This window comes from Mytilus edulis, chromosome 1, assembly GCF_963676685.1.
Source record: "Mytilus edulis chromosome 1, xbMytEdul2.2, whole genome shotgun sequence".
Classification (NCBI taxonomy): Eukaryota; Metazoa; Mollusca; class Bivalvia; order Mytilida; family Mytilidae; genus Mytilus; species Mytilus edulis.
Window position 1 is genome coordinate 38,335,600 of NC_092344.1, and position 123,176 is coordinate 38,458,775.

The 123,176-nt window shown below is 32.7% G+C and overlaps 5 protein-coding genes across 6 annotated transcripts; 2 read left to right on the forward strand and 3 right to left on the reverse strand.

The window, feature by feature from the left end:
* Positions 1-8,410: 8,410 nt before the first annotated feature.
* LOC139513896 (uncharacterized) lies at positions 8,411-9,325 on the reverse strand. The gene has a single exon (XM_071302854.1). It carries the CDS (start codon positions 9,323-9,325, stop codon positions 8,411-8,413), a length of 915 nt encoding a protein of 304 aa, XP_071158955.1.
* A 43,504-nt stretch (positions 9,326-52,829) lies between these two features.
* LOC139482266 (protein tyrosine phosphatase domain-containing protein 1-like) lies at positions 52,830-89,785 on the reverse strand. Its single transcript, XM_071266034.1, has 14 exons — positions 89,682-89,785; positions 76,762-76,894; positions 74,535-74,700; positions 73,482-73,562; positions 72,212-72,327; positions 71,882-71,903; positions 71,364-71,470; positions 69,382-69,469; positions 67,735-67,824; positions 67,068-67,167; positions 64,810-65,280; positions 62,578-62,679; positions 61,881-61,961; positions 52,830-53,990 (listed from the first exon to the last, which is right to left on the reverse strand). The coding sequence occupies exons 2-14, from the start codon at positions 76,838-76,840 to the stop codon at positions 53,667-53,669; spliced, it is 1,827 nt and encodes a 608-aa protein (XP_071122135.1). The 5' UTR covers positions 76,841-76,894; positions 89,682-89,785; the 3' UTR covers positions 52,830-53,666.
* A 203-nt stretch (positions 89,786-89,988) lies between these two features.
* Positions 89,989-106,371, forward strand: LOC139482264 (chitobiase-like). 2 transcript variants are annotated; one of them, XR_011654815.1, is made up of 9 exons: positions 89,989-90,089; positions 94,946-95,674; positions 96,487-96,917; positions 97,322-98,059; positions 98,777-99,014; positions 101,008-101,260; positions 101,653-101,793; positions 103,959-105,017; positions 105,179-106,371. XR_011654815.1 is itself a non-coding variant. In XM_071266013.1 (8 exons), the coding sequence occupies exons 2-8, from the start codon at positions 94,969-94,971 to the stop codon at positions 104,035-104,037; spliced, it is 2,586 nt and encodes an 861-aa protein (XP_071122114.1). In that variant the 5' UTR covers positions 89,989-90,089; positions 94,946-94,968; the 3' UTR covers positions 104,038-105,905. The 2 variants fall into 2 exon arrangements, 1 of the variants encoding a protein (XP_071122114.1); XM_071266013.1 differs by having other exon boundaries at positions 103,959-105,905.
* A 4,870-nt stretch (positions 106,372-111,241) lies between these two features.
* LOC139514149 (uncharacterized) lies at positions 111,242-112,939 on the reverse strand. Its single transcript, XM_071302967.1, has one exon. It carries the CDS (start codon positions 112,937-112,939, stop codon positions 111,242-111,244), a length of 1,698 nt encoding a protein of 565 aa, XP_071159068.1.
* A 4,799-nt stretch (positions 112,940-117,738) lies between these two features.
* On the forward strand, positions 117,739-122,890 carry LOC139482267 (probable endochitinase). Its single transcript, XM_071266051.1, has 3 exons — positions 117,739-117,897; positions 120,942-120,962; positions 121,920-122,890. The coding sequence occupies exons 1-3, from the start codon at positions 117,837-117,839 to the stop codon at positions 122,846-122,848; spliced, it is 1,011 nt and encodes a 336-aa protein (XP_071122152.1). The 5' UTR covers positions 117,739-117,836; the 3' UTR covers positions 122,849-122,890.
* Positions 122,891-123,176: the final 286 nt, after the last annotated feature.

Here is a 123,176-nt window from a genome sequence, read left to right on the forward strand (position 1 = left end):
CGTATTGTTATTCTTTTACTTTTCTACATTGGCTAGAGGTATAGGGGGAGGGTTGAGATCTCATAAACATGTTTAACCCCGCCGCAATTTTGCGCCTGTCCCAAGTCAGGAGCCTCTGGCCTTTGTTAGTCTTGTATGATTTTAAATTTTAGTTTCTTGTGTATAATTCGGAGTTTAGTATGACGTCCATTATCACTGTACTATTATGCATATTTTAGGGGCCAACTGAAGGACACCTACGGGTGCGGGAATTCTCGCTACATTGAAGACCCATTGGTTGCCTTCGGCTGTTGTTTGCTCTATGGTCGTATGGTTGTCGCTTTGACATATTCACCATTTCCTTTCTCAATTTTATTTGAATGGAGTGGATTGCCCTTAAAACTTTATAACAAATGACTAAAGTTGATTAACATTGGTCTAAATACGCAGCCACGACCACATTATTCTGTTAAATATCTCATCTTGGACCTAAACATTCTTACTTCCAAGTACCGCACCATTTTATTTCATATCACAAGTTATAAATATTGCAACCTACCTTGCATTCGGATTTGTAATACCCGATCGATAACTCTTCTTTTAATACTTGGCGTACAGGAATATCTGAAAGTTAAAATTTCTTGTATACGATATTTAATATTCAGTCTCAAATGCATGTTAACATATACAGGTAAATCGGCTATATAAAACTTTTGAGATTTAGATTTTACATGTAGGCCTACACATGATACGTTCTTCTCTTTAAACTTTTTTTAAAATCGAATAATGTTTTAGTTTGTAAGTCCAGAGCCGGATTCAGAGGGAGCACAGGGGACCCGGTCTCCACTTTTCTTTCTGAAAAATAATTATATATGGAATCACTCGAGCATGACAGGAGCCAGGATTCCCTTTTAGGCAGTCAGTGGGCCCGCACTAATGGGGAAAAAATTATAAGAAATTAAACGTATTTAACATAGAAAGTAAGAGTCATGTTGTTTGGTTATACTTCATGTGAAATGAACTTTATTGATGCGAAATCATCGATTAGTTGTTTGTTGTGTCATTCTTTCTTCCAAGTACCGCAACATTTTATTTCATATCACAAGTTATAAATATTGCAACCTACCTTGCATTCGGATTTGTAATACCCGATCGAAATCTCTTCTTTAAATACTTGGCGTACAGGAAAATCTGAAAGTTAAAAATTCTTGTATACGATATTCAATATTTAGTCTCAAATGCATGTTAATATATACAGTTAAATCGACTGAAAATAAATGAAAAAAAGTCACTAAAAATAAAAGATTAAAAAGTTCAAATGGTCCCCGCGTTGCACATTTATTATACTTGCAAGGGGCATAACACTTTTTAAAATTTCGACCATCTACCATTATAGAAATTATACGAGATATTGCTGAAATTAACCTATAGTTTTTAAAATGTGGCAAGAATTATACCCATGAAAACGCTTAAGAGGCCGTTTTCCGTAAATCTTTTATTTCCAAGTGATCCATCTCTTTTTAAAAAAGTTGATCATCCACCATTGTAGTACTTGTCCGAGATACTTCTGATATTAACCTACAGTTTAAGTTTTATAAATATCGGGCAAAAATCGTGCCAGTGAGGGCGCAAATGAGGCCATTTTCTATAAATTTAATATTTCCAAGGGATATTACTTTTAAACTATACACAAAATGATGCTACCGCACTCCACTCTGAAGTACCATTTAAACAAAGTCAATGTAGGACTTTCTTTGAAATATTATTGTGTCTGGGAGACACAATTGATGCCCCCGCAGATGCAAAAGGTTATTTTAAAATAACTATTTCATTTAACCGCTTATACCCCAAAAATGACAAAGTTCAACTATCTCTCAAAAGAGCAAATATTAATAAAAAATCAAAACCCTGACCACATGCATACCTTTCAATATATGTACATACAGCCAGCAAAGTGAAAACCTCCTAGCATTCAAACAGCAAAGTCGGAAACCAGGTTAAAATAGAACAAACAAATCGAAGCTCTTTGTTAGAGAAGGCGATACATGTTTACTGTATTGTTTACTATAGTGACAAAATTTTTAAAAGTTAATCGAAACAAACAAAATTGCAATTTTCTTCTCAATTACGAGGTTTTTTATTTTAAAAACACCATTTGCATAAGTTTTCAATTTATCTAGTACATAGTCAAGCAGAACAATTAGATATCAAGTCAAGTCGACGACATGGGTATCTTTCAAGTTGGATGAAGAAAATGCATAACCTCCGATTTTTATGAAAAAATTACCATGGACGGAAAATATATCAATCTATTAGTTCAGGAATTTTCGTGTCTGCCCTTCCATTATGTGACTGAAGAAAAAATTCCAAAAAAATGGGTAACAATTGTATCGAAAAGAGAAAATCGAGTGCACCTTTTTATGTTAGAGCGTGTTTGAGTTGAGTATTTTGTCTTGATATCGTACAAAGTAAGAATATTTCATACATCCTCTCGCTTCAGATTCTATCATTTTTATATAGTAAAGCTACAGGTTGACTTTATAACGCAAAAAAATCACAGTACTAAAAGATGACATATATGGGTCAAGTGAAATACCTATCTAATGAGTCACACAAACTGAGAAGGTGTGTTCGAATAGCTATTTTTTACTGAAAGTACTTGACGACAGTCTTTCAAGTTGGATGATGAAAATGCATATCTTCGAAAAATTCTAATTTTTTGTGTGTGATTATCCAAGGATTATAGTCTTTATACACTAAAAAAAATCTAGTCTGCCCTTCCACGAAATATTTAATTAGAATTTTTTTAAATGTTTATGAATTTTCGAAAATTCCACCTGACAACCTATCAGACAATAGTTTTAAGTTGAATCAATGTAGACAAGATTATTCACTGATGCTCATTAGCTAGTTGATACATTTGTCTTTTAAAATACAACCGACATATAAGGATCGTAATGGTGCAATGTGGATAAATTTATCGGTTTCCAAGAGCAATATTGGTAGTGCGTCATCCCTACAATGGCTTCCATTTCTACGATTGTGAAAATGAACTGGCGTAATGGGGAGATAATTTTGACGAAGTAGACTCCTGACTGAGCAGGAGGAGTTATTTGGGAACGCTCTTCTTATGCAAATAAAAACTGTAAAGTTCAACTATATCCCTAAAGACCAAATCTATACTACTAAATGTAAAGACCGTTTTTATGTTCACCTAATAAACGACTAACTACAGGAAGCTACAAAATTGTATAAGGGTATATATACTTGATAGGGTATACTGAACATTTTACCCTTTTATATCGATTACTGTTTCAAATAATTAGACAAATTAATAAGTTCCGGAACTATCCGATGTGATTTTCCTTTTAGTCATGTCATTTTATGTCACGTGTTACCTATTTCTTTATCTGTACGTTCTGCAACATCTGTCAGACGCACCACCAAACGGTGTGTTTGGGATTTGTTATATACACGGGTTTTAATCACAAAATAGACACTACTAAATTCAATCATTGTCACATTGTTTCCTATTGAAGTATTTCAATCAGCATGACTTTATAAAATGACAATACGAATACTAAAAATCTAGACTCAAAGTAAGGTGTATGCAGTTTCCAATTTGTTAGCCAACATAACGTAAAAAACTGCGAATCAAAGTAATCAACTTTATTTATAACTTTATATATAGATAGTACAATGCTGTTAATTAAAAATTACTTTTCCAAAAAAAGGATATTACCAATAATTGATAAGTTCCAGGTCCACGGGTTAAAACAGAAAAATTTAGAAAGCAGAGCAAACTGTGCATCTCGTAATCAGCAATCAACGATACCAATACTAAAAATCCAGGTTAAATATAACGCTTACACATGATTAGATATTTTTATTCAGTCACGTGTTCTAGTATTCATAAAAACACAAAAATCAGGTAAGTAGATAATAAAATATTTGTAACATTATTTTAACGTTTTCATCCTTCACGGGACCTAGATATGTAACTAAGTTACGTTACCACGTGCTTAGTTACGTTATTCTTGCGCATACATTTCGTAAGTCCTTTATGCATTTAGCTTTGCTTTGAATGTCTTAATAAAGCTCTTATCCAGAACTTTTTTTTATTCTTCATCATCGCGACATTTGTAGAACTGAACTTTTTTTATTTTTCCATTAGCACATATATCTGAGTGTTCACTAAGTGGAATTTGCCGTAATTGCTGGCGGCGGACTGGTTGTTTGTGGATGTCGTGTCTAATTCGACTGTCGTTATACAGAAACACGACCATACAGTTTGACGATTACTTCATATATATATATCAGAGGTGATAATGCTACGTCCCACATAGACGTCAACCCTTGATACAAAATCGGCAAAACGCATCGTTTTAACTCCCGTAGTATTCTCAACATTCTCCGGGCCGCGAAAAAGTAATTATAAAATTTAAATTACAATAAAGAAAAAATGAATTAAAAAGTAAAATATCAAAAAGTTTGAACTCCGAGGAAAATTCAAAACGGAAAGTCCAAAATCAAATGATAAAACACGTCAAACAAATTGACAATAACTGTCATATTCCTGACTTGGTACAGGCATTATCAAATGTAGAAAATGGTGGATTGAACCTGGTTTTATAGCGCTAAAACTCGTAATTTGTATGACAGTCGCATCAAATTATATTATATTTATAACGATGCGAGAACAAAACAGACACAATAGGTAACATTGTCATAATAGGGATACAGCCATCATCACCGTGTCACACTCTCAATCAAAACAAAACAAACAAATATATAACAATGAAGCACAAAAAAGGAAATATAAAATTTAACAACCGCATGCATTGCTACTTAAAAATGTATTTAAAATTAACCCCAATGACTGCATGGCGATGTTAACATGAACTCGAGTAGATGGTCGCGTGTTTGATGTTGCTGATTGTTACTTCTCAAAAATAGACATTACTGTCATACTCAAAACTTAAAATTTAGCACAGTCACTAGCTTCCAGATTTGTTATCTTCTAATTGAATCAAAATGAGTCTATTTCGTACACAAAAAATTAACAGTATCTAGATTGTCCGCGCACCTGTTCACATAGTCAATGCAATATTATCAAATAATCGGTTTTTGCACTTAGTTATTTAAAATCAGTGCAGTTCATTGGTTTGCCGTAGTTAGTGTTTGTCAAAGAAAAACCTGATATGGTCTGAAACGCTTAGGAGTGACTTTAAGTAGTATTTAAACTTTTGTACGTCGCTGAGTGTTGGATTTTTGTGAATAGATGTCTCATATGAATCCCAAAAGGATTGCCAATCTAGAATACTCCCTTTAAAAGTAGGCAAGTTCAACTTTGGCAATTTATGGTACTGCTTGTTTGCCATAGAAGACGAATGTAAACTTGGAATGTGGATAGACTGGTTCGTAGTAAGAATAATCTCTGATATAGCGGGGTTACTTGTATATAAAAAAAAAAGCGTCCTCAGTTTTATCATTTTCCATCCTGGTCACGGCACCATAAATTTCGGGGATAATTCTACTATCGTTATACAGAAAAAACACTACCATATAGTTTGACGTTTACTTCATATATATCAGAGGCCCTAATGATACGTTCCACACTAACTTCAACCCTAGATATAAATCGGTAAAATGCGACGTCTTAACTCCCGTGGTTTTCTCAACAGTTGACACGTACTGTTGCGCTTAGTTTCCAGGTTTGTCCGATTTAATTTTCTTTACATTTTGGGCATGTTGTACAATAAATTAAATTTCTGGATTTTCAAGTCCTGTTGCGTTTTCGTGGACTGTTTGTTCACTTTTAAATGTTTTTGATTCACCCGTTTCAAGATAGTTATAGTTATCTTTACTGCAGATTCCACATCTTGAATCTCTACATGTTTTCACAGAAAAATTGTCAATTTTCCATTGAAATTTTCTCTTGTAAGAATTCATTTTAAGTCAAGCTAAGGTAATCTATACCTGAGGTAGAAAAGCCTTAGTATTTAAAAAATTCTAAATTTTGTTGACAGTTAATTTATAATTATGAACATATCAATGATAACTCAAGTCAACACAGAAGTGCTGACTACTGGGCTGGTGATACCCTCGGGGAAATAACTCTCCACCAGCAGTGGCATCGACCCAGTGGTTGTAAATAAACTCATCATAGATACCAGGATACAAAGTTCATATTTACGCCAGACGAAAAAAATGGACAAAATGACACGCAGGTTTAAAAAAGTTTACGCCTGTTTTATCTCACCCTAGCCTATAAGGCTTGTGTGACCTATTGCAATCATCGTAGTCCGTCTATTAACTTTTATTTAAATGTTAAATTTGAAAAAAGCTACATCTGTAGAACAGCTCAAGGGATTGAAACAAAACTAAGTAGATATGTTCCTAGATATTGATACGATATTCCCGTGCTTGCATTTCGTATCATGATTTTCTTGATAGAGGGTTGCTGCTCACAAGGAAGCTATTCAAGCAAGAGTTCCAAATGGTGAAGTTGAAATCATCCCTTCGTAAATTTTACGGACGCCATCACGAGTTGGTAGACCGTTACGGAATAACCGTTTCACAAATGATATCGGATATGTTCTTTACGTCGTAACTACAATTCCCTCCCCTTTCATGAATATGACCTACCGAATTAGACTGTTTACCGGATTTGTTATGACATAAGCAACATGATGGGTGCCACGTGTGGAGCAGGATCTGCTTACCCTTCTGGAGCACATAAGATCACCCCTAGTTTTTGGTGGGGTTTGTGTTACTTATTCTTTAGTTTTTTATGTTGTGTCATGTGTTCTATTGTTTGTCTACTTTCATTTTTAGCCATTCGTTGTCAGTTTATTTTCGATTTATGAGTTTGACTATCCCTCTGGTATGTTTCGTCCCTCTTACCTATCAAGGTCATCAACTAGTGTTTTACTTTCATGCAGATCGAAAATTCAAAGTAAACAAAGAAACCCTATGGAAAATTAATTTTTTATGATGTGAGAGACAGACGATTTATACAGACATGATTACCTTAGCCGTATTTGGCACCACTTTTTGGAATTTTGGGTCCTCAATGCTCTTCAACTTTGTACTTGTTTGGCTTTATATAACTATTTTGATTTGAGCGTCACTGATGAGTCTTATGTAGACAAAACGCGCGTCTGGCGTATTAAATTTTAATCCTGGTACCTTTGATAACTATGATCATAAGAAGTAGCTTATCGAGGGTAAATGTTTAAGTCCTAGGAAAATAATTTGGACTTGTAATTTACTCTCCCTTTTTAATAAATAAGTGATGAAAGCTCCTATGAGCCTTCTGTTTCAATCATGGGCTTTACAAACTAGTCTACACATAGTTTTTCAACACCTTGGTTAGACCCATGCAGAAATCCATCTCCTGAATATGCATGTACATCTTTACCTGGTCAAGGATAGCAAAAAGTAAATTTTTACATTATGCTATGTATTACCTATCTTGAAAATACCTGGTCAATGTCTTCATGGGTATGTCCTACCATAAGGAATGACACTTAAACATTTTTGAAAACACCAAGCTCTACTAACAGTGAAAGGAATCCAAAGACTATATGTAATACACATGTAATACCAATACAAGGCTTGTGTGACCTATTGCAATCACTTGGCGTACGTAATCCGTCTATTAACTTTTCATATTTTAATCTTAAATTTGAAAAACCTACATCTGTAGAACAGCTCCAGGGATTGAAACAAAACTAAGTAGGTACGTTTTGTTTATATAGATTAGACCGTTGGTTTTCCCGTTTGAATGGTTTTACACGTCTAGTAATTTTGGGGCCCTTTATAGCTTGTTGTTCGGTGTGAGCCAAGGCTCCGTGTTGAGGGCCGTACTTTAACCTATAATGGTTTACTTTTTAAATTGTTATTTGTATGGAGAGTTGTCTCATTGGCACTCACACCACATCTTCCTATATCTATGTTCCTAGATATTGATACGATATTCCCGTGCTTGCATTTCGTATCATGATTTTCTTGATAGAGGGTTGCTGCTCACAAGAAAGCTGTTAAACCAAGAGTTGGGGCAATATGCGCAATTGTTTCTCCATAGGCCGTAATGGTAACGTTTTCTTCTGTTGCTCAGCCCATATCGTAAACTTGTATATGTATGATGGCTTGTTTCGAAGCTGAGACATTTTTACATATGTGGTTAAATTTTCGGGGTACGAAGTGTGATTCATTTGTCCGTAATTTAGCAAACCCCGAGTATCCTTTTGCGATGTCGCTCCTCATGGTAAAAAATCCCAATTTTAACACAATAAGTTCTTTGAAATTTTATTACTTTGAACACATTTCATAGCTCCATGGTTTTTACACATTTATTCTGTGTTCCCTTATTTTCTAAATTAACACTAATGGTTCAGCTCAGTCATTTGTTTATCATAGAAATGTGTCAAATATGTGCTAAATGTTGACGTATCTCTGCGGGTAATTTATTTAGAATTACAGGGACTAGTAGTGTTCCATACGTATCGTCTGTCTGTCCGAGTGACTCGAGACCTCTTACATACGTTTCTGTCTTATCATAGTAGTTACGGAGACTAGTAATTGTATTAATTGGAGCCTGTAAATCAAGTAAGGCCTGCATGTAGGTTTGGACGATTTTATGAGTTTGTCCGTAGCTTTCCTGGAGTAATGAAATTGCTTTGTCGTAATTTGTGTTCGTCATGGAAAAACCTGCTATAGTTTGTAACGCTTCGCTTTGTAGAAGGGACTTTAGGTAGTTGAATTTTTGTGCATCACTCAGTGTAGGATTAGTGTGGATCGCGGTTTCATAGGAGTCCCAAAACGATTGCCAGTCTAGTATATCTCCGGTAAATATAGGTAAGTTTAACTTTGGTAGCTTGTGATACTCGCTGTTTGCGCTAGACGATGAGCGTGAATTTGAGCTATGCGTATATTGTTGGTTTGCTGATGTTGAAGGTTGACTAATAAATGTAGATGGAACTGATTGTATAAAACTATCGGCATGAGGGTTCAAATTCAATGAAATTGGTTCATTTACGGTTATACTCTGATTTTGAACTGACTTTGACAATTTTGTAATTTGCCGTAATTTATATTCTAAATTGAACATGTACTCATCTGATTCCTGTATTTCCACTGCTACATCTTCATCCGAAGTTTGCTCCAAGATCTTCTCGTTGATGTTCTCTAAAGTTCTTTTCTTCTGAGTGACTACTTCTAATAATGTTGAAATTTCCTCGTAATCCGCTTCGGAACTTTGTTGAATTTCTTCAAATTTCTTTAGGAGTTTCGTTACTGCACCTTTGTGTCCCGCTCGTACGGCTTTCATCTTCGTATCCATTTTCCCTTTTGGTTACGGCACCATAATATCATAAAGTGGGTGATAGAAATAAAAGACGTCTTGACTATTTGATAGATGTATTAGAAAAGCATAGTAACACGTCAAGGTGACGTGACGTTACATAAAGCGCGGTACATAGTAAACGTCTAGTGTGCGGTATTTACGATAACCCCAATTAAGTGGACCCTCAGCTTCCACATATTACCAGTAAACTATGGTTTATACAGGAAGTGTGAAAGCTGAGTTTTGCTTTGGTCCATTGAGTCAATTATTACAGATGAATATCGTTCTGGTTGTTCTTAATGCCCGCGTCACACAGTCCCGATTTTTATATACGATGGTCACCCGAATGCGAAAATTGTAAGTTCGTACGAAGTTGGTCCCGATCTCGTTAAAATACCAAAACGTGACCGAAGTAAGTACAATGAATAACGAAGTCTATTCGATGGTGGCGAAATTATATACGATAGTAAAAGATGGACATACGAAGGTTAACCGAAGACGGGTATTTAAGCTTCATATCTCAGCCGAAGCCTACACGATGGATCACGAAGGCTACACGATGGATTACGAAGGCTACACGATGGATTGCGATGATGGCGCGATGGCCATACGATGTCAAAAAGATACGAACAGAATTTCGACAACATATCGTTTCTGTACAAGTCTGCCATGCATGGCGGGAAATCGATCTTTTTGTCTAATTCTTATAAAAAATAGTTTATTATCCCCTCGCCTACTACATGTTAGTTGCGTGTAGATAAAATTGTTATGGACACTCTAGAACCAAAATGCTCAAAACTTGGTATGGTGTTACTCGTTAAGAATATCTTAAGCGCTATTGACTTTAAAGTTCAAAGGTCAAGGTCACAGTGGCAGTTGTAATACAAGGCAATATCACCCTTGTGGACACTCTAAAACCAATGTGTCAAAAGATTTTAACCACATTTGGTATATTGTTCCTCCTTGTAATGATCTGACATTTTTTACATTCAAGGCCAAAGGCCAAGGTCATGCAGATGGACTTGTTTTTTCACCTTGAAATAGCATAATACACAGGAAATTGGTTGCTCATTTTTTTACCTGCTGGTTCTAAAGACAATATTAAAGGTATTTCCAGTTACTGAATGTTTTGGTTGATTTCTAAAAAAAAAGTTTATGTATGAAATATGCATATTCAATTTACCATTTTCTGCATGCGTCATATACAAATATAGTGTCCATATTTGTCCCCAATATGTTACATACGAGGGGATGGCACGCTCGGCATTGCCTTGTTTGAACTGTAAAATGTTTGCACTCGTCTGAATAATCACCCATAAGTATGCCCATGTTAACTGATCTATCTTAAAGGCAAGGTAATGGGTTTGTTGATCCCTTTTTTTTTTTTTTTTTTTTTTTCAAAAAGAGCTCTTTCCAGGAGAATATCATAATAATATAGACAAAAGGAAGGATGTGGGGAAAGCAACAAATGCGGCAAAATATGACATATAGAAAACAAAATGGTTATGGAGTAAACATTCGTGTGACAACAATTCAGACGATACATAAAAAATCAGAATAATGAAGAAAAAGTTGGTTTCCCTATATACGTGTACCTGCAGTGTTGGTGTACGAGGTTTATGATTTTCATTATGTTACTTGATATGAAAAATTGACAAAAAATAATATTTTACTTGTAAAAGTAAATCCTGAGACTGTAACAGCTGCTCTTCTTGTTCCATTTGAATTAATATCGCGCATGGCACTTTAAATGTATTTTAGCGCGAAAATTAACTTACATTTAGCTGGATTTATTGCCGTCGTACATGTAGTTCCATCTTGTCGCCTTCGTGCTTTTATTCGATGGCAGCACGACGGGATTACGAGGTCTTCACGAAGTCGTGTTGCCATCGTAAGACCTTCGGGTAACTTCGTGATTCATTCGTGTAGACATCGTAATGTCAAAACTGCCCGATGGAAACGATGGAAACACGAATGCAATACGATGTGCAAAGATGAATTCCCGGTGACATTACGATGTTGAGGATGGTGATACGAACTCAATACGAACCCTCAACATCGGACGCACCTTCGGGGATTTTTTAACATGTTGAAAAATTTAGAACCCTTCCCGAAGTTGTCCCCGAAAGCTAGAAAAAGTGGCCGATGGTTCTACGATGGTTAAAGATGGCACTACGAATAGCCCAATCTGGATAAGATTAGTCCCGATTTTGAAAATTTCCATTATCGTGTTGCCATCGGTGTAAAAATCGGGACAGTGTGACGCGGGCATTATGCCCGTGTCACACTGTCCCGATTTTTATATACGATGGACACTCGAATGCGAAAAATGTAAGTTCGTACGAAGTTGGTCCCGATCTCGTTAAAATACCAAAAAGTGACCGAAGCAAGTACGATGAATAACGAAATCTATACAATGGTGCCGAAATTATATACGATAGCAAAAGATGGACATACGAAGGTTAACCGAAGACGGATATTTAAGCTTCATATCTCAGCCGAAGCCTACATGATGGATCACGAAGGCTACACGATGGATTACGAAGGCTACACGATGATTTACGATGATGGCGCGATGGCCATACGATGTATAAAAGACGTCGTGTACAGCTTACGATGCATTTAAATTATATGCCGAAGGCATCACGCGTGTTAAATTGTTTGATCAACATTGAATGTATATTATATTGTACATTTAATTTCTGGTTTAATCATAAACCGGAAGACCGTGGGCTTGAAGGGTAAAACTTGACTCTGAGTCTCTGCGTATAATGCCACCAAAATCAGGAAGAGCGAGAGGAAGAAGAAGAGGGATGGGTATGAATCAAGCACAGGAAATTGGTTGCTCATTTTTTTACCTGCTGGTTCTAAAGACAATATTAAAGGTATTTCCAGTTACTGAATGTTTTAGTTGATTTCTAAAAAAAATAGTTTATGTATCAAATATGCATACTAGTATTCAGTTTACCATTTTCTGCATGTGTCATATACAAATATAGTGTCCATATTTGTCCCCAATATGTTACATACGAGGGGGTGCCACGCTTTGCATTGCCTTGTTTGAACTGTTAAATGTGTGCACTAGTCTGAATAATCACCCATAATTATGCCCATGTTTACTGATCTATCTTAAAGGTAATGTAATGGGTTTGTTGATCCCTTTTATTCAGAAAGAGCTCTTTCCAGGAGAATATCATAATAATATAGACAACAAGAAGGATGTGGGGAAAGCAACAAATGCGGCAAAATATGACATATAGAACATTGTAGAAAACAAAATGATTATGGACAGAGGCGGATTTAGGGGGGGGGGGGGGGGTCCAGGGGGGCTGGGCCCCCCTTTTTGGGAAAACAATTGGTTGCTTATATAGGGAATCATTGATGCGTGATTGGAGCGGGCCCCTCTTAGGTCAGTCAGTGGGCCCCCACTTATGTAAATTTCTGGATCCGCCACTGATGGAGTAAACATTCGTGTGACAGCAACTCAGACGATACATAAAAAATCAGAACAATGAAGAAAAAGTTGGTTTCCCTATATACGTGTACCTGCAGTGTTGGTGTACGAGGCGCGTTTATGATTTTTATTATGTTACTTGATATGAAAAATTGACAAAAAATAATATTTTACTTGTAAAGTAAATCCTGAGCCTGTGATAGCTGCTCTTCTTGTTCCATTTGAATTAATAGAAACAACGCTGTCGCCTTTGTTGTTCTCATAGAATCATATGATATGAGCTCCATGTTTTGCGAACGTCTTTCTTAACTGTCGTATTACTGACCAGTGCATATTGCGCATGGCACTTTAAATGTATTTTAGCGCGAAAATTAACTTACATTTAGCTGGATTTATTGCCGTCGTAGTTCCATCTTGTCGCCTTCGTACTTGTATTCGATGGCAACACGACGGGATTACGAGGTCTTCACGAAGTCGTGTTGCCATCGTAAGACCTTCGGGTAGCTTCGTGATTCATTCGTGTAGACATCGTAATGTAAAAACTGCCCGATGGAAACGATGGAAACACGAATGCAATACGATGTTCAAAGATGCATTCCCGGTGAAATTACGATGGTGAGGATGGTGATACGATCTCAATACGAACCCTCAACATCGGACGCACCTTCGGGGATTTTTTAACATGTTAAAAAATTTAGAACCCTTCCCGAAGTTGTCCCCGAAGGCTAGAAAAAGTGGCCCATGGTTCTACGATGGTTAAAGATGGCAAAACGAATAGCCCGATCTGGATACGATCAGTCCCGATATTGAAAATTTCCGTAATCGTGTTGTCATCGGCGTAAAAATCGGGACAGTGTGACGCGGGCATTAGCCTTCTGGGTATGTTTGTTATATTTCCTCCTTTCTGTGCTGAAAAAAAAATCAATTAAGGGAAATGAAGCAGAGATGGGTTAATTGTAATATGTAATCATAATTGATTGTATTTGATAACACCTATTTAAGTAATTTACAGTAATCTGTAAATGTCCATACTTTTGATTACATGTTGTAGTAATTTAATTGATTACAGCAAAAGTTATGGTGTTATTATTGGTTAATTTCGATAGCATTTCAATCACTTTGGAAATATAGTTTGACAAAATAAAACCTACTTAAAATGAAAATAACAACTGCATATATTGTACAAATTAATGCTATTTTAAAAGTTTATATTAATATACTATATATAAAAATTACTTTGGAGTTCCATTAATTAAAGCCTTTCTTGACAATTATCACTATATTTTCACATTTTGAAACTAATGATTTGAAAATCTTTATCATTATCTTTATCTTTTTCAGTTGCCATAACAGAAATAAATAAAGCTGGGTCAATTGCGTTGCTACATTGATATTAGTATAAAAATTGATTGTAACATTTGAAGTTAGAATTTGATTCGAAGGGAATTTTTTATTATGCTATTTATTACCTATCTTGAAAATACCTGGTCAATGTCTTCATGGGTATGTCCTACCATAAGGAATGACACTTAAACTTTTTTGAAAACACCAAGCTATACTAACAGTGAAAGGAATCCAAAGACTTTATGGAATACATATTTAATACCAATACAACATAAGAAATAAAATCCTATATCAAACAGTATTTGAACTCAACAAAGCACTTTCCTATAGGTTCTTTATCTCCTTTAACCTTAAACTACAAGTTACATTTTTGTAATTGAGCATTTCTGTTTTTTAAACGGTGCTTTTTCAATTTCTTTTCAATTACATATTATATTTTTCAATCTTTAAATTGATGAATTTCATTGGAAAATTTCGTATATTTAATTCACAAAGCACAAATTCCAGCAAATCTTAAGTAAAATATATATTTCCTTAACTTTGGTTATTTTGTAACATACTGTCATTCAATGTGCATACAGTTAAATAATAGTACATAACCTGTTCTTATTTTCTCTGTAACAATTGTCCATAGGACAGTTGGGGTGTCTTCCAAACCTGCCAAAATGTTTATCAAGGTTGCGATGGTTCAATTCGCTGAATGTGGGTATTCAAATAGATAAAAAAAAAATCCATAAGTACTGATTTCGTGAAGCAATACCCCAATTAAGTGGACCCTCAGCTTCCACATATTACCAGTAAACTTTGGTTTATACAGGAAGTGTGAAAGCTGAGTTTTGCTTTGGTCCATTGAGTCAATTATTACAGATGAATATCGTTCTGGTTGTTCTTTAGCCTTCTGGATATGTTTGTAATATTTCCTCCTTTCTGTGCTGAAAAAAATCAATAAAGGGAAATGAATCAGGTGTGGGTTAATTGTAATATGTAGTCATAGTTGATTGTATTTGATAACACCTATTTAAGTAATTTACAGTAATCTGTAAATGTCCATACTTTTGATTACATGTTGTAGTAATTTAATTGATTATAGCAAAAATTATGGTGTTATCATTGGTTAATTTCGATAGCATTTCAATCACTTTGGGAATATAGTTTGACAAAATAAAACCTACTTAAAATGAAAATAACAACTGCATATATTGTTCAAGTAATGCTATTTTTAAAAGTTTATATTAATATACTATATAAAAATTACTTTGGAGTTCCATTTATTAAAGCCTTTCTTGACAATTATCACTATATTTTCACATTTTGAAACTAATGATTTGAAACTCTTTATCATTATCTTTATCTTTTTCAGTTATGTCATAACAGAAATAAATAAAGCTGGGTCAATTACGTTGCTACATTGATATTAGTATCAAAATTGAATGTAACATTTGAAGTCAGAATTAGATTCGAAGGGAATGAACTATCTTATCTGTAAAATACATAAAAAATTTAAGAGAAAAGTTTTGGTATAATGATTAAGAAATAATACAATGTCTTCAAAACTAGTTTTTTTGTTAGAGGTGTTGTTCCCTCCTTCTTTGAATTTCTCTCTAGTTTCTGGTTGATGCAACTTTTGTCTTTATTTTTATGCATTTATTGCATTTATTGAAATTTGCTGTTACAAAACTTATTTAAAATTAAGCAATGTATCTTCCTCAAACAAAGCTCTGATTCCTTGCCCAGCTTTGGCTTTACCTTTTGGTCCGTTTTTGTTTATAGCTCTTATTTTTAAAAAGCTTTGGATTTTCTTATATATTGGCCTCGATCATCACTGAAGAGAAATCTGATGCAGAAAAAATGGTACCGTTTATGTTATAAATGAGTCCGGATTATATTTTTCCATTCCTCTTCCTCGTCGACATTAAAAAACTCTATCCAAATAGCTGTCCAATTACGAATTTGCCAAATCCTCCAACGTACGCTGTTTCATTTTATTTGTTTAAAAAAACTATAAAACTGTTAATATCAGTCTGTGATTTTCTGACAGTGTTCTTATTTCTCAAAGACAATACAAATTATTCGGAAAAAAATTGATAGTCTAAATAATTATGATGTTTAGAGAGGCTGTGTTTTTTCCTGTGACGCCTTCAAACGACGTCATACGCTAAGGTATTGTTTCCGTCTGGACTATGGGAGAGAAAAATCAGCGGAACTTTGTGACCTAATTATGGCATGAAATATTCATTGACGGCTAGAAATTTTTGCATAGTTACAAAGTCTTACCTTTTGCGTGTTTTTGTTTTGTGCAAAATAATTCCGGAAATATCCAAAAGAAATGATATAATAAGATAAAATTGCAATAATAATGCAGATGAATGGAATGATTTATATTTACTGACTTGCAAGACCGATAATTGACATCCTTCACATATATTTTTCAGTCTTTAAATTGATGAATATCATTGGAAGATTTCGTATATCTAATTCACAAAGCATTGTAGATGCTTTGACATTATATCCCTTTGTATATAGAGAAAAATTCTTTCATCGGTTTCATTAAAAGGTTTTTCTCCTTTCCTTATATTATTAAAATAATATTATTTTTTTATAACTTTCAAAAATGCCATCAACCCCATTGGGATATAACAGTGCATAACCGGTATTTCAATAAACCAATTTTCATGTTATTTCAATAAACTAATTGTCATGTTTCAAAATCTAGCCTTTTCATCGTTTCCTCTATCCTTCATCACTTTCGATGTCATCAACTTGTATTTCTCTTTAAGAGGAACATTTTTGACTATTTATTGCATCCTTCCATAGACATCAGTCAATATGCTATCTGCTTACTGAACTTTGCCAATTTCTTTTCAAATGTATTCGTAAAGCTGATTCAGTAACCTATATATAGCTACATATCATCAATTAATAATACATCCCTTCTTTGTTCAAAAATGCAGTTTCTTCTACAGATGGTTTTTTTTCTAAATTATTTTTCCTTCATAAGCTTACACTGATGTTTAAACTAATTTATAACAGACATCATTTCTTGTTTTAAAAATGTTTTTGCTTCGAAATATCTATCATATTAAACAGTTCAGTTAATAATTTCATGTTTGATTAGAATGGGGTATATTTGATTATCATTTTTTATAAGACTAGTGAGATTTATGTTAAGTATCTTATTCATTTCAGGAATATTCCATATGAATGGGGTGTATTTTAAGAACATTGACAAATTTTTGTTAGATCTATAAAGATAGTGTGTAGCCAATGACAACACTAATTAAATGTAAGTCAATTAAAATGTGATTAATCATCTACCCTTTAAAACGAAAATATAAATACAATTAATGAGTACGAATTGTTTGATTTGTTTATGCATATACAAATAAAGAGATGCAGTATAATTGCCAATTAAATAACTATTTAACTGACACCAATGGACGCTAATTATAAAAAAAATATAGGCCATTGTACGGCTTATAATAAAATCAACAGTATACCATGTATACCGCTATTCAATAGTCATAGACGGATAAAGAAAAAACATTCGGATTACAAACTAAAACCGAGGGCAACAATTAACAGTGAAAACAACCCATGCTGTATGTTTAGCTATAAAAGGCTCCATTGCAAAATGTAATCAATTTTTTAAAAACACTACCGTACTAAATACAATAAACAAAAAACATAAATACAGACAGCAACCAACGAGAGAGAACCAATGAATAACAGGTTCATCTCTTCGGACAGGCATATAGAGAATGTGCCGGGGGTAAACAATTTTGTAAGTGCTTAATACACTGCCACCTGTCCCAGGAAACTTAATTAAGAAAGTTGATTTAATTTGATCAGATATTAAGAGTGCAAACAAAATAATAATTTATGAATGAGTCCGGAAATAAAGACTTATGATCATGTTTGTCAACAAATAAAAATATCAGTGGTAATCAACCAAGCAACAGTATCGACCATATAAAAGAAATGTTTCATTTTTACAATCATTAACTCATGGTTCAATATTTTGTGGTAAGCAGAGATTACAAATAAAAGAAAACTGGTATCTATGATGATTTTTTTGCACTGACCATTTTGTTAGAGTCGAATGACCTATTACTTAGAGAGATTTGATACTTCCGTAGAGTCAATTCGTTTTAAATGAGCTTTCTGACTATGAAACAAAGCTAAAATTATTCTATTAATTCGAAATATCTACTGCTTAATCTTCGATCAAAATCTTTGCAATTTTGCAGCAACATAAAGACTTTTGATTTTTCTACGCTTTACACTTCTATTCCCCATGCTCAGTTGAAAGATCGATTTCACCATCTCACTAAACAGAGCTTTTTCTATAAAAATGGGAATCGTAGATATAAATTTCTTGTTTTTGGGTTTCAATAATTCATATTTTGTGTAGAGCCACACTGAAACTACCAAAAAATAAACTGAAGATTATATAATCAAAATGCTGGATTTTTTTATCGACATATACTTGTTAAATTTGGAGGATTAATATTACAACAGACAGTCGGTATTCCAATGGGTACTAATGGTGCGCCCCTACTGGCCGATTTGTTTTTGTACTCGCATGAAGCAGAATTCATTCAGAACCTTTAAAAGACAAAAAGAAAGAGCACCTTTCGAAATTCTTTACTTTCCGATATATTGTAAGGGGCCTGGGGTAGGCTTCAATATAATTATATCATTTGGGTAGGTCTCCGTAAAGGTTGCAGCATTAACCAATTTTAAACGTGTATATATATATGTGTCTGGATGGTCAGCAATTATGGACCAATTGTGCCTGCCTGCAACAGAGAAATATCTGCCCAGCCACAAGACAACTGCCCAAAACGTATAATCTTACTCTTATGAAGGATCCATTCCTAGTCAGGAAACCAGTCTTTGCTCATTTGGAAATTGTAAGTTCATTTACCATTTACTGGAGACTTCTATTTCACTATCAATAATGCATAATCCACAGGACTAAATATTTATTAACACATAAATATAATAATATGGTAAAATACAGAAATAAGATATTTTCTTCTAAATAAAGGCAACAGTAGTATACCGCTGTTCAAAACTCATAAATCCATGGACAAAAAACAAAATCGGGGTAACAAACTAAAACCGATGTAAACGCATTAAATAAAAGAGGAGAACAACGACATAACACTAAAATGTAACACACATAGACAAAATCCCACGAGAATAACAAATATAACATATATATATATATATAACATCAAAACCACATTGTTTATATAACTAAGTCACCCTTGACTAAACCTGGTGATGAAGCATGGATAAATCAGGGTAAGAAAAATCTATATTTGATATTGTGATGGCACATCCAAATTGGGACTGGAACATCTAAATACCAACAATTTGCACATCCATGTAACTAATTATGTCAGGCCGAAAGTAACAGTTTATCCTAGTAAAATCCTAATATATGGTCCCTTGTTAATTATCTATGGTTAGAAAGGTCGATGTGATGGGGAATAACTGCAGGATTACATTATTAACACACTGGGGTAACTGGACAAGGTAGGAACTGACAGCCGGTTTTTATCGTTATTTTCCATTTAAATTCTGTGGGTTGATGTGCAGAGTACAAAATGGTATTAAAATTACAATAAATATTCATACCTCTGCTGTGTTGTTATTTCTTTACGAAAATTATTACTGTTGTTACTTTTAGAATTTGTATTTACCCGCCACGGCAGCTATTCGCCATATTATGAAAGCGGCGCTCCTTATATAATAAATTTATATGTCACGTGACATGTATTAGCCAACCATAACAATGAAAACAAAAATGGTGGGACAAGTTGATCCGGGCAATTGCCTGAACTTTCATGAATTTGGAGTTACTTAAGAGTTAACAGCTTGCCCGGTTGTGGCGCTTTATTAGCTACGACTTTAAGGAAAGTGTGACTATAGGTTAGAACGTCGTACATTACGTAAATTTTAATCGGGCAAGCAAAACATGGTTTGGGTAAAGCGCTTTTATACAAAAATGGCGTAATCACATTGTAAACAGGCTTAGTGCAAAAATAACCCAAGGGCGACACATTCATTTCATTTAGATACATAATTATAATAGGACATTGTTAATTGAATTTGAATTTCATGTTTCCACGTTTACTGATCTTGCAAAAATACTAAAATCTCAAAGAAATACATAGCAGACGAATTCCTAAACGTCTAGACGGTCATGTGACTTTGTTTACATGGCGATCGATTTCGATCAGCTGAGAATCAATAAAATTCTATTTTACTTCTTATCTAAAACATGTAAAGATAATTATTACAAAAATAAAGCAGCAGTTAAACGTGGAAATGGTACGGCTTTTACTTTTATACGATTTTTAGCCCTGTGAAATTTATGAAAAGAAACAACAAACATGACTAACTTTGAACTTCTGAACAAGTTAACAAATTATGAAATATTTCCATTGAAACTATTTCCTGGCTTGCAACAAGAAAAATCATTATATATCTTAACATAACAAAGGGCCGCAGCCAAACATTATCAACAAGAACTTGTGAATTGGCAAAACATGAAAAAAAAATGGAAATGTTGATTTCCAAAGATTAAAAAAATGTCAGGGGGGTTAAACCCTGCACATAACAGCCTCCCCACCTTAAAGTGGTGGAATTCCCCCGAATTCAATAGATATTACACTCGTTTCTTGTACAACACAACTCAATGCATACAGTATGATTAGCCATTGTTAAACAAAGAAAGATATTGCCATTTGTGTTGTCTGTCCATTCGACCTTAAATTGTTACGTGTAGCAAGAATACCTATACCAGAATACCTATTCAAAGCCTTGAGTTCACTTAATATATCAGACCCAGCTGATATAAACTTACTCATATAACATATGCTAGGCTACTGTATGCCTGATTCGTGCTGCACAAGAAATCCTTATACATACATTTATCATAAATGCATTTCATATAACAACACATTTCAATATCAAGTAAAATCTACCCCCCATTGTCACATTGATGATTTCATATTCAAGTGTTCATAATCTGTAATCTTCTATAACTGCATAAACGGACGATATTAGTTTTAGTTTAAAGTCCAAAATAATTGATATAATGTTCCCATATACGCAAATGTAATGTTCAGCAACTTTATATGAATCGAATTTAAACGTCCAATCGTAAAGGAATGCCAGCCTTATCCAAGGCATGGCAAATGTGGTCTGTAGATGTATCGCGACTAGCGCTTGCTTTCTCCAGCATGTCCAGCATGAAAGTAGTGGAAAGATCCGGCTTAATCCCATTGGTGGCTATCAATCTTAAATGTTCGTACAGATAAAAACGGTTCTTCATAACGGTTCTGGTGACATCTTTAATCTTGTTGTGTGGGGGTGTTCCTGGCAAAGCTAACATATTATATTTGTCTAGGAGTCCTGCTCGACTAGGTACAGTAGGGTGATTGGAGACCTGCTCATATTGAAACGCTATGAATTCTTGGTGTCTGGCGTCATTTCCTTCCAGCCCTTGGGAGGCCAGTCCTTGGTGAGAACTTCTCCAGGAAGTTTCACCTGAACCTCCCCAGTCCAGTCTCGCCATGCTGGAGGAAACAATGGTATTCCCCCAAGACGTAGCAAGGTAGTTGCACATTCAGCAGGTGTCCGTAGCTCTAAATTTGGAATATCTTGGGTTGTTATTGTCGCCAGCAACTGTTTCGGGGTGGGTATATATGTTGGTCCAGGTTGAGAAGGCTTTTCTGGGGTGTACGGTATGGTGGACCTCTTGGGCTTCTTTGCTGGAGGAGGTGAAGATGGCATGGATCCGGTAGAAATGGGAGAGAGAGCTAAAGAAGTGATGGTAACGACCGGCGTTGTTGGTGGTGTTGATTTCCTTGGGCTTGATGTTACTTGTGTAGAGGATGGTTTTTCAGGTTTCTTAATGACAGGTGATGATGATTTCTTTGTGGACTTCTTTGCCGAAATGGTGGATTTAACAATGCTTTTCGTTTTACTGATAACTGGAGTTTTAGATGGAGCATCGAAAAGTTCTGTTGTAGGGACTGCATAAAAATCGGTTTCCAAACGGTGAATACTCTTGACGTACTTCTCTGGCAGTCCTAATAATTTCACGGCCAGCGTTATTCTGTCGCTATAAGTTTTGCCAAGGAGCTTGTGCTTCCGTCCAGCGGATTGTTTTCCTCCCTGCGGAATGGCCAGCATTCTCCTTGTCAATGCAGACACATACTTGACATCTGTATCTGCAATGGCAAATCTGTAGGTCTCTCTCCTAAAGATGGCTTCCACCATGATACTTTGTTGCACCAGCGCCACATAAGTTATGCGCCAGGCATCAGGTCTTGTAATCTCCATATCAATAGAAGAGGATGAGGCCGCCCGTGTCTCATCCCCGGAATAGACTGGCTGAAATAGTTTCTCTCCTGGAGGCTCATCAAACTTAGTGCCCTCTTTCCATCCTTACTCCTACTCCTCTGGGGTCCTGTAGGTGTCTTTCGACTTCTTCAGCCATGCCTGCATGGCTTTCTTCAGATCTCTGGCTGAGGGTGAGTAGAAAGCTGTTGGCCTTATTACCTTCCTGTAGCATGCCGGATGTACAGCAAGGTAGTAGGCATTCCCTTTTGATAATACGTCAGGCCTCATGTCCTGCATGGCTGGTTTATGGAATCTATTGCAATGGTCTTTCAACTCCCATACTCTCTTGTATTTTGTAGGTCCATCCAAACAAAAGGGACATACCACCTCCATCTTGGAATGTACACTGCTAATCCAAATGGGATTTCAGTTGTTTAGTTGTATCAAATTTTTCGGTACATATCCAGCATTCTTTTTCCATCTGAAAACAGAACATCTTTGTAAGTGTGCTGTCACATTTGATATATATTGTATATTGCATATCTTGTATATAGAAAACTATTATTAATATATTCAACATTGTTCTTTATATTTGTTTTGTAGGTATGAAGATTATTTATTGGTGTTGTAGCTGAAAGATCAGGTTACTCCAGTCTTGTATCCTTGAAACACTTTAGAGATGCACAGCAAAACTTGTTACTGTGGACAGGTGACCATAATATATACATGTAATACATGGACAGTGCGTAATGGACGATATATACACATTAACTCTATATATTATATTATGACAGTACTCAGCACATGGCCACTAATTTATTAAATTATTTGGTTAATTATAGGAATCCCCAGTCTTGACAGGACACTGACCATATCAAGCAGGTGAATTATTCTATAAATGGCTAAACAGCCTTGACACATTTTATAATTTCCAATACCAAATTCAGTTGACGTATCAGTACAAGTCCTTTGCCCGAAACCACAGAGCGACTACCAATTTCATGGATGGCTAGTCCAGTCCCTTGTAGTCCTTTCCAGTTGACGGATCCGCCTCTCGACAATGCGTCCAGTACCAAGATTGTTAAAATAACACACATGTTATATATCAAAACATCAATGCGTCCATTGAAGAACCAAAATAAAAACTGTATACGTCCACACCTGGTTGGTCTAACTTCCTTTTTACACCTCATCATAGGCATGAAATTTTCAAGGCACCAAATCATGAGTAACAATAAAATAAACTCAACAATTTATTTAATATATTATTACAATAGTCAAATATTCACAATATATTACATCTTCATTTCATAAAATAATTCACCGACTCATTTGATATGTTGAAGTTTCTTCATCCATACAGGCAGCTTTTGTCCCTCATATGACATTAGTCTATTTACATGGTAGGTCTTTGCCATCTGCTTTAGCAGTCTTTTTGACAATATAAGTTGTGTCATCCATACATTTAGTAATAATGTATGGTCCTTTCCATTTAGCACTTAATTTTGAACATACCCCAATTTTCCGGGTTGGGTCATTCAGCCACACTAGTTGTCCTACTTTAAACATCCTTTTCTTGGAGTTTACGTCATAATATTTCTTTTGATACTGGACCTTATTTTTCAAATTATTACGGGCTAATTCATGAACTGTTTGTAATCTATTTTGCAGGTCTATAACAAAGTCTTCTTTGCATGTAGCATAATAAAATCAACGGTACCAATTTTGTTGCACCAGATGCGCATTTCGACAAAATATGTCTCTTCAGTGATGCTCGTGGCCAAAATATTTGAAATCCAAAGCTTATATAAAAGATGAAGAGCTATAATCCAAAAGGTCCAATAATCTTGGGCTGGGGAAGGCATTGGAAAAACGGCTTGTAGTGGAAGAGTTACTTCCCTTCCAAAGGTTAGGAAATTGGGTGTAAATCCAGTTGTTGAATGAACTGATGATCTGTAGGCAAGTAAAACTTGAGGCAAATATTCATCCCAAACAGCTTGGTCTTTTGCACAGTACATACTCAACATATTTGTTAAAGTACGGTTAAACCTTTCAACACAGCAATTAGACTGTGGATGAAATGATGTTGATCTGGTTTTGTCAATACATAACAATTCACACATTCCCTTGAAAATTTTTGACTCAAAATTTGCCCCTTGATCTGTATGGATCTGCAAGGGGGTACCAAATTTCCAAACGAATTCATTCACAAAAATCTTAGCCACTGTAGCTGCTTCTCGATCTGGAATTCCATAAGCATCTGTCCATTTAGAAAAACAATCTGTCAAAACCAGACAATATCTGTTACCTTGTCGTGTCTTTGGTAAGGGTCCCAAGATGTCAATTGCAATCCTTTCCATTGGGGCACCAACATTATAATTCCCCAATGGAGCTCTTGAACTTTGTTTTAGTACGGGTTTTCTTGAAGCACAACCATCACACTTCCTAATATAATCTTGTATGCAGACTTTCATTCGGGGCCAATAAAAGTGCTGTTTAATATTTTCCATGGTTTTCTCTACACCTAGGTGTCCAGCAGAGGGTATGTTATGGTTATATTTTAAAACAGTATCTTTGTAAGACTCAGGTACTACCAGTCTCCAGTTAATTTGTTCCAAATTATCAATCCAATTTACGTATAAAACTCCATTGCAAATTTCAAACCTGTCCCACATGTTCCGTTAGGTTTTTAAGTCTGATGACTCATCAGACAGTGAGTTCCATTCTGGTAAATTAGATTCTCCTGGATTTTCATCTGGAGAAACCTCTGTACAACAAACAGCAGTACTGTTCTTCTCATAATATGATTCACAATCTCCTAACTTCATTTTTGGATATATCTTGACATCCGTATCATTAAAATTATGCAAACTAACAACTTTGTTTTCAGTAGAACTTTGTAGAATGGCAGGCAAAATGGCTATATTTTTCTCGTCAAACAGTCGTACAGATGGTTCAATCATGCAGCTCTCACTCAATTTTTCACAGAAACGAAATATCCACTGGTATAAACATTCTTAAATTGGCAGGCATGGTGGTTTCTTCTTTGACTTCTACCCGGCACACCATCTGGGTTTCTCCAGCAACCCAACATTGAATGTATGTTAAACTGGTCTGTAACACCATACGCTAATAATCAGTTTTGTTGACATAATGTAACAGTAAGTCTTGTCCAATGATGGCATCTGGACTGATATCACACACTATGATAGTTTGGGGAAATTGTTTACCATTAAAATTCAGGTTCATTATGCTCTGACCATAAGCTATAATAGTATTTCCATTTAAATCCTTTATATTTAATCGTGAAGGTTCTAAATTTGGCTTGTTTCTTTCTAAAATTTGGTCAAACATTTTGCAAGCTAACAGTGTAGTAGTAGAGCCAGTGTCTACTAGAAATTCAACATGAAGTCCACCAACCTCCCCAACGGCATAAAATCCGTTATCAAATTTCCCCAATTGCCCAATTCTTTTATTACAATTATCATATATTTCATAATTTTTTTTTCTAGGCCCATTAGATGAGTCGTCCGTCGAAATAGGTCCCTCTACTTTGACGGGTTGTAGTTTTCCTGCTGCTTTCCAATGTTATTGGATCCATAGTATGGTCTTGATTGGTTGGTTGCGTAAGTCATTACTTTCTTCAGCATTGGACAGTCTTTGATGATATGCCTGGGTGATTCACAAATAAAACATTTGCGTTCAAACTTCCCTTGGGATGGTGCATTTGATTTATACATGGTTTGGGGGTAGCTGTAGGGGTGTTATAACTGGTCTGTTCAAGCTTTGCCACTCTGGCATTTAGCTGGTCAAAACTGTAGTCCTGGTCATCATCTGTAGAAATTTGTCATACAGCTGTTTTCTTCTTCTCTATAACTGGTGGTTCTCCTAAAATAGCCTCATATCTTTATATTACTTGGACTGCATCAGATATAGTTGCACATTCTTTGTCAATACATCTACATTTCATTTCCAGTGACACGGATTTGTACAGTTGGTTAAGGGCAAGAGCTTCTTGGGCACGGGGGTCAAGGTTGGTATAAGCTTTTTGGGAAAGTTGTCTCAATTCATCTCCTAGCATGGCAATGGATTCACATGGCAAACGTTTTCTGGATTCAAACCTTGAGAGCCATCTACTCTGTTGTCTGGTACATCCAAATCTTTCTTCTCTCTGCAATAGTCAGGCTTATGTAAAAAGTACGGGCTGAACCACGTAAACTTGCTGCCAAAGTTAAACATTTGTCTTTCTCAGACAATCCTCCCAACTCCACACAGTCTTCAAAATGAGAATAGTACTCATCCCAATCACTACTTCCACTATACAAATCTGGTTTGATATAAAAACTCAGATTATTTCCCTTGGGCTGGCCTACTGATTGTATCACCATTTTCAAAAGCTCTGTTATATCTTCTTTCTTCTTCATATTCATGGTCATCATGTTCGTTTTGGTCATCTCCTTGGCCAAATTCTGGTGGGGGTGCATGAAACTGGATTTCTGGGTCGGGACTGTCAGCCATACCTTTACAAAAATACGATTTTCAATAAAAACATCACGAAAAGAATCAACAATAACATATATATATATATATGAAAGTTGGTTATCTGCCCTTGGTGTGACATGTAGTGTTTTTCGCAAGCTCCGGTAAAATTTAAAAAACACATCTTTAAACCTATTGCTTGTACTTTTCGTCGGATATATAACCTAAATTCATTGCAGAGGTCTTTTCCGTCCAAGAGAAAGTGAAAATGAAGTAAACAAACTGTCCAAATTGTCAAAACTGATTTCTAAGTGAACACATATCGTTTTGTTTACAAAATGGCGAGCGAACTAGACCCAGTTCACCACACTAATCAACAAATACAAAGATACAAGTCAGTACACTTTAGTTCAAAGTATATCAAGGGGATCACACATACAGATATTCTAAACGAACTGGAAAAATATATAAACAGAGAAAAGGTTAAAGCTATACAACTGACTGAAAGAGAATGCGTTGTAACTGTTGATGATCAGGCATCGAAAACATTATTACTAATAAAGGGTATCGAACTTAAAAACTATCATTACAAATTTGTCGATGTTGAAAAAGAGGTGACACATGTTACGATTAAGGATGCACCTGTCGAGTTGGGTGATCTTTCAATTTGTACATTTATGAGACAATACTTAAAAATTATGTGTCGAAGGTCATCTTTTTTTTGGGTACAAACGACGTCACAAGAAACATGACAGATTTTCCTAATGCGGATATATGCATACATGTATTCAGTATACTGCCAAGAAAGGGCAAAGGTCAAACTTTAACAAAATGTTATTTAACATTTCATTCTGTTAATTTGTATATGGAAAAGGTATGTTCAAAAGATCAAAGGCTATCTTTTGTCGATCTTTGGGATGATTTCTGTCGACCAGGCATGGGTGTCAACCCCATTAAAACATTGTTTGATAAAAATGACCCATCCGGGGTACATATCAATCCAGAAGGAGCAAAACAACTTGTTTCTCTTGTCAAGAACTTTATGAGCATAGACAGATTAGGCGAATACGTAACACCTAGTGGTAAAAAGAGAACTCGAAGTTCAGCTTCAACACCATGCCAGGATCAGCTGAGAAACAGCAATCAAAAAGACAAAACTCTTCTTTAGAAGAAACTGTTTCTAAGTAAATGATCCCGGCACATTTCTTAAACGAGCTTATGGAGAACTTTGTGTAAAAATGTATATAATATATTAATATAATTTTTTATCATATAATCATGATAATGAAAAACTTTTAAAAAATCCATGCTATTATTGTGTATGCAAAATCTTGCATTTATTGGAAATATTTGGAAAATTATTGAACTGTATTATGTTAGTGATACAAATATGTGTACTTGTTGGTGAAATAGAAGGCAAAAAATAATTATATATGAAATATATGGTATGGGAGATAACTCTAAAAAAATGCATTGTAAGTGTACATGCAAGTTCATTTGTTGTTAATATATTGAATATATGTTGGACTTTAATTATGTTGTATTACATAAATGAAATCGGTGAACTGTATAGCAAACTAAATATTCAGAATTTTGAAGACAATAATATGCATATTTATTTTTTCCCATAAAGTATGTCTATTCGTTTAGTTTCATTAAACGCAAACGGTATGGGAGATAAGTCAAAACGAAATGCATTATTCCAGTGGTGTCAGAAGAAGAATTTTGATTTTATATGTTTGCAGGAAACTCATTGTACAAAATTTGTAGAAAATGAATGGAAAAATGAATGGGGAGGGTTAAGTTTTTGGTGTAACGGGACTTCCGTTTCCAAAGGGGTAGCAATTTTAGTGAAACCAAATTTAGATATAAACATTACTGGAAAATATAAAGATGCGGAGGGAAGGAAATTGATAGTTGAATTCAAATTAGACTCAAACGAAACTATTAGAATTTTTAATATCTACGCCCCTAATAATGGCATAGAAAGAAAACATTTCTTTAATAAGTTAAAAATAGATAAAGAAAATGATATTGTGAATTACGTTATGGGAGATTTTAATTGTTGTCTAAATAGGAAATTAGATAGAAAACATATGCCCAAACGTGAAGATGCGGTAAATAATGAACTAAAAAATTTCATTGAAAAAAATGAACTGACGGACATTTGGCGTCTCAGATATCCAAAACAATATACATTTTCAAGGGGTCAATCATAATCGAGAATAGATTATATATTCACTAGTGAGAATATCGATTGTAGAGTAAACAATGCAAAAATTGTTTATTTTCCCTTTCAGCGATCACGACGGCGTAACAATTACTATGAACATCGTCGAACCAGAAAGAGGCCCGGGTTATTGGAAAATGAACAATAGTATAATTAAAACCGACCTTTTCATAAATACTTTTGAAACATTCTGGAAATCTTGGAAACTTAACATAAATAATTTTAAAGATAAAAAGGAGTTCTGGGATTTAACAAAAACTAAAATAAAGGACATAACAATAACTGTTTCAAGGAAACTTAGGTTAAATGAAAATGAAGTTAAAAATTGGGAAGATAAATTAGAAAATCTGTTAGAAAATGATGGAACACAACAAAATCTGAATGAGATTGAAAAACTAAAAAATGATATATATAAATATTACGAACAAAAAGCAATAGCAGCACGCATAAGATAAAAAATAAATTGGTATGAAAAAGGTGAAAAATCCACAAATTATTTTTTCAGATTAGAACAAAAACGAGGAAAAGAAAAACTATTGTCAAAAATAAAAGCCGAAAATGGCACATACAAAAAAAATATTAATGAAATCTTAGGTGAACAATTAAAATATTATGAGAAACTTTTTACCTCGGGGGTTGTAATAGAGAGGCTGGGGAAAAATTACTATATAATGTAAATAAAACTCCATCTGAAGCAGAAAACCGGTTAAGTGATGGTGAAATTACAAAAGATGAAATTTTCAAAGCAATTAAATTAATAAAAAGGGATAAATCACCAGGGGAAGATGGCATAACTGCAGAATTTTATCAGGACTATTGGTTTTTGATACAGGATGAGCTTACGCAAATATTAAAAGAAACCTTTTTTGATAAAACACTTTCCGAATCGCAGAGACTTGGAATGATAAGCCTATTATATAAAATTGGGGAGAGGGAGGATATTAAAAACTGGCGACCTATAACATTATTAAATGTAGACTATAAAATTTGCTCAAAAATTCTGGGTGAACGTTTGAAAATAGTTCTACCATCTATTATAGAAACAGATCAAAAGGATTTGTTAAGGGCAGAAATATTTTTGATTCTAATAGAATCCTGCAAGATATTTTCGATTTTATAGATATGGAAGACGAAGAAGGATCAATCCTTTTTCTTGATCAAACAAAAGCTTTTGACTATGCAGAATGGGAATGGTTAGATGCATGTTTAGAAAAATTTCAATTTGGGGAAAAGGAGTAGGTCCGGTAAGGACTCATTTTGGCCTCAAATTTCAGTTTCATCTGACGAAAGATTTTGACCACTTTTTAAAGACTTAAGTGTCTATTTCACTTGATTTAATTAGTATAAGTGAAAGATTTTAACTGATTTAGTCATTAAAAACGATCCGATTCAAGCTCAAATATGAAAAATCTCTCAAATATGCCAAAAAACGTCACTTTTCAGATGGTTTTTGTCAAAAATGAAAGTGGCCGCATCCGTGTTCATCCACAACCTTTATACATGTTATGTATTATCATAAAATACAACTTACATTTCAATATTAAGGATGAACACGAATGCGGCCACTTTCGTTTTACAAGGAAACCGTCTGAAATTTAACTAAAATGATAGAATTTTGAAGATTTCAGTAATTTAGCATGACTTAGTGGTGCTACAACCCGATATATGTGCATTGTATTGTCAAAAACAGCCCATATGTATGTAGCAGAAGCATTCAACTGTCCAATAAATAATTAAAAGTTAACATTTTAACAATTTTGTAAAACTGTTATATTTTGGGGCCAAAAAGGGGTCTTACCGGACCTACTCCTTTTCGGGAATGGGTTAAATGTTACTAAAAAATGCTAAAACTTGTTTAATGACTAACGGTTTTCAATCAAGATACGTCCCAATTTCTAGATCAATCCGTCAGGGCTGTCCAATATCGCCGATGCTATACATTTTACAAGCAGAGCCGATGGCAGCCATAATTAGTGCTAATCCGAAAATTCAAGGAATAAATCTACCCCACCCTGACATAGAAAATGAAAAGAAAGAGGTTAAGATTAACATGTTTACAGACGATACACAATTTTTTAATAGAACAGAGGAATCAATCGAGGAAACATTCAAGGTTTTAGAAATATATGAGAAAGCATCGGGTGTTAAGATAAATTATGAAAAGACTGTAGGGGTATATTTGGGTCGTTGGAGAAATAAAACACCAAAATATAAAAAAAAATTAGGTGGTCAAGCGAACCAATTAAAGCATTGGGAGTTATGCATGGATACAGTGTTGATATAGAAGCTATATGGTTAGAAAAAATAACGAAGATTAAGGCGTGTCTTGAGGTCTGGAAATCTCGTGACCTAACATTGAAGGGCAGGGTCTTAATATTAAAATCATTGATTATATCGAAAATAGGGCTCGAAATCGAAATGCGAGGTATACCTGAAAAATATAAAAAAGAAATAAACAATGTCATGTGGAATTTTATATGGGAGGGAAAAGTAAATTTAATTAAAAGGGACGTTTGTTGCTTACCGGTAGAGGAAGGGGGGATTGGTATGATCAATATGGACTCGTTCATTAAATCCAAACAAATCAAAAGTATGCAAAAGATTTTAAGATCAAAAACCGATAACTGGAATACAATAGCCAAATGGTGGCTACAGAAGTTTGATATCAAATATAATTGTGATGATTTTTTTAAGCAAAGTGTTCGGACTTACGAGGATTACAAATGGAAAATTTTCCAACATACTATCTTGAGTTAATTAAAACGTGGTCAAAATTTTTAAGTATACAAAGTCCAATAAATGAAAACGATATCCTAAACCAACAACTTTTTGGAAACATAAAAATTCAATACAACAAAAGACCTATTTTTATTCGCTAACTTCGGAAAAAGTGGAATTCATACAATAAAAGATATTTGGGATGAAGAAAAGAAAAACATCAAAATCGACAACTTTATATACAATACTCTTAAAGATAAGAGAAACTGGATCTCGGAATGGACAAGGCTGAAATTAGCTATTCCAAAATTGTTCAAGGACAGACTAAAAAACGTCCACGTTGATCCAGAACCCCCCAAAAATGGTTATTACATTAAAAATACATTTGAATTTTACGATAAACAGAATAAAGTAGTAATCCCAAGTGAGATATCTTTGAAATTAATCCAATATTCGTTAAATTTAGATATAGTTCCAAACTGTCAAATAAAATGGAATATTCAGTACAATTCGGAATTACCGTGGAAAAAGATCTGGATAAATTTAAATAAAAGTATGTCCTCTAGGAAAGCAAATCAAATTAGCTGGGAAATGGTTCATAACATTATCTATACGGAGCAAAAACTATTTAGAATCGGCAAATCAAATAATGGCAAATGCCATTTTTGTAAAACAGAAAACGAAACTCACACACCTTTTTCACAGCTGTAACATTATAATGGTTGTTTTGGAACACATTTTTGATGCGCTTAAAACATATAATGTACTTAATAACACTGTATATATTCCATTGAGCGAAGAACTTATCATACTAGGAATGTACGATTACAACAAAAAGTACAATGTCATAACTAATACGATTATGAATACAGTTAAATGGATTATTTGGAAATGTAGGAATATAATCAAATATCAGTCTAAAAGTTTTACTTCCAGTCAATTGATAGCATATGCAAAACGGGAACTGCGCAGTTTAATTGAATCTATGGACAAATCATTATCATCTAAAAAAGAAAACTTTGCAGCTGAAATAAAACTTATAATAAATCTTATACATTAGTAAGTGACGTAATAATTTGTACTTACTTTCCTTTCCTTTTTAGAACATAATACATCCAACGATAGTAATATACGGTACACGCATTTACAAGGTCGAGCATGTGACCTATAAAATCACTGACCGACACATAACAATGTAATCTAGGTGGTAAAAGTACAAAAAATAAAATGTCAATTACATAAGTAAAGGTAAATTATTGTGTAGATTGTAGTGTGTTTTGGGGGACTTTTGATGTATTTCATTTACTGGTAGAATATTGTGAATAATTTATACGCAAACTCAATCTGTGTAATTAATATGAATGTATAACTTATGTATGGAAAAAATATAAAACAGATTTTTTTTTTTATATAATAGAGTCCACCGTTTATCCCTGGACGTTGGATCATTGTAAACACAGGGCCCCTTGTGTATTCTTTCCTGGGTTATACAAGGAAAATTGTATTCAGGTGACTTTCAATAAATGTATTTCAAGTCTTTAAAAAAAAACAAAAAAAAACTATAACATATTTACACATTTTAAAAATTGTGGCGGGCGGTTACCATCACATCGAGCTATGTAACATCTAGGTTCGTATCTCTGGATTGCTTTGAAAAAATTAAAGCAATCCCACTTCTGACACCATTGTAAGGGACCTGGGGTAGGCTTCAATATAATTATATCATTTGGGTAAGTCTCCGTAAAGGTTGCAGCATTAACCAATTTTAAACGTGTATATGTATGTGTCTGGATGGTCAGCCATTATGGACCAATTGTGCCTGCCTGTAACAGAGAAATATCTGCCCAGCCACAAGACTACTGCCCAAAACGTATAATCTTACTCTTATGAAGTTTAGTGTACCAACACTAAAATGATTAATGAACAGAAGGATCCATTCCTAGTCAGGAAACCAGTGTTTGCTCATTTGGAAATTGTAAGTTGATTTACCATTTACTGGAGATTTCTATTTCACTAACAATAATGCATAATCCACAGGAATAGATATTTATTAACACATAAATATAATAATATGGTAAAATACAGGAATAAGATATATTCTTCTAACATTGTTTATATAACTAAGTCACCCTTGACTAAACCTGGTGATGAAGCATGGATAAATCAGGGTAAGAAAAATCTATATTTAATATTGTGATGGCACATTCGAATTGGGACTGGAACATCTAAATACCAACAATTGGCACATCCATTTATCTAATTATGTCAGGCCGAAAGTAACAGTTTATCCTAGTAAAATCCTAATATATGGTCCCTTGTTAATTATCTATGGTTAGAAAGGTCGATGTGATGGGGGATAACTGCAGGATTACATTATTAACACACTGGGGTAACTGGACAAGGTAGGAACTGACAGCCGGTTTTTATCCTTATTTTCCATTTAAATTCTGTGGGTTGATGTGCTGAGTACAAAATGGTATTAAAATTACAATAAATATTCATAGCTCTGATGTGTTGTTATTTCTTTACGAAAATTATTACTGTTGTTACTTTTAGAATTTGTAGTTACCCGCCACGGCAGCTATTCACCATATTATGAAAGCGGCGCTCCTTATATGATAAATTTATATGTCACGGGACATGTATTAGCCAACAATAACAATGAAAACAAAAATGGTGGGACAAGTTAATCCGGGCAATTGCCTGAACTTTCGTGAATTTTGGAGTTACTTAAGAGTTAACAGCTTGCCCGGGTGTGGCGCTTTATTAGCTACGACTTTAAGGAAAGTGTGACTATAGGTTAGAACGTCGTACATTACGTTAATTTTAATCGGGCAAGCAAAACATGGTTTGGGGTAAAGCGCTTTGATACAAAAATGGCGTAATCACATTGTAAACAGGCTTAGTGCAAAAATAACCCAAAGGCGACACATTCATATCATTTAGATACATAATTATAATAGGAAATTGTTAATTGAATTTCATGTTTCCACGTTTACTGATCTTGCAAAAATACTAAAATCTCAAAGAAATACATAGCAGACGAATTCCTAGACGTCTAGACGGTCATGTGACTTTGTTTACATGGCGATTGATTTCGATCAGCTGAGAATCAATAAAATTCTATTTTACTTCTTATCTAAAACATGTAAAGATAATTATTACAAAAATAAAGCAGCAGTTAAACGTGGAAATGGTACGGCTTTTACTTTTATACGATTTTAAGCCCTGTGAAATTTATGAAAAGAAACAACAAACATGACTAACTTTGAACTTCTGAACAAGTTAACAAATTATGAAATATTTCCATTGAAACTATTTCCTGGCTTGCAACAAGAAAAATCATTATATATCTTAACATAACAAAGGGCCTTAGCCAAACATTATCAACAAGAACTTGTAAATTGGCAAAACATGAAAAATAAATGGAAATGTTGATTTCCAAAGATTAAAAAAATGTCAGGGGGGGGGGGGGGGTTACACCCTGCACATTACAATATTGATGATGTCATATCATTGACTAACCCATATTTCAGCCAATACTTACATCTCAGATATCCCAGTGAACTTGAAATTAAGGATAGTACTGATACTAGGAAGACTGCTTAAAACCTTGACCTTTTCCTCAATATTGACACAGATTGACGACTTCACACGAAAATCTATCACAAACGGGACGATTTCAACTTCCCAATTATCAATTTCCCATTTCTCAGCAGTAACATACAGTCTGCCCCTTCGTATGGTGTTTACATATCTCAATTGATATGTTATTCTCGTGCATGTTCACACTATACGGACTTCATATACAGGAGTGTGCTCCTAACGCAGAAACTGCTCCAACAAAGTTATGAGGAGGACAGATTAAAAATGACACTCCGTAAATTTTACAGACACCATCACGAATTGGTTGATCCATACGATGTGTCTTTGTCCAAACTAACAAAGGACCTTTTTACCACGTGTTAGATTGTGGGTTGTCATCACGTCGTCTGATCTTTTAAATACCAAACGTGACTTATTCCCGATTGTTACTGTTTTGCTGAGTATGAATTCGCATTGCAATAAGACGTTTCACGGCGCTTTTCTATCCCAAATTCATGTATTTATTTTTGATGTTTTATTTGTTATTCTGATCGGATTTTGTCAAATGTCTTGAAGTTTGTAGTTGTAAATCTTATTTTTTTTTCTGTTGTATTCGTGTGTTGTGGTAAAGATGATTAATCACCAGTTCATTTGTTAGATTTTAGTTTGGGTCAACGAAATTTATACGATGTATTTGGTTTACAGTTTGAATCAGAAGAAACGCTGACATAGCTAGATAATACAATTAATTATCTAATTACTACCACAGTTTGATATTAATTAGTATATATTGTAATTTTAAATGTTATTTTATACATTTTATTTTAGTATTACAAATCTAATCTTGAATTCTATTCTAATTCTATCTTATTTTGGGGGAATTTTTTTAGAAATTAAAATGGGACGTCACTTTGTGCGTTGATGGCTTTGGCTAACTCGGCTGTGTATTTTGATGTGCTGGTTTGGGTTGTTTTATTTAATGTATCCGTTTTTATTCTGTATTTATTCACAACTTCTGTTTTAGTCATTTATAAATTTTACTGTTTGCAAAAGTATGAATTATTCTGAATAATAAGGATGTTCTTATCCCAGGCAGAATACCGTAGCCGTATTGGGCACAACTTTTTGGAACTTTTGGTCCTCAGTGCACTTCAACTTTGTACTTATTTTGGCTTTCGAACTTTTTTCGTCTGAGCGTCGCTGGTTGGTCTTGTTTGGACGAGGCGCGCGTCTGGCTTTTTAGATTTTAAACCTGGTACCTTTTCTTGGCTATTATTTCTTATGTTTCTCTGTCCTTTATGTTATCCCATTTATTTGTATTGTAGTCCTGTCATGTAATGTTGTCATTTTCATGTTTTATTTAACATTGCCATAAAAGCGGGAGATTTGACATGCCACAAAACCAGGTTCAACCCACCATTTTTGTCTTAATATGTCCTCTATCAAGTCAGCCAAATGGCCATTGTTATATTATAGTTCGTTTCTGTGTTTTAATGTTGTGTTTCTGTTGTGACGTAGTTCTCTTATATTTGATTTTTTCCCCTCAGTTTTAGTTTGTAACTTGAATGTGTGTTTTTCTCAATCGATTTATGAATATTGAACAGCGGTATACTACTGTTGCCTTTATCTATTAATCTCATAAATATATGCTGTACAGCTTGAAATGTTTATAGTGTTCATGTTAAATACAGGCAAAAATACGAAAGGGACATTCAAACACATAAGTCAAAAATCGATTGACAATGACATGGCTAAAAGAAGAAAGGCAAACAGACAAACAACAGTACCATCATTGTGTTATTTTACTACGGTAAATTTGTGTTCTTTTGTCTTTAATTTTTGCTCATATGCTTGGTCTATATGCCATTTTGTGCTTCTTTGTTATTTGTTTGTTTTTTAATAGTTAATATTACAACAAAATGGTGACTGCTGTATTTTTGACATTTTTATCTATTATGTCTGTTTGTTTTGTTTGCGCATCGTTGTAAATATAATGGAATTTGATGGTCTACAAGTGAAAGGTTTAGCTAGATATAAAACCAGGTTCAATCCACCATTTTCGGCATAAGGAGATGCCTGTACCAAGTCAAGAATATGACAATTGATATCCATTCGGCATGTTCGTTTCATGTGTTTTGGCTTTTGATTTTGCCATTTGATTGGGAACTTTCCGTTTTGAATTTTTCTCGGAGTGCAGTAGTTTTGTGATTTTACCTTTTATACAAAACACAACACAACCACAGACTGAACAACACCATCCCAACAAAAACTGGTGTTGATCTCAGGTGCTACGGAATGTTTTATCATGATTTTATTGTACATGTATTAAAAAGACTTTAAAAGCAGTAAAACTTTTAAAGATATAAAAGAAAAAAACCCATCTTGATTGCCATGATTGTCTCTTCTGTAGGTCTCGTTGCAATAGTGTATACTTATTCACTGAGTATGAGTGTATTAGTAAGTTTATTGTCTTCGATGTGCAACTATTGCCCTGTATACTTATTGACTGGGTATGAGTGGAATAGTTAAGTTTATTGTCCCCGATGCCGAGCCGAGGGCAATAATTGTATCCGAAGGAACAATAAACTTACTATTCCAAGAATATCCAGTCAGTAAGTGTTTTATTATACCGAAAGAGACAACGGACACAAAGTGATGCCAAGTACTAAAAGACATAGCTGACAAAAATTACTTTTTATATTTGAAAGAGACGACAGACACATAGTGTTGACAATTATCCAATTGTTATTATGGGTTCCAATAAAAGAAAGCAATTGTAAGTTTAAAGCTTCATTTTTTTTTCATTACAACAGAATTAAGTTAACAGAACAACAATTCCAACAAATTCATTTGATAACCAATAGACATTAGTTTTGTTGAAAGTAGAAATTAACAGAACAATTGTTGATACTGTTGTTGGCGAAACCTGACGGAGTCGGAAATCCAGCTATGATCTGAAATGTGTTTAAATTACAATTTGGGCAATTTGTCACTGTCTGAGAATTATTTTGAACAAGCACTTGGTGTGTTTCAAAGTTGGTTATTTCATTCAAAACATTTCAACATCATTCACATCATTTGGAATATAAGGACAAGAAACAGTTGATGATTTAAACGGTATTGTCACTGGTTTTGGACAGGTTCTCTTTTCACAGCAGTGCTTAGCACGTCATACATTTACCGTTTTTTCTTCACGCTCAGTCTATGACTGTACGAAGCAAGAGCCTTCTCTGACTTATCCCTACTAAGGCCCATAATATGCCTACTTGCAATGCCCCCACCATGGGCTGTGATGTCGGTACTACGTATGAAATTATTTGTTTAGCGTTTAGAAAGTTCACATTCTGTTCTTATTTTGGGCATCATATTACCAAGCGAGTTTTTCCCACAGGAATATATTATCAAACCATAAATAATCTGTAGACAAAACACTGGACGCCGGCTTCGGTCTCTGCCAAAAATTATCATTTAGCGGGTTGATTTTGCTCATGAACTTTGTAAATGTGACAACTGGACAATTTACGTCACCTGAAATTCAAAATAAAAAATAATATAGGAAATATTATGTATATCATATTATACGTCAGTTATCATTTTCTCTATCATATAAAATAATATTTTCACTATTTTTCAAATTACAAAAGTTGAACCGGTCAATATTGGAGCAGTCAATAGTTTCCAACTGAGATGCGCAAAATGTAACAATATGTAGCTACAATGAAGTTGTGTTGGTCCTTTCGATATATTTTATTTTTAGTTTTTGAGGTATTTCTTTGTTTTTCTTTTCATTTTTTTTAATGTTCGGTTTGCTTTGTGTGTTACAATTCTAAATAATGCGACAACAAAAGTTCAAACTTGAGTAAGGTGCATGGACAGTCTGCAATAACCAAAAAGTTAAATGTTTTGACTATTGTACTGATTTCAACTTGAGATATTTACCTGGTAGTTCCTACATTCTGCCATTACTATGATCATTGTCAGCAAAGTTTTCACCTCTGATTCTTCGTTTGACGTCTTATTTTCAGTCCAACATACTTTCTGTCCTGTCCGTCTCGTTCCTGTTCAAATTCTGCTTTCTGCACTTCTCTAAGATTCTCCCTTCCACAATTACAGAAGTGAAACTCGTATTCAAAAAATGTTCGTTTCTGCATTTCCGAAATCAAACCTTCTAAATCTCCATCCCGATTGAACCATTGTTTGATCAGTCGTCTGATGATTATTTGGGGGATTCCCATGATTTGGTGTATGTTCGAACGTCTCGGGAATCTACATTTATGAATGTGATAAATATCGAAAGACCCGAATGAACTAATAAAAACCCGTTAGCCAATCCCGTAGCTGCATTTAAAATTCCGCGAAATATAATGACGATTTCGGTCAAATAATTTCACCCAGGTCCAATAGTTGGAAACTATTGACCGGTCTAATAGTTCAACGCTTGTAATTTGAAAGATATTGAAAATATTGTGTACTTATTTTATATAGAAAATGATAACTGAGGAATAATAAAAAAATATATTTATATATATTTTTATCATATTTCAAACATGTTTTTGAAAAAAAAGTTTGTTTTATATCAAATGCAATAGAAACATTGACCAAGGAAAACCCAATCAATACAAGGGTCGTATAAATAAAGGCAACAGTAGTATACTGCTGTTAAAAATTCATAAATCGATTGAGAAAAAAACAAATCCGGATTACAAACTAAATCTGAGGGAAACACATCAAATATAAGAGAACTACGACACAACAGAAACGCAACACTAAAATGTAACACGCACAGAAACGAACTATAATATGACAAAGGCCATTTTCATGACTTGGTACAGGACATTTAAAGAAAATATGGTGGGTTGAACCTGGTTTTATGGCTAGCCAAACCTCGCACGTTTATGGCAGTGTTAAATATGACACTAAAATGACACCAATACATGACAGGAATACAGTACAAATAAATGCAAGAGCATCCAGGACAGAGAATTACACAAATAAACAATACCATATCGTACATTTCGACAACGAAACAGAAACACTGAAGTGAACAAAAAACAAACGACAATGAAACGCACACAGAAACAAACTATACGATAACAATTGCCATTTTCCTGACTTGATACAGGACATATTTTTAGAAAAAATGGTGGGTTGAACCTGGTTTTATGGCTAGCCAAACCTCCCGTTTTTATTGCAATATTAAATATAACATCAAAATGACATTCTAGTTCAACTCATTAATGTGAGTGACAACATTTAAATAGTTAGTCCTGTTAGAAGGTCTGTTAGATTACAAAGGGTCACAATTATAATTATAGATTCAGATTCAATATTTTATTATAGTCTCACCACATAAAAAACAAATCAGATTCACAGAAATAAACATGAAACATTTTTAGACCTGAAGGAAAGGAAAAAGCTGACTTATAAGTTGGTCAAACTCTTAGTTCTTACTCTTAGAATTAAATACATTATAAAATGTTTAAGCCAATACATTGGAAAGTTTTTAAACATCCAATTATCGAAATTGTACAAAAAAAGAGATACAGCAACTTCTCTTTTTTTTCTTCATTGTTTTATATTATTCTGCATCAATTTGAAAACTCATTTGATTCTGAACTCAAATGTATTCAGTTGTACTAAGGATTGTCTATAGTATTGTCTCAACATTGTCAGAGTATTTTGTTCATTGACACCAATACATCTCTCACTTGCTATATTGAAATAAAAAATAAACAAATTATGTGTAATAGCTGCATACTTGACGAATATATCGATAAATTTAAGAAAAAACAAATAATAAATGAAATCAACAAATAATACACAAAAATAAATTAAGTGATAAATAGTTATCAAAGGTACCAGGCCATACGCCAGACGCGTGTTTCTTCTACATAAGACTCATCAGTGAAAGAAATACAAAGTTGAAGATCACTGAGGACCCAAAATCCAAAAAAGTTATGCCGAATACAACTAAGGTAATCTATGCCTGGGATTAAAAAACAATCCTTAGTATTTCGAAAAAAAAATATTTTTGTAAATAGGAAATTTATAAAAATGACCATATAATTGATAAAACTCATATTTGAAAATAAAAACTTACCTGTAAAGTAGAAATTTGTGAAAGTATAATATATTGGAAGTCTTTGAAGTTGAAAATTACTGAATCTTGAAAAAATCTGAACATCTAACTTTATATGCCATAATGTTTATGGGGTAATGAAGGGAGAGTGATTATCAGTTTTTTTTCCAAACTCGGAATAATTTTAATTACCTCTGACATCAAGTACACATTAAAATAATACACCCGTATAGTCTACAATTGGATTCGAAAAGTTATAAAAGCATTATTATATAGATAGATAAATATACATAACCTTGAAATAACAAAAAAATTCACCTACGTGATTTTAAATATATAACAGTAACATTTGTATATATTTGCCTCATTTAAAACAGAACAAAATCACTTACAAATATTTAAATTTCTATGTTTAGCCTCAAAGTACATTTTTGCCTACTTAGTTCATTAATGTCTTTTTCTATTTAATCTTCATTGATTCAAATATGTTTGTTAGGACTAAAATAGGAAGATTTTGAGCTTAATTAAAGCGTAAAATACGGTATTTCAATTCTTGAATATTACATAACTCCTTTTTTTTCATTTATATTTTTTGTTTGTATACATTCATTTGTTCACTATCTATGGGAATTTACTATCAAATTGTCAAAAAGAAATTGGATCTTATTATAAGACATGTATTTGTCTTACTGTTTAAGTTTGTTTTGGTCATTTTTCTGTATTAAATATAAAACTTAACTGAAATGGCAGAATAATTCGTCTTTTGAATTTTACTTATAAGTGTTAATGATAAAGCAAAAAGGGAATATTCATCGTTATCAGACGGATCTTTTATTGAAATTAAACAATTAAATTGAAGGATTTATTATAGATTTGTCAGCTGTACAGAAATATATTTATTCATATTATATACTTATTCATACACAAATTATTGTATGGGCTAAACAACTTGGTTTTTAGATAGGTGCAATTACTTTTGTAAATAAATGAAGTAAAAAATATTGATCAATTCATATTTGTATGTTCAAAGTGCTGCCAAATTAAAATTTTGCACACGATCAACATTTTTTTTGCTGATATAAAACTGCATATAAAACTCCCAATAATTGAAACATTTGTCCTTATAATTACATTTTGAATGAAATTCAAAACAGTGTAGCTGTGGCCATTGATTGACACATTAAATTCATCCATTGACTGGGACAATTAAGGTTAACGTTTGTATGTAACTACCACTGCTCACTATGTACTTTTTAAAGACACTTAAACTATGGGGTCACCAAAGGTTCTCAACACATAAATAAAGTAATTCAAGAAATTAATCAGAAATAACACGATGTTTTGATTTATATATATTATATAAATCAAAACATAAAGGTTATTCTTGATTAATTTTTCGAATTATTTTATAATTAAAGGCGTTAAGAAACCTTTGGTGACCCCACAGTTTAAATGTCTATCGTAGGTACGTGGTGAACAGTGGTCGTTACAGACAAACGTTCACGTAAATTGTCCCACTGGCAGTCAATGGATGAATTTAATGTGTCAATCAATGGCCACAGCTACACTGTTTTGAATTTCATTCTATATGCTATATAACAATGACATAACGAGTCAAGTATGGTTGCAAACATTTTCATGGACACCATGTGTAATCATAAATCATGATTTATTTCATTTAAGGAATGACTGTTATATATTTTTCTTTCTATGAAGAAATAATATCAAAAAATGAGCAGAGAGAATAATCCGCGTAGCAGAGTATTTAAGAGTATCCACCACAATTTTTAGGTTTTTTAAAGTTGACCGAAAAATTAGTTCAGTCATTCCTTATAATTTAATTTTCTTTTTCGTTTTTTTAAGGAGTACATCATAAAAAACGTTGATGACGACACGGTCACATATCAAAATTATGTCTATTAGTTGATGGACAAAAAACTATCCGCCAATCAGAAGACGTGTCTCATCCAACATAAAGTTATTAGAAAATAAAATAGTATGTTGGAATGCCTCGTGAGTGTAGACTGCAAATCAATATTACGGAACATTATGAAATTATGTAAATATTATTTCAAAATACAGATATGATATTCTCTAGTATTTCATCAGCTATTTTCCCACATATTTTACATAATTTTCTTCGATTTGTTTTCCTATATCAGTGATTGGAACCTCGGAGAAACTAAAATTAGCGTTTATAAATTATTAAAATGTAAAATCACAAAAACACTGAACTCCGAGGAAAACTCATAACGGAAATCCCCAAGCAAATAGCTTAATCAAAAGCCGTTTTGTCTTTTATAAGGATAGGTATTTGTATAAAAAAAAACTATACTTTCAATCAAATATAGATATATATTAAAGTATTATACAGCTAAATTTAATAGATGCTTCATTGTACCAGATTTATAAAACAAAATGATTTTAACGCATTAAAAAACAATTGAAAATGTTTTTTTAGATTGCAGTATAAAGACAATAATAGTGCATTGACTTGACATATCAACGATATAAGGATGAGGCCCGAAACGAGGAAATAGCTCGGCACAGCCTCGCATTTCCCCGTTTCTAAGCCTCATCCTTATATCGTTGATATGTCAAGTCAATGCACTATTATTGTCTATATGTATACCCAATTGAATTGACAAGTATAGACATAACAAATAACAATTAATTTGAGTAATATTGTTCATTGGGGTATCTAGTTTTAAAAATGTGTGACGTGACTCGGCCAACCAACCAAGATGGTCGACATGGCTAAAAGTAGAACAGAGGGGTAAAATAAAGATTTTGGCTTATAACTCTGAAATCAAATCATTTAGAGCAAATCTGACATGGGGGTAACATTGTTTATCAGGTAAAGGTCTATCTGCCCTGAAATTTTCAGACGAATCGGACAACCGGTTGTTGGGTTGCTGCCCCTGAGTTGGCAATTTTAAGGAAATTATACCGGTTTTTAGGCTATTATCTTGAATATTATTATAGATAGAGATAAACTGTTAACAGCACTAATGTTCAGCAAGTAAGATCTACAAATAAGTCAACATGACCAAAATGGTCAGTTGACCCGTTAAGGAGTTATTGCCCTTTATAGTCATTTTTTACCAATTTTTTGTAAATTTTTGTAATCTTTTACAAAAAGCTTCTTCTTTGAAACTACTAAGCCAAATTTACCAATACTTGACCACAATCATCATTGGAGTATCTAGTTTGAAAAATGTGTGCGGTGACCCAGCCAACTAAACAAAATGGCTGCCATCGCTAAAAACAGAACAAAGGGGTAAAATGTAGATTTTGGCTTATAACCCAAAGCATTTAGAGCAACCGAACATGGGTTAAATTGTTTATCAAGGCAAGGTCTATCTGCCCAGAAACTTTAAGATGAATCGGACAACCGGTTGTTGGGTTGCTGCCCCTGAATTGGTAAATTTTAAGGAAATTTTGGTTATTATATTGAATATTATTATAGATAGAGATAAACTGTAAACAGCAAAATAAGACCTACAAATAAGTCAACATGATCAAAATGGTCAATTGACCCCTTAAATTGTTATTGCCCTTTACAACAATTTTTAACAATTTTCATAAATTTTGTAAATTTTTGTAAATTTTAACTAAATAGTTTCCTCTGTAACTAATGGCCCAAGTTCATTATAGATGGAAATAATTGTAAGTAGCAAGAATCTTCAGTAAAGTAAGATCTACAAACACGTCACCATCACCAAAACACAATTTTGACATTAATCCATCTTTGTGTCTATTGTTTCATATGCACACAGACCAAGGTGAGCGACACAGGCTCTTAGAGCCTCTAGTTAAACTAAAAATAATACTGTAAACAATTCTGCCCAAGGTTTATCAAAAAATGTTGTTTTCAATTTTTTACATCACTGGGTCTTTACCTCTCCTGGTGGACTACCAGTCCCCGAGGGTATCATCAGCTCAGTAGTCAGTATTTCGGTACTGACGTGATTTAACAAACTATACTAAAATTGTCCGTAGATAAATTTATAAATTATTAAGAAACTAAGGTTTCAACTCCCTCAGGCAAAGTTGACTTTAGATGAATTTGGCTATTTATTTTAGGTATTTTTGAAATATAGCTCTTCAACGGTTTCGGTACTTATACATCTTCGGAATTTCAAATGTTTGGATTTGAGCGTTCCTGAAAAAGGTTAATCCAGAAAAGCGGTTTGGACGCAAGAAATTATTAAAGATGTTGCTTTCAATTTTTTTCAACATATTTATGGAATGAGCAAATTAAAGTAAAGTTGGACAAAACGTCGCTTTTTTTCTAAATCTATCAGTATTTTTTTTATCTAGTTGTTCATTTTGTTGTAATCTGGGTATGCAACATTTTTTTGTTAGAATTTTGAATATTAAAACGTTTGGTATCAATCCATAATATTCTGTTATAGTCTATAAGGTGACAAAAGGAGGTCAACTCGGAAGTACCGCATTTATTTTAAAGATTATAATATTATATAAATACCTTTTATACTAGTAACTTTGAAAGTTTATGATATCTTATTACACCGCATTGTTTCTTGATGTTTATTCAGCAATCCATATTCACATTTCTTAGATTGTTCTTATCAAACTACAAGTATGCTCATGCAATAATAAATTTCAATTGAATATAATCGCAAAACAAGCAACAATTAAGTTCTTTATTTCAGAACACCATAGAAAATGTGGGACCATCAGAACTCTAACATGTTTAAAAAGTGGTACAATCAAAACTGGTTCATTCGGTATGCGTTCTACATTTATATTAACCGAACAAAAACACCATTTCTAAATAAAGTGCTATATCAATTTAAGATAAACATGTAGTTGCATATGTTTGAAAAACTTAGTTTAATGAGATGCACAAAATGATGTTACATGCATTTTGTTAAATCCATTTTACTTTTAAATGTAGAAATTATTATTTGATGTAGGTAACACATCTGGTAAAAACTTATGTAACCTAACTATTGTATAACATCAAAACGTGAAATGAAAAGATGCAACTATATCATCACATTTAATTAACGTTTGTATAAAATATAAACCACAAATAATACCTACGCAAAAAAAAGTGATGTGCAGTATTCATTACTCGTAATTGTTTTATACTTATGTCATGTATGTATGCATGTTATAGTGTAAAGTCATATTATAAATACGAATAAGGTGCGTCAAATCAAAAGAGAAAATAAAGTGTATGATAAGTCCCCTAAACATTGAAGATCAAAAAGTTTTAAAATCTATCAAATTCTTCAGATGTGTCGGTACTGGCATGATTTATAACAAACCTTTCTAAATTTGTCCGTTTATGAATTTTGAAATTTTTAAGAAACATAGGTTTCAACCCCCTCAGACAAAATTGACCTTAGATGGACTTGACTTTTTTATGTATGTTTGTCATATAGCTCTTCAACTGTTTCGGTACTTATACATTCTCGGCTTTCAAATATTTAGCTTTGAGCGGTCCTGATGAAGGTAAATCCAGACAAGAGCTTGGGACGCATACAATATTTTAACCTGTTGTTTTCAAATTTTTATGATTTTGAATTTTGCTATTGCATGAAAATTCTGCAAATTTGGAAACCAGAACACAACTAAATATTGAAATTAAGGGAATGAAACTATGCCGCCCTACAAATCGTTATCGTATAATATCATATAATTTTGCATCAATACCAAAAGGCAATATATATTAAACATAAGAGGAGTTTGAAAGATAGAAAGAAAAAAAATATCTCCAAAATCCGCCATTACAGGTAAATTTTACAAGGCAATGAAGCTGAAAAATATTCTTGTTGCCAGTTTCTTATATTATGGTCTTAGGTTAAATGAACAAGTATTTTCACAAATAATCTTCATTATGTGTTGAATCATCTGATACAATTGCTGTTAAGAAGAAGACAAGAGGTAGCGTTAAACTTTCACTATATGTTCTGCTATATACATATGTCGTCTCTTGAAATAAATCATAGATGTGATGAATAGTGTGTTGATCTCAATATTTCACAATGAACTAAAATTGAATGATATCATAGGAACCATGAAGTTTACTAACTGGTAACCTAAATCTAGAAATCGACAGAGATGACATTGTGTTATAAACTAAACTTTACAGCACTATAAATGAATTAGGATTTGTCATGTGATAAACGTTGGATACATCTATTGGCTGACCAGGATCTACTAACCATTCTTACGAACCTTAGTTCATCACTGTATTTGTATGGTTTGTTTTTGCTCAATCTTTGGTTTTCCTTGTAGTGTTTGATGGGCTGTTGTTTTTTGCTTAAGTAATGTTGCTGTCTTTAAACATTATTATTCGGATTTTCCGTTGGTTTAGTCTGACTTTTCTTCTCAACTTTCGAAGTCTTTTATTTGATAAATTTAACTTGATTCATAAATTTTTTTGTAACAAAGAATCGTATAACATTAATAGTATCTCACTTCATAAAGAAGACAGAAACAAGAATGTGTACCCAGTACACGGATGCCCAATCCGCACTATCATTTTCTATGTTCAGTGGACCGTGAAAATGGGGGAAATCTCTAATTTGGCATTCAAATTAGAAAGCTCATATCATAGAGAAAATGTGTACTAAATTTCAAGTTGATTGGACTTCAACTTCAACAAAAACTACCTCGACCAAAATCTTTAACCAAAACTTTGACCTGAATCGGGATGAACGGACGGACGAACGAACGAACAGACGAACGTACAGAAGGACGACGCACAGACCAGAAAACATAATGCCCATAAATAGGGCATAAACAAATTCATATGAATAAATTCCTAACTACATTGGTTAGGGACAATATAAAGGTCTCCTGTAATATCAGGGCCACAACTTATCAATCTTGAATTTCAAATATCAAATTCTGAATAAAATGAAGTAAAACAAGTTCAAATTTATTCAATGTATCAAAATATTGGTATTAATAAGAAAGGAACTGAGATGATAATTGGGATCAGACTTTGAGTGTATATATGTAACCAACACAATCTGACAGGTCATGAGTACCCTAATAAGAGACATAGATTGTCTCATTAAAATATACCCAACAATTCTTTTAATAATTTTTGACTCATTGGTTGATTGATTTGTTGCAGGATTTTTATTATTTTTTGGATCTGCTAACCCTTCCTGGGCTAAGGTCAACCTTGATTTATGGTAAGGTTCGTTTTGCTTAATCTTTTTGTTTTCTATGTTATGTTTTGTAAACTGTTGTTTTGTCTTTTGGTAGTTCTCCTCCTATATTTAATGCGTTTCCCTCAGTTTTAGTTTGTTACCCCGATTTTGTTTTTTGTCCATGGATTTATGAGTTTTGAACAGCAGAATACTACTGTTGCCTTTATATTTTTGTTATGTTGCCATGGTGTTGTCAGCTTGTAATAAACTTATCAGTTTGAAAATTCCTTTGGTGTCTTCTGCCTTTTCTTTTTTTACTAAATAAACAATTCAATTATGCACTTTTTATTTAGTGAAAATAATTTTGTGACAATAAATAAATTCTTAAAATCATTAACTAAATTATACAATATATTGATATAATGGTAACATTGTGGACGGCAAATACTTTCCTTAACAATCATGATTTTTTAAAGGTAAGATGACACAAAGAAAATTGCATATGACACAATCTCATACTAGAGCATAAATATTACAGAAATGGCAAAGAAATTGATTGATAGATGTAAACAAAAACCTTATCTAACTAATTATTCTTATCTAATTATACAACACAACACAACCTTGAAAGGAAAACATGTTAGACAACAAAAATGAAACACTAACAAAAAAAACAATAAACAAAAAGATACAACAAATTTAACAAGAGTGATACACAATATATCTTCAGCGAATTATTGGTGAAAACAAACCAATGATGCTGTGGATTCATTATCATTTGTTGGATACCAATTTTTGTGGATTTCGTGGATATAAGGAAACAAGAATTTTAGTGCAATTGACAAGTATTCTATTGGAATGCATGCAGATTTTAATAACCTGTTACTCTGTGTAAATTTCAATTAACAACTTTACTGCATTAAAATGACATCTAATTTACATTACTCACAAGTAAAAAAAAAACCAGTTATGCATGCAAAATGAAATGTATTTCATTAATGCAATTTATGGATTGGAGGTCTGAATGAAGACATATATAAACAATATCATGGAAGAAACACAAACAGTTACTGCCAACAATTTTGAAGAAAACTTAGACCATTTTAAAAGGACAAGAAATATGGACAGCAAATATTGTCAAACTATTAGTTTCTATAGTGTATGCTGTTCCATGTGTTTTGAAGAGTATTGCAGATAAGCAATGGAACATAAAAATACACAAGTTAAATATGTCTTAATGAACAATCAATTCCAAATGTGAAATAATGCCATGTCCCATGATACTACACTATGCTAAAAGGATTGCAGAAACAACCCTATGTCCTATTTTAATGTCAATAAAATATCTATTTATCTAGCTAAGTTACACCCATAACATTATCCTTGATTAAAGCTTTAGTTAAATTACCCTTATAGTACAGAACTGTCTGAGTTGACTTGTTAGACTAGAAACTATACTTTTCAAGACAACTATCTCAAATGATTTCATAAGTAACTTAATCAAGATCATAACACAATTCATTTTTTACTCACAAAACAGACAAAGGATGTTATAAAGAATTGATAAAAATTGAAACATTTTCAAACTAAAATCATATTTTAAGAAAAAAAAGACAACACCATTGGGAACTAAATATGATGAAAATACAAACCAAATAAAACTTTACAGATTTTTACTTGAAAGTACTTTACTTTTATTTTACTTTTAAAAAGAAATAAAAATGATTTATATATGATATTGGCCTTCCTTCTAACTGCCTTCCTTCAAACTATTGCAAATATATAGCATTAAATGAAATTATTAAAGTATGCATTTGATTATTTCTGTATGAAAATTAATTTCTAGTTGATTTTTAGAAAGCTCATACTACCAATAAAATCAGTTTTCACCATATAAGAACATATTACAATCAATGATTACAAGTGATAAAATGATTCTATTTTCATATACATAAAATACTTTGAAATATATTGGAGATTTTTTTGGAATAACAGAAAAACTTAAATTTACTGGTTTGAAGCATTTAAGGTGGTACCTAACACTACAGGGAGATAACTTGTAAAATCAGCTAAACATTTTAATTACTTTGTGTTGTTAAGGGAATATAAAGCTTCTCAATGATCAAAATGAGTGCTTGTCAAACTGCTATTTAACCAGTGTATTTTTTCTGATAAAACGGTTGGTTCAAATTTTTTGAATTTTTTATATTTTTGTCAAAGGGTCAAAGTAAATACTTTGTAAAATTTTACGAAAATTAAACGAGCCAAATTAATGTTAGTTCAGGTGTTGGGTACCACCTTAAAATATGCTCTAAGAATTTATCAGATTTTTATAGTAATATCTGACTAGAAGCTGACTAGAAGTAGACAAATATTTTACTGAGGTAAATATACTATTTCTTATACATGTTATAAATAAAAGCACTTATAAATATAAGCAAGTTTAATACAGAAATGACAACCAAAATATATTTTACAACACTATCAAGAAAAAAACTAAGTTAGTGTCTAAGACAAAACATAACCAGCTCTCTTTTTTTCTCAAAAAGTAGAGAAAAGATGCCAAAAAAATAAATCTTTGCCAATAATATTGTAGCAGTTGTTTTCCACAGCAAACAGGATGTTACTCTGTACTCCTTTAAATAATAGGATACAGTTCAGATCTAGACTGTGAAAGAACTTGTCCAAATCTAAACATGAAAAGATCCCCATGCAGGTTTGATATATTGAATATCTGCAAATCTGAGACTAATAAAATAGTAGTCTCAAGACAAATGCACAATGAACTACAACTGCCATGACTGCAGGCAGGATTATACCCATTTAATCTTTAAAAACCTAAACTGTTCAACTTTTGATCTTTTAATTCTCATGAAAATATTTTAGATAGATGAAAGTCAGATTTCTAGTGATAATATGCTATGATAAAGCGTTCATTTTATATCCTCATAATTCTTGTACGAGGAAATATCAATTTCATGCTGGAATTATTTTACAATTCAATGAATGTTAAAAAGTTTGTTTATAAAAAGCTATTATTTACACTTGGAATATTCTTATTATGGAATTTGCATAATTTCATAAATTTATAATAAAATACATGTTATTTCTGTATTATAATGATTTGAGAAGTGCAATAACACTTTTCATACAATGTATTTTGTTTAGATAGTGTTGTGTGCCGCACAGTACATTCTATTGAAAATGTGCTATCTTCTATGTAATAAAAAGTGTTGTGCACTGCATAGAACATTAAAATACAGAATAAACATGAAATTCATACAAAAGTTTAAGCACAAGAAATTATGCAAATTCCATAATTAAAAATAATTCCAAGTTGAAATAATAGCCTGTTTTATGTAACTGATTTCTTTAAAAGAGGGACGAAAGATACCAAAGGGACAGTCGAACTCATAAATCTAAAACAAACTGACAATGCCATGGCTAAAAAATGAAAAAGACAAACAAACAACAGCACACATGACACAACATAGAAAACTAAAGAATAAACAACACGAACCCCACCAAAAAACTAAGGGTGATCTCAGGTGCTCCAGAAGAGTAAGCAGATCCTGCTCCACATGTGGCACCCGTCGTGTTGCTTATGTGATAACAAATCCGGTAAATAGTCTAATTCAGTAGGTCACATTCATGAAAGGGAAGGGGATTGTAGTTACGACGTAAGGAACATATCCGATATGATTTGTGAAACAGTTATGCATAACGGTCAACCAACTTGTGATGGCGTCTGTAAAATTTACGAAGGGAGGATTTCAACTTCACCATTTGGAACTCTTGGTTTAATAGCTTCCTTGTGAGCAGCAACCCTCTATCAAGAAAATCATGATAGGAAATGCAAGCATAGGAATATCGTATCAATTGGGAGATATATACCCCGTATGCAGATGCTGCTGGAATGTTGCTACTTAGAAATGGGAAGTTCACAATTGGAAAGCTGAATTCATCTCTTTTGTTGTAAAGATTTGTTTTCAACCGACCCTTATTGTCAATTTCTATATAAGTGACATATTTATACCCTTGATGGTCATTTATCCATTGATCACTGGTTAATTAGTATCACTAAGATTTACACGGGTGCAAAAAATTTAAATGTTGGGTTTCTTTCAGAAAACTGAAATTCACGAAATTAAAAAATACATGTACATGTAACTTTTGCTCAAACCATGAAAATTGATACCCACATATTAAAGCACTTTCACAGTAATTGGGTTTGTTTCAAATTTTGATGTTGAAGTTCAAGGTCAATATAATGCATCTGCATACAAACATTCCCGAGCCATTACTTATAATATTTGTATGCAGATATTCCTTAATTGCATAAATTTGTCTAGCACTTGAATTTGCAGTACTTTCATCTAGACAGCAAAATGAAGTTCTTTAAACACAAAATATCACTGCTGATATACAATAAATATGAAAAATAAATAGCACTCAGATATGCTTAATATATGCTCAGATAATGAGTAATTAACAATAAATTATTAAATTTAAACTGAAAATTCGCCCAATTATGTCAAAATGAATTATATAACACTGTTACACTTAAAATAATTATGTGACTAAGCGAAACAAAATTTCCTTATATGAGAATACAAATAAGAAACATTAATGGAAGAGCAAAAGTGACTTTTACTGTAAATAAAATGAGATTCAGACACAATAATGCATAGTAAATAAAATGGACTATTTATCTACACTAGCATGTCTAGTATAATGGCTATCTCAACACTTAACAAAATTAGGAATATTATGCCTCTGGAAAACTAATAACTATATGTCTTACCGTTGTCATGGCAAGCACAGTATAAACAAAAAAACAATAGAAGATGAGTAAACAGTACTATGAATCAAGTAATGATATGTGCTATAGTCTGCTGAATAACCAACAGACAATTAATAAAATTAAAGCTAAAAATTCACAACTGTGATCATTTCTGGTTTTCGGTTTTGTCATTTGACATGGCTGAAAACTTCTCGTCAATCGTCTCTTGTAATCGTATAAAGAATGTATACAATGCTAATGCTTGGTTCTTTTTCATTTCTGTCCAATGTTCCTTTGTTTCTGTATCCATTATACTGTCCCGAGTTGACATAGACCAACTTGTTGACATGTCCTTGAAGGAGTCTATAACAACCCACTGGTGTGTTAAATACGACAGCAGTTTTTCATAGATTTTGGTCAGCATATCTTCATCTAAAGGTTTCAGTTTGTAGATTATTTTCATAATGTATTCTATGGTGTGTCTTGTTCCCTGAATACAGAACAAAAAAACATAAAACAAAGAATAAAAATGTCTAAACTGACTATTAATTCTTCCAATTATTTCTATCCTTAGCACACTAATCAATTTGTTTCATTCATCTTGAAAATACAATTATTCTTATTTTCCTTCAAGTTGACAATCATGAGTATTCACAGACTTAAGATAATCAAGTAAACTTTTAATCAACAATTTCAATTACTATAGTTATGATAATATTGCTATCAAATGCATAAGAAACTTTGCAAAACAAACCACTCAATCTGAAGAAAACAAATACACTTCCTTCATTTATATATCCTTACATATAAAAAAAAGATATATATGCACAACATTAGAAACAAGAGGCTCTCAAGAGCCTGAATCGCTCACCTGAATTTTTTTGGTTTAATCTCTCATCAATGATTATTTTGGCTTTTCAATTTATTTAAATGTTCTTGAAATCGTCCTATTCTCTTCAAAAGCCAAAAAAAAAATCAATTTCTCCTATGTTCTATTTTAGCCATAGGAGCTATGTTTCTTGACATACAAGGAAATGAAATATAAAATTTATACTAGATACTCTGAAACTCTGAAACTCATTTAGCCTAAGTTTGGCTGAAATTGATACAGCAGTTTCAAAGGAGAAGATTTTTTAAAGTAAGTCAACATGATGAACAAATTGTGAAAAAAGTTTTTAAAGGGCAATAACTCCTTAAGAGGTCAATTGACAATTTTGGTCAAATTGACTTATTTGTAGATCTTACTTTGCTGATCATTTTTGCTGTTTACAGTTTATCTTTATCTATAATAATATTCAAGATAATGACCAAAAACTGCAAAATTTCCTTAAAATTACCAATTAAGTGGCAGCAACCCAACAATGGTTTGTTTGATTCATCTGAAAATTTCAGGGCTGATAGATCTTGACCTAATGAACATTTTTACCCCCTGTCAGATTTGCTCTAAATGCTTTCGTTTTCGAGATATAAGCCAAAAACTGCATTTGACCCCTATGTTCTATTTTAGGTAACTTGAGGGTTATTCTCTTTTGTTGTGGAGGAATAATAACGTCTTGCTAGTTTAGATGCTTTATGATCGTAAGATGAAAGATATACGTAACAATAACGTTACGTTACATTAACAATAGTGTGCGCAAAAGTACGGGAAACAATTACATAAGAAAATGATAAAAAGTCTCTTGGCCTATATTCACGACATTCTGGGGGCCTCAAAATGCATAAGAAATAAAATTATTTTAAATGATAAATAATCAAAACTTTAAAGTTCTATAAATGGATCACATTGAAAGTTTTTTGTAATTTCACTTTACGTTAACTGTCCTTCACAAAAATCCTATAACAGTTACTATAGTTCTAATGGATATAACTTCACAATTGGTCGTGTGGTAACAAGTCCTCTAGATGTCCGTACTTTTGCTGCTCGAATAAGTCCATCTCCTCCTTTGATGACGTCTTCTATTGTTCCTAATCTCCATAAAAGTCGTGGCGATTCACTTCCTAGTTGAACTACGTCACCGATGTTAACTTGTCCAGTATGTTTTCCAGAGGCTCGATGATATTCACGTAATCCGGTAAGATATTCATTAGACCAGCGTTTTGCGAAATGGTCTAATAAGAGTCCTTTTCTCTCAAATAGTTTGTTTGCTGTGATCGTATCAAGTTCTTGAATATTCGCGTTGTGTTTGTCGTTGTGCATCTCTGTGGTCGTAATAATCCTCCCGTGTAAAAGATGAGATGGCGTCAAGGGTTCGGGATCTCTTATATCTGAAGATATATATGTGAGTGGGCGATTGTTTATAATAGTTTCAATCTCAGTGAGTATTGTTGTCAAAGATTGTTCGCTGACGAGTGCTTTACCAAATACTTTCTTTAATGTCATTTTCGTTAAGCCAATTAGACGTTCCCACCATCCGCCATACCACGGCGCTCCTTTCGGAATGAATTTCCAGTTGATATGTAAATTCAGCTGACTTTGAAGTGCATTTGATGCGGCTACAAATGTAGGCGCGTTATCAGAATAAATAGTTTGTGGTGTTCCTTTTCGACTGATAAAACGTCTAAATGCTAGGATAAAAGTGTCCAATGACAAATCAGGTACAAGTTCCAAATGTATAGCTCGTATACATGCACATGTGAATAAACATATATATACCTTACGCGGTTGTGTTGATGTATCCTTGATGTGTAGAGGTCCGGCAAAATCTATCCCAGTTGTGCAAAATGGTATGGTGTCTTTTACTCGATCCTTTGGTAGTGGTGGTGGTTCCGGGCTGTTATACGGTTTACCAATTATTTTTTGGCACTGTATGCATTTACGTAAAACACTGTTCACACATTGTCGAATTGCTGGTATCCAGTAATATTGCCTTATATGTGTTATTGTCTGACCGACTCCTGTATGTAGATTTCTTAGATGTGCGTCCATAATTACAAAATCTGTAAGTTTGTGGTTCTTTGGTAGTAAAATAGGAAACTTCGCGTTTTCTTCTATAGATGAATTTTGTATTCTGCCTTTACATCGTATGATTCCATTTTCATCCAAATATAAACGTAACTGTTGTACAAGCGGTAGTGATTTAACTTTCGGATTTAACGAAATATGCTCTAGCTCTTTCACGAACCTGTCTTGCTGTGTATCTTTGATCCATAAATTCATAGCTAATGAAATTTCCTCTTCTGTTAGACTTGTTCTTAGGTTCCTGTCACCTTGTGAACTCCGTAGTCGATATGGACGTTTTTTCTGGCAGTTCTTAACGAATTTCAAGACGTATCCAGTTACAGTTAAAAGTCTATTTAGATCAGAATACCTGTTCATGTCTATGATTTGTGATATTCGCTGCGGATCACTTGGTACTTTATCGTCACTTCTGTGTGTCTTTGGTCCGGTGATATTAGATAGCTGAGTGCTTATTTCCACATGTCCTGTCCACGTAGGCCATTTACACTCGTCCGTTAACCACTGGGGTCCATTCATCCATAATGTCGAATCTTCAAATTGCGATGCAGTCAATCCACGTGTTTGTAAGTCAGCTGGGTTCATTTCTGTGGGTACATATTTCCATTCATGAGTTTCACTTAGTTCTTTAATTTCACTAACACGATTTTTTACAAACTTGTTTAACGATTTCGATGAGGTAAGCCAGTGTAGAACTATTTGGCTATCGCTCCAAAATACTGCTCTTTTAACTCCTAAGTTTTCGATTACATCTTTTGAGAGTCGTGCTCCGATCACTGCAGCCATTAATTCTAATTTTGGTAGAGTTATCAATTTTAACGGTGCAACACGGTTCTTCGCGATAACAAGTGTCGACTCTGTGCCTTTACTCAAGTAAACTGAAGCTCCGTATGCTTTCTGACTTGCATCAACAAAAATGTGTAGAGTAGTGTCGCTTGTTTCCTCGTCATGGTTTGCAAAATAGTATCTCTGTATTTTAAGTTTCGTAGTTATCTGTAAGATGTCATTCTTCACATCGGTCCATTCGTTTTCAATTTCTTTTGGTAGTGTCTCGTCCCATGCATATCCTTTTTTCCAAAGTTCTTGAATAAGTGTTTTTGCTCTAATTGTTATCGGTCCGAGTAGTCCTAACGGGTCATATATAGCGGAAGACTGTCTCAAAAGTTCCCGTTTTGTCAACTGTGTGTCCATCTTTAATTGTTTTGTTTCGGCAAAGCTGATTGTATCTGATTCTGCATCCCAACGCATTCCCAATATTTTTGTGTCCTTGTCTGAATCCAATACTTTTTCCGATAGGGCCAAATCTCTGAGTTTGTCGCTGTTGGACATCCATGACCGTAAATTGAAGCCTCCCTGTTTTAGCAGTTCTCTGGATTCATTGAAGTATTTAATTGTGGCTTCTTCCGAGTTAATGCTAGATAGTACATTGTCAACATATAGATCTTCTTGTAGAATTGTTGCTACTTTGCTCTTATTCATGGATAAATGTTTCAGTAATGTTGCGTTTAAAATAAACGGCGAACACGTTGCTCCAAAAAGAACAACTTTGAATCTGTACATAATCAATTCACTTGTTGGGTCAGTTGGATCGGACAACCAAAAGAAACGTGTGGCGTCTCGGTCATCATTGTCAAGTCTTACTTGTAAAAATGCTTTTTCTATGTCTGTTGTGATGCCATATTTTCCTAATCTAAATCTTGTAAGAATACTTGTCAATTTATTTAAAATAGGTGGTGCTGAAGATAGGCAGTCATTAAGGCTGGGTAAATCTGGATTTCCATGGCAACTGCAGTCATATACAATCCTAATAGGGGTCGTGTTTGAATCTTTCTTAACGGGATGGTGTGGTATGTAGTGGATTCTTCCATGCTCGCGATCTATTTCTGTAATGGGTACCTTTTCTATGAAGTCTTTCATCTCCTGTTCTTTGATAATCTTGTCGTATAGATTTAACATATCCGGATCTTTAGCCAACCTATCTATAACATTCTGGGTCCTCCTTCTTGCTATATATTCATTAGTGGGTAACTCGGGATGATCTTGTTTCCATGGTAGTTTTGCGACATATTTATTTTCCTTAAATGTTATGCTAGAGTTTTGGTACTCAAGCATTAGGTTTTGTACATTTTTTGTGTTTTCATCAGAATCCGCCTCTAATCCGCTCGACTCAATTTCCCAAAATTTCTGTAAATCGCACTCCTCGGGTTTGTGCGCAACTAAGACATTCATCATCGTAGAGTTCCATTGTTGAGTGTTGATATCTGTGTTCAGTGGTCCTGATAGCAAATAGCCTATTTTAGATTTAACAGCTGTTGGTCCGTCACCTCGAATAATTTCATCTTGTACTAAAGACCAGTAATAGTCTGCTCCAACGAGAAGTGAAATGGAAAACTTTTCATCCTGCGTGACTGGGTGGGCAAGTTGTAATCCTCGTAAATAGGGCAAGCTGTTAATGTTTACCCGTTTCTTCATATGTATCGGTGCGGCAATTTTTGGAACAATAATTACTTCCATTGGAATTCTTTCTTTTCTTTCGGTCTCAATGGATAATGTTGCTTTCTCCAGGTTGCGTACATCACCTTCTTTCCCGCCAAATGCAGAAATTTGCATGCTTACTATACCAGTTGGTTTGATATGGAGTTTCTCTACTAGTTCTTGAGAAATAAATGAATTCTGGGCGCCTTCATCGAGTAGAATGTTAGTCATAACACTTTCATCATGGTACCATACGGGCGCTACGGCGGTTTTCAATAGAATTTCGGTATGTGCTGTAACTGCAGAATGCATAGCGGCGCTCTTTGTTTCTGTGGTACTTTGAAGCTCTTCGTTGACAGGTTTTGTTACGGCTTTATTTTCATTTGAAGTGGAGTTTTCATTTAGTAAATTATTACGGCAGATGCTACTGTGATGTTTCTTACTGCAATTTCGGCAACTGTATTTTGACTTGCATTCCGAAACCTTGTGATTACCGAAACAGTTAAAGCAAACTCGTTTTTCCTTTACGATTTGGGTGCGGGCGTTTATATCGGTGATCTTTGTACATTCATTTGGGTGATGCGGGCTTTGACAAAACAAACACGGCCTTTTAGTCTTAACGGAACTATTGTTGTTACTATCTTTAGACCCTGTTGACTTCCATCTTTTATTTGTTGTTTCTGTCACGAACGATGCGGTGGGGATAATATCGGTTTCAATAGGATTGGTGTTAGCGGCCTCTTGGATACAAATTTCTTTCTTTATTGCTTTGCGTAAACTTGAAATATCCCAATCATCATTACCGTGGTCTCGAGTAATGTTTTGTCTGACAAAACATGGAAGTTTGTTGAGTATTAGGGGTATTAATAGGCTTCCGTACGATTCCTGATATCGACCCATTCCTTCTAGTTCACGTATATTACTTTCTAGTGTGTCACTGAACGATTTCAGTCCCCTAATTCCTGGCGTTGGTGCAGGCAAATTTAGCAAATTTTGCATGTATGCGTTAACTATTTTGTGTTGTTGGCCAAATCTCTCGTGTAGAATTTGTATAGCTTGATTATAGTTTGTATTAGTCATTTGCATTCCCGAAATACACTGGCTAGCTTCTCCATAAAGTTGCGATTTTAAATAATTAAATCGTTGCACGTCACTCAATGAAGGATTTTCATGTACGGAATTATTATAGGAATCCCAAAAGGCTGACCATTCTAGTAGATTACCGCCGAAAGTTGGCAAGTTGAGTTTAGGCAATTTGTTATAATGACTTGATACTGTGGAGATGGGCATGCTTGACTGGCTTAGGCTTGTTTGCTCTGAGTTGAAAATTATCTGGTTAGAATGTTCTTGCACGCTTGGTTTATTGCATATAAAATCTGATGCATTAGGGTTAAGAGCTGATTGATTTTTAGAATGACTTACTTCTTTTAGGATCTTCTCAATTTTCGTTATTCCAATTTGAATATCTAACTCGTATTTGTCAACTTCTTCAATTTCTTGGTCGAGGTCTTCTTCTTCTTCAATAGATTCTAGAATCTTCTCATTGAGGTCAGACAATGTCTTCTTCTTGGTTTTGATGAGCTCCATCATGGATCTGAGGTTGATAACATCTTGTTGCGGTTCTTCTGTCGGGTCTGCTTTTTTCAGTAGCTTTATTACTGCTCGTCGATGTGCGGCTCGTACTGTTTTGAGTTTCGAACTCATCTCTAGTTGAGGTTTTCGTCACGGCACCAATATCTTGAGGGTTATTCTCTTTTGTTGTGGAGGAATAATAACGTCTTGCTAGTTTAGATGCTTTATGATCGTAAGATGAAAGATATACGTAACAATAACGTTACGTTACATTAACAATAGTGTGCGCAAAAGTACGGGAAACAATTACATAAGAAAATGATAAAAAGTCTCTTGGCCTATATTCACGACAGCGGCCATGTTTTTTGACGGATCAAAAATCGAAGCGCACACTTTGTGCAGGATACTCTAAGGAACAATCATGCTAAGTTTCATTCAAATCCATTCAGTAGTTTCAGAGGAGAAGATGTTTGAAAAATTGTTAACGACGACAGACGACGACGACGACGACGACGACGACGACGTCGACGACGACGGACGCCAAGTGATAAGAAAAGCTCACCTGGCCTTTTAGGCCAGGTGAGCTTAAAATTCTGTTAAGTCATATACATCCTAAATTAACTAAAGAAAATTTTGACAAGCACTTGTGACAAACAGGCAGTAGGCCTGAGCACACATTTGTGACAAACAGGCAGTAGGAGCAAAAACAAAATGACCACCACAAAAACACTTTTGGTACTCCTATTTGCCATATGTTCTGAAATAGGTTACTGTAAATTCAGAAATTATTGCGTGCACGTATTATTGCGATTTTGTCATTTTAGACTTAAATGCGTTTAAATTATTGCGTTTACAACTCTGTTGCATTTTTTGCAATAATTTCTGAATTTACAGTTATTCAAAATAACATGTGCAATCTTAACTTCCTTTATTGGCAATGATTCGGTGTCAAAAACTAATGATAAAAGGTCAGTTTGAACATAATATTTCATGTAAGAACCATTGTTTACAGATGGACAGCAATTATAGCAACAAAACCACCATGCCTAAGGGACGACATCAAAAGTTCAATGTAGGATAAAAAACTTAATTCACATAGTTTTTTCACTGACCCCCCCCCCCCCCCCCCCCCCCCTCTTAACTTAATTTGGGAAAAAATGATTTACCAATAGGGATATATGTAAAATTCGATTTAAGATATACAAAACTTGCAGAATTTTAACCTCCCCACCCCCAAACTATTTGATTTAAGTTTTTTATCCTACATCGATCTTTTTATGTTGTCTCTAATTGATCCTCTAAGAAATTACTGATTTTTCAAGTCATTATATAAGTCAATATATAACTTAAGTTACAAGGAAATAAAGTCTGACGTACCCTTTCTAATTTCTGAAGAACAGCATCTACTTCCCTAGTCTTCATAATTACGCTTAAATCTTGAGCATTCAATATAGGTTCCTTAAATAAAATTAAGAGAAATAAAATAAAATAAAATCTATTGACAAGAACTATTTATAGATTCTGTATATCTTTATATCTTTCTTCTAGATATGACGACCTGCACTTCTATATATATATTATTTTTAATGTAATTTGAGTTGAGAATTGGTAGTTAGTGTTCTAAGGCAAAGTGGTACATTTTCTTATTTGACTAGCCAAAATAAAAGATTTCATGTGGCTTCAACATAAGAAATTCTTTGGAAAACCACTCTATCAAAAGTCTGATGGTCTGATGAACACAAGTTCTTGTGGATGGTCACAGGCACTAATGTCTCAGAAAAAAAATCATATCTCTGTACCTGAAAGTGAGGTTAATGTATAGATGAAAAAAATCTGAGACAAGTTTGTGCATGGATGATATATAAATGACAGGGAATACAACCTCACCGTAATATTAAACTATTATATTGTATTGTACTGATACAAATCAGTGTACTCTGGTTTGTTGTTATATATTACATTGATATATTAATATTTGTATATTAGTTACATGTATAGTTAACTTTCATTCATTTGTTAATCATCATATTCTAGGGCTGATAGAACAAATAAAGCCAAGATATTATAAGATTACCTTAAGCTGATCTAACCAGGACCACATTATTTCAGCCAGTACATATTGGTTCTGTTCATTGGCTAAATCTTTCCATGCTGAATCTTTGTTATTCAGTTTTTGCTAGAAAAAATAAGCAATCTTTTTTTATAATTATTCAAATAATTGTACAAGTACTTAGGATTGTGTATTGCAAGGTATTGAATAACCAGTTTATTGTTTTGCCCTTTACCATGTTTACAGCACTAGATAAATTATATTCTAATGCAATTATTTTGTAACAATTGTTCTGATTGGATGACAGCAAGCGTAAAATTCTATATCTCCTTGTCTGTAACTAAGGAAGCCGACATTTTGAATTTCGGAATGTATTGACATGTTATTTCTACAATAATAAACAATAAACTCACTTCTTGCGCCTAAAAATCTTCTTTTTATCAAATTTTATTACATTCTGAAGCGGCACAGAAGCCAGAAAACGCCCGTTGTTTATGTTTTACGCCGGAAGCATACCTATGACGTCACGTAGTGCAGGGACCAAAGAAGATAACATTTTTTCGCGGAATTTTTTTTAATGAAGATTTTACACTGAAATTATGATTGAAATTTAATTATGAACTTGTTTTGCATTAGAATAGAGATAACTGTATTGTATTTGAAGCTTTGCGGACGTCCATCGGTAGTTTTACTGTCGCAAATACCCGTTTACCTGTCTCCGCTCCGCGTCACCAGGTAAACTAAATTTGCGACAGTAAAACTACCGATGGACGTCCTTAAAGCTTCAAATACAATACAGTTATCTCTTAAGTGTCATGCAATATAACTGACAATACAAGTTATATTATTCAATGAAGAGATTTTTAGCATTTGGATAGGTATATTTCATAACCTAAGCATAGTATCTAAGTCTACATTTATCAATATGATTTTTCAACCAGGTGCTCTGCAGGGCGCAGCTTTATACGACCGCAGAGGTCAAACCCTGAACAGTTGGGGCAAGTATGGACACAACATTCAAGCTTGATACAGCTCTGCATATGGATTGTGATCAAATTTTTGACATATTATGGGTTTCTGACACAAAACAAATGTCAAGATCTTACAAATCTATTGGGCAATATTGTGCAATTAAAGATTTCATCTTCAAACTTTTCAAAAATTTGGACAAAAAAAATGGAAAAACTTCTACCACCCCCCTTTTTATACAATAAGTCCAAAACCTGACATTTCTTTATATATAATTTACCAGTAATTTACAAGTAGTGTAAGGGAGGTAAATTCGAAGATACCCAACATTGTATGTTAAATGTTTTTGAATTACCTCCCTTTTCACTGCTTTTCAATTGGTCTTAATTGTCCAATGACCAGAAAAAAAAACTAATATTTTCCCTTTTTTTTTTGCCCCTAATTCCAAAACATTTTTTTGAGCCACAACCCTCCAAAGTCATACACTTAAACACAAGTTATTTGAAAACTACAAAAATGCTTATTTTAGGTCCCCTTTTTGGCCTCTTATTCCTAAACTATTGAGACCATAACCCCCCAAATCAATTCCAACCTTCCTTTGGTGGTACTGAACCTTCTGGTAAAAAATTATAGAGATCCATTCACTAAAAACTAAAGTTATTGTCCAGACACTAAATGCGTCTTCAGATGACGACCACGATAATGCAGACGACATGTTACCATTATACGACACAAAACTGTATAAAAATTAGTAAAACCTGTGGCTATCCTATCTAAAAGCCATTAATAAAATGTGTATCCTTCTTTTCATACTAAGTATTATAGTTGATTATCTATAAAAGATTTTGATCAATTTTAAGCAGTAAGACAACAAATTGCTGACAAAATATTGTTAATTGATGGCTAATCAATTGTCCAATTGGACAGACTTTGAAACAGACGTAATGAGTGTAAAACATCAGAATCTGAGCAATATCCAAACAATCTTAGAAATATTTAAATGGAATGCCAATTGTTAGAATTAGGTTCTAGTTATTATTCTGTTTTGGTATACATGGTTGATTCACTATTATTCCTTGGATAACAATTTTGCATGAATTTTGTAGGTACTGGTGAACATCGAAATTAGATGTTCAACAATTTACAAATTTTCCATAAGATTGCATGGCAAAACCATCAAATCAATTATCGACTAATAAGTTTTATTCATTACCAGAAAATTGGTGCCCACGAAAAAATTAAATGAATCCAGATTTACTATATGTATTCAATATTTAAAATCTCCACCTGATAAATATCAGCTGCAGTGTAAATTCCTTCCTCGACATCAGTTGTACCGAGAGCCTCTGCTACATCAATTGTTGATAAACTTCCTAAGTCCTCGCATACACTATCAATATCATCACTTTTCTGGGACACAATGTCTGATGTAGAGAAAACGTCAGTCTCAGTATCTGATTTTATACTCAGTTCTCGTTCAGGCTTAGGTTTAAATGCTAAAAGTTTTTCATCTGGCAAGTCTTCCATACAAACACTTTTTCTCCTTCCAACACGTTTTAAATGACTAGAAGTTGTACTTGTTTGAGATTCTAATGATGGATGAGAAGACACTCTTGGGATGCCATTTTCTGATTCGATGTTACCATTTTGATTTAATTTTTTGTCAAAAGAAGCTACACTAGGACATTTTCTAATTTGAGACAATGAATTTCCTTTCTTTGAAAGTTCTAACAATCTTTCACACACCACATATATAACCTAAAAATAAAGACACTATGCATGTAATTAGCTACCTTAAGTTTATTGTACAGGATTGCTCCACATTAGACAGTACTTATAATTAAATATCTTTACATACATTTTCTTGAAGTATAAGGTTTTCTATACAAAATGCTCATATTCTTCAATATGACATGGTTTTCTATACAAAATGCTCATATTCTTCAATATGACATGGTTTTCTATACAAAATGCTCATATTCTTCAATATGACATGGTTTTCTATACAAAATGCTCATATTCTTCAATATGACATGGTTTTCTATACAATGTTTGCAAGATCTATGTATTTAACATCAAGACTGACATATGATAAACATTTTTGTTGAGATTTGTCTGCCCATTTGTTTAGAGTTTGTTGATAATACCCTGCACCTACTTTCTTTACAATGAACAAATGGTGTAGAATGTGGATATATACCAAAGAACTTCACTCAAACTGGTGCTAGGTGCTGACTTGAAATTGAAGTGAGCAGTTGGTGAATATTCAAGGACTGCACTCTGATTTGAGATGAAGAATAGCAATAAAAGTGCTGTAACTTTTCTCTATTATTTGCTGAGCTTATAATAAAATTTATTATTTACATTTTGTGTTTTTTACCACACTAATAATAGTAATTTTTTTATCTAGATTAAATCATATTTCTTTTTTTCTCCGCATGTGTTTAATTTTTGTTTTGTTAGCAGTTAGTAGTTAAGAAAACATGAAAAATAGACAAAGTGAAAATGTCCCTGCATATTTGAAGATTTATCACTCCTTAATCATTTCATAAATTATACTGTTCATAATCGAGTATACTAAAATTGATATGGATGTAAAGTTTATTCACCCTAATAGTTAAATATTATTACATCAAAAGTTGATACTAGACAGATACCAATAATGTGCATTTTAATTTCATAATAATCAAATTAGATAATTATACATGGTACACCTTTTGACAACAAAGCAATCAGTGACATATCTATACATGTTATTTGACGATAATCTATTGATAGCTGAAAAAACTTGAATATTCTGCATATAATGGAAAAGAAAAGAAAAGTAAAGAGCACTATTGATAAAAGTATGGCTACATTTAATAAGTTGTTTTAAAATAAGAAAAAGTTCATTGATAGGCACACACAAATGCATAGATGCCAACCCCCTTTTGACACAATCAGTAACAAACTATCAAATTTTCCGTATTTTTGAAAAGTTTTCAGTAATCATTCATAAACGTGCATTTACCAATAAAAATTACTGACGAGTGGTTGCAAAGTGATATACACTAAAATTTGTCATTTAACATGTTGTCTGTAGTATGTATTCCATTCATTAATTGTTCAGATGTTCTCGACTCAAACATTTTTGTTTTGTCAAGGAGAAGTAGAGAAAGCGGGAAAGCTACTTAATAAAATGCAAGTTTGCCTCTTCGGAAGTCAGTTAGTTACCCAACAATAGGTTGACAACTCCCGAGAAACCGGAAGCATTACATTGGCGTTTCCTAAATACTGGACCAGGACGGAAAAGTAATGATAAAAATCCGTGTTTTACAAAATTGAACGTCGATGATTGGGAATCCGTAACTATTCGACTTTGACCGTAATAGCGTAGTTTTTATCGCAAAATCGGAAAAACTACGGAAAAATCGTAATGGTTGGCATCTATGACAATGTATTAAAGGTAAAAACATAGTAAAACTACTCATACTTGCGTTTTAGACCAGGTGAGAGCAATATCATATAGTCTATAGAATGTTTTGTTGGTTCATAATCAATTTTACCTTTGGCACATATTTAAGTTTTCTTGCTTCGTAACCATGAAGTATATGTTTCTGTCTATTGAGGAACTGTTGAAGACTAAATTCTCTGCTATCTGTACCTCTAAATAAATTAATAAAACATTGGCTTAAGTTAACAAATTCTGAAAAAAAAACTTAAGTTTTGTTTTCCTTTTTTTTCTTCATCAAAAGTAAGTTTTATACATTTGTAAATGGCAAACTGTGTTGATGGTGACATGTACAAGAACATTTAAATTGATTTAATTCATTGTTGTGTTATAAACAGATAAAACTATACCAAATACATATAACAGTGGAACTCAGCCCTATTCATTTCTTGTACAATATTCTTTATTTTTTTAAATTCATTTCCCAGGTTTTCAGTTTAGCCAAGGTTCAGTTTAAATAGCTTTCATTGTGTACATATTTAAACAAATTTTGAATATTTTGCATCCCTGTCTTCTAATATTTTGCTACCAAGATAAAGGGAAATTACTCCTGTGGTTGTTTAGTTTTCCCTTTCGTTCTTAGATTTCTTTCCTTTAATAGTCAGAGAAAACACTGTTGGTAGAACATTTTTCTCATCTCATTTTTTTTTATTTCTGGATCTGCTGGATACATTTGTCAAGTGAAGAATGTCTTATATCAAATACAAAAACCTGTTACATACGCTATAGAAAATATAATCCTGAATGGTTTTAAGTACTGTTCAAATTCTCTTATCACTTCCATTTGTCCTCTGGTCTGGATTGCACCGTGTCTATAAATAACATAGTTAACATAAATTATTTTCAGATTTTCATTTTCATTGATAAAAGTAGTGACATATAACATAGAAAAGTTCATAGTTTTCTCAAAGAATCTCTCATAATATATTTTTGTTACCAATAATTTTTAAGGTAAAGTTTCACTTATTTACTAGCATCCTGTCTATAATCAAAATAGTTTTATAGGTTTTTTTTCTTTATAAAGAAAAACTGTCAGTGATTTAATTACACAAACAGATAAAAAAATACATTGTGGACCAAAGCCAACCATGACTATGATTATCAGTTTTCCAAATGAGGTTGGTGGTTCTATCCAGTTTCTTCCACCAATTAAAAGTGACCATCACAAAATATTCCAAAAAATCTGAAATTGTTGTTAAACAGAAGACTGTAACTGAGCAGTTGTTGTCTTTTGATTTTTGTTTATTTTTGTTTTGTACAGTGTTTTTCTTTTTGTTCTTTCACACCACTGTCTCAGGTTTAGGAGAGGATTTGGAGATACCAAAAATGACAGCATGTCAACCACTTGGCTGTATTCCAATAGATCTACATTTATTGTATCAAGACATCAAAGATGTTTTGAAATGAAAACATACTTTTCAGTTGTTGACATGACACGGGTTGTGATCTTCTCATATATGTTATGATGGTATGATACTAAACCACTAACGGGAAGGATTGTGCCTGATGTTCATATGATGAAATCATAATCTTTCAGTCAGTTTAATTGAAGTCCAAAGCTGGCATGTCAGTTAACTGCTAGTAGTCTGTTGTTATTTATGTATTATTGTCATATTGTTTATTTTATTTGGTTACATCTTCTGACATCAGACTCGGACTTCTCTTGAACTGAATTTTAATGTGCGTATTGTTATGCGTTTACTTTTCTACATTGGCTAGAGGTATAGGGGGAGGGTTGAGATCTCACAAACATGTTTAACCCCACCACATTTTTGCGCCTGTCCGAAGTCAGGAGCCTCTGGCCTTTGTTAGTCTTGTATTATTTTTAATTTTAGTTTCTTGTGTACAATTTGGAAATTAGTATGGCGTTCATTATCACTGAACTAGCATATATTTGTTTAGGGGCCAGCTGAAGGACGCCTCCGGGTGCGGGAATTTCTCGCTATATTGAAGACCTGTTGGTGACCTTCTGCTGTTGTTTTTTTTCTATGGTCGGGTTGTTGTCTCTTTGGCATATTCCCCATTTCCATTCTCAATTTTATTTATATACAGTCCTTATTTAGAAATTTTTCGCCAGTAACATGGAAAAATAGTAAACATACCAAAAGTCTGATTTGAAATTTTACTGAGTGTTTTCCCCATATTTTGATAAGTATGAAACAATTAGCATGCATGTACAACAAGAGATGACAACCCTGTGCCTGCATTTGGCCTTCTTCTATTCAGAGTTTTGTGAATCTCTCAGGTTTTTCTGTTGATTTGAGTTACAAAATTCAAACCTTGATAACTACAGTCACTTATAAATTTTTCTATATTGGGTGATGTTTTCAAATTATACACATTAATTATTGAGATTAAAATTGACTCACCTCTTTGATCTCACAAACTGTATTGCATCATCAGCAGGAATTCTATTTGTAAACACTAAATAGGAAGCAATAATGACACCAGTTCTGCCTAAAAATAAGATCAAGTCAGAAAATCAATAATAATATATTCTCATGAAAGCTTGGTTATTTTCATTTCAAGAAAATTATAAGAATTTATGAATTTGTGAATTTGTTGAGTTAATCATGTTAATTACTTAGAAATTTATGAATGATGCTTTGACCAGTTCAGCAAGGTAATCAATTTTTTTTTTATGACAATGAATTCCATCTGTGTGATCATGCTCATCAAGAAAACAAATGGCAACATTTTCTTTTTGAGAAATAAAAAACTTAAACTAGAGGCTCTAAAGAGCCTGTGTCGCTCACCTTGGTCTATGTGAATATTAAACAAAGGACGCAGATGGATTCATGACAAAATTGTGTTTTGGTGATGGTGATGTGTTTGTAAATCTTTCTTTACTGAACATTCTTGCTGCTTACAATTATCTCTATCTATAATGAACTTGGCCCAGGAGAAGATTTTTGTAAAAGATAACTAAGATTTACGAAAAATGGTACAAAATTGACTATAAAGGGCAATAACTCCTAAAGGGGTCAACTGACCATTTCAGTCATGTTGACTTATTTGTAAATCCTACTTTGCTGAACATTATTGCTGTTTACAGTTTATCTCTATCTATAATAATATTCAAGATAATAACCAAAAACAGCAAAATTTCCTTAAAATTACCAATTCAGGGGCAGCAACCCAACAACAGGTTGTCTGATTCATTTGAAAATTTCAGGGCAGATAGATGTTGACCCGATAAAATTTTTTACCCCCATGTCAGATTTGCTCTAAATGCTTTGGTTTTTGAGTTATAAGCCAAAAACTGCATTTTACCCCTATGTTCTATTTTTAGGCGTGGCGGCCATCTTGGTTAGTTGGCCGGTCACCGGACACATTTTTTAAACTAGATACCCCAATGATGATTGTGGCCAAGTTTGGTTTAATTTGGCCCAGTGGTTTCAGAGGAGAAGATTTTTGTAAAAGATTACTAAGATTTACGAAAAATGGTTAAAAATTGACTATAAAGGGCAATAACTCCTAAAGGGGTCAACTGACAATTTTGGTCATGTTGACTTATTTGTAAATCTTACTTTGCTGAACATTATTGCTGTTTACAGTTTATCTCTATCTATAATAATATTCAAGATAATAACCAAAAACAGCAAAATTTCCTTAAAATTACCAATTCAGGGGCAGCAACCCAACAACGGGTGGTCAGATTCATCTGAAAATTGCAGGGCAGATTGATCTTGACCTGATAAACAATTTTACCCCCATGTCAGATTTGCTATAAATGCTTTTATTTTTGAGTTATAAGCCAAAAACTGCATTTTACCCTTATGTTCTATTTTTAGCCATGGCAGCCATCTTGGTTGGTTGGCCCGGTCACGCCACACATTTTTTAAACTAGATACCCCAATGATGATTGTGGCCAAGTTTGGTTTAATTTGGCCCAGTAGTTTCAGAGGAGAAGATTTTTGTAAAAGTTAACGACGACGGACGACGACGACGACGGACGACAGACGACGGACGACGACGGACGACGGACGCAAAGTGATGGGAAAAGCTCACTTGGCCCTTCGGGCAAGGTGAGCTAAAAATATAGCATTAGATGTAACAGACACTTAATTTAAAGTTACTAGTTTGAATATTGCAAGGAGTAACAACTTTGCATTTCATGAAAACCTATGAAAAAAAGTCAAGCATAGCAGTGAATGACCTTATATTTTGCCAGAACTAACAATTAAACATGGCACTGAACAGTAAATGTGCTAAACCTTATCAAGGCAAGCATGGCAACTTTGACTTAAGCTAGAATAGTAAAGGTCAGCATAGCAATTTTGCCTTATTTTAGAAGAAACAAATTCAAACACAACAATGATTAAAATATGTGGTTTGTGCTAAAACTTACCAAGACCAGCATGGCAATGTATGGCAACTTTGCCATCTGAGACAGCAAACTGTATGACTTTAACCATATCCAGTATTGTACTTAATGATGCTACACCATAATCATCCCTGTAAATAAATCACATTTTGTAAACCTATTGAACTCAAAATAACAATTTCACATGAGGTCACATATTCAATTTGAAGTTTTTACAATGTAATGAAAATATGTAATATGACTGTAAATGTTTTGTCTGTTTCTGCTGTTTTGTTTGATTGCTGTCTTTATTTTTCCCTTTTTTATTTCATATCTTCCAAAATTCTTTACACTATCCATGATATTTTTTTCCAATTACATTTTTTTTCATCTGAGCAATTTAGCTACAAAATTGAGAATACTTTTTAATTTCTGCTGTCAAAATGAACATAATTTTCAACTTATAATGCAAACCTAGAAATGTAGATAATTACAGGTCTTAAAATGACTTCCTCTCCCTTATTCAGGGATTATAAAATATCATAAATATATAATGTACTTACCAGCCAAAATTGTAAAAATATACTGAAATAAACAATAAAAATAATATATAATAAAACAAATCTTCCCATTCCAATTAATGTATATCAAAACTAATTGCTGTATTATGTTTTTGAAGAAACTTCCTTATATATCCATAAATCCTCAAACATGTAAATATTTCCTGTGATTCCGTAAAATAAATTGTACTCATATATAAAATATGAAAAAACGTATACTAGGCCTTAAATCGTCATAAATTTGTATAATCAAGTAAAAGAGTTGAATCTTATCAAAGGTAGTTTGAAACTTTAAATCTTAAGGGAAAACCTAATCTTGTCATGAAATCTTACTTTCATTCTCCATGAACATCTGTGGATCATATGTAAATCCACTCTTCTCTAAACCATATCCACAATCTGCATGTTCTCCTGGTTTCTGTATACTAATCACTGAGGTTATACCTTTCCTGTTCAAATATAATATAAGTATATAAGTTGTCCACTTCAATGCAAAATAACATGGCGAAACATGCAAATCAAAGATTTTAAAATACATTACAAAGCAATTCCTAGACATATAAATGTGTAACATGAGGTAAATATACAATAACAAAAGATATTATAAAATGTTAAGAAAGTCTGTTTTCAACTAATTTTTATAGTTTGTTCTTATGTTGTACTGTCCAGGCTAGAAAGAGTGCTTTGCACTGACAAATATGTTTAAACCAACAAAATTCTGTATGTTCCTGTCCAAAGTCAGGAAACTATAATTTGGTGGTTGTCATTTGTTGCTGTATGTTTGTTTTTTGGTTGATTATTACATAAATCAGGCTTAGTTTTCTGTTGAATTGTTTTACAATATTTCATTTTGGACCTTTTATAGTTAATATGCATTATAGAAAGGAGTAAGTTCGGTAAGGGCCATATTTGGCCCCAATTATAAAGTTCATAGTTACAAGACAATAAATGTTTTACGTTGCCTTAAAGACATGTTAGAAAGATAAACAGAACTATTTTTGTCAAAGTTTAATTCTAACACGTTGATTTATACATCCAAAAAAGGTCAAGATAAGGGATTTTGGTGAAATTTGACAAAATCAGCTAGATTTCAACCAAATAAAGGACCAGGAAACATAGAGCGCAGGCGTCGACAAGCTTAAGATTCAAATAAGACATGTGAAATGTCTTCACAAACATTATTTTAAAAGATCTTTGTTGTCGACGTATGCGCTCTATGTTTCCTGTCCAATAATCTATGGAAATTTACCCATTTTCATAGATTTTTTCGTGAAAAATCAATATGAGTACAACTTGTGACGTCATAGTGAAACGCAGAAACGTAAAATTTTCAACAAAATGGTTTATATCCTAGCTAGTCAATGTATTAGCTATAATTTATTGTGATATTGGTGGTTAAAAATCCGAATTTAAAATTTACGCTAAAAAAAGGGGCCATTTTAGGACCTTATTGAACATACTCCTTTCTCACTGTTAAAGGCTAAAGTTACATATATATAGTCATTTGGTTTCTGGTGGGGAGCTGTTCCACAGGCAATCAAACCATATCATATTATATTTTATACAGTATTGATATATCATGGAAAATAGTGTTTAATCTTACTCTTGAAACTGTTTTATTATTTCAAACTTTTTAATTGCTTTAGATGATGGTCTTGCCATTGCTAAAATATTATCTGTCACCCTGAAATGTAATAAGATGAATTATAGGATCATGCTGACAATAATATAAACACTGAACTAGACTCGTTAAATACGCAACAAATACAAGATTCTGAAAAAAAGAAGAATGTTTCTGAGAACATTAATGCCTTTCAACCTTTGCATTTTTTTCCAGATAAACAGGGAGATTAATTTTAGAACAGTAAATGACCCACAGCCAAAGTAAGAATTATGTTGTGGTTCACAGCATGGTGTATGAGTTTGTAAACATGGTAAAATTGGATGAGGAAAAATTAAGTTAGAGTGTGGAAATAAAAATAATTTGCAATTTTCATAATTATAAAGGGACATTACTCTAGAACCATAAGTGACTCACTGCCCTTAAACGAACTATGTGAGTTTTAGTTCTTATCTTGTGTATGATTTCATCATAAAATTTGGATGACGAAAACTTAAGTAAGTGCGGAAGAACAAAATTTTTCAATTTTCCAAGTTAAAGGGGCATAACTCTAGGAGGTAAACATGTAAATGACTCACTGCTCAAATTTGAAACTCTGTCAGTAAGTGTTTGAGAGTTTTGGTTCTTAGCATTGTGTGTGAGTACCATATAAAAAGTATCATAAAATTTGCATGAAGCAAACTTAAGTATGAGTATGGAATCAAATATAAGGTAGACACAAGGATGGAAAGACAGACTTATCTTGACAGTTGTTGATGGGGTTTCAACCTTGAACTATTAAGCTCAGACCTAATAGCAAAATTAAGATAGTCGGACTCCATGTACATATATGAAGTAATAATTTTTTTATCTGTTAATGACACATTTATCTTTAAAGAGAGACATGTCACAACAATAGATATTTCATAAAAGACTGAAGATCCTACAATTCTATCATTGACAACATAGGAATTTTTTATCATTAAAACTAAAATAAAATCACATGCCTGCTTAAAGCTTGGCTGTCTAAAGGAATGTGATAATAAATTAACAAACCAATTAGAGTAGAGTCCTTTAATTTCTGTTTTGTCTTCTGTCCAGTTCTCCCATGTACAATATTTACATTTCTTTCCCCCACAAAATAAAGCACATTGTTTCTCTGTTGATATCAAGGTTCTTGCATGCTCAGAAAATTTATTATATCTTCCTTTTGGCTTTTGTCCTACAAATTAAGAAATATTTGATGAGGATTTTCATAAAAATTAGAAATCAAAACATTTATAGACAACATTAATCATCAATTATTTAAACCAATATGTGTATTTTTGGATGTTTTGGGTGTTTAAGGTGGGAAGGGACTTGTCATTATAATCATATTTTGAAAATTTATTTCATGTCAGTGGTATTCAAAACCTGTATTTTGACTGATATAAATCTGAAGTATCAAAGTATTAAAAGTAAGAAATGATTTTCCCTTAATATGGACAAAAAACACGTCTTTCTGATTGAAAACCTTATTCAACAAATGCAAAGGTTCCAAACTATGACATTGAGAAAATTAAAAAGTTAAAAATATTAACATGAAAATATAAACATGTTTCAGATATATCATCATGCTTAAACATGTTAAAACAGTATATAAGCTTGAAATAGAAGAAGAAAAACCATTGAATCTTAACATGCAACATTTCACAATTGACAAAGACTAACAACATTGAACAACCAGAAGTTTTGAAAACAAATTGAATACTACATCAAGTGCCTTTTAAATCAACAATTCTCAAAATGACAAAAAAAAAAAACATTAAAAAATAACATATGATAACAACTCATAAGTTTTCTGGTTGAGACAGGTAAATGGTTATGTGTTGGGGTTAAACTTGTCTACTGAAATCTCAACCCTCCCCACTTTTCTTGGTCAAGGGCTTAAATCAGTATCGGACCAAAACTTTATGGTAAACTTTCCTATTCCAAAACTTAGACCTGTGAAAGATTTCATTTTCCATGAAGACCTTCTATGTTAAGTACTAGTGAACCCTGTAATCAGGGTCATAATTGTAATTTGAAAAAAAAAAAAAAAAATTTAAATCACATATAAATATTGAATATGAGCATCATGGGGACATTTGGATGTGACCACACATTTATGGTAAACTTTTGTAATCAAAAATTTTAACCTAACAAGTGATGATCATGATGAACTAACAGAAAAAAACACAGACAGACAGAAACCTGAAAACTCTGTGTTATCTACAATTGTAGCTGGAGCATAATAAAACTTTCAAAACTGAGGAACACATTTATGATTAAGTCACCAAAGACACGATTTGGACTGAATTAAACAGATACCAGAAAATATAGATTATTATGTATTATACATATTCCTTTGAACTTCTCACAGTTTTTTTTTTCTAATTTTGTAAAAAAGATCATGAAGATTGAAATTTAAGTTTTAATTTAAGGATGTATTCCTCTGACTTTTCAGTCTCGTTCAGTCTCGTTTAAATCTCGTTCTTGAATTATTCCCAAAACATGTGATACAAGTGGAAAATATCAATGAATTTCAAAAATATTATAATCAAACATAACTCTGTGAAAAAATTGTGTATTTACAATGAACGTTTTTTGAGTAATCTAGTTTTCAAATTTTACGACCAATCAAGTTAGTATTTTTAGCCAAAATTTTAGGAAAATGGGTGAGGGATACAAAAAATGATTTTACAAGAATCATGTACATCCCATATCATTTTGGTCTTTTCAAATTTCTTAGATATGTATTTTTTCAATCATTTATAACAAAAAAGTTGAAATAATATGCACTTTGTTCTTAAAACTGAGAAAAATCACAAAAATAGAAAATTGACAGCATGGTAAATTTTACACAAAAAAGCGTCAAAATATGATAAAACTTTCTTATATTAACACCTACCTATAGTTTTTTTAAGTAAAATTAATTTAAATTGGTCCACTTCATCTTTATAGAAAGTATGAAAAAAAGTTTAATTGTGGAACTGTGATTTTTTTCACGATAATAGCCCAAAAATAGGTAAAAATCGATGAAAAATGGGAAAATCATCAAATTTGGCCATTTTCAAAGGGCCGTAGCAAAAAAAGAAGTGCACCACCATATGATTTTTTCTTCACCAATTATTTTGTTACAGTCTTATGAACCCAAAAATCAGGTTAAGAAAAAAAGTTTAATTCTAGAAATGTTTGGCTCCTCAGAGGTGTACATCCTTAATGAGATATATATTTGATGTATATAAATTATATATAATGTTACCTTTGAGATTTTCATGTTGTTCTGACCAGTTTAATTCTTCATCCCCTGGATGAAATTGTTCGTCAGGATGCGGTTCCATAGCGAGATGTTTTGTCGTCCACTAAGTTATACTGATAAAATGATCTAACTTCACCTGAGGATAAACAAAAAATCAATCATCAAATCAAGACATTATTGATTGACTTGAAATAAATTAGTTATTACCGTAACATGGAATCATTAAACAAAATTTCCAATGCATCAATTCTATTACGAAATCAAAAGTTAGCTTTGGTTTCCTAATTAACTATCATTGTTTTTCCTCTACAAGTTAATGCTTTGAAATACCTGGCTGCTACTAAATTATTGATGCTTTTCTTGCAATTACTCACTCAAAGTATTCACTTAATTTGCATCAGACAGTTACATGTACATGAAAGTTTAGTACTATATGAGAGACCAATTCTTGTAAAGGAATAAAATACAGATATTGTTGTTAATTGGTCATTAGTTTCTTGTCCTGCAGTCAAATAGGTAATTATACTTTAGAGGCCAATTTAGTACAGAAAAATGGCTATAAAACATGTGATACATGTACTTTTTCTATGAGAAGCCTTAACTCAGTATCAAAATATATTCTTCGCTATAAATAATTACCTACTATAATCAGACTATAACTTATTTGAGATTGATTATTACACGAAGCAAACAAACCAATGTAATCAATATAAAACAACATTTTATGGGGAAAAAAAACGACCACAAAATGGAAAACATTTCTTTCTAGGATGTTTATTTGTACTATGGCTACTAATATTACAATGTCTTAGAAATTATTTTTTAATGTCCTTCAGCAGCATGATTTCTGATATTGATGTGTCAACGCAATTATTAGTTGGAAAAGAAAAGACATAGCATATTTAGAATGACATCACTCTCTGGATAAAACAAATAATGGTGAGACCACACTTAAAAATATTTTGGTTTGCCCAAACACTTCCAAAAAGTTTAAGTAGACGGTGCATTACTTTTGCGTGCATAACCATTACATTTGCTCGCAAAAATCATTATGTTTGTGTGCAGCTTTTGATTACTATTGCGCACATTTCTTTGACAAGTAAACTCAGGTAGATACATGTAATAATACTTATAATAATATTCATAAATTTATTCAATTATTTTTAAGTAAAAGTACCCTCACCATTAATCTAAGTCATCTACTCATTCACAAGAAGGTGTAAGTGGGATTTCAAGCATGATAAGTAGGTTGCATTATTTTCTATTAATACGGAAAAAAGGTATATTCATCGCTAATGGAGTTTGCAACTATAACTACTCATTTAAATACATCATAAAATATTAAGATATAAAATGTCATACAGTCATGGTTAAAATTTATATTAATTAATAGTAACTTCTAAAAAAATAAATGGGGAAAGAGTTCAAAGGGACACTGATGATGCCCCCACTAGCATATAATGTTATAAAGGGACATAACTCAAGAACTGTAAAAGTTAAGCTGCCAAAAATTGAACTTAAACTGAGTTTAGAGGTAACATGGGTAATAAGCATGATAAGAATTATATACACATGTTATTAAATTCAGTTGAGACAAACTTAACATGCTTAAGTAAAGAGACCAGAAACTAAAAAAATCTTTTTCCACTTGTAAAGAGGCATAACCCTAGAATGGTAATCACTGAATGGTAAAGACTGCTTTAATCTACAGTCTGCACTGTTAGCCACTAGTCCGATGCCCGAGACTAGTAAAATTTCATTCTGACTAGTACGTTTTTGCAAAACTTTGTTTGGCCCAAGAAGAAAAAATATCAGAATATTTGTCTTCAGACTAGTAGTTGAAAAACTTTTTGGTGCAGACTGTAGAATCTATCAGTTGGTAGTAAAGTGAATATTGCATTGTATATTGTATATATCATTGATTTAAGTTGATTCAACTACTATTCTGGACAAAGAAAGATAACTCCAATTTTCAAAGAAGATTTCATAAAGCATTGGTTTTAGGTGATTCAACAACCATTCTGGACAAAGAAAGAAAACTCCAATTTATTGTCTTATTTACAACAAAAATGCTTGTTTAAGGCCCTTTATCATGTTTATTCCTAGACTGTTTGCCCCATAACCCACAAAATATATCCCAACCTTCTACTTATGGTATAAATCATTGTGGTACAATTTCAGAACAATTGAAATACTTATAGTATACACAACTTTTTGTACTGACACTAGATAAATGCTTGTTTTGGGTCCTAACCCCCAAATCAATCCCAAGCTTCCTTTTGTGGTAATAAACATTGTGTTTTAATTTTATTGATTTCTATTTACTTATACTAAAGTTATTATCCGGAAACCATCCGTCTACGGACGACGCTGATGATGACGACAATGACGTGATACCAATATACGACCGCAAAAAATGTCACTTTTCAGATGGTTTTTGCTAAAAATGAAAGTGGCCACATCCATGTTCATCCATCACCTTTATATATGTTATGTATTATCATCAAATACAACTAATATTTCAATATTAAGAATGAACACAAAAGCGGCCACTTTCATTTAAGACGGAAAACGTCTATAATTTAACTAATTAAAAATACTAAAATTGTGAAGATTTCAGTAATTTAGCATGACTTAATGACGCTAGTACCCGATATATGTGCATTGTATTGTCAAAAACAGTGAGCCCATATTTATGTAGCATAATTATTCTACTTTCCAATAAATAACTATATATAGCTAGAAGTTTACATTTTAATAATTTTGTAAAACTGCTATATTTTAGGGCCAAAAAGGGGTCTTACTGGACCTACTCCTTTGTCCTATGTCCTTCTATTTTCATATATTCACATGTGTTAGACTATTAGTACTGACTAATGGGTTAACAAAACATTAATTTAGAGACACATACTTTCACATTAAACTGCATTAAAGAGATTAAATTTATCAGCATAGAATCTAAGATCAATAGAATATGACACTTTCAGATTAATATCAAGAAGATCCAAATGTCACTTTCCCACATTATCAGACTATAGGTTTATAAATTACAAGCATCAGGCAAAGATTGAACGGAAATTGTTTCCTAGGTAGAATCAATTAGGTTGAAACCGATTTTTAAGTCATGAACAGAAAATTTACGAAAATAATGTAAAACAGAGACAATATCAAAGTATTTTGTTTCATTTTATTTTGTAGTACTTGGTATATATCCTAGGTAAATTAATGCCTGGACAAAACAGTCCATTGTTTAAGCAAACATTTTTAAACAAAAAAGTTTTGTAAACAAAATATTTTCAAATAAATCAATCAATACATGCAACATAAAAATGACTTACTTTGCAACTTTCTGCTTCTTGCTAATAATGATTTAACAGACTGGACAAGAAAACTTGTGTAAAACTCGTGTAAAATTTTTCCATTTTATTTTCTTTGTTTATAAAAGAAAGTATATATGTAACTTACATAATACATGTAATATATTCATTCTACAGATATCATTCAATAATTTTACATAATTAATTCTTCCCTTAAAAACCCGTGTCTTGTGTGATTTAAGTTTTATAATATATTCAAATAATTTTAAGTTTCATTAATTGTAAGTAAAAAATTCATGCATAAGAAATTGAACTTGGATTAGTGTTGGGAACATCCTATTCTCTTTAAAATCCTTTTTAAATAAAAACAGGGAAAATAATCCAACATTTTTATATTTAGCAATGACCATGTCACAACAGAGTTTTTTTAAATATCTATTAGTAGAATATGTCTTAGAAGTGAGAACAACCTAAATGCCATATATATATCATAATACAATCAATAACTCAAAATGTTTTGAGATAAAAAATTCATTGCAGATGTTGGATGTGGGAAAATTATGCAAATGAAGCTATAGAATTTCTTAAGATGTATGTTTTAACATAACTTGATATAGCATGTATAGGCAAGTTTGGGAAGTTCAAATTGAAAATATCTTCCTAAATCAAAGTTAAATGTCAAAGCAAAATAAAGAGTAGTCTAGATTGGATAAGACACCTTTTAAATTTCAAATTAGCATTAAAGTTGGAACCCAACACTTTAACTAAAATTAATTTGGCTTGTTTAATTTGTTTAAAATTTTGACAAAGTATTTACTTTGACCCTTTGACAAAAATATAAAAATTTCAAAAAATTTGAACCAACTGTTTTATCAGAAAAATTACACTGGTTATATAGCAGTTTGACAAACACTTATTTTGATCATTGAGAAGCTTAATATTCTTTTAACAACGCAACGTAGTTAAAACGTTTAGCTGATTTTACAGAGTTATCTCCCTGTAGTGTTAGGTACCACCTTAATTTAATGGCTATACTATATAAATTATATATTGCTACGATGCTAAGTGGGTGTCCTGTGATATCTAGCAGATTGTTACCCTGAGAAAACATTGTTAACTGAGTCAAAGCTATGTGTTATATAATTTATTATACTGAATTTTCAATTATAATTCATACTTACATATAATGATATATATGTATTGTCTTTTAAATTTTAAATTGAAATACTTTATTATGATGTCATGTACATATCAAACATTACCAATAAAAGAAAAAGAACAAAAATGAACATAATGAAGCAAGATGTATTTTTTTATTTTATTTTTAGTCTATGAAAAAGGTATGAGGTCAAAATGTAGAACTTGGGCACTTCTTTAAAATTATTAATTAAACTCATTGTTCTATGATCAATTTTTTTATTAACCTGCATGAGAGGGTGACATTCAAAAATTGTCTCCTGCTGACCCATGGGATAGAGTAAATTATAACCCTTGCATTAACCAATCAACAATGATCAAATCTGGCATTTCACTCAAGAATATAATTCAAAATATCACAATGAATAAAACAAGTTGCTTTCTTTAAAAAAAGAAATGCAATCGTAAACCCAAATGCTTGTTTGGCATTATATATATATTAGATAATTGTTTAATAAAGATATATTGTCTTATATTACTTTTGTTGTGCATAAGAATGAGAAACTGACATTGCCTGTTTAGTGGTTTAAATAATGTAATACCGGCTTCACACATCAACCTATAGATCCGACGTACGTCGGCCGAGGTAAAAAAAAATCATGCACGCTACCAAAACGCTAGTAATTTTGATGCATTCAACCTGTCAATCATATCTGTATAGTGTGCACAACGAGCTTAAAGCGTGTATTGGGTGTGCGTAAAGCGTACCTTAGCGTTTCTCCTGGTCTTCCTACATTCCCAACTGCAGGTCTGTCTATATGTGAATGTTTGTCAATAAGTCTGTCACATTCGCCCGTCTGTTTACATGTTTACCAGTCCGTCTATGTCCACTGGTTCGTCTACATGTTCACTAGCTTTGAAATAGCTTTCGGTAAGTGCGATTATTTCAGTGATTTGTGTCTATTGTTTTTATGTAAGTGATTATTGTGCACCATACCCATAATTTTAGGGACGCGAATTGCAACTGATATTTTACAGTTTTTTCTTGCGATGTGTTGTCCTTAAGGTTTGGTTCATTTGGGAGGGTTGGGTTTATGGCCACCACATTGTTTATGTGCCGATGTCCATTCTAAAGCCAGAAACATGTAGTACAGTGGTTGTTGTTCATAATTCATGTCGGTCAAGTTGTTTTCGTAAATTATTTTGTTATCAATAAGGCTGTTTAGTTTTGTTTGATTTTTGTTTTTAAATCTTAATGGTCGGGGCATTTAATAGCCGACTAAATAGTAGTTTTTTTTCATTTTTGGAGGCCGCTCGGTGGCCTTTAAAGACTTACTACCACGTCATTGTAACTCTGGTTGGTATTTGTATCATTAGTGCTGGACCATGGTCGATCCTATATGCACCTTTGAGGCAGGCGGGATATTTTTGTAGATCTTGTACAGCTCAAACTAATGTGAGTAGTTCCTGTACTTCTATGTCTAGTCCCATGTTGTATGGTTAGAGAGGGTGTAATATCTTCTATAGGTTTGATGAAGTTTCACCCGTATCGGACTTCTTTTCCTAAATGAAAGCTTTAAGGCGACGAGTATTTTTGTATGCAATGTGCCCTTAACGTGTCTAAAACTTATCTGTAGCGTTTTCAACGCTCGTGTAGCGTGTATATTATGTGCGTGCAGTTTACAGGTACATGTATATACGTTTGACAAACGCTTGAGCTGAATGATTTTTTTTATGTTCCATTAAAATTTTCCTGAATTAAAAGCGTTCACCAAGCGTATACCTTTGCATTTCGACGTACTTCAAACTTATGGAACGCGTGTTTAAACGCTTGCGTAAAGTTCCTCTGGTGAGCAGGTAAGTTACGCATACGATGATACGGACTTTGTTAATTTTCTTTTTTGACTGATTGTTTTACATTGTCATTTCGAGGCCTTTTATAGCCGACTATGCGGTACGTGCTTTGCCTGTTGTTGAAGGCCGTACGGTGACCCATAGTTTGTATTTCTGTGTTATTTTGGTTTCTTGCAGATAGTTGTCTCATTGACACCAAACCTGATATCTTCTTTTTTTTATATTCGATATCTTATCGCCGACCTGGTTAAGTCTGCTAAAAATGCATGCATGATTCATTTTTAGATTATCAGTCGTAATTAAAGTGGCACATTTAATTCGTTGTTTCATTGCTTGAAGTATCATTTCTTACATCTGCATGGTCAAATGTGTATTTTTACATTTAGATTTAGATTTCAGTCACGGTTATTTTTTCCCCCTTCATATTGAATATCTATACTTATCAGTCGCATTTTAATGACGAAAAGGATTCAGAGGTTATTAAAAAAAGTAAATAATGTTGCAATATTGAAACAAAGAAAATAACTTTAAATTTGCAATATTAATGAAAATAAATACGGACATAACTTTCATAATTAATTTTAACGTTATTTTCAATAAACGATTTTTTTTTTAAATCCTCGTTTTTACACCTATTTGAGGCACGTATTTATGATTATATTTCCATGTCCTTGGTCTATCCTAGACGTAAAATTTCAAAAAGTGCTAATACTTTTTTTAAAGATATTATTTTTAATTGTTCTCGTTCAAAATATTTTATTTTTTCATATTCAATATCTATTTAGTTTTATTTTTAATAACCATTTTTTTTTTTATTAAAGTTGCAATTTTTAACCAAAAAAAATAACTGTAATTTAATCATATGCAAGAAAGACTTCCCTTTAATTTCAGTATAAAAAAATAAATAGCTTGCTTTTTATAACATGTACATCTTCACTAAACGTAAAATCTAAAATAAAATGCTACTAAAACTCTTTCTAAAGATTTTATTTTTAATTATTCTCGTTCAGAATATAAAGCGCATTGTTTACATGAAATCTTATCTCATATCTAAACACAGCTGGTTACATCGTTTGACTAATTGAAATACTACGCATGTAGGTTAATATTAGCAGCTTGTAATCGTGTGCAAGAAAATATTATATCATAATAAATTTCAGATCATACGTAAAATATCTCTATAGCAACTTAAGATGCTAATGCATATTCAACAGATTTGTAAGCTATTGCGCATGCATTTGAAAGGTGGTTATAGCTATTGCGCATGTATTTGAAAGGTGGTCATAGAAAGACCAGAAGTGTTTTCCGACTAACATCCGGTGTTCCGAAAGACTACATCACTCGTCCAATATATACTGCGTAAACCCTCAGGGGTTTACGCAATTAAAAACAAATGACCAGATGAAACTATGTCTTCACTGAAACTTAATTTACGTAACCATGCATATGGTAATAATTAACAGTTATGTTCTTTGAACAATAAGCCTAATTTTCAACAACATGCTTCTTAAAAAAGAATTATTAGGTGATAATTTAATTGTTCAATTGATCAACATATTAAAAAAAAATGTAGGTGTTAATCCAATATTTCATCAAGTTAAAAAAATATAATTAGGTGATTAATCAATCTTTCATACTGAATAAATTACTCATGAGCATTTATATAAACTAGGTGTGGAACCTTAGCTCTTAGTTCCTACATTGTCCTTGTGATATTTTTTGAGAATTTGCAAAGCATCTGCACAAATAAAATAATATAATACATGTAATATGCAGCTATATTTCAACAGGGGAGGGGTCTTAGGGGTCCTGATCCCCAAATTCTGGGCTTAAAAACATGAAATTCAGAGGTCCCAAATTAAAAGAAATTTAAATCCTGATATCCCGAAATTCGTAAAAGAATTCCCAGATCCCAAAAGGATCAATCCTGAAATCTCGAGCTAAAAACCAACCGATCAAGATGTCCCAAAAAAGGCCCCCCCCTCCCCCCCTCTTTCAACATGCCCCATTTATTGTTCTTCATGTGTTCATACATGTCATATATGTTGTTTCAAACACCTAAATATATTCATATAAAAACTTGAATTGTTTTATTGATCCGATGTACAAAATGAACAATGATGTAATTAAATAGTAACGTAATAAAAATATTTATTCAAACACTTGTAATGTTTATTTGCCATAAGGATTTTTATTAATATTTAAATTCCATGTATACTTGCTGACAGCATGTATCATGTGTACTATATAACAACATGAACAACTTTTATTTACTTTCAAAGTCTTAGAGGTACAGATGTACTGTAGTCAAATTGCAGTGGTTCAAAGACTCATGTGTTTTTTCTATGTTGTGATGTTATGCTATTGTTTCAGAAAAATGGAGAAGGTTTGGTACCATTAAAACGTTTAATCCTGCTGCAAATGTTTGCGCCTGTCCTAAGTCAGGAATCTGATGTACAGTAGTTGCCGTTCGTTTATGTAATTTATACGTGTTTCTCTTTTCTTGTTTTTTATATACAATGTAGATTAGACCCTTGGTTTTCCCGTTTGAATGGCTTTACACTAGTAATTTTGGGGCCCTTTATAGCTTGTTCTTCGGTGTGAGCCAAGGCTCCATGTTGAAGGCCATAAATTGACCTATAATTGTTTACTTTTATAAATTGTTATTTGGATGGAGAGTTGTCTCATTGGCACTCACACCACATCTTCCTACATGTCCTATATCTATCATTCTATGTTATATATTTACAACAAAATAATTAATTGAAAAAAACAGATGACAAGTTTGGTTATCATGATTATCATGATTATGTTCAACTTTCTTTAACAGTTTACAATTTACACATCAGTAAACAATAATGAATTCAAACATTTTTTTCATTTTTTTTACTTTAATTGAGAAAAATTGCGACAGTGATAAATTAAGGGGGGAAATCAAACCTTAGTTTTAAATTTGACAGTATTATTCCTTTAAAGCATTTCTTGAAACTGTCATGACTAATTATTCATTAATCTTCCATCTGCTTAACAATCACATAATGCAATAAATTACTTTGACAAGTGCAGCTGGATAAGACCCCAGAGGTCCAACCCTCAACAGTTGGGGCAAAAATTGACACAATAAATTCACGCTTGATACAGTTCTGAATTTGGATTGTAATTTAACATTTGAAACATAATAGCATTCTGACACAGAATAACTGTAGAACTTAGAATTAGTTATATGACTTGAATTTATATTCTATTTTTTGCTATTGTGCAATACACCATGCTTTTGCTAATTGACCCCTACCACCCCCCTCAAAAAAAAAAAAAATTACCCCTCCTTTTTTTTTTGCTTTTGTGCAATACACCATGCTGTTTAGAATTGACCCTCCCCCCAAAAAAAATCCCCCACCAAAATATTTTTTACACTCCACCCTACCCTTTTTTTTGGCAAAAAAAAATATTTTAAGAAATTTTCTTTTTAATTTGAATCTTAAGAAAAATTGTCCCCACTACAATTCCTTTTTTACTCCCCCCCCCCCCCCCCCCTCCCCAATTAAGCAGGACATCCTTGTTTTTCCCCTTTTTTGCCCCTAATTCCTAAATGGTTTGAGCCATTACCCCCCAAAGCCAATCCATACCATGCTTTTCTTGTATGGAACCTTGTGGTAAAATTTTAGAGAGATCCATCTTTTTTGCCCATACAAAGTTCCACAAGATATTGACTGGCAACTTGAAAAATGCTTATTAGGCCCCTAATTCCTAAACTGTAAGGACCACAACCCCCAAAATAAATAAAATTGATTTTTTTGTGGTTAATTTTTGACCATGTCTGTCATTAGGTAACAACTAATAGTGTCATAAATAAAAATTGCGACAATTTTTTTTTTAAATTTTTTTAAAACTTGTGTACCCACAAGGCTCCATAAATGTATTATAAAAGGTACAATGTTGAACTTGAAAACTATAGTTGTATCATTACTGATTCCCCACTGATTTTTTGTTGACTACTATATGCTGACTTAATGAACCATCTCAGAATCCTGCACCTTTTAGACTTGATAACTTAATTCGTACTACATGACTCTTATTGCGAGGTAAGCTGGCAGGAGTGAGAGTATATCAGGATATAACAAGATTAAGGTTTAGTTAATGTAGCTTCTTTAACAGTTTGTCAGATAGTTTTAAATTCCTTTTAAAAATGAACCACTAAATTATAAATTTAAATAATAATTGGCTATCATATACATCATGTACATGGTAAGAATAGATATGAAATAAAAGCTAATTAATATTGTTCCAGTCTTTGTCCTTTGGTTTATGGTTAATTCGGAAATTATTGCATGTATTTATTATATGTATTGTGATTTTGTCCTTTTAAACTTAAATGATTTTTAAGATTTTGAGAAAAATACTGTAAACATGTTTAATTCATAAATAATATTTTAAAATGAGAGTTTAATCATGTTAATCTATTGTGTTTACAACTCTGTTGAATCACAATAATAAAAATCACACAATAATTTCCAAATTTAGTCATGACAGAATGGGTCATGTTTATTCCCCAAAAAAATGTTTTAAAAGAAATATTTACCAAACTTATTACTTTTCCTAGGCCTGCCCTGGCCCATAAAGCATGTATAGAGTATAAAACCAATATATTTGTAACCAGAAATCACAATGTCTGTGTACAAGTGTATAATCCACCACTGGAACCTGGGACATCTGTGTTACAATACAAAGGTTTAACCGATTGAGCTAGAAAAGTACTTCCCTAGCTCAAGTGCATATGGTTGAGTAGTAAATGTATTTACTACCCAAGGGCAGCAATTTAGCTGTCAAAATGAAACTGTTCATCTCAAGACTTTGGGTAAAATATAAGGAATAAGTACATGTATCATGTGTATATGACTTTATATTGTGAATTCTATGTAAATCATGTACATAGAAATACTAAGATGTGGTACATGTATAAACATGATAAATGCCAATGAGAGACAACTTTGCATCCAAGTCACAATGTGTAACAAGAGGCTGTCACAGTGAAGGCAAACCATATTTTCTGGCTCTGGCAAAATAGCAATTTGTATAGAGTTTGATATTTTGCCCTTCTTATTTCAGATTTTTGATCAGGTATGTTTGATAGGGACAGAAATTTTGCCTTGCAATAGGCAACAAACAAGTTGTTGCAGGTGCTATTAACCATATGCATGTAAACATGCTGAGAGCGTGGTACTCTCACTACATGCCCCATTCTGACTAGACTTACAAATGTAGCTCAGCTGCATACTTGTACTTTGCTCAAAGTTGATTGGCATACCATTCAAGTCACAAACGCAAAAATAAAAAATATCATGAGTCCTTCATGTTTCATCCCCTATTTCAAACAGACAGCGGTGGATTTTTTGGCAGAGAGCCCACCATCCACTAATCATGCTAATAGACCACTTTCGAGTTCATCCATCACCAGAAAAAAACTCGTAAATTATGTGTGCCTTTATGACATCAATTACCAGATAGAGGGGATCACCTGTATTCCTGCACTATTAACATACATCAAGTGTCTTAGTGATCGTCATTGTGCAGGAGAAATAAGAAATGTTTGTTTTGTAAGTACTTGTATATAATTAGTCACAATTCCCTAATGACAGCAGTGCTGATTGTCAATTAGGATAATTTAATTTGCCAAATAATTTGTGCAATATAGCATTATAGTTTTCCAACCACTAGCTCAACATAGGAAGGGAAGTGATGATGCCCCTAAACGCATGAATGATGTTCACTAAAACCAGAGTTTTTGACGGAGATGCATCAAACTCAAAAGTAGTCTATTATCTGATTATGCTTAATTACGGTAGAAAAATCAATAAAAATTTTTTTTTTTTTTTAAATCGGGAAAATTTTCCCGAATTTTTCATTCTACTAATGAACTCAAAATCGTTAACTTTTTTTCAGATCTACTTCCTGTTCCGGTCTTGTTGCTTCCTGTTCCGGTCTTGTTGGCATGAGACTTTGAATAAAATGTATATTTATCAACATATCAATAAATATAGGAAGGAATTCAACACCCAATCATTTTTAATAATTGTTTGATATGAAAAAACGTTACCTGATAACAGCGTTTCTTTGTTTACATTGAATATGACGTCATAACTTAAATAACGTCACAATTAAATCCCTAACAACAGAACCAATACCGGAAACGTAACGGTATTTCCGTTTATCAACATGTTTGAAAAAAAGGAAAATAATTCAGACTTCGTCCCCATTCACAGGTAATGCCTGCCTCATATTATGATTATTAAAGTACAATGTATAATATTAAAAATGAACTGTCTCGAGAGGAGAAATAACAAACTTTTTGTAGTGGTGGAACCTCAATTTATATTTGTCGTACAATTATATTGTATATATGACGTGAAAAGGTCAACAAAGTTTAAGTGGTGCAGTTTTCCAAATACTGATAAGGTGTATTTTTTTTGTCAATTTTTGTTAATTGTAAATTAATTATCAAATGATGCCTTTACAATGTATCAATAAACTGACAATTTTGAAAATAATTTGTATAATTTTTTGTAAGGACCTCTTCCTCTTTCACAGGTAAAACCTATCATATTATGTATGTCTTACATTTTAAATCGGCTAAAATACACTTTCGGTTTACATCGCCATGTTGTCGTCAATAAATAACTTTGTTCGTACACCCTCGTTCTTTTTTCATACAAGTTGAGAAACAGCTAGACACGTTATTTCAACCCGAACGTTCATTTTGTTCGATTGGAATGTTTTGTCTCATCTTTACAAGAACTAGAATTAAAATTGAAAAAAGTCTTTGTTTTGGTTGTTATGCAAAAATTAATAACTAAGATGTAAAAGGTTTTTTTTTATAATTAAATAATGCTTATAAAATATAGGTTGTCAAATAAAGACATCATACAGTGCAAATCAAGCGCACCTCGAGTTTTGTGGTTATCAGTGGTTATGTCCCCTTTGATACAGAAATGTGAGAAATGAAAGTTTATTTTTTGGATTAATAAGGTATTGACAAACATTTTTTGGGATATTTGTATTCTACAAATAATAACCTTTATTATATCCAACGAAGCTGTTTGTTTATCCCTACCCTGGTTGTCACAATAATTTAATGTAATAATGAATAAATACGTAGGGGAAAAGGGGGACTAGCTGCGGAACCGTAGCTCTTAGGTCATAATTTATGCTATTTTTTGACTATTCGCAATTCCGAACGTTTTGAAATATAAAAAATCCGTAGCTCTATGGTCCGCAAATAGTCAAAATAGCATAAGGACCTAAGAGCTACGGTTCCGCAGCTAAAGGGGGACATGCAGCATCGAGAAGTTTGCCAATTCCGTCATTGATTCCGAAAGAAACGAATTAAAACCTCAGTTGATAGAATGTATAGGTGATATGACTTTGATCACCAAAAACCTTGACGAGGGCCATCAAGCATCATGGCATCAAACTGACTTTTTTCTCCCCAGATAATAATACACCTTATCGCTAATCCCAGCTGACCCGGCCGCTTGAACTTTTGACCTAAACAACAATCACTTTTCCATTGTGCTGTCAGATATTTTGTTTTATGACGTCAAAATTTTACGGGAACCTGTGTGATTTCCAGCAATGGCGGACAAATAGCGATAAGGTGTATTATCTAGACGGGGACTGATCCAGAAATTTCATAAGTGGGGGCCCACTGGCTGCTCAAGAGGGGGACCGATCTCGTCACGCTTCAGTGATTCCCTATATAAGCAACCAAATTTTTTTTACAAAAGTTTCCAATTATGATTTTATGAATTAACTGCACATGTTGGGCTGTGTCTATCAAGAGAACATGTGTCATTATGATATACTGGTGACATGACTCTGAAAGCAGAAAGGTAACTGGTTCATTTATTCCATATTTATCTGCCTTATTCTTTATATTGAGGTAATTCTTAGAAGAAATTAAAAAAGACATGCTTTTTCACATAAAAAGTGTAATATTATTTTTTATTATAACTAATATACATCATGTACATGTATTTAATAGGTGTAAGAAATATGTTGTGGTTTTTTTTTAAATACACATGATACAGGTAAATTTTAAGTTTAAAGGAGTAGGTTCAGTAAGACCCCTTTTTGGCCTCAAAATATAGCAGTTTTAGAAAATTGTGAAAATGTAATCGTTTAGATATTCATTGCAAAGTAGAATGCTTCTGCTACATAAATATGGGCTGTTTTTGACAACACAACGCACATACATGTATATCGGGTACTAGCATCATTAAGTCGTGCTAAATTACTGAAATCTTCACAATTGTAGCATTTTAGTTAAATTTTAGACGGTTTCCGTCTGAAATGAAAGTGGCCGCATTCGTGTTCATTCATAATATTGAAATGCAAGTTGTATTTTATGATAATACATAATATATATAAAGATTGAGGATGAACACGGATGCGGCCACTTTCATTTTTGACAAAAACCATCTGAAAAGTGACGATTTTTGGCATATTTGATAGATTTTTCATATTTAAGCTTGAATTGGGGCTTTTTAAATGACTTATTAAGTTAAAATCTTCCACATTAACGAATTAAATCAATTGAAATAGACACTTAAATGTTTAGAAAGTGTCTAAAATCTTTCGTTAGATGAACTTGAAAATTGAGGCCGAAATCGGCCCTTGCCGGACCTACTCCTTTGTAATTAACCTAATATTGTTATAAAAACAAATTATTTATCAAAACCTGTTATTTGCATGTGGGAAAAGAAAGAATAGTGATTTTTAAAGAATGGGAACCAACGAAACACACCCCCTGACAATATCTTAATCTCATTCAATTAACTTTAATGGGAAATATTCAAATAGATGTCAACATGGTCAACAATCATGATAACAATAATTAACAAATTTCACAGCTTTACCAATCACCTGTATATTGCCCTTGAACATGTTGAAGCCACAATAATCAAATAAATGATTAAACATGTTAAATCACATCAACTAAAGAATATATATTTAGACTTTGGCAAAATATGAGAAAAATGATATTGAACTACATTTATAAATTCTGATTAAAACTAATATTGTCAGCACTCTGAGTAAATTTGAGGTAAAATCACAGAGCTCTATATTAGCCAAAGGGTCTAAATGTACATAAACCTTAAGTTAAGAATGTTAACATGTTATAAGACTAAGAAAAAGAATGAAAAAATATTTGAATTTTAGCATCACAGTAGATTACCATAAACAAACATGATCAATGGTTAAGGAAAGTTGTCATATGAATATATTTTAGAGGGAGTATGGGGCAATATAAAGCATGATAAGGCCCTTATTTCATTTTTTTTTTGGCCCAAAAATTAATGCAAATTTAAAAGTTATTGTACATGTTGTACATACACACATGTATTTTTAAATTACTGAAAACTTAAAACTTGACTAAGGTACAAAATGTACAAGCTAGTCATAAAAACAAAACAAATTTGTCATTGAACAAGTTACCATGGCAACAAATCATGACTTAATTTGAATTTTTCTAAAAATTTTGTGATTTTCCTCGTTTTTTTATCAAATTTTTAAGTATATTCTAGATTGAAAAAGTATGTGTGCACCAAAGAAACAACTTTATATTTCATTGTATTTGGTGAGATTATAGTTATAATAAAGCTTTTGTTAAATTATTTTGTTGTTTCTTGGCTGTGCATGATGTTTTTGCAATGGAAATAAAAATAGAAAACTGCATAAATTCTGTATTTTTCATCGTTTTTTGTGAAAACAGTACATATTTTGACATAATTGTGATGTCATTAGTTAAAAATCTTAATGTTTTTCATTTATATTTCTTGACCCTATACACTTCTGAACATTGTGTGCCAATTTGATATAGTTATCAAAAATTTTATTTTCTTGGGCCAAAACCAGGCCTTAATGCTCCTTCTCCTTTAGTTAAAAGTAGTCTAAAATTAATTTGTGTACCACTGACTGATTGTAATTGAAACTACTACAACCATTGATTACTTAATCAATTATTAACCAGAAAGTTTAATTACTGTAAGTTGTAAGAGTTACATATACTGTGTTCCTGATGAACATGATCACTGATGATGAAGGTACATTTTAAAATCAGAAAAGCGCTTCAGGCGGATGAAATGTTTTACCTGTTGTTTTAATTTTTTTACAACACTGAGTCGATACTTCTGCTGGTTGAATAGTCTGTCATGTCTGTGCCAAACTGATTTAAAGTTTGTTTGACCGAAACAGAAATTTGAACTTTTCTACTCTATATTTAACTAAAAAATCTTGAAAGTTCTGTCTGTCCGAATGGTATTTTGTCTGACATTTTAACGTTATTTTACTAGAGTATTTACCGTTATTTGTCATTAAGGTACCCTCTTTACCACTCTCATACATCCTTGGCTTTCAAATATTTGGCTTTGAGCATTCCTGATGAAGGTAAATCCAGAAGAACGCATCAGATTCTTGAAATGTATTGCATGTTGTTTTCATTTATTTTATAAAATTTGGTATTGAGCTCCATGTGAGTACGCTATAACTTTAATGTACAAAATGCATATAAGTTTTCACATCCATCACTCTTCAACTTTCTGTTCACTGAATACTTGAGATTGAGTATCCTCGTTGAACAGTAGCTCACTTCACATTTTTACCTGGAAGTAAAAATTTGTTATTGTTTTGAAGATGTACTGCGAGCAGTTGAGAGGACAGGTGGCGGGCGGCAGCCAAAAGTTGTCTGTGCATTTGCTCATGAACCATTTAAATAAAGCTTTAAAATTTTAATATGTTAATACTGTTAACAGTCAGGGGACTTACTTAAATGAGTAATTTTCTAAATCACTGATTCAAGTAACATTATTTCCATAAAGGTTGGAATTAAGAGTTGTCTTTCTTTAATAATCACCTATTTAAGTAGTACAAAATAATCACTAGAAGAAGTGATTTAGTTTTACTGTAGCTTTAAATATAGAATACTAATGATCCAGGGACTAATTATGTTTCTAAACTTATCAGAACCAACATCTGTGTTGTCTAGGATGACCAGGTCATCTCAGGTGATGACCTTGTACTGAATCTAGGATAATGACATAAAAATCACTTGTTTAAGTATCATACCTCAATTTCCTTTCCAAAAATTACTTCTTTAAGTATCATTATTTTAATAACCCCACTAATTTCAACACCCCCGAACAGTAGAATTTTATTACATAATCGGAAAGATGAAACCTTGAACTTTACTAGAAAAATACTCCCACTGCTGGGAAAAATCAGTAAAGAAAGTATCAGTTCATTATGTAAAGCCATTATTACAGCATTTTTTCAACTAAAATAGAATTTGCAGCTACAAAAGCATAAACCTTGCTACTTAAAAGAAGCAAAAAATTCATTTCTTTTCAATTTTACTAATGAACAGATATTATTTCAACCTATGTGTTTGAAATTTTGGTAAAACTACAAAATCACAATTTGAGACAAAACTTCTAATTTGCTACTCAAATAAGTGATTTAAAAATCACTTATTTCAGTAAGTCCCCTGACTGGTTATAAAATGGAGGTTGTCAGTCATGTCTTTGCATTTACTCCTGAACCATTCAACCAAAGTTTTTCAAATTTTAAAACGTTGATACTGTTAACAAAATGGAGGTCCAGTTTGATATTGATGATTGTAACTTTTACTATTTAGGAGTTTTGGTCCTTGTGATATTGATAAATTCCAGGACACAAATAAATGTTAAAAATCCGGTTTTAATTACTGTCATGATTGTCATTCTGACAGCTCTTGTTTTTTTTATTATTATCTGAAATATATACTTGATATATGTACTAACATGACTAAATCATTAACTTATATTTATTGCTTTTTGCTTTTGTAGACCTTTTGTTGCATACAAAAAAGATGAACCAACAAGAGCTTGACGAAGTAGCTGAAAAGTTGGACATAAAATACAGTGTTCTGGACAATCTTGAGGATGGGAAGCTGACATACACAGCCAATATTGTTTTTAAAAACTGTAGTTCCGTCATATTAGATCATGAGAAGAAATGGGCTATTTATTTTTGTCACATACGAATGATAGAACCTCCCATTCTTCCAGATGAAGAAGCTATTATTGTCGCCTCAGGGATCAAATTCAGACATATCAATGGGTGTTTGTTTACACTTGAACCTATCAAAACTTTCAAACCACTCGGTAAAAATGAGACGTTAGAAGTTATGTTCAAAGCTCAGTATTATTCAGTTGCAAGGTCTGACCTTATGCCAAATTGGTATATCACATCAGAAAACCTCAAACCTAGAGTGTTAAAATGTACTAGTCATGATGATTTACAATATGTGCAGTCCTTTGACGAAGAGGGAAAATGGAAACGGTTTTCGTATAAATTAGATAACGGAACTTTGAGATTAGATAAGTATAATCCATGGACACCCCAGGAGAGATTCATTAAAAATAAAATTGAAGACCTAAAGAAACCTGGGAAGGATGTAATACCAACACCACTTGAAATGGATATAGATAAAGTGAAGGACATTGATTTGTCCTCTGGTAACTGGGTTATATATGCTGGAAAGGAAGTTTCCAAAGAGGCACATATTCTTAAAGGTAACAAAGACTGTTTTTTGTCTTGTCTTCAAATGTCATGTGAGCTCAGTTGTTTGACTTTATAATTAGGCCTCAAAGACAAGACATATAGCTGTGTTGGGCAGCAGTTTATTCTTTTGAGTAGCATATGATGCATAAACCATGAATTTGTGTGTAGGTTTTGAAAACTACTTGATAGAATTTATATATATTGTCTCTTTGGCACATTCCCAATTTCCATTCTCAATTTTAATCATATTAAACATTGTCATTATCATGATGATTGCTAAATCCACGCAAATTTTCTTGACTTTCCAGTAAACGTATTGAAGGAATTGAAATATCATCAAGTAATGACGCAAAATTACCAAAATTTTAAACATACACAAATGAAGCTGTTTACTTTTTAACCATGTTTAATTATACATATCATAGAAAAATAATTACAGCACAAAGTCAATCTGATGTTCACTTCAGCAAAGATAAAACATGTAAAACAACATGTGTTACAAGTAGGAGTGAAGCTTGTTGACAAATTCCTGTAGGACTATGTACACCCTACGCATGCTCTATGGTTTTGACATTCAGTTTTTTTTTGTTTATTCATATAGGAATTGCATATATACATAATATATACTGAGAAATAACATGAACATGATGAATGAAATAAGCTTTTGAGTACCAAAATTCATATTATAACTTTAGTACATATTTTATATCTTTCAGAAATGGTAAATCATGACAATATTTAATTTAATTCACTGATACATGTTCATGTACATTACTACATTGTATACATTACATTGTATTTAAAATAAAATTTATTTTGACAGGTAGTGTTAAAATAGATGTTGATGTGAAAGAAATGAATACAAATGACAATGCAAGATGTGAAAATGTGATAACCTTGAAATTAGGACAAGTTTTCGACGGCCAAAATTGTGAAGCTTATGCCTTGACAATCAAAGATAATCCTCCATTGGTTGAAATCATTGGAAACCAACCATGTGGGGTATTTTATGGTGTACAAACTCTGTTAGCATTAATTAAAGACAATCGAATTCCACTAGTGAAAATAAGAGACTATCCACGCTATCCTTACCGAGGGATGCAACTGGATGTGTCGAGAAACTTTCATAGTAAAGCTCAAGTCTTAAAGCTTTTAGATGTGATGGCCATGTATAAAATGAATAAATTCCATTTCCATTTAACTGACGATGAAGGATGGAGAATAGAAATTCCAGGATTAGAGGAACTCACTTTGGTAAATAAGTTCTCAAGTGTTCATGTGTTATATACGCATGACACATGCACAATGTTATATATTACTGAGTAAAAAAGGTTTAGTAACAAATGTTAATTTTTCTAATTCAGTAAATATACTATATATATATATACTTCTTAAGAAATTATTGCATTTTGTAACAAAGAAAAGAAACCAATAGGTTCATTTTTATACTGCAGATACTTATTTATTCATAAAAAGTTTCATGAATAATTTCATGAATTTAAAGTTTTACTATCTTTGGAAGTAAATCTTACACTAAAAACCTGCAGTTTTACAAGGTATTTCTGACCACTGAAAGTGTAAATACACTGTTATCTGTTGTGTCTATTATCATGATCATAAGTAATTATAACTTAAAATTTATGATTTTACATTTTCAGGTTGGAGGTAGGAGAGGTCATGATCTTTCTGAGAGATCTTGCATCCTCCCAATGCTTGGTTCAGGGCCAGATTTTGATACATCTGGAACAGGATATTACACAGTTAAGGAGTACCAGGAAATATTGCAGTATGCTGTTGATCGACATATTGAAGTTATTCCAGAAATTGATATGCCTGGACATAGTCATGCTGCCATTAAAGCAATGAGAGCAAGATATCTGAAATACAAAGACGAAGGGGACTTAGAAAAAGCTAGAGAATATGTACTGACAGATTTAGAAGACTCTAAGCATATCTTATCTTGTCAGTTGTATGCTGAAAATTCCATGAATCCTGGTCTTGAATCAACGTACCGATTCATTGAAAAAGTTGTTGTAGAAGTACAAAAAATTCATGAGGATGTCAGTCCGTTAAAATTGTTCCATTTTGGGGGTGATGAAGTTCCTTATGAGTCATGGTTAGACTCACCTGCTTGTAAAAGACTTATTGACACAAAAGAAGTTAATAAGTTTAGTGAATTAATGGAATATTTTATTAAAAAGGTGGCTAAGATTGTTGCCCAGCATGACTTACATTTAGGAGCTTGGCAAGATGGCGTGATACATGATGAAGTACGTTTAGAACCAATGAAGAGGGACTCTTTTCCTAATAAGGAAGTTGTTGCCTATGCCTGGCAGAATGTTTGGGAATCTGGTTTATCGGGTTGTGCATATAAACTTGCCAATGAAGGTTATAAGGTAAGATTGTATGACCAGGTTTTATCATATTCCTCTGTTCAGGTTTAAAGAAAATTCTGCCTAAATAGCTTTGTGACCTTGAAAAGATTGGAACAGACAGTACAAACATGACAAATGTATCAAGTTTGACCTTATGCTTCCAATGAAATTGAAATGATTTGATCTAGAAAAATTAAGTTGGACACAAGTAACATACAACATGTACAATAGTTGGTTTCAAAAAAGATCAAATGTTTTGGACTGAGAAAACGAATACCATAAACCAAGTATCATATTTAAGCACACATACCCTTGAATAAAAGCTGCTTAGTATAGTAAAAAATGTAACATATATATGCATGGTTAAGATTATTCAATTTAACATATGTAAACTGGTATTCAATGTTCAGTAATAAGAGGTTAGTAGCTAAAATATTGTCATGGCATCCATATATATGTAGAAAACCTCATAGGCAAATATATGGTGATAAGGTAAAAGATCATTTGTCTTTCTGGTGTTAAGTGAATCACTGCAAAAAAGAGAGACAATTCTAGGTGACTTACTCACAATGTCCTGCTTTCATTCTGAAACCTTCAATCATCAGCAATTATATCCTATTATCAGCAATTATATCCTATTTTACTGTGCATGTGTCAGAAAGTGATTTGAACTAGTTTGCCTTGTGTGTATATCTATATTTATCTTTATAATGCAATAATTGATAACCTGTTTTGTAGGTTGTGATGGCTCAGGGTACCCACCTTTACTTTGATCACCCACAGGAACCTGACCCAGAAGAAAGAGGTCTGTATTGGGCTGCCAGATATATAGATACAAGAAAGACATTCAGCTTTATGCCAGATAATATTTATGCAAATGCAGATTTCAAGCTTACAGGTGATCCAATAACAAAGAGAGATTTAGACCACAATGCTAAAGATCATCACCAATTGAAAAAGGAAAAGAATATCATTGGTGAGTTTTACAACAGCCATGACAGCATTGGCTATGATGAGTCTGAAATGGAATTAATGGAATTTTAGTCAAAGATATATAAATATAAACTTTACTCAAGTCTATCTTACATGTCTAATGCTTGATTCTTAAAGAAGTTTCAAAATTCACTTTTTATGCCCCTCTACCACCTACGATAGTAGAAGGGCATTATGTTTTCTGGTCTGTGCCTCCGTTCGTCTGTGCGTTCGTCCGTCTGTCCGTCCGTCCGTCCGTTCGCTTCAGGTTAAAGTTTTTGGTCAAGGTAGTTTTTGAAGAAGTTGAAGTCCAATCAACTTGAAACTTAGTACACATGTTCCCCATGATATGATCTTTCCAATTTTAATGCCAAATTATAGTTTTGACCCCAATTTCATGGTCCACTGAACATAGAAAATGATAGTGCAAAGTTCAGGTTAAAGTTTTTGGTCAAGGTAGTTTTTGATGAAGTTAAAGTTACATCAACTTGAAACTTAGTACACATGTTCCCTATGATATGATTTTTATGCCCCACCTACCATAGTAGAGGGGCATTATGTTTTCTGGTCTGTGCGTCCGTTTGTTCGTTCGTTTGTCCGTCCGTCTGTTCGTTCGTTCGTTCGTCCGTCTGTCCCGCTTCAGGTTAAAGTTTTTGGTTGAGGTAGTTTTTGATGAAGTTGAAGTCCAATCGACTTCAAACTTGGTACACATGTTCCCTATGATATGATCTTTCTAATTTTAATGCCAAATTAGAGATTTTACCCCAATTTCACGGTCCACTGAACATAGAAAATGATAGTGCGAGTGGGGCATTCGTGTACTGAGGACACATTCTTGTTCTAATTATAATTCCAAATTATAATTTTGACCCCAATTTCACGGTCCACTGAACATAGAAAATGATAGTGCGAGTGGGGCATCCGTGTACTATGGACACATTCTTGTTTCTCCTATTCTATTATTTGATAATGATGTGGTGTGAATTAAATTTGATGAGACAGCAACATAGCAGCTAATCAAAGAAAAGAAAGCAAGAGGCCAACATACATGACATAGGTATACACTCAGGTCTTCCGTAAGCATGTTAAGGAAGTTTTTATTTACCAAGAATCATTTCTCAAATATATTGTAAGTTCAGAAATTACGGAAAAATTTCATGAATCTGTCCAAAAAAGTGACAGAACTTTGTTTCAAGATCTTCAATTTACACATCTGATTAACTGCAGGGTTTATAAGTAATTTTAATCAGGCCTTTACAGCTGATAGGTACAACCCCATTCATTGATTCCAGCTCAGTGATTCAGAATCATATACATTTTTTTTCTCTAATTCTTCATCAATTTATCCCTTTCTGCACAAATTGTATAAAAAAAATTTAATCAACATGTGGTTCTTTTGATCTCAGAACTTCATTGGTTAAAATCCCATTATGACGTCAAATTGTCTTGTTTTCCTCTGAATTTCCTATTGTGACGGCATGAAAAAAGGCGACCATGCCTGATGACGTCACATAGAAAGAACACATCTTTTTGCAGATCAGTCGCAAAGAAGGAATACGTTTGCCTACGTATTGTTTGAAAATCATTAGAGAAACAGATTCTACCACCAAATCTTGTGTAATACGATATTTATCCACTCTCGACAGTTAAATTTTAAATTTGAACATTTAACTGTCTCGAGTGGATTAATATCGTATTACACTTGATGCAGTGGTAGAATCTATATGTATTTATCTTTAATAGATTATAGCTAATGCACAGTTTGTTTATAATGTATTGCAAAATAAAAGAAACTCCAATTTTACATATACATGTGTATGTATACATGCATAGGAATGTGTTGAAATAAAATGTTTAAAAAAAGTTGATGAATTTGTGAAAATGGAAATGTTTGTTAGTGAAGATAAACTTCAAAGATATATCAATATTAAATCTTTATTTTGAAAATTTTGAGTATCATCTTATCATCAACAAATGATCAACAAGAATAATTTCAGGCATGCAAGGACAATTATGGTCAGAACTTGTCAGACTTCCAGACCAAATGGATAGTATGATATTTCCTAGATTACTTCCTTTGGCTGAAAGAGCTTGGCACAAAGCCCAGTGGGAGAGTGAAGATAAACAGGACAGCAGAAAAAGACAAGAGACAGCTGATTGGACATTATTTGCTAACAGCTTAGGATATAAAGAACTAGAAAGATTGGATAATATGGAAGTGGCTTATCATATACCACCCCCTGGTGCAAGGTATATTTTAATATATTAAATGTTCTGATTCAGATTGCAATTATTAGCTTTTCTGGCTGAAAAGACCATAACCATATTCAAACCCTATAGAAATAAATTATCCAATTCTTTAAATTATAATTCTCAAACTAGATGAATAATTTATGAAAATATAATTTTGTTAAATTACTGTGTTGAAAGCACACATTCGGTTATTTGATTTTGTTGCATACTTACCAAAAATGGTATTTGTATAGAATATTTTTAACAAACTCAATATGAGTAGCAGCTTTTACTGATACAGATTTTGTAAAAGTCATTGACTATGAGATGTGTTATCAAACTGACATTTAACATACGAAATCATCCCCCTGTTGTTTGAAAAATTGATGTTTTTCTCTTGTGTTTTCAAGAATTGTGAATGGAAAATTAGAAATGAATGTGGCATATCCTGGACTAAAGATGGAGTACAGCATAGATAATGGTGTCACATGGTCCTTGTATAACAATCCAGTAGATGTCAAGGCAAATGCTGATATGTTGTTAAGAACCAAGTAAGTCTATTAATAGTATATGCTGGATAACAACTTGAAATTAAGGGCATACAACTCAGTAGAGGGAGGTGATGTCTATGCAGTTAGAATTTATCAGTTCATTTTGCAACATGGCCTATAATAAGCATAAAAAAATTGAATTAAATTTTACTTTTATAAACATATCTGTTTATTCAATTTGAAAGCAGTTGCAAATGAAAATGCTGCATATTTAAGCTCGTAAAATCAACTGAAGTGGCATAAAAATTCAAGGCATTAACCATCAATAGGTTTAAACTAGTACATTGACTATAGTATATTTACAATAGACACATTCTTTAATTTCTCCAATCTTAATTGACTTTGATTGTGAGTTTTCCATCTGAAGGTGGGTGGTTCTTTCGGCACTTCAACTTCCTCAACCAATAAAAACTAACCGTCACTAAAACAGCCCAATATTACTGAAAGTGGCATTAAACGCCAATCAATCAATTATTTATTAAAGTCCCATGGCATGAAATAACCAGATACTACAAAACTGAAAATTATAGAGTGGGGTGCTCATTTTTGCCATATCTTTCCATGTTTTCTGCAGTTTATGTTCAGGTCATTATGTTTTTGAAGTATACTGATATTTTTATATGAAGATAACTTCAAATGCTAAATATTTCTAAGCTTAAAAACATGTTTGTTTTTAAAAAATCATCTAAAAAGTTAGATTAAAGGGTGTTTGAAACCTGATGTTTTATCAAAGGGGGACACATATTCGCCTTTTTTACATATCTATTAAAAAATCAAATCACTGCAGCTTTAAATAATTTTTATCAAATCAATTTTATTATAGATGAATAGCAGACATTTCAAGGGTGTAAAGAACTGAAATTTTGGGCAATCAGTCAAATAATTAGTATAAAAACTTCTTTGAAATCTTGGTTTTCATTCAGGAAATTTGCCGACAATTGTTGCCCGTTTTTTGGGTTCTTTGAGGCAAGTGCTCAAGTTTTGTCTCAGTTTAAAAAATAATCACAATTGTTAACCGGCATATTTCTTCCTTTTCAGCCATCCTTTGAAGTTTTTACACCTCAAAATCATAAAACGGCGAAATTGTGTCCCCGGCGAAAATGAGCACCCCACTCTATGAGTAAATCATCAAACCGGCGTGTTTCATTCAATTCTCATACATTTGCATTCTGTATTCCTTCTTAAAACACATATTCAAAGTAAGTAATGAACTTGAGAAATCTCTACAATATAAAGTTGACCATTTACAGAATCCTTTATATCTTTACTGCGAGCAAACCAAACCTACATTTTGACTTGCCTCTTATTTCGCCATGTAGATAGATTAGAAATGTTTTAAATTCGGACGAATTTATGAGGGAGAATTTAAAACTAAAAATAACATAACTACTAAAGCATTTTAAACGAATGTGATTTGCATACATGGCATATAACATTACACATCGGATATAAGAACGTAAGAATATTCATGCAAAGCATAACCATTTTTAAAATACAAATTTTTTTTTAGGAATAAATATAAATACAATGGAGATGTAATAGGCACCCCCTTCTCAGACATCTGTCCCAGGCTAAGATCTGCACACTTAACACACCAATAGATGTTACATCCCCATAATTCTTTATGCCCAATTAGACATATATATATTTTTATATTTAAGGAATGACTGTTATATTTTTTCTGTCTATAAAAAAATAACATAAAAAATTTGGTGCACACTGAATAACGCGTGTAGCGGGTTATTTAACAGTGTGCACCACATAGAATAGACAGAAAAAATATTACAGTCATTTCTTATAATTTAATTCTAAATTTCATTTTAAACCGTAGAAAACCATGAAAAAACGTTGACCATGTCATGGTCACATGACTAAATTATGTCTATGGGCAGATAACACATGTCATGGTCACATGACTAAATTATGTCTATGGGCAGATAACACATGTCATGATCACATGACTAAATTATGTCTATGGGCAGATAACACATGTCATGGTCACATGACTAAATTATGTCTATGGGCAGATAACAAAATAACGTCAGCCAATCAGAAGACGCGTTACATCCAAAATTAAATTATTGCTGAATGTTGTTTTGCATCAATATATTTCTGTGAAAAGTTAATATTAAAGAATTTAAAAAATTTCAATCTGTTCTTTTTAGATCGGCCAATGGGAAGAGAAATAGCAGACATGTGGTACTGATGATGGCGACAATAAAGAAGGAAAATTCAAAAAAATAATTGTTCAAAATCAGAAAAATAACATTTATAACTGTTCAATATCAAAATATTCATGTACTAGTGATATAAAACAACGCTTAAATATATAACTGTTGTATTTTGTATTTTATCAGATGGGTTTATGGCATTTGTTTTTTGCATGAGAAACTGAAAGAGGAAGGTATGAAAAGAGAGGTTATTTTGCCAGAAACTAAACAATATCATGTTTATATTTTTTTTTTTGTCATTGTTGTGTTTTTTTTTATTTTTTTTTATTTATTTTATTTTTATTTTTTAAGGGAGGTTGTCAAATGAATATCTAATTACATGTATAACTTGGTAGTGTCAGTGTTTTTTGGGGGTTAAGACCAACGTTTTTGTTATTGAATTTAAAAAAAAAATTCAGGTTTAACTTAAACTAAACGTAATTGTGTATAAGGGAAATAGGTATATATCTAAGCTATCCCATTTCATGCTTATTGCATTTAAGTAGTGAACTTTATGAGTCACAAATAACAAGGGTTCAATCTTTTGATGTGTTATGTATTAATATCTATATCGTCTTAAAGAGAATATCATGAAAATACATATAGTGATTTCCTACACACTAAATTAGGTTAAATTAATCGATCGAGTAATATTTTGATTTCATTAATATATGAAAGTTAATAGTTTAAATAACCATTTGTGTTGTTTGTTTTTTGTAAAGACAGTCATTTGTTAACAATTTGCAATTTTTTTTTTTTAATTTTGAAAATTTAGTCTTGTTAGTTTAAAATGCCTAAGATATACATGATACATGTATATATTATTTTAATAATTATTTTTGCCAAAGACACATACAATAGTCTCAGGTGTACACTGACTTTTTAAGCTGGACATGTGTATACCAGAATTGTCCATTATTATTATTAGAGTCATATTGTTGCAAATATGAGAGATGTATAGAGATCAACAATTTTCTTTTAATTTACGAATGCTGAATAAGTATGATCTAGTCAGTGGCGGATCCAGGGGGGGGGGTTCCGGGGTGCGCACCCCCCCTTTATTTTTGCCGATCAATGCATTTGTATCGGGACATATGTTTTGCACCCCCCCTTTGCCCTGGGTGCCCTGGGTTAGCACCCCCCCTTTCGAAAATTCCTGCATCCGCCCCTCCTAGTTTTGTTGAGTGATTTGACAAGTGTAATTAGAATGATATTGATTGTTACAATATAGGGATTTATTGGTTCGACAGGAGTTGTTATATTATTTTGATCACATTTATATCATAAATCATTTGCCTTTATTGATTCAGCAAGAACAGCTTTATTATTTGAATTACTACAATCTAGCTGCTCTTTTCATAAAAAAATCTTCATAAATATTTCAGTTCAAAATATGATCAATTTTAATCATAAGATTTTTTGTGAAAAGAGTCAGAATAGACTATTTATTCCTGAAAATAAGGAGAGACAATGACATGTTTTAGTGTCATAATGGACTATTTTCTCATTCATAGTTAAAAGGAAGGAGAGGTCATGACATGTTTAAGTGTCATAATGGACTCTTTTTTTCATGATAGTTCAAAGGTAACAGAGACCATGACATGTTTAAGTGTCAGACTGGAATCTTATCTGACAGTCAAACGGTCAGAGAGACCATGACATGTTTTAATGTCAGAATATTATTATTATTTACAATATTTATATAGCACATTATCTAATTAAAATTGCTCTCAGCTCTTAACATAAATACAATGAATGCAGTAAACAGAGGTGTTTAATATCTAAACCAGCAGTACAATAAGAATTAATTAAAATTTTGAACACTTATAAAAAATGAAAAAGAACAATTAAAAAAAAATATAATAAAAAGGCATCTACTAAAATCAAAAGAAAAAAGAAAAAGATAAGTGTTAATGTCCTTATAAGAAGTTAAATGTAACCACTAAAATAGAGTCTAAATAATGTGGTTTCAAAATTTAAAAAAAAAGTTTGATGGAATGTTCATGTCTAAGATACCTAAGAAGACTGTTCCAGAGGTTTGCAGCAGCTTTTACCTCTTTAATAAATTAAAGGGTAGAAAGATAATGAATACATTTTAGTATAAGAATTGAGTGTGAACTCTTATAGTGAAAATTAAAAAAATCATGATTGATCAGACTTTGGTATGGTTCACACAAGTCAACCTTTAGATAAGGTTCTAGATATACACCATTGTACAAGTGAAGTGTACTAAGATAACTACATTATACAAAACTATAATATGAAGAATTATAAATGATTTGTAATAAATAATAATTTGCTTTGTTATCTGTTGTGTCTTTCTGCTATTCAGTAATGTGACTTGATTAATAAATCATTGTCAATTGAAGTCTTGTTTTTTTCCTGAAACATCGGTAAGAAATGGTAAAATTCTTTCTTTTTGTGGAAATTTTTAACATTCCCTCTTAATGCAATTCTGAAGCTTATTTCATCTAAAACTTGTCCATGGATAGTTATATCAAAATTTATCTTTGATTTTCTTTAATCTGTCGATTTCACTACAATATCATTAGTTAACCACTTATTATACGCCCGGGACGGGACGTATTATGGTATACCGTTGTCCGTCCGTCTGTCCGTCCGTCCGTCCGTCCGTCGTCCACACTTCGGACAAAAACTCAAAAACACCTTTATCAATTTCCATGAAACTTAAGTGAATTGTTTATATCTATTGACGTAAGCTCCCTTTCGTTTTTTTTTAATTTCAGATTTTAAGTTTTTGATTTATGGGGCTTTATTCATAAAAAAAGGGGGAATTTTCAACACTTCGGACAATAACTCAAAAAGGCTTTCACCAATGTCCATGAAACTTTGGTGAATTGTTTATATCTATTGATGTAAGCTCCCTTTCGTTTTTTTTTAATTTCAGATTTTAAGTTTTGGATTTATGGGGCTTTATTCATAAAAAAGGGGGGATTTTCAACACTTCGGACAATAACTCAAAAAGGCTTTCACCAATGTCCATGAAACTTTGGTGAATTGTTTATATCTATTGATGTAAGCTCCCTTTCGTTTTTTTTTAATTTCAGATTTTAAGTTTTGGATTTATGGGGCTTTATACATAAATAAAGGGGGATTTTTAACACTTCGGACAATTACTCAAAAAGGCTTTCACCAATGTCCATGAAACTTTGGTGAATTGTTTATATCTATTGATGTAAGCTCCCTTTCAATTTTTATAAATTTCAGATTTTAAGTTTTGGATTTATGGGGCTTTATTCATAAAAAAAGGGTGATTTTTAACACTTAGGACAATAACCCAAAAAGGCTTTCACCAATGTCCATGAAACTTTGGTGAATTGTTTATATCTATTGATGTAAGCTCCCTATCAATTTTTATAAATTTCAGATTTTAAGTTTTGGATTTATGGGGCTTTATTCATAAAAAAAAGGGTGATTTTTAACACTTCGGACAAAAACTCAAAAAGGCTTTCACCAATGTCCATTAAACTTTGGTGAATTGTTTATATCTATTAATGTAAGCTCCCTTTCAATTTTTATAAATTTCAGATTTTACATATCCGTGTTATGAATTTTTATGCTTAAAAAAGGGGGGATTTTTCCAATTTTGGGACTATAACTAACACTTTCACAAAATTTTATGTATGGATGAAAAATTAAGAAAACAAACTTAGTTAAATTTGAGGTAGCCTTAATAGTGCCAATTTTTTTGTGCATTTTATTATTTGTATTTGACAGGGCTCACACTATTTCTAGTCGATCATATAAATTCATTTAAAGCATAAAAGACAAGTTAAAAGAGCAACGGGCGTATCATGCGCCTAAGCGCAGCCCTTTATTTTTGTAATGAGTTCACTTAATTTCGACTATATAATAATTGAACATTGAACCCCTACCATGCGGGGCAGTTAAATTACAGTGGTACTGAGAACACCATTATATTTGGCTAAAATAGCGCTCCATACATTTGCAGGTCAACGTTATACCACTTATTGCGAGGTGTATGCATGTTTCCTCAATTTTACACTATTTATTGTCATGTTTCTGAGTTGTAATGTTCATTTAGAGCTCAAATACCAGCTTTGGAAATTGAAATCAGACAAAAGGTTGTTTTTTACTGTTGGGCTTCCCTTCAAAGTCTGACAGGGCCTGTCTTGAGTTCTGAGGACAAATTTTTACAAATAATGTAAAGCCCAGGTTTTTAGTGTGCAGATTGAGAAATTTTCAAATTTTTGGTGCAAGTTACATTCTTTAGCCCTGGTTTACCCAGATCATTTGCACTTCCACCTAAAAACTTTTGTGATAAGGGTTAACTGTGGTCTACCCTTCATGCAGACTACAGTTGGATACATCTATTAGCATCCCGCGGTCTTCCAGGTCAAGAAAAGAACGAACAAAAACGTCAAAACTCTAATTTGACGCTTTTTGCACATGAGGATAAATGTTGGGGCAAATTCACGGCTACCAACTCCTGCATCCTCACCCCGACCACCCACTCATGATCCCCTATCTTATATTCAAAAGATCAATATGCATCAGCATCAGGGTACAGATCATATGCATATAATTTGCATATATTTTGCAAATAATCGGAAATAAGACAGTTCCTAAAATCAATTAAACATGGTAAGGGTTAATAATACTCATATATACTCATACTATGCTCCAACATTTATGGTTCAACTTCAATTGTATACACTGAAAAGTATTTTTGTGGAAAAAATATAACTTCTTCCATATGTAATACCAATGACCTCATTTTCATGGTTCATTGCTCAGTGTTAAGGTTTTTTTTTTGTGTGTTTTGGTCTGTTTTTCTTAAACTATAAGCAATATGTAGACTATATTCGTTGTATGGAAAGATTGGAATCTGTCCATGTCTGCCTAGCATGGCTCAAATGACCTTGACCTTATGATCATAGTTCATTGGTCTTTGCTTAGTTTTTCTTGGTTAAGTCTGTTTCTTAGAAACTATAACTAATAGGTCATCTATATTCAGTATATTGAATGATTGTACGGTGTACATGTATGATTTCTCTTTCGGTTGATTAATATGACCTTGTCCTCATGATCTTAATTCTTGTTAGGAATAAAATATCAATGGTTAGTAAAGAAGGCGAGACATTTCAGCGTGTGCACTCTTGTTAAAGACAATTGGTGGCATTGATTTCTTTGCTTCGGCCTTCATTTGTCAAATGTATTTTTTTTTTTAGAAATGGTGAAAGTTTGGCATTTGCCTTGATAGGCATTCTTATTGGGCACCCACCTTGATAATTTGTGGTTATACTATCCGTATTATTTTTTAGATATTAGTGAGTGTGTATGCTTTTCTTTATAAGCGTTGACATGTCAATTAAATCTTTCTGTTAACATTTGATATACCCTGTATATCAAACATTTCTTACCAAAGGAGGGTTAGGTGACTTCTTTATAACCCGAATCTTGTTGAGTATTTATCGAAAAAGTTGTCATAACTCTAATTCGTTGTTTTATTGACAAAAGATATCCTTATAGCGCAGTTTACCAAGTGGTCTATGGTAATGAACAAAGTGCAGTTGGTTTTGTAATGATGTCACTGATGCATGTACTCAAATACTACAAACACAACGCAAGTAAAAAGTAAAATCACAAAAATACTGAACTCCGAGGAAAATTCAAAACGGAGTCCCTAATCAAATGGCAAGATCAACAGATAAAATACATCAAACGAATGGACAATGACTGTCATATTTCCTGAATTGGTAATAATATAATTGAGCTTATAATTACAGACAAAGTATGCATATAACAGAATGTGTCATTCTTTTTATATCACCCTTAGTTTTTGATGGGGTTCGTGTTGCTCATTTTTTGGTTTTCTATGTTGTGGTTTGTGTACTGTCGGTCTTTATCTTTTTTAGCCATTGCATTATCAGTTTATTTTCGACTTATGAATACTATGTTTAATAGATAAAGGCAGATGTGGTGTGAGTGCCAATGAGACAACTCTCCATCCAAATAACAATTTAAAAAAGTAAACCATTATAGGTTAAAGTACGGCCTTCAACACGGAGCCTTGGCTCACACCGAACAACAAGCTATAAAGGGCCCCAAAATTACTAGTATAAAACCATTCAAACGGGAAAACCAACGGTCTAATATATATAAACAAAACGAGAAACGAGAAACACGTATATATTACATAAACAAACGACAACTACTGTACATCAGATTCCTGACTTAGGACAGGTGCAAACATTTGCAGCGGGATTAAACGTTTTAATGGATCCAAACCTTCTCCCTTTTTCCGAAACAATAGCATAACATCACAACATAGAAAAACATACGATAAAATATCAATTGACAGACTTAACTCAATCAAAAAACGTACGATTACACAATGAATGTCTCTTTTTATATTAGTATGCAGATTTACAATGCATATTTAAAAATACAGACGATAACCTATGCAATGTCATCTTTGTTGAACTTTTAAACCATCTGCAAATATTGAATTAACTTTTCTCTGTTAAATACTTCATTCACATTTAGTACGATACAATCAATCATTATGGTCAGTTTTGAAAAAAAAAGTGTGAGGACTAAAAGGATCATAATATTTTTAATTTGACATCTTCCAACTTGATCGAGTTGATTCATTGGATGGATATGGTCAATAACTTTATTGTGCAACAAAAAATGCATTTGTAAAACTAAACCTTAATGGAAAGCTGTTTATTTAAAAAAAAAAAATAATTAAAAATCGTCACATCCTCCGAAATCCACAAGTTATATTTAAATTAATATTGGTAAATTTGACATAATACAGTTTTTGGCCATCATTAAGCATGTTAAGATTTGTATGCTGTTGAACGTTTTTATTTTTGGCTTTCCAAATTTTGGTAATGCATGTACTTAATGAAGTTTATTAATGAAATACATGTTGTACATGTGCATGGAAATTAAATCATAATTTTCTCTCACAACGGGACGTGGTGTGTATTTATACATCCTGTACTACCAAGTAGGCTTCTTTAGTAAAAGCCTTATAAAAAGTGTATTGCTATATTCCTGCCATCTGCTGTTCGCCAATATATATTGTTCTGTACTTGACTAACATTGTAGGTTAAAACTGCAAGAACAAACGAAACATGTTATTTCATTTCGGATGTTATTTTTTTTTGCAATATGTTATAAAGCATTACTATTCTTGAATGTGCTTCTTAATTTAAAGACACTTAATGACATATTGAATACTTTCAACAGCCGGAATATGTCAGTTCAAACAGATTTTGCTGTTTCAAATTCAAAGTTCCGATGTAAAGTTTTCCCGACTTTTGGAATGCTAGATAATACGGCGACTGTATTCCGATTGATAGAGTATTGAAACGGTAAACGCATTTTCCGTTGCTATTTAAAATATGTAATGTGTTAGTCCTAGGATCGGTAACAATAAAATTATCTGCTTTTGTGGAAACAATTCCACCAAGCTGGCGTGTCTTAGTATCAGGTTGACCATCATAGACATTGAGGATATTTCCATTTGGTGATAAAATGACAACTCGGCCGTTGCCTTCATCCGAAAACCAATCGACTATACCGACGTTTCCTTTTTTGTTGCTAGTGATATACCTTGGGTATGTAAATAATGGTTTATTTCCTCTATCAAATTCCCATATAGTTTGTATTTCACCATCCAGATTCATCACAATAAGTGCCTTGCTGCCGGTAGGTGCAAACCGGATTTCGTTTGATCTAGCTCCTAAAATAAGATTGTTTTCCTCCGTCAAATGAACTGCGGTAATAATTTTATCAAACGCGGAGTAGATAGATTTGGTCAGTTTGGCTGTTTTCGAGTTTATAATCTTCAACACTGAATCACCAGTTGCCACAAGAAGATCACCTGATGGAACTATTGCCATACTAAACACGACAATTTTGATATCGACTATTACCAACACTTCTTCATTGCCCGGAATTACCATCTGCAATTTACCATTCCTAGAGTCGGTTATCCATGTTGCTTCATCGTTACCCGTAGCAATGGCGTGGATACATGGTAATTTGGTCCTAATATTTTTTTTCACTTTCAGTATGACATTGAAAGTTTTTGGATGTGCATTGATGTATGTCTGAAGTGTTCCCAGATGCACCTCTTTTATTGAAGCCGGCACGAAGTAAGAGATACTGTTACAGTAGTTATTCTCGGTACGTATAGGAAGTGGCTGTGTATCTGACTTGAGCTCGTTTTCAAGTATCTGAACGCAACTTTTCAATTTTAGAGCGTTTGATGTTATTTTTATTTTTTCTTTCAAAGATACTTTTGCTCGTATACGAGCTGACTTTTTTTCGCAATCGACGGATACAATTATTGTTTCCAATTCTGTGTCTAGTTTTTCGAAAAACGTCTCTGCACGCCGATTAATTGTTTCAATTAAAGTTTCTTTTTCTGCCAATATTGCTTGTTTGGTTTCATTGTGTTTCAAACGTCTATCAGACTCTATTTCTGCAAGATCATTCTCTCTTAATTCCAGTTCTTCCAACATACGTTTCGTTCTTTCTTGTCTATCGTTCAAATATTTGATTTTCGATTCATACGCTTCATTTATATTTTGTAGTTTATGACCGTTGTGAACATCGGTTATGCATATAGAACACACAACCTTACTGCAGTCCTTGCAAAAAAGACAGCATGTTTGATGCTGATGTGTGTTGCATTTGATATTACTTATTTTTATTTTTTCATTTGCCTTATTTTCTTCCTTACCGATATCCTTGATATTAATAATATGGTGATCTTCAGAAGTTTTCACTTTCGAATGTATATTTTCTCGACAATTTCCGCACATTAACAGATCACAGTCTTCGCATTTCCAACTGATTTTCCTATTTGGAATCTCACATAACTGACAAGTTATTTGAATTTGTCCTTTTCCAAATAACCCTGAATGCGCCATGTTGAATTTGTAAATATGTCTTCCTGATTAGTATATTGAATTCACAATCAAAAGTAGGTATAAGTAGAGTGAGGCAGATTTAATCCACAACAGGAAACACTCGAATCGTTTAAAAAAATATACTACAATTAGGTGTATAGTTTAAATGTAAATTACATTCATATTTAATAAAAGTAAGTTGTATGAGATCAGAAAGGGTTCAGTGAATCAAAACGTATGGGGGATATAATTTGTTGCTTGAAATTTTACAGAAATTCTGTCTAAATTTCATAAATAGCACCGATAACCGTCTAGCCACTATCTACATATAAGGTATCAAGTCTGTCAAATTCTCATGGTCGAATTTACAATGTTACAATCAATTTTTTTTAAACATAATCATAAACAACTTTTAAATCATAATAATGAGAAAATGTGCTTGGGTCTGAATCCTATATTTTATTTCATTATTATCATTATTTGTGGGATCACTTAATAAATATTGTTTAAAGGAACATTGCCTACGAGCAGATACATATACATGTGTGTATTAGTATCTGCCACGATTTACACATGAATTTAAAATAAGATTCTTTCGGTGTTTAAGGGACGGTAGTTTTCTATACCCAATCAGCAGTCAACACTTTAGGTTTAACGTGCATTAATTACACTAAACCTGACGTAAAATTGTATTGACTCGTTAACATTTGTGCTTATATATATAAAAGAAAACTGATATGGATATTAATTTTATAATCCTTTATGGCCTTTTGCTCTTTTAATTTACTTCCTTCGCATAAAGCAATTTTCAGCTAGGAAGACTTTACAAAGTTTACATGTTTAAGTTTATGACTAGGTCATCATAAGAGAAACCGCTAATAGTAAGTCAATAATGTTTGGTTTGTAGTTGGATTTAGCATTTGAAAATCTCATTTCACGGCCGACACTCGGCTAACCGAGAGATTGGTCGGTTAATCTATATTGAGTATGCGGCTATATCAGCAGTGGGTCTGTTAATCGGGTTGGCTAAAGTCTGTTAATCAGGTGTTATCGAGAAAATCATTGAAAACTCAGAATGTTTCATTGTATAACCTTTCAAATATATGTTTATCATAAAAAATATTTATGTCTGACAAAACTATTCAATGTACTGAATCCAGTGGTGTAATTATTATTTTTCTAGCTTCTATATACGATCTATAAAATGAAAAGGCAAATTACTCATCAGTAAATTTATACACATTTTACACACACAAAATGTACACAAAATGACACTTGGGTTGAACTTACTTGCATGCACTATTTTGAACATCGAAAAAAGACAGGCATTATAAGTGTTAACCAAATTGATATCATTTTGTGAAAAATCTACACGAAAATCTGTATTTTGGTGACATAAATCAATCTTTCTTAAAAACCTGGTCTGTTAATGGGTCGGATGTATAAAACCCGGTCTGTTAATTAGTCTGTTAAGAGTTATGAATGACAATAAAAGTATAATTTTATTACTTTATGGTGTGTTCATTTGGTAGGATCAAGACGAGCGGCTAAAATATACGGAAACAACACTTGAGCAATGGAACATAAAATATATACAGAAACAAAACATGAGCAATGGAATATAAAATATACGGAACAAAACACATGAACAATAACAATGTAGGCAACGGATATTGAAAATTGATAAAAATGGTTTCAAAAAGTGTTAAAAATTAAAGTAAAATTGATTTTATCCGAGAATGGTCGCATATATCATGTGGATTTTGTTTAATTGTCATGAATGACACCAATTTGTCATCTACATTGGTAACCAGTATATAAATCAGAGATTTACGTCGTAATGTAACTAAACATCAGTATATTGGGATGCCTAAATATAAAGAATAGAGAAAGAATAATGGGTAAGATAAATAAAATGTAGAGAAAAGTAACATAACCATTTAAAGAATACAGAAATAAACAACACCCCCCAATCCGTACCCTCATTGGTATACACGAGAATCTGGATGGAGATGCAGAATACAAAATAAAAGATAAGGACAGTAGAGAGTGATGCATTGCTAAAAAAGAGAAGAAAACAAATTATTTAAGAATAAAGACATGAAACCCCCTGGGTGTTGAAACAGTAACGGATTGCGATGTACTCATATTGGTGACAAATGCTTGACGTTTACATGTGGACACCTGCAGTTATGCACACATGTAGAAAAGGAACTAAACGGAATAAAATGAATTAAATTTTAATACAACCAAATGTAGCTGCATTCGCTCCTTTCCATTTACTTCTTTAGAATGATTTGTAAACAACAGATGATTAATTAAGACAAGAAAAAAAAAACCAATTGGATGATGCTGAGGAATTAGGATTAAGGTGGTACCGAACACTTTCACTAAAATCAATGTGGTTCGTTTAATTTGGATAAAATTTTGACAAAGTATTTAATTTGAACCTTTAACAGAAATATAAAAATTTCAAAAAATTTGAACCAACCGTTTTGTCAGAAAAATTAACTGGTTATATAGCAGCTTGACAAACTCCAATTTTGATCTTCGAGAAGCTTATTATTCCCTTTACAACACAACGTAATTAAAACGTATCACTGACTTTACAGAGTTATCTCCCTGTAGTGTTGGGTACCACCTAAACGTCCAGTGACAAATGTCATGTGCATATGAAAACGACAACACGTTATATATGTACCCTGTGTTGTATTAGAAAGACACGTTCAATCGGATTTGAGAACATGTTACTTTGAGCAGACACAAAAATTAAGGCTGATTGAAATCGTTAATAATAAATTCATGCATATTCCAGCGACCAACCCAGATCACGCTATATTGAAGTGACACACTCTTGAGTAAAATGCAAAGAAAGTCAAAATAAAAATGATTTTACTGGAAGGATACTGTTGCATCGTATTATTATTTTTTGTCGAGCCTTCGACTTTAGTCGAAAAAGCGAGACTAAGCGATCCTACATCCCGGTGTCGTCGTCGTCGGCGGCGTCCACAAATATTCACTCTGTGGTTAAAGTTTTTGAAATTTTAATAACTTTCTTGAACTATACTGGATTTCTAACAACCTTGGACAGAAGCTTGTTTATGATCATATTAAGATAGTATCCAGAAGTAAATTTTGTAAAAATAAAATTCCATTTTTTCCGTATTTTACTTATAAATCATGGACTTAGTTTGTTATGCGGGGAAACATTACATTCACTCTGTGGTTAAAGTTTTTAAAGTTTTAATAATTTTCTTAAACTATCCTTAGTTTGTACCAAACATGGACAGAAGTTTGTTTATGATCATAAGATAGTATCGAGAAGTAAATTTTGTAATTAATTAAATCCATTTTTTTCCGTATTTTACTTTTGAATGGACTTAGTTTTTCTGCGGGGAAACATTACATTCACTCTGTGGTTAAAGTTTTTAAAAAATTTAATAACTTTCTTAAACTATCCTGGGTTTGTACCAAACTTGGACAGAAGCTTATTTATGATCATAAGATAGTATCCAGAAGTAAACATTGTAAAAAGATAACTCCATTTATTCTGTATTTTACTTTTAAATGGACTTAGATTTTCTTCCAGTTAACATTACATACAGTCTGCAGTTAAAGTTTTCAAAACATTTATTAGATTCATTCACTATCCTAAATTTTTACTAAACTTGGACAGAAGCTTCTTACAATCATAAGATAGTATCAAGAGGAATATTTGTATTGATTTTTTTCCTCATTTTTGTTGAGCCTGCGATTTACAGCAAAAGTAGGCGAGACACTGGGTTCCGCGGAACCCTTACAATATTTTTTTTTACTCAAGAACATCTCATTTTTAACATTTTCAATGGGAAAATATAAAGGTAGCACAACTATTTTCGTGGCTAAATAACTCTTAACTGACACAATTTCAATTGTCCAACCCATTAACAGACTTTATTCACATAATTTTCACTAAAACGTGGTATTACTCACGTTATATTACAATTATGAAATATTTACTTATGTCAATTTATATTTAAGAACCAAAGTAGTATTTTGTGTCTTTTAAATGATATCTAAAATTGTTTGTTTCGCCTTTTATTAAAAAATTGCTATGCGTGTAATCATAAATACTACATACTTGCGCGACGCCTTTTACTTTTACTGAAAACTGCGCAGACTATGAAATGTTTTTAAAGGTGGAAAATGTTCTTTGATAGATATCATTTTGTCAGACACTTTTCTTTTTTTGATTTAATTCTTATAATATGCCAAAAAATCTGTATATTTGATCGAGTTTAACATTAAATTGTGCCTTTTACTCTTAACAGACGTATAGCCAACCCGATTAACAGACCCACTGCCGATATAGCCGCATACTCAATATAGATTAACCGACCAATCTCTCGGTTAGCCGAGTGTCGGCCGTGCATTTCCTCCGAGGTTATTTGAATCCGGCTCATCATTCATGGACCATTGCATTGACTATGGACTTTTTTAAAAACTTAGAATTAGTGTACATGTGAAAGCGTAGTGATTATATCAACTGATATGCTATATACCACATATATGTCAGATATGACCATTTCTACAGTGTTTAATAAAATTCCAACATATGCATTTTTCTATTTCTAAATTTCATACATTCACATAAAACAAATTTGTGTGTGAAAAGTTTATTATTATGAATGAGCATTTTCAAGTTTTATTCTTGATTCTCTTATAGTAATGTAAAGTTTTGAAACTAGTTACATGTATATTGCCCTTGATTTTATCTTTTATCTACATAATATAGGTCTAAAAATTAGCGATACTAATAACGATATGCACATCGTACAGGTTATTGGGTTATTGTAAGAGATAACTGAAGATAAGCAAGGGTTTGACATGCACAAAGGAATGTGAGGTTTTGAATGTTGGAAATAACACAAATAAAAACATGGTTTTAGCTGTAACAATTGTTCTTCTTGGTGCTGTATCATACGCAGCAGTACTTCGAGGTATTTAACTTCTTTTGACTATGATTTCGTAAAATATTTTATACTATTTTTTATTACTATGTTTTTGAAGCCACACTTTTCACTCGCCATTAACAACATGAGTGTAGTTTCACACTCACAATTATCTGAAACATAAAAAGAAACTTTTGAATAAAAAGAAACAATACTCAATCAAACAACAATATATCTGATCTAAATTTATTTAGATTTCTTTTTTCGTTGTCTCGCCTGAAACGAAAACTATTACAAGACATATTGCTCATAAATTCCGCCTTCGTAGCCAATACTTTAGATGAGTTTCTGCTTGAGGCTCTTTAGACATTTAATTCTTGTGAAACAGCATTGATATTGCATGAAAAAACTTGAACAGAGACTTTTTCATTAGCAAACTCCAGAGCACACCTTTGTTTGATTTTGTATATTATCGTATTTTACTGGGAAATTAACGTACACATGTAGTATATTTCCCCGTAACCAATAAATAACAGACAAGAAAGAATGTATCATGTATGATACATTTAAGGGGGTAGACCTTGGTCCAGGGAGATAACTCGTTAAATCAGTTATGCGTTTGTAAAAGTAGGGTTTCGTCAATGAATTTTAAGCATTTACCTGAAACAGATTGGATATAATCTATGTATCCAAGAAGCCTAGAACATATTTATGAAAATGGCTGACACAAACGTACTGATGATTTTAAGAGTTATTTCCCTTAACCTAGGTCTACCTCCTTAAATAAAAGGTAATAATAGTATACCGTTGTTTAATAGTCTTAAGCCGATTTAATTGAAACAAATCTAGGTCACAAACCGAAACTGAGGAAAACACATCATCTATAAGAAGAAAACATTTGTTTATGCCTTACCCACGATAAAAGAGGGGCATTATGTTTTTTTCTGGTCTGTGCGTCCGTTCGTTCGTCCGTCTGTCTGTCTCGCATAAGGTTCAAGTTGTTGGTCAAGGTAGTTTTTGATGAAGTTGAAGTCCAATAAACTTGACACTTAGTACACATGTTCCCTATGATATGATCTTTCTAATTTTAATACCAAATTTGAGTTTTTATCCCAATTTCACGGTCCATTGAACATAGAAATGATAGTGCGAGTGGGGCATACCATGCATAACTTTATAAGACCTTTCATAATGCACAAAGTAACCTGTCAATATATATTCTCTCTTAACCTTAATGAGGCATATGTCAAAAGTTTTATAACATTATTTTTCAAGAAGGTTGGACAAATTTTGATTATCTAAAAAACTTATCCGAGATTTACCTTCATGTAAACTACAAAAAAAGTTAGACCACTACTCAGTAAAAAAACTGGTATTTAAAATAAATATTACAGAAAGTTGGCTATTTTGATCTTGCAGACGTTCCTGTCCACGTTTCATATTTTTTTATGAAGGTTTGACAGTTATAGATGTCTAATAAACAAAGGTACCACATACATTCGTGTAAAACCGTCAATTTTGTTTGATTCTCTCCTTTACTGAGAAAAAACGAGACTTTAATCAATTTAAGAAGAAACCACTTATGATAATTCAATTATATTTGATATGCAGTCGTATAAACATTGACAGCTCCTTTTGCTGGAGATTTTTTTGTCATGTACCTTCAGTCATGGTTCCTTGACTTGGAATATTTTGCATAGCTTATACTCCAAATGACTGTTATTGTTATTTCAACATTTACACACAGACGAGACATATTTCCGTGTCCACAGTTTATTTACCTTGATTTGTATCTTTTTGTAGATTTATGAACATCGGAAACTACTACTGTTGACTCTTTTCGCTTTACAGTTACATTTTGTTCTACATTTTCTAGATTCATTTTAGTCCAAATAATTATGACGTCTTGAAATGATACTTTATTTTTTGCTCTGACGCCTTACACAGCTGTAAACAGTCACTAGGAAAATATCGCATTTTCCTATTCTTTATACATGTATATCATTGCGGTAAAATTGTAAGTCAGCTTGTCAATAGAAATGTAGCATTAACTTATTCAAAATAAAAATTGCAAACATTTTTGTCCCTGCAATTGTTTTGATGAAATTTAATGCCATATGCAGTAATGTTATGTAAATTTCTAAGTGAATAGGATCACAGAATTAGGATATTATCTACCAAAAAAAGAAAGAACTACCCATGAGACACAATTAATGGACGTACAAGAAGAATTGTGTACAAACAAGTGTATTTTCAGCGCTTTTTATTGCAGTGCTAGGAATCATCAAATTTAAGATTTTGAAATCTTAGAAAGGATATTCAAGAAATAATAATAAATAAAATACAAACACAAGAAATTGACGGTTGTCTGATGCACATCTGAGGGACATTATGTGATTGATTTCAACATGTTCAAATACTTTAGTTTTTGATTATCGAAATCAATGGGCGAATTAAACGTGGTCTGATAATAGATCATAATACGTTTTCCGTTATTATCTTATCGTTTTGCACTTGAAGTTTTCAGAAATAGGGATTGGACTTTTAAGGTCATGTGGCTTATCTATGCCTGTACTTATAATGCAGTATGACAATATGCAAGTGTAAAAGTTGTTATCATGTTTGATTTATAGCATAGATATTTACATTGTACTTCAATATTACCAACGGTACGAGTACACGCGACACTTATAGCAACATGCGAATTGTGTGTTATACATTTAGGGAACAGTAGATTACCGATTTTCAAGTCTTATAAACAGATTAAAAAATAACAAACATAGGTTTTAACATCTCGTATTCCCATGTTTTTAAAAAGGTAAAATAACCCAAAAAAAATCGAACGCAGAGGACAATACTAACCCGAAAGTCCCCAAGCAAATGACAAAATCAAAAGAGCAAACACATCAAACGAATGGATGACTTACAACTACTGTTTTTACGCAGCAGGGTTATATTTGAAATAATTTGATTACTACATAGTTGTGGCATCCCTCCTAAAAACCAGTTTATCTTGTAGCTTTTGGAATAAAATGTGGTGTCGCTAAAAAAATATATTGTATGTATTCTTCAATAACTTTTTTCCTTTTCAGAAAATAGAGGAATATGTAAAGGTAAGTATTTTTAGGTTTAGATACCAACTATAAATTGTAACACGAAGGTCCTAATTCAAAATAACTACTGTACGGTTTTTTTTTTAAATCACGTCTTAAAGAATTGGCTTCTTTCTCAAAGCACATCTCAGCTCTGCATTTTACTGTTGTTTTAAAAAAAACTCGAATACATTGTAGATACTGATCTTTTCAAAATACTGGGCTAATGTGTTTTTGTTTTAGTACAAAAATAAGGGAGAAAATACCAAGGGGGCAACAAACAATACCGTGGTCTCCAAATAAACAAAAACAACGAAAAGACACACAGCAAAAACGAACAGCAGAACACACAAACATCTTCCTCTGGCTTGAATTTGATATTGTAAACACATACAAGGTGGTAAATCTTTAAAGAATTATGTGAACACAAAACAGTCTGCAAATGAGAATAGTTACTGTAGTAAGTCGGCAATGAGAGATTATCCTGTTTTGAACGTATCACCCTTCATATAAATGGAATATCAAATAAAGCAGCATATGCTTCAAATTAAATTCAAATTCGGGGTATTTTCTGTTGTTTTTTTTATTTCTTCTGGACAATAATAAGGATATATTATTCATAACATTATAAAATTTTCGAATAAATACTGATTTTCTACTGTATTTAATTCATATTGTACCATGAAAATGGTGTAATATATATATATTTTTTTAAAAATTAAAACAACTTCAGATTCAATCGCACAATAGACCTATTATACATGTTGCACCATGCACTGAATATATAGTACCGATATGATAGTATGTTGATAGCAACAACATCGGAATTCTCTATTAATTAGAGCCAATTATTCAACTAAATCATTGAAAAAAAGAGATAGCAAATTCCCCCAAAACTACAAAAAAAAACGACTTACTTTTCATATCAAACGGAAAGTCAGTTTTTAGTTTTTTAACGAACACTGATATTTCTTTCAGATACCTGGTCTAACGTTCCAGATCCTTGTGTGAACAACCCAAACAAAACCATATATTTTCCTCACCCTGCAGATGTAAGGAAATTCATACAGTGTGACCTTCTTGGAAGAATGTACATTATTCAGTGCCCTAGAGGAGAAAAATATGACTTCACTACATCATCTTGTGCAGGAAATGCTTCTACGCCGACGGGCACTACGCCACAGTTAGCTACAACAACAATACAAGTAACCAATTCACAAACACCAGGACAAACCACTTCGCCAACACCTAAACAAACCACTTCGCCAACACCTGCACTAACCAATCCACCAACATCTGCACCAACCAACCGACCAACACCCGCACCAACTAACAGACCAACACCTGCACAAGTAACAACACAACCAACAACTGCACGCGTCACCACTTCACCAACTCCTGCGCAAAGAATTACAACTACTTCAGCAGCTTCGGCAACTTTATCGAAAAATCCTTGCACAAATGCTAACTTTGCTCACGGGCTCAATTATTTCGCACATCCAACTGATCGCAATAAGTTCATTGAGTGCGACTTGACAGGCAATGCTATAGTCATGTCATGTGACCCAGGATTAGTGTGGATTCAAAAACAAGTAGCATGCGGTTTTAATATGCAACTAGCAGGGTTTCAAATTCCAACAGGTGCACCCGTTCAAACTACAAAAACAACTACAACAACAACAACTACAACAGTTGCTCCAAAGATTACTACACCTGCGCAGAATCCATGCACACCTGATGCTATCAGCCATAACAAGCTTTTCCACCCTCACCCTGATCCACATAAATTTTATCAGTGTGATATGGCAGGAAATGTCCAGACGTATGATTGTCCCCCAACTCTTGTATGGAATAGCGTTGCGAATACATGTACTGCTTCTTACTTATCACTTCCAGCGGTTGGGTAAAAGAGAAAATAAAAAAACAAGAAAATATTCTTATTGTACAAAGTAGTGGTGGTTTTTTTTTTGGCTCAAAATGACATAGACGTTGCTGCCGTTAGGCACTTTAGGCACGTGCCTACCCATAATTTTTTTCACAAATAATGACACAAAAAGTCCTCGTGTTCCATTGTCGATGGAACCCTTTTCGTTTTTCCCCCTGAAACTAGCAAGCTAAGTTAAATCACCAGTAGACTGTATTTTACGAAACAGTAACAATATTTTTTTTTTATATTAAACTGTCTTTCAACATGACCGACAAGACAAATAGCAATGCTAACCAAAACATGTCAAA

Excerpts from the sequence above, each read along its gene's own strand:
- LOC139513896 (XM_071302854.1), bottom strand. The coding sequence starts at position 9,325 with ATGGATACGAAGATGAAAGCCGTACGAGCGGGACACAAAGGTGCAGTA.
- LOC139482266 (XM_071266034.1), bottom strand. The coding sequence starts at position 76,840 with ATGGAACCGCATCCTGACGAACAATTTCATCCAGGGGATGAAGAATTA. Across the intron at positions 67,168-67,734 it reads AGGATTATATTTTCTATAGC|AGGTACAGATAGCAGAGAAT; the intron begins GTATGTAACAGG and ends TAATTTATTTAG. Across the intron at positions 62,680-64,809 it reads CTGCAGCTGATATTTATCAG|CAAAAACTGAATAACAAAGA; the intron begins GTGGAGATTTTA and ends TATTTTTTCTAG.
- LOC139482264 (XM_071266013.1), top strand. The coding sequence starts at position 94,969 with ATGAACCAACAAGAGCTTGACGAAGTAGCTGAAAAGTTGGACATAAAA. Across the intron at positions 98,060-98,776 it reads TTGCCAATGAAGGTTATAAG|GTTGTGATGGCTCAGGGTAC; the intron begins GTAAGATTGTAT and ends CCTGTTTTGTAG. Across the intron at positions 99,015-101,007 it reads AAAGGAAAAGAATATCATTG|GCATGCAAGGACAATTATGG; the intron begins GTGAGTTTTACA and ends GAATAATTTCAG.
- LOC139514149 (XM_071302967.1), bottom strand. The coding sequence starts at position 112,939 with ATGGCGCATTCAGGGTTATTTGGAAAAGGACAAATTCAAATAACTTGT.
- LOC139482267 (XM_071266051.1), top strand. The coding sequence starts at position 117,837 with ATGGTTTTAGCTGTAACAATTGTTCTTCTTGGTGCTGTATCATACGCA. Across the intron at positions 117,898-120,941 it reads ATACGCAGCAGTACTTCGAG|AAAATAGAGGAATATGTAAA; the intron begins GTATTTAACTTC and ends TTTCCTTTTCAG. Across the intron at positions 120,963-121,919 it reads AAATAGAGGAATATGTAAAG|ATACCTGGTCTAACGTTCCA; the intron begins GTAAGTATTTTT and ends TATTTCTTTCAG.